The 110,184-nt window shown below is 38.0% G+C and overlaps 2 protein-coding genes and 2 long non-coding RNA genes across 4 annotated transcripts; 1 reads left to right on the top strand and 3 right to left on the bottom strand.

Annotated features, from left to right (window-relative positions):
- Positions 1-7,864: 7,864 nt before the first annotated feature.
- Positions 7,865-106,599, bottom strand: LOC134658862 (uncharacterized). Its single transcript, XR_010097748.1, has 2 exons — positions 106,527-106,599; positions 7,865-8,161 (listed from the first exon to the last, which is right to left on the bottom strand). It is a non-coding gene; the product is annotated as an uncharacterized LOC134658862 (long non-coding RNA).
- On the top strand, positions 7,867-15,796 carry LOC134658880 (uncharacterized). The gene is made up of 2 exons (XR_010097761.1): positions 7,867-7,996; positions 15,499-15,796. It is a non-coding gene; the product is annotated as an uncharacterized LOC134658880 (long non-coding RNA).
- Positions 42,268-73,978, bottom strand: LOC134658524 (uncharacterized). The gene is made up of 3 exons (XM_063514214.1): positions 73,825-73,978; positions 51,328-52,002; positions 42,268-42,454 (listed from the first exon to the last, which is right to left on the bottom strand). The coding sequence occupies exons 1-3, from the start codon at positions 73,837-73,839 to the stop codon at positions 42,281-42,283; spliced, it is 864 nt and encodes a 287-aa protein (XP_063370284.1). The 5' UTR covers positions 73,840-73,978; the 3' UTR covers positions 42,268-42,280.
- On the bottom strand, positions 88,730-97,909 carry LOC134658435 (pyruvate dehydrogenase E1 component subunit beta, mitochondrial). Its single transcript, XM_063514119.1, has 8 exons — positions 97,531-97,909; positions 96,574-96,727; positions 94,638-94,824; positions 93,676-93,798; positions 92,821-92,922; positions 91,583-91,702; positions 89,781-90,324; positions 88,730-88,927 (listed from the first exon to the last, which is right to left on the bottom strand). The coding sequence occupies exons 1-7, from the start codon at positions 97,737-97,739 to the stop codon at positions 90,140-90,142; spliced, it is 1,080 nt and encodes a 359-aa protein (XP_063370189.1). The 5' UTR covers positions 97,740-97,909; the 3' UTR covers positions 88,730-88,927; positions 89,781-90,139.
- Positions 106,600-110,184: the final 3,585 nt, after the last annotated feature.

Here is a 110,184-nt window from a genome sequence, read left to right as displayed (position 1 = left end):
ATACCTAACCTTTTTTAAACAAGTAAAAATATCTACATGCTACATAGGTACTTACATTTATAACGTTTGATACTATTGTTGCTATGTGAATATCCAAAAAAAATTTATGAGTAGGTAGGAGTACAAGTTCATTACATCATTAGGTACGCGTCCAATTGCTAACCTGTTTTTTTATACGGTAAAATTAATCCGTATTTTATTATCGCCGTCTTGTTTCGTTTTGGCCTAAAGAGTAAAGACCCATTTGATAATTTGTAGGTATGTATACCGTCCATTAGGTATACCTACTTAGGTTAGGTATGTATTAGGTGTATTAATATACAGGCATCTACAAATAATTCTTGATCTTGTTTGTATTACCGTCTAGTCTAGTATACTATTACCTAGTAAATTTAAATAATTTTGATTACTAAAGTTCAGATGTAACTTTTAAAGATACATACAAAAATTTTATAAAATTATGGGTTGTAACGGCTTAAAAATTAATTAATGGAGCAAAAAATCTATAACCAATTTAAAACGATAATTGAGACTTATAGATTTAGGTACTTGTAGGTATTAAAGTAAAGAAATCCTCAAATTTAATGATACTTTTGAGCTGTGTTCTGTTTTTTCCAAAATACTTTTTAAACAGTTTTTGTTAGCTTTCGAATAAGTAGCCCAACTTAAGTAAGTATTAATTTTTTAAGTATTTTTATTTATTAGATCACTTTCGTGGTTTGCAGAAAACACTAATACATAAAATTACGAAACAACATTCCAATGTATTTTGTCCGTTAATTACTAACAGAGAAAAAAGTATTAATCTAAATAAGTATTTAAGTAACACGGTAAAATTACAGATATTTATGTTACGCTATTTTGTTTCATTCGGCATACATCCACGATTTAAAAATGTGTAAATAATATTCCAGTAAATAGCTATTAACTTTAGCTTACTACATATAACTTTCTTGGTTCATATGACTTAGATACAGATTGAACAAAAAAACAATTATTCTCTAGGGATTTTTTTGCTATGTATGGCTTTGAACAAACTTCACCTTAAGGTATTTCTGAAAAGACGGGTCGATACGGGATAAAAAAATATGAACATTTTATTAGTACTATTATTTAGGTATACGATTTAGCTTAGATGCTGACAAAACTTCGATTAGGTTAATACATATATTATTTAAGTACTAAAAAACCGGAAAAAAAGGTTGGTAAATAATATTTTTATCTAAGTAGGTAGGTATTCAGCAGACAGTTTGTACATAGGATGTGACGATTTCTACATACTTGGATAAGTAGTCAATAGGAAAATGAGTAACAAAAAAAAACAGCAATGGTGGTGTAAAAAGGCGAAGATAATAGAGACGTATGTACATGTATGTACGTCTCTATTATCTCAGAAAAGCCCAAACAACAAAACTGCATGTTCCAGCGATGCATCAAGCACTCGAGCCGCGAGTGACACTCGGAAGAATTGTCCACTGATTGTTGGCTGTCTCGAGATGACAGCGGGGGATGGATGGGCCAATTATATGGTTACTGTTACACACAGTTTGAGGATTTTATTCAAAACTCTAGTTTTTCTGGTTAAGTTAATTCCATATAAGTTTAGTTTTCGTTAGAGAGCAGTTTGCCTCGGTCAAAATTACAAGGAACATGACCATGTTTATTTAAATAAATATAATAATACATGATACGACAAAAAAAAATATCCCATAGGTAAGTATTCATGCCTAAACATTTATTGTTTAGGCATTTTAGCAGTAGGGGAAGTCCGGGCATAGTGAACACCTTTACCTTTGACTTGACATAACAGAAAAATTTTACGAGGAAGAAATGAAAAAAGTATCAATAATAAGTCTTTATTTAATAATCTTTTAATTTAAAACAACACTAGCCTCCAATGTTTAATAGTTGCTGCAATTTTGAACAAAACGTAAAAAAATATATTTTATTCGCTTTGCCCAGGGTGCCGGGCAAAGTGAAACAGGCCCCCGGGCAAAGCAAATATTACTCATAAAATCTTAGTGAACTTAATAACTAAGTGAAAATTAATCAACATAAGATCATTTCAATAATATGAATTAGAAAAAGCTGTCACAAGTAACTTTTGATATATTTTCACTGACTTCATAAGCATAAGTCTTCACGGCATTTCTGAAGGCATTTTAACACAGCGAATCCACGTTCTGATAGCCATTTCCATGACGTCTGTTAGCCAGGAGCCATTGTCGATCTTTTTTTGATATTTATATACCATCTGTAACAAAATATTATCATAAAAAAAAAATTACCTAATAAATTCAAAGTGAACACGCTATCCGCTTTGCCCGATCCACTTTGCCCATTCAGTCAGTTAAAGAAATTAAGAATTTAAAAAAATTTACCGTTGGATTGTTTTAAAAGAAATGCGTTGTAAAAGGAAGATACTTTAATAAGCAATAGTAGCATCTTGAATTAAAATTCGAGATAATTACTGTGACAAAATAACATACAATGTACTTACCTTTCAAAATCGGATATTTTGCACTAAAATCACATTTTGACTCGTCACCGGCGACGCTCACAGCGACCGCTCCCTGTGACGCTTGCCGCTCATAGAGCGAAGGATCCTGAACATCATATAGGCGCGTGGTGCGACAAAGTCGAATAGTTTAGGATTGGAAGCCCGAATTCGCTTTGCCTGGGGTGTTCGCTTTACCCGGACTTCCCCTAGGTGAATTTTAATAAGTTGGTGTCTAATTTAATTTATAAATATGATTACTCTCAAGGTACGTTTTCTTATTAGTTTTTTTTTGTAATTTTACCTCTACAAACAATATTTACTACTTACCTACAGATGTAGTAGATGTACCTATACACTTAATTATGATGACGCTGGGCATAACGAAACGGAATGAGATCGGCCGACGCGTCACCGGGTCGATTGGGCCCGATAAAAGTTTGTGTACTTTATACTTATCCTTGGTACAATGCCTCAAGGGCCTATTTTAGATTTAAGCTAGTTATTAATTTCTTTTAGTAATACCACTGTATATATCTTGTTTGTAAATAAATGAATCTAAGAGTTGCGACTTTAATTAAATTGTTTAACTATGACCATTTTTTTTTGTTCATGGCCAGATGAACGTATATACTTTTTATTCGAAGCTTTCAAAATGTAATATCCACAACACCATCAGTTGCCTGCTCAGAAAGTCTTTACGAGACGTAAAAGTCTGCTGTGTGAACTTGATATGGTTGACATCGATGTCATAATCTAGCTGCGCTCGCGTCGTCGATTTTTGAGGGGAAGATTTCCAAGAATAAAATACCTGAACTCAGGACTTAATTTCGTACACTACCTATGTATTTTATTTAAAAAAAAGCGTTGGTGGCCTAGCGGTAAGAGCGTGCGACTTGCAATCCGGAGGTCGCGGGTTTTAACCCCGGCTCGTACCAATGAGTTTTTCGGAACTTATGTACGAAATATCATTTGATATTTACCAGTCGCTTTTCGGTGAAGGAAAACATCGTGAGGAAACCGAACTAATCCCAATAAGGCCTAGTTTACCCTCTGGGTTGGAAGGTCAGATGGCAGTCGCTTTCGTAAAAACTAGTGCCTACGCCAATTCCTGGGATTAGTTGCCAAGCGGACCCCAGGCTCCCATGAGCCGTGGTAAAAATGCCGGGACAAAACGCGAGGATGATGATGATGTATTTTATTAAAATCGATTTAGTTTTCTAACGGTAAAATGGTACCTAACATACAGACAGAGTTACTATCGCATGGATAATATTATTATTTTATATTGTCAAAAATACAGAATTCAAATGTAAATAAAAAAAACTGAATAGTTACAAATATCTTAAAAACTTACTCATTAAATACCATAAAGTTATCATAAACTATAATTCAATAAAAACTATAGATAATCTAGCGAATTATTAATAAACAATTTTATATTAACATGTACATTTTCGTATTACCTTGCTATGTATATACCTATTATAATAAGGTTGTCCGTGTTAATGCACCAGACGAAACAGATAATGCCTGTAACGGATGGTACTGATAGGACTAGTGTTGAGCCCGATTTACTGTCGATATACGTAATAGGAGAAAATGCATTGATAAACCTGAGATGGCTGCAATGAAACTATCGTAAATACGCACATAATAATATTATGCAAAATACCTATAAAATAAAATGTTGCCACAACGGCTATACCTACATATAATTTTTTATCCTAATTGAAGTATAAAGTATCTACATAAAATATATTAAGTTTCTTAATTCAAATATGAATATAAGTAATATTTTTGATTAGAATTACAACAATACAGAAATTATAACATGTGAAAAATAGCGAATCCAAAAAAAGATTGGACTAATTAAGCCTAAGGAGATAAAAAGCCGCCGAATTTTGAAAACGTCGTAAAATTTTAATAAACACGACAAAAATATGAAGAAAGTGGTACGATAAATACAAAATATTTTCGTTCGTAACTTTTCGCGCTTTACTTTGAAACGCTATTAAATATTGGTGTAAAATTAGTGAAATGTCCAAATAAACAAGCAAAATACTATCGACATCCAAACTCATCGACTTTCCACCTTCCTTAAGATATTCAATTAAGTTGTCGGGCGCTACACGGTGTCTCGCTTGCACCCACCACCGCGTTATAGTTCTGTCCCACTCGAGGAGCCGTAACGGAAGTCGTCCACTGATCTAATGATTAATGATGGGGAGCTCGGTACTAGGGGGTTTGTAATGGCTAGTAGACATTATTTATTTACATATTACAACCAAACGTGATACAATTATATGACTAACTACTACTTATCAGTTAGCCAATAGGCTAATTAGCCAAAGCATTATGAATGTTGAAAAAAATACATTCATAAACATTTAAATTAAACCGTTATTAAGGTTTTTACGCTGTAAAATATGTCATCCTTACTTTCCTTTTTGTATTTTTTACTAATTTAGCCAAAAGTTATATAGCTTCCAATATATCCAATAAATATTAATGATTATAGGTATAAGAATCTCCTAACGCGCTTAGACGGAAACTAGTTTATCTAAGCATCCATGAATTCTTCTGAGAGTTAAACGACTAATTTTCCCTTTACTTAATCATAGCAGCTAGATTGGAAAAAAACGATAATAAATTCTGTACAACCTCAGTATTAAAAATAAACAAACCTCCATTAAAATTAAAAAAATAATCTCCCCATACATGTTCCGTTCTCATAAAAACTGAGTGGACAAGCTTTACCCATTATTAATCACTCGAGCCGTCACAACACTATGATACTGTCATTCAATAACCCTTTCATATCTACCAGAAAATTCACTTCAAGCTAAAAAACACCTTAAAGCTTCAGCGCCCTTAAGCTGTTTTACATCTTTATTCATTATGTTTTGCCAAGCGGTAATGGACTCTACAGGAAGGTAAAATAAGGGTGGACTATATTTAGATTCCAGATTGGAATTTTAGCGTGTAACTTGATAACCTATTGTTTTTGTGGTGAATAAAGACATCGACTGAGAGACGCTTTTCATTGTTGATATGATACCTACGTTTAATTTAAACTTTACGGCTAGGCCACGACATTGAGCGATTTGCGACGGCGGCAGCGATAACCATAGGTTGGAGCGAGACACAGCGATCGGACCTTTCGTTCCCACCTATGGTTGTCGCTGTCGCCGTCGCAAGTCGCTCAATATCGTGGCCGAGCCGTTAAAGTGTTTAAACTCAATCTCGAATACAACCCTTGCTTACGTCGTCCCCATTAAATAGAATAATCTTTATGTGTTTTACAATGGGCAACGTAGTTAACATTTAAATATAATAAAATCCAAAAAGTGGAAACTTGAGCTTTTCGATGGTTTCAAGACTTTCAAGGAACGATGGTCAAACAAACTTTGCTACCGAGTGAAACAATTTCTTTCACGCCAACGGGAGAAAAATACTATCTGTAATCATTAAAAATCTAATTTAAATGAACGCTATTAAATATTTATCATTCAAAGTCATTACTTAAATAAATTCATCCAGTCAACATGAGAAAGCAACTCCAAATTTACAACAATATTACTTTGTCTTTCTTATAGATAAAATAAAACTTTCTCATCAGTTTTGGGAGAATAAAGAGAGGCTTTACGAGCTGGCGTGGTGATATTATAAATTGAACCTTAAACCGTAACGGACGATTACAGTTTACGGTTCAATTTATAATGGTTAATGGCCAACATTTTCAATTGCATTAACATTTCGGCCAACACTGGGTGATAATAGCTTTACGCACTTCTAAAATGTGAGTTTCGTTTTTTTCGTCTTACCTAGAAATTACGGTGGTATAATTTACTAGCTTTTGCCCGCGACTTGGTCTGCGTGGAATTAGTTCCAACAGTTAGAGTAAGTATAGCGCCTGGATAAAATTTAATAGCAATAATTTAGAGCATAATGCTTTATTGCTTACACCAAAAAACAGGCAATTCATTAATTTTCTCTTTTTTATCCCCGTTTTCACCCTCTTTAGGGATGACTTCCGACATAAAAACTATCCTATGTCCTTCCCCGGAACTCAAACTATCTCTATACCAAATTTCATCAAAATCGGTTCAGTGGTTTAAGCGTGAAGAGGTAACAGACAGACAGACAGACAGCCAGACAGACGTATTAGTATGGATTTTCGTATGCTTGCATTTGTAGGTCGATTCCCTGCAAAAAAAAACATCTATCTCTACATAGTTACTTTTTTTTGTGAGAATTCAGGATAATGAACCTACGGTTATTAAGACATTAACTATCACAATGATGGCTAATTGCATATTGCCTCAAATTACTTAAAAATATAAATTAATAGACATATTGTGATTGATTGATAACATTTTGTTTATATCGACGACAAATTATCCAACTCCAAATACAGCCCCCAGGTCAATTATTACAACAAACTCACGATTAAATCAACGCAGCTAAATCGAGGTGTTAAATACACTTTGAAATCAATTAACTAACTACGCCAATTAATCAGCGCCCCACTCCATCATGTCGACGTCAGCTGTCAGTTTGACAGGTGTCGCTCTGACAGAAGTCAGGTTTTGACAACCAAGGCCGCGCTGGTTCAAGGTGGTTAAAAAGCGGATTTTGTTAACTTCCGTACATACCTAATTATAAATTACGTACAATCGTCTTGAAAAATTAATAAGAGAAAAATTTATTGTTTACAAATAGTAAACTTACGTTGCGTGTATTTGTATATTTTGTATATGCAATGTGATTATCATAATAGGACCATATTATTGTAAAGTAATTGTCATACTTTTTAGGGATCTGGGCGTTTTTTTTTGTTATCCCCTACACTTTTTTTTCAAATTTGGGATTTTTTATGTTATTTCTACTCAGAATCACGAGCTCTTTCTATCCTAATAGGAGAAAAAAAAGTGTCCCAAAATTTCCATACATTTTTCGATCTTTCCATTCCGCGACCGCCATACAAAGTCTATGAAAAATGGTGACGTAATGAAAATAAAAACCTTAGGACAATTTTTTTCTCCTATTAGGATAGAAAGAGCTCGTGATTCTGAGTAGAAATAACATAAAAAATCCCAAATTTGAAAAAAAAGTGTAAGGGACAACAAAAAAAAAAACGCCCACCTGTATCCAAAGGGTGGCTAACGAACCCCAATAATAAGCATCCGCTGTCCATTTAGTATGCCTTTCACAGGGCTGTATCTCAAAAACAAGTAATAAATAAGAGAGCTGAAATTTAGACAATATTCATACTTCTATTACAACAATAAATATTGTATGTAGATACAAAAAGCGGCCAAGTGCGAGTCGGACTCGCCCATGAAGGGTTCCGTATTTAGGGGATTTATGACGTATTAAAAAAACTACTTACTAGATCTCGTTCAAACCAATTTTCGGTGGAAGTTTGCATGGTAATGTACATCATATATTTTTTTTAGTTTTATCATTCTCTTATTTTAGAAGTTACAGGGGGGGGTCACACATTTTGCCACTTTGGAAGTGTCTCTCGCGCAAACTATTCAGTTTAAAAAAAAATGATATTAGAAACCTCAATATCATTTTTGAAGACCTATCGATAGATACCCCACACGTATGGGTTTGATGAAAAAATTTTTTTTGAGTTTCAGTTCTATGGGGAACCTCCTAAAAAAATTTTTTTTTTCTTTTGTGTGAAAATCTTAATGCGGTTCACAGAATATATCTACTTACCAAGTTTCAACAGTATAGGTCTTATAGTTTCGGAAAAAAGTGGCTGTGACATACGGACGGACGGACAGACAGACAGACATGACGAATCTATAAGGGTTCCGTTTTTTGCCATTTGGCTACGGAACCCTAAAAAGGGTTCACATATCACTTACACTTTTTTTATTATCTCTATTAACCACTCAATATAAAATTTTAATAAAAACGGCATTTGTGATAGTCGTTATCAGAACAAGTACCTAGGTGCTTACATTTAGGCGCTTGCGTGATAAAATAATCGAGTTAAATTTGGCTGGGTTTAACATACGATCAAAGTATTTTGGCACTGATTGTACTTACACGGTTTTGCTAAATATTCTATGGTTTAGGGCACCAGTTATGGCAGTTACAGGTTACAGACACTTATAAGGCGACTTGATTAGATATAGGTATATGTAATTAAAGTAGGTATAACTAAGTAAATGTAAGTAAATGAAAACACATTTTTCACCTCAGCAGCTCGAACAAGGGTACTTGAAAACATAATTGTTGTTATATTGTTGGTATATCTTAAGAAAACATGAGTGAATAGAGGTAAGATGATGAAGAAGGAATACATTTTTCACCTCAGCAGCTCGAACAAGGGTACTTTGCTACTTAAAAACAGTGAGCAAAATCGCATTTTGCTCACTGAGTGAGACAAAATGACATTCAAGTGAGTGACCTTAATATTCAAATGTCATTTCAACATGCGGGGTCTAATACAAGTTCGAAATACTTGGATTTTATTATCTCTGTCCCTTTCACGTCGTTAGCAAAAAGAAAGAGACAAAAAAAATTTCAAACGACATTCAACGGTATATTGACGGTTTATAATAGACCCCCGAAAACCGTCAGAACGCATCGTTCCAAAACACATACAAGTATGAATTCTTAATATGTAATTAATGAAAATAAAGTTTCAGATTTGATAAAAACTGATAAAAACACTATATTTTACGTAATTTATTGTACGATTAAAATAATGAACTCAAAAAATACACAGTATATCACGTAAAATAAATAATTATACTTTTAAGAATCTCTACAATAGTTTACAAATAGTAAGTATCCGTAATTCGGACCGTATCTTACAATGTTTTTTTTTTACAAAAAAAAAGTTGCCGATTCAAATGTCAATCAATTGATGGTCGTTGTTTTCATATATTACCTATTTTACTGAAATTTACTACGTTTGTTTGTTTGTTTTTGTGTTTGATTGCGGTAATTATACTTAATTGTTAGTATATCTTAAGAAACATGACTAAATAGGTAAGTGATGAAGAAGGATTACATTTTTCGGGTTGTCTAAATGTTCTTACTGCTGAGGTGAAAAGTTTTATGAACTACACGAGATCAAAGTTATTTACATCTCGTGCGCTTTTGAGTCCCTTACTACGCTCAAGATTCTAAATTAGATTCACTCGCTACGCTCGTGAATCTACTATAGAATCTTTCGCTTGCACGGGACTCAAAATAAGCACTCGAAGAAATATCAAACTTTGATCTCTTGTTGTACAAATAACTATTTCAGGTTCTCTAATATGTTCTCACTGCTGAGGTGAAAAGTTTTGTGAACTACACGAGATCAAAGTTATTTACATCTCGTGCGCTTTTGAGTACGCTCAGGATTCTAAATTAATATAGAATCTTTCGCTTGTACGGGACTCAAAATAAGCACTCGAAGAAATATCAAACTTTGATCTCTTGTTGTACAAATAACTATTGTAAGAGCTGTAGGTACTTTTATGGCATGAGGTTGGCAAAAGAGCTAACTAATATGTAACTAGGATATTCAGATTCATTCCTGCGGGCTCAGCACGGTTCCATTTTTATCGACTATCACTATGCCCGTCATTTTCGCACTTACATACTTGTTAAAACGTGACAGGCATGGTGATAAACGATAAAAATGCGACCGTGCTACTAGGGCTGGCGTCTTCGCTGTGAGACATGAATTACCAGTCTCTTATGATCTTATGATTCTTATGAAAGTAACGTCACCGGCTAAGTATTCCACACTGCTTCAATAATGTTTAACACAACATTATAACTTACTTATATTTATGTAGCGGGTAAAACGGCGGTGGGATCTGGAATCACGCGAGTACAGATGGAGTAGGTAGTTAGTCTGTTATGATATATAGGATAGCCTAACTGTTTTATTATGCGGATTTTAAAAGGCATGGGCAACAATTTGGTTCCTTTTGTAAAGTACCTCGTTCTTTATCATTTTCAATAACTAAATTTACTTTATAGGTACGAGGTAATCAGCAACAAGCGATAGAAATATCTCAAACGCTTCAAGTTCACACGGCATAAATCTAGTTTTATAACAACAGAGGAAGCCGCGACCACCGCTGCGCCTACTGATAGCCGTGATAAGAGAGACAATATTGGCCTTTATGAGACAAAACTAAGTAAACAGAGGCGCTATGTTCTTAGTCTTACGTACGCTGTTCGTCAGAAGCCTGAGAAAAATGTGTAGAGAACTATCTTTCGCAGAGTTTTGATTGCCTCAAAAATATTTAAATTTTACTTTTGCCAGCCAAGGGCAGTTGTAATTGAAGATACATAACAATTTATCTATGCTTACTCCTACCTCATTTGATATTATAAAAAAAATAAAATAAACCTGATGGTCGGATGTTGTGTGAAAACCAATACGAAAATGGACGGAAGAAAATCAGTTAACTATTTTCAGTAACTTAGCGTTATCCACGTCAGGAACTTTTACGTCATCATAATTTATGAGCTACGCTCTTGTCCGTCGAGCAATATGCATCCGCCTTCTCCCGCGATACGACACTTTACCTGATCCATTACCTTTGAGAAATAGGTGCATATTATTAAACCCTTTTTAAATGTTATCTGATTTGTTTTACAACTAGTCGTTCAATGATGCAGACAGAGCACTAATGTAGCTTCACATTTATGGAATTTATTTTGTTATCCATTATGCAACATTTGTAATGTTGCCGTCTAGTTACGTGTAGGTACCTACATATCTTCACGCCGAGCTCCAAAATCCAGGGAAGATATAACTGGGCAAGTTTAGCACAAGATGGATGGGCCTGTCGTCCCCTGGGCCCGCGGGGAGGTTGGTACAAGGAGGAGTTTAATGATTTAACATGTCTTTGTTGTCCCGTACTTTTAGAGCGAGCTATAAAATGAGTGAAATGACCAGCGTAAGTATAGATTTAGGTAATAGGTTGAATAAGTATTACAATAAACAAGCAATATTTTTCTTTTGGAGTAAGTCCTACCGATAAGTAGTTTACAGAGTGATGTTGCATGTATTGTGTTATTTCAAAATATTCTACTGTTATCGATTTTGTTTAGTATAATTGGGACAGACCGTTGTTAGTTTTTGTGATTGTTAGGACGATGTTAAGTTAAAGTACCTAGTCGAAGACCGCTTCTAAATAATTTAAATGCACACCTCCTGGGATGGAGCAAACTCGGATTACACGCATTTAGGATTTAGGACCAATGCAATTACTAAAACGATTTCCAGCTTGCTGGGAATTCATTCCTCAAAACGGTATTTTTGGATCTAATTTGATTGGCCTGATATGTATGTAGGTATGTATGCTGCTTTTTTGATAATTATAAGGACTATATATAATCTGTTATAATAATTCGATAAACGAAAAAGTGTAGCTACATAAAGTAGCGTAATATTTTCTATTATGTCTAAAGAAAATAAAACCAGACCAGAGAATAAACCGGGACTATGTTTGTATGGAGAATTAAGCGGTCATGTGACTTCGTTCCCTTTCCTCTTAAAGTATTAGGTTAGAAATTTAACAGTTGACTTTATAGAATTAAGCTTCTATAGCGATGTTGCAGTCACCAAGAATTGGCTTGGATGCGATGCTAAACTAAGTTTTGGACGTTTTCCCATTTTTACCCAACTACAGCGAAACAAAAGCAAATTATAGTTTTGACTAGTATGTAGGTACATATGTTTCCTCGTAACTTTTAAAGTACTTATGACTGATTCCGCGTATAGATAGTGTCAGAATTCCTATACAAAAAACGCCGATTTCGATAGGTATAAACTTGAATGAACTAAGATCAATCAAATATCTTTCTCCAAGATAATATAGTGCTGTGATATCGGTTTATCGCACGCTATCGTGACGAACTTCCGTTTCCTGCTGTATTGGGCCCCATACATTCCACGACTCTTCTCTTTGCGCAAAGACTCTGCATATAGTGATTTGACTTACCTACTCGTCTGCAAGGGTTGTTAAAAGACTAGTCTTGAAGACTTTTAAACCTTAAAGACTTGCAAACCTTGAAGGTTAAGCTTTGAAGACTCAAGCGTTAAAGGTTTGAGCTCAGAAACGGTTCAGAACCTTAACGACTCAAGCTTTTTATGAGCTCTTAAGAGTAAGTCTTTAAGAATCGGGCTTCATAGAGAGCTCAAGCTTTAAAAACTCGGGCCTATTGAAAGCTTAGGACCCCGAACCTCGAAGGCCTGAGTCAAGCGTGAAGAGCTCAAACAACGAGCGTTATAGGCAGAAAGTATTATTGTGTATTTATTTTTAACCCTTAATTTGTAGGTGTCCGGTGTGGCGGTCTACCTAGTTTTTAGGGTTCCGTACCCAAAGGGTAAAAACGGAACTCTATTACTAAGACTCCGCTGTCCGTCCGTCCGTGCGTCACGTCACCAGGCTCTATCTCATGAACCAAAAAAATTTAATTTAATATTTTAATAGCTGAAATTTTCACAGATGATGTATTTCTGTTGCCGCTAAAACACCAAATACTAAAAAGTACGGAACCCTCAGTGCGCGAGTCCGACTCGCACTTGGCCGGTTTTTTTACTTCTAACGACCTCAGGATTATGCTGTTAAAATCTCTCGGGTTCCACGGGCACCCTGTATAACTATCAAATATGGCATAGATTAGATTAATCTAATTTGTTAAAAGCCTTTAAGACTTAAATGCTACAAACCTTATAGACTTAAACCTTCAAAGCTTAGGAGGCTTTAAAGCTTGAGGCCTAAAGACTCGAGGTTTCTGTGCTCGTAAGCAGCAGGGCTTTTTCTAAAATAAATATCGTAAACCCGATTCTTTCACATCTGGACGTTCTTGGGCTCATTCTACTCAAAATCGACAGCACTCTCCATCCTACCATTAAAAAAAGATGTCCCAAAATTCCATTCCATTACGTCACGTTTTTAGTATGAGAAAAATTTTCACTTGTATGTAACGTGACGTAATGTACAATTTTCATACAAAATTTTGGGACATCTTTTTTTAATGGTAGGATGGAGAGTGCTGTCGATTCTGAGTAGAATGAGCCCAAGAACGTCCAGATTTGAAAGAATCGGGTTTTCGATATTTATTTTAGAAAAAGCCCAGCAACGCGAACTTATTAAGTTGAGGCTTATATGGTCGAGGCTTTAAGGTTCGAGGCTTCTAGACTCAGAAGTCGCGACTCACGTCTTGTAATAGTTTACGCCTCGAAGCTTAAATTCACAACACTAGCAAGGCGACAAGTCAAGTAACGTCAATTTATATTTTTATCATGGTCTAATAAAACATGGTCTTCTCTTCCCAGAGTGTCACTTGCCTACGTCACAATAACATTGCCACTTTACTTCAACATAACATGTTACATGGGTACATTATATCTATGGTTAATAAGTTAAAATATACGTAATTTTTAATTATTCGTTAGCAATATTGAATCGGAAGTCACAAAAGAAATTTCAGACGTTCGGGTAATTCTGTTTACACTACTGGCAACACAGGATAGCGCTGTCACATTTGACAATCCGCCATTTTGTCCCTGACCGTCATCCTTGTCGAATGCGTGTTAATTGTTATTTCCTTCTCGCTCAGTGTCAGCAGTCGCAGTGTTTTCCAAACTTCTCATGTCGTAAGCTTGGTAATTAATGTTTTGTTACGAAAATGGTTGGCTGCTCTATTCGGAACTGTAAGAGTAGGAGTGAAAAGTGCAGTATAGATTTGTTTTATTTTACTATGTTTCTACATGAATAACTTAAAATGAATGCCGTTAAAATAATTTTCACCGTTGGTTAAAATTCTCCCACATATTAAAGTTTGAGAACCTGTAAACAGCATGATGACGTAGGCAAGTGACAGTTAGGTCATTCGCGAATCTCGGAAGAGAGTACCAGGCGGAGTATATTATTATACCATGATTTTTATAGTTTGTGTTGGTCTCCATGGCAAAGCTACGTGAAGGTATGAACTTGAAATTATTTGATAGAAACCACTTTTTTGTTATTAGTTTACAGATTTTATTGTCTTGCATTTTTTATAAGCATAGCTTGTTATATTTTTTGTAAGTATAAATAGACATTTTGTCTGTAGTTGCAACATTCAATCTCTTGCCGATATCGTATCACTTTGTTATCTTTATCTCTTACGTAGGTACTTATAGTTTGTAAAAACCCAAAATTATCTTAAATCTTGACGTCACATTGTTTCATTGTTTGTTTATCTTTTTTTTTACAAATGGTGGGAGTTTAAGGCGACTGATAAACTGATTTTTATTTCAATAAAACCTAACCTAGTTTGACCATTGATTCACATTATCATCATCAATCATATTCATTCTTTTATTTTACGTAAAACGTGTTTGCTAAACGTAATTTAACCTACCGGTCTAATTTCATACTTATTATTGAGAACGACTTGGCACATGGTCCACCAAAATTACACTGAGCGAATTACAAAAACTAATAAGTGTCTGTCAATTTGCTCGATGTCCAATCCGTGCGTCCGGGGATTTAATTAGCTGGACCCTTTACCGGTGATCCTTATATTGGGAAATGATTTAAGCGGTTACATGTTGTTGTTGCTAAATCCTATGTATATTACGAAATGAAAATTTATTTTAAGGCAACTAATGGCTTATAGATAATTAACAAAGAAAATACCTTAAATTTACCATACCTACCTACATATATATTATAAAATATAACATAAAAAAGCGGCCAAGTGCGAGTCGGACTCGCCCATGAAGGGTTCCGTATTTAGGTGATTTATGACGTATTAAAAAAAAACTACTTACTAGATCTCGTTCAAACCAATTTTCGGTGGAAGTTTACACGGTAATGTACATCATATATTTTTTTTAGTTTTATCATTCTGTTATTTTAGAAGTTACAGGGGGGGGACACACATTTTACCACTTTGGAAGTGTCTCTCGCGCAAACTATTCAGTTTAGAAAAAAATGATATTAGAAACCTCAATATCATTTTTGAAGACCTATCCATAGATACCCCACACGTATAGGTTTGATGAAAAAAAAATTTTGAGTTTCAGTTCTAAGTATAGGGAACCCCAAAAATTTATTGTTTTTTTTCTATTTTTGTGTGAAAATCTTAATGCGGTTCACAGAATACATCTAATTACCAAGTTTCAACAGTATAGTTCTTATAGTTTCGGAGAAAAGTGACTGTGACATACACGGACAGACGGACAGACAGACAGACAGACATGACGAATCTATAAGGGTTCCGTTTTTTGCCATTTGGCTACGAAACCCTAAAAAAAAACAGATATCATGGCTGCGATGTACTACGGATCACGCATCTGTACGCAACCGTTTATTAAAACAAACCAGATCAGAGTTCAATTCATTCGGAGGCCTATTTTGTAAAACAGCTGTTTGATTTTTGTTACGAGTCCTCGGGTCAATTTACTAGTAGGTAGTTAATATTAGTTAGTTGTCAGAGAGTAGATACGTATAGGTAAAAAGTTTTGTAAATAAGATTAAAAGAACTAATGTAAAATTCTTTCGTTTCTGATAGGTTCATGGATTCTTCATTTGAAATTTAGTTCGACTTAACTAAACTGCTAAGCCAAGCTTACTCTGCATCGACTTGAAAGTGCTACAATAAAGATCCTATTTTCAGAGAAATTTGACATTTGGGATTTAGGGTAACACTTCCAAACTTAGTCATGGCAAAATCTGTGCAGAGTTGGTTTGGTGGACTCTATGTGTACTACCTTTATTTATCATTCTAAAGATAACTACTAACTAAAAAATTCGATCACTTTTAAATTCAAGCTCAACCTCAACAAATAAAACAAAAAGGCATCGACGATATTCACATAAAACAAAAATGGCGGTGTCACCGAACGACAATATTTCAAAAAACGAAAACATGACAGCTATGTCAAAAGGCACTATAAGTCACTATCAAATCTTCCACAACCTTCATTTGTAACCATACCTAAATATAATAATAATAGAGTTGAAAATTTAGTGACTCAAAATTTGCTGTCCTCTCAATTATTACGAAAAAAACTGACTTGTCTTTCTAATTACGTAGTGAGGTGCCTGTCGACGGTCCGGCAAGATAAATAAGACGATGATATTTTCCGGTGGTAAAAAAACGCGCAATGTCACGGTTTTATCAAGATTGAGGTTATGGGCTTTTGGTTTTTTGGCCGCTACCACGATCATTGACACATTAATCAATACGTTATTTTTCAAACAATCTCATCTAATATTCATCACAGGCTCAAAGAAAGTCATTACGATTTTTTTTGTTGTGTAATTAATGTAATTATTGATGTTCGCTGACATGCTTTCTTTCTCTATAACTTCCTGTTGCGTGCCTAAATGTTCAGTACCTACCTAGGTACCGTACCGTACTACAATAGGTATGATGACACATGTTGAATTTTATAACAAAATGTAGTAATATAGATAGCAAATGAGCAAATTATCACAATAACGTGGCTATTAAAAAAAAAATATGGAAATAATACAAAATTACAGCACCTGAAAATTTCAAAATGTAAGTTTTTCTTTAACTTCCAAAAACGAAATAAGTACGGATACCATTCGATTCCTTACATTTTATCCAAAAAAAGATGGTATAGCAACTATATACATAAACGCAATTTAATGCAATGACATTTGATCCTAAAAACAATCCTGATCGATTGATACCATAAATGAAAATGTGTCATCTAGCCTATTCATTACGGTACCTAGGTAATAAATTGATTAAAAATAAATTCACGTACACCCATGGAATACATTCACAAAGTGGGTATGCACTTTTACAGCTCGCTGTATTTTATTTTGTGCTTATTTTTGATTAATCATGATGATGAGTAGATATCGTGGTAAAGGGTAAGGCGCCAATGGAAGATTTGTTGTGTGTAATCGATCTGGGAACAAGAGCTGTGTGTGTCAATATATTTAACGCTAGGCGTTGGCACCAGAAAACCAATAACCGCTACAGGTGTTCTGTAGCGAAGAAACTGTTGCTGATGACATGTAAATATAATATTATTAATTGATATAGCCAATATTTTACACTTATTACCAAGGTTTTTTTTATGTAGGAAGGTATTTAAAACAATTTAAATTTCAAGCTAACTAAAAAGTCAGTGCAAAGTGCTCTACCTAAATAAATACGTTTTGATTAAATTCTATCATATATCATACCTAGTTTCTTTACTATGCGAGAATAAGTATCAGTAGGTAACTATTATATAGTATGTATTCAGTGCTTGTTTCATATTATATAAATGGAATTCCATACCATACTTTTAAAATACAGTTTTAAAATCTTGCTCGTTCATTACCAAGGAAGAGCCTCTATATCTTGTACGACAGAACCCTAAATGTTGTACCCATCAAATCTAATCCAGCCGATTACGTATAGAAGTGTTGATGTTTGTGGGTAGGTAACCGGAGCAGGCTGTTTTTGTGAGTTGTCATGACAAGCGGCGCGGTGCACCACAACACGTGCTTATTTGGGTATCGGGTTCGAGTTTTGACAATATGTTGTTCAATTATGTTCAGTGACAGTGATATTCGAAAATAGTTGAGTTTTTCTCAACAATCAATTATATTCTATAAGATTATGCAGCGGCTTATAAAATACACCTAGGTACATTTTAAACATTTATACAGATAGGTTAGACTAAATAGTAAGTAGTTAATATTACTAATGTCGTGCGGCTACCTAGACGAATTGCATTCATGGGTATACCACACCGGCAGCAGTGATTGATTGTACTTAAATCACGACATTTGGCCATAGTTGTAGGGATTACTTGTCCGTTACGCATACTTTCTGTCTCTAGGGAGTTACCCTAGCAACTATGGCAGGTAGACAAAGTGAATGGAGAGAAAATGTTGAATTTTAGTTTTATTTTATTTTACAGCGACAGGATTCGAACCCGCAACCTCCGCATTGATTTGAGACTACATACCTACTTTTGTTTCTAGTCCCATTTTTGCGGTTGCTTATTTTACATCTATGGTCCGAAGTACAAGCTCCTATCCAATAGTGCTTTTCTAGATTTCCAGACTGAAGAATCCCGTGTTCAGTGCGGTGCTACGTGCAATTTCCTGGGCCGTCAGTCGCGGCTTATCACTCCTGTATCACGGTGTCCCGGGGCGGATCTCGCGTGCAAGGTCACAGGTTTGATTACCATTGCATTTGCCACATTAGGAATAAGTATCGCCTTTCGGACTACTTAAAGTTTATTTTTTAAAATTTACCAATCTATTCGTTATCGTTTGGAAAACAAAAACAATGTACGAGTTCCACGAACGCAATGTTCCCGTAGTTGTAGAGAGAAAGTAAGTACTTACAACCTAGAACAGAAGCCTTCAATGGGTGCATTTTGATATATGGTTCCTACCAGATCGCATCAGTTTTTGCTATATTGGTTTAGTTCCAACTTCCAACTAAACTTCCGGTTAGTCTAGTATAGTTAGAAATGATAAGTAGTACCTCTACAACAGGTGACTTGACATATGCGTGCCTAAACAATTCCTTGAGGCCAATTCGAACTTACATTTTGATGTCAAAATGCTATCTAAATGATTACACTTGTTATCATTCGCCCGGGCGACTCGCTCGCGCTAATACCCATAATAATAACAAAATTATATTATTTAGGTATCATTATTCTTTTGTCTCCGATACCCAAAGGTTGTCTGGAAGAGATCGCTCTTAAGCGATAAGACCGCCTGTTGTTACCTCTATTGTCTTTGTTTATGTTATTGTACATTTATTGTAAACTACGTGTATGTGAGGTGTGCAATAAAGAGTATTGTTTGTATTGTATTATGACATGATGTATGAAATTAAGATTGTATATTTGAACAACATTATGGGCCCGATTCGGATTTTGTAATAGATATCTATTAGACATCGCCAAGATACGATAACGATATGTTTAAGATCTAACCTGTCAAATTTGACATTTCCGCGATTCTGGAGATACTTTAGAACGATTTCCACAAGATATTACTTAGAGATCTAATTCACATCTAATAGATATCTAACACGATCTATCGTAAAAGTGACATTGGTTGCCCGAATTTCGCTGCAAAAGAGAACTAGTTGAAATCTAAACTATAACGTATCTAGAATGGATCTAGTACGTGTCGTCTCTTGTGAATATCTTGAAGTTCGAATACAGCAGTATTATGTTTGGGATGGTCAGTGAGTCATTGGGTCATTCATTAATTAGTGGTAGATATTCGCGGGACGTGTGGCGGTACCTGCGCGCCTGCGCAGCGCCCTCCTACAAAAAACACATGCCATTCCAAATCATTGAACGATTGACGTCTTAAATGTGGCGATGCTCAAACTTTCTAAAATATGTGCATTTTTATATTATAATAAAATCTTATGTACCCACTATTATTTGTATATAAGTATAAAAATAAATATGTATAGGTATATCTAAATAAAAAAATCAATAAACAAATTTACTTAATCAAAAAATATGTACGGCATTAAGACTAAAGAGAATTCAAATAGTCATGACACTCACGACAGTTTTAGTCAATTATAAAATGAAAATGAATATTCATACTTCATGCATGAGTCATTACATTCCTCGTCTGAAATATTTCTCATTTTATTTACCAGATTCCAGAATAATTATGTATCGAGAAATAATAATACCTATTAAAATATACTTAGTTAATATTAATATTTGCGTACCAAGCTACTATAAAAACAATGTAGCACTCCTCTTAACGTAGGACGACGAAAGTTTGAGCAGCACTGCACATCCGTTGAGGCGCGCGACAGGTTTTGTTGTGACAGCTCTCCAGGACGCCATCTTTTATTAACAACGTTATACTGCGGCTTTGTCCACCGCAGGAAGTCCAGAAATACGTGCGTGCACAATATTTGTTTATCTCACGAATTTGTATAAGATCTATGTTTTATTTTTTGCAAAACAGGTGCTATGATTGACAAGCTACGAGAACGATGTTATATAAAAATGTTCATTTTGCAATTTTTTTTGTAGGTGGGATATCATAAGTGACGGGTTTACCATCGCAAATTCTACCCAACGAATACGCCATGTTCATCTATCCTCCCGCTGCTGGTCGATCCAGCAGTACCTACATACTCGTATGTTGTGATCAAATTTTCAAGCCAGCTGCTGTTTGGTGCTTTTTAACCATTTATACATTACTTCGTGTATCTTTACAATTGTATATAACCTGGCACACCCACTTTGTCAGTAGAAAAAGGCGCGAATTTCAAACTTTCTATGGGAGTTCAAACGTCTTGCATGCCTTTTTAAACGGTGCGCAAAGTCGGTGTGATTTAACGAGTCTTCTTGGTTAACCAGGCAGGCGCAAGGGTTCGCCATAGACCATTTTAGTGGTGGAAGCATCTAAATCCTCCTTCCACGCCGCCGTTCTTATTCCCAAAAGAATCTTTATCTATTTTGCATTTTTGCCAGTGCGTCATAATCCAAAGTACTGATAGCTTCTGCGGGTCGGGACATTGCCTCGGTTATGTTTGTTGTCATCTCCAACAATATGCCTTATATCTGTTGAGAATTGTGCTATAAAATATCGAAACTGCCTGGGAGAACACTTGTTGAGAGACTTTTTAAAAGCCAAAGTTATTAGCGTAAGGTCAGTTAGTATGGCGAAAGATCTAAGCTCTAATAAGTGTCGAAAGTACTTAATGCTTTCGTAAATTGCTAATAATTCCCTGTCATAGGAACTGTATTTTCTCTAAGCCGAATTTATATAGTTTTATTAACAAAAAGCCAAGAGGTTCCCAGGAATTACCAACACGTTGCTGAACAACCGCTCCAATCGCAATGTCAGACGCATCAGTAACAAGAGCAATTTTACTATTAGAACGGGGATGACTAAGAAGTGCTGCGTTTCCTAAGCTTGACTTATATTTCAAAAACGCATCAGTCGTACGTCCAGGTCTATCCTTGTTACGAACTTTGGGACCAGCCAGTAAATGGCTAAGCGAATTCTGTACCGGGTGCTGCGTGCGGTATGAATCTCCGGTAAAAGTTCAGCATTCCCAAAAACCGTCTCAGTTCCTTAACGTTACTCGGTTTAGGAAAATCCTGAAGGGCTGTAAGTTTGTCGGGCTGTGGCCTAATAGTACCTGCGCCCCAAATAGATACACGGTGCCCCAAAAACGTGATCTCTGTTTGACCAAAGTCACACTTCACAGTGTTGACCAGAACGCCACGTTCCTTTAGGCGTTTAAAACCAAGTTTTAAAAGTCGTTCATAATATACTCTTCTTTGTTTGCAGAAGCAATCTGGATTTCATCGATGTAGGTGGAACAAAATGGTAGGTCGTGAAGTATCTCGTCAATGAACCTTTCCGAAGACCAAATTCCATTAAAGGGAACTCAAATAAACCAAACAATTGCTGTTTTGGGTATATCTTCAGGTGCCGGAGGTATCGGGCTGTACGCACAAACAAGACCAATGGTGGAAAAAATATTTCAGCCTTGAAGGATATGAGTGAAATCGGAAATACCTACGCCTTACCGGGTATCGGTCTGGTATGGTTCTTGCGTTTATGGCCCGGTAGTCGCCGCATGGTCTCCTACCATGCGGTCTTCTTCGGAGCCATTTTCAAGCGCTCCGGGTCAACTCGTCGCTGCCTGGAAAAGACTGGTGGCCCGGTGGTAGTATATGTATGTATTTAAGCTTTATGCTTCGCCTCTACCTCCGTAGGATCCCCAGTGAGCTTAGTGATCTCCGGGAACTTGTGAAAACGAGAAGAAGCTGCAACAGCTTTAATTTAATTTAATTTAATGTTAATGGTATGCTATGCTTTAGATACCGATAGCGCTGGCTGGACATCGGAAAAGCAAACGCGGTAAGTAGTGTAGTGCTGTCGATTAACCGATGGTTTGTGGCATCAACTAGCAAGCCGTAAAATGATAAAATCTATACCGATTATAGGTTTATTTAGGTACACCAGAAATAACATCTACCACAATATCACAACGCCAATTAAAGTCTAGAGATAAACTGATTACCTAGTTAGTTGAACAACCCTGTATAAGTGTATAGTACCGTTAGCAGTAAATAATTCATAGTCATTCTATTACGTTTTTCGCAGCCTGGTGATAGACGGACGGACGGACGGACAGCGAAGTCAGTAGTAATAGCTAGCGTCCCGTTTTTTACCCTTTGGGTACGGAACCCTAAAAAGGGTTAAAATTTTGGATTCTGACCCATCTCGCTTCGCTCGGTCAGGCGTGTCTCACTCCGCGATTTCGTCGCTTTGCTACAGGTAGCTAAAAGTACATCCGTTCGGCCCCAATTTTGGGGAAAGCCATAAGCCGCGCGTGGCGCTGTCGCCACCTAGCGGCCATATCTGTGCTGATCATAACAGACGCGTTTTGTTAGAGAGTGAGTCTCCTGTACTTAGTACTATTATTTATTCTGTGGCTCGGTTTGATTCCCAATTTAGCAATTAAGTTTCTCTGAATACTGGAACATTCAATCTTGCTGTATACTTATTCACTGCGGAGGTCAATTTACTCGTATGTTCAGAGGGCTTACCGTGAACCACGTTCGACGTGTTGCCCCCCTGTCGCACTTGTAAATTCGTACGTAAGTGTGACAGGGAGGCAACACGTCGAACGTGGTTCGCGGTAGGCCCTCTGTTCTGTGACGCCGATGAACTGATCAGTCATGTTGTGTTAGTAAACTTAAATCGGGTATTTTCAGTTCGAAAAACAGTTTTAGTGTTACTATTGCTTGGAACTGCCAAAATTATAAATAAAGATAAGCATATTAGGCCATCTGTATCGGCCCTAAATCACTGAAGTTTGTATTAACAAACTACACCCCGACTGCAACTTATATGGAAACTGCACGCCGACTGCACGCCAATTGCAACGTCGGCGTGCAGTTCCACAAAATGACCCAGAACCCTGGCAGTACCTAGTGGAACTCAGGTTTGGTGCAACATAGGCACACGCTGTTTTAGTAATTCGACACGTCTTGAGTCTTGATGACCACTTGGGAGAGCAATACGATAGAGCTGATGCTGAATCCTGGCTGTACCTAGTGGAACTCAGGTTTGGTGCAACATAGACACACACTGGGTTGGACATCCGACTCGTCATGATGATCACTTGGTAGAGCAGTACCCAAGGTAGCTGATGCTGAACCCTGGCAGTACCTAGTGGAGCTCGGGTTTAATACAACATATGCACACGCTGTTTTGGTCGTCCGACTCGTCTTGATGAGCACTTAGGAGAGTAGTACCTAAGATAGAGCTGATGCTGAACCCTGGCTGTACCTAGTGGAACTCAGGTTTGGTGCAACATAGGCACACGCTGTTTTAGTCATTCGACACGTCTTGATGGGCATTTGGGAGAGCAGTACCCAAGATAGAGCTGATGAGCTGATGCTAAACCCTGGCTGTAACCTAGTAGAACTCAGGTTTGGTGCAACATAGATACACGCTGTTTTGGACATCCGACTCGTCAGAATGAGCACTTGGGAGAGCAGTGCCCAAGATAGAGCTGATGCGGAACCCTGGCAGTACCTATTGGAACTCAGGTTTGGTGCAACATAGGCAAACGCTGTTTTGGTCATCCGACTCGTTTTTTTGAGCACTTGGGAGATACCCAAAATAGAGCTGTAGCTGAACCCTGGCAGTATTTAGTGGAACTCAGGTTTGTTGCAATATAGGCACACGATGTTTTGGTCATCTCACTCGTCTAGATGAGCACTTAGGAGAGCAAATTATACGTAAGTTTATGTGCGGAGCAGCATGATTACCGCCAGTAGGTGTCCAGACGGGATAGTTTTACGCTCAATTGTGTGGTGTGGACGCATAAATAAATTCAAGGATCATCATTGGCTCGCTGACCCAACATGTGTATGTAGGAAAGCCAGTTGGCTTCCTTACAAAAAGTACTGGGCGACCGTGTAGGATGTAATAAGCGCTTATGAAATTGGATATTATGTGTGGATATTGGCAATTTGATTTTGTCGTCTGGACGCGTTTTTAATGGACAAAGTAAAAGTTGTAACAGACAGACGTACCGGACAGCGACCGGGGTCCAATTAGTAGGTATATTTCTTTCTTGCTCTCACTTATAGCTGCGTCCTTAACGGACTTATTAGTTATTACGTACCCACTCGATTGAACATGGAACAAGCCTCGGACTGGATCAAAGTCGCGGTCCGGTACGTTTAGGTAGAAAAACTCCGCGAGCCCTTACAAAGCTCTGCTTTTTGCTAGTATCTACTAAATACTGTAACTTTTCTGGAACCGTCCATCTTCGCCGTCGCTGGGGCTTGGTTTATGGTTTCAGTCACTCGCCGCAAATAAGAATGCTAAGAACATGGGGAATATACTTGCGTGCCTTAACTCCGAGTACCTACCCGCAAAATTATCTATCTTCAACAGCATCTTAGGCTCACTGAACTACTGTCTAATACTGTCACTAGGCATTATTCGCAAAAAGTCCGTTTGCAGAACTTTCAAATTTCAGGTGGTTCACCACGTGTGGAGAGTAAATTACGTTGAAACACTCGATATAAACTTTCAATTGTTTATATTTTTAGCTTTTAAGAAATACACAAATAACAATTTATTGTACGTGGCATTGACATCCATCATAATAATATCGCAACGATCAGATATGCTAGAAAGAGGTTAGATATGGAGACGAGCCGCCACAAACTACGAAAAATCCTTACAAGAGTGAAGCAAAATAATTAAAATAAATAAACCGTAAGGGCTAACCAATTAGTCTAAAAACAGTCCGCATTTACACTTTTTTGATCTCATGATTCTGAGTTGAAATACATAACATAAAACATACCAAATTTTTAAAAAGTGACGTACAGTCAGCAGCAGAAGTTGCTCAGCGGGCCAGGTGTTCAAAATGATCTTGACGCGACTCTATTGTTAAAAGAATAAGAGCGTGTCAAGGTAATTTTGAACACCTCACCTGCTTAGTAACTTCTGGCGCTGACCGTACCTAGACAACTTTCCAAAAATGGCCCACCAACTATTTTTAATATTTTAAATCGGAATTTTATACCATGTGCATTTAAAGTGTTTTTGCTAATTTCACCATAAACACCCAGCTGCGATTATGAGATAAAACTACCCGTAAAACATTGTATTTCTAGTAATTAATAATGATAATTGTGACAGGATATCGTATCAGTATCAGACAGCACAAACGGATTAAATATGATTTTGATAAGTTGATAACGGATTTATCGCTATTTCGATAAGGTTGCAATGATTTTTAAATTATCACGGTTCTGATTTTTAAAAGTGATAGAAATTTGAGTTATCAAAATTTCAAAACAAGGATTTTAATTAAAATATCCAAAAATTTAAACAATCATAATACGCTTAAATAGTTACTTAATTAGAATAAAATAGAAGATTATTTTTTTTGACGTGGACATAAACTTCTGTCCAAGTCGGCTAACCCTCCTCCATACAAAGTCCAAAAATGTTTCGCGTCAAAATTTTTTTTCTATTTTTTTCGTAATCAGAACACGATAAGTATTTAGGTACCGAATATGCCCTTATACCGTCGGATCCCCACTATTTTTTTTACATCTTGTATAGTAAGAAAAGTCAGATAGGATGTTTTTGACGCAGGAATGTATTTGGATTTTTGGATCTAGGTAGGCACTTAATCTAGAACACAAATGGTAATTACTCGTTAATACGAGTACTTTACACATACAACATTACTAACATACAACTAATGTTACTTTGAATAAAATTTAGCTTTACCTAAGCTAAATTATTTCGATTATTATTTGGTTTCATCCCGGAATACATCCAATACCGGCCTAAAAAATGAAAAAGTGGCTGTGACATACGGACGGACAGACAGACATAACGAATCCATAAGGGTTCTGTTTTTTGCCATTTGGCTACGGAACCCTAAAAATAAGGCCTAAGAAGATGAAATGGGGGTCGGTCGGAAGCGTGTAATTGTCTATTAACGGGTACTACACAGACGAAGTGGGAAGCAAACTTTACCTAACTACTTTATTTATTTTGTCATCCAGTCCTAAGCTAGAGCAAGTAAGCAACAGACATAAGAGACCTTCTGTCCCCTCGACAGTTATTTGGTTGGCAGTATTCAGCAGGCTAGTCCAAAGCGGGTTTGGGTTTTGAAATTTCTTATCAGATTTCTTGTTGATTCGGTTAAGTATCTTTACCGGAAAGTTAAAGGCAATCGCTAATGAAATTGTTCTATATAGACTCTGTGCGGAAAGAGAAGAGTCGTGGAATGTATGGGGCCCAATACAATCCACGACTCTTCTCTTTCCGCACAGACTAACAGAGTTTTATTTTTAAAAAGATTTTAAAAAGGCTTAAAACGATAACAATATCTTGAAGGTCGTTGATTCCAGATAAGGCATATTGTACAAAATATTTTGCCTTATCGTCAGTACCTAATCACTGTCTTATCTTTATTAATAATGTACCTATTTACCCACTTCACTTAGCCAAATCGCTATCTCAAAGTAGCACGAATGTTGTCACGTCCCCTCTCTTCGGATCCCTTCCCTATATTATTGGTCCACGAACTGTCAAGTCGTATGGTAACTACCTTGGCAACACACTAATAATACCTAAGACTAATACTGTTCGAGAAATGGTCCCCCACGGCTAGCACATGATGGGCGCGACAGTCGACATGCAAGAAAACGCCGCGACAGAGCTCTCTCGCGAATCGGTAGCATAAGAGCCGCGCGACAACCCGCTGTCTCGCGGACAAGTGTCAAAGCAACATAATTTTGTCGTTTGACAGTTCCACCCGGGATACTCTCGAAAATCGTAGCACGAGTGTGCTATGGGAGACAAAATATCCCGCGTTTGAACTGAACGTCAAAATGAGAGAAATTGTCTTCGAAGCTAGAGGGTCGCGACAAGCGCATTTGGTCGAAGTTTTGTTGACTTTTGTTCTAAAAGAAAGATAATTTTCCATATTTTGTATTTATTTCATACTACATATTTTTTCACAATAACTTGTTTGTTCTAAGTTAAACGAAAATCCGACAGAAAAATTTCTAAGCCTAAGATTGTACGATTACGATTGGTCGTGGGACCACATCAACAAAGCAAACCTTTGGTGGCGAATTGACTGGGGGATAATTAATAGAAACATTAGAAACATAAATAATTGATACAAAAATATTACATTGCTAATCCGCGAAACAATTACGTGCTATCAATCAGTGCTAACCCGTTATATTTACTTACACGCGTATTTTTACATGCAATATATTATGTCGCTCCTTAGGTGTTTCTATTCATTGTGGGATATAGACGTGTGCGCCGATTAAAAAATGATCGGCGGCGGCGTTTGCCAAAAAATCGGCGGCGGCGGCGTGTTTTCGGCGTGAAATCGGCGTGACCTTGACTTTCAGGTTTCTTAAGAAAAATCATTAATTTGTTGTTTTTCTTGAAAATTTGATCAATCTAGGTTGCTGGTCAGTGAACTACGTATGGTTTTGAATAGACTGTGAGTAAAATAGGGTTTGTAAATGAATATAACATAGCTATAATAACTTAAATTACTCTACTAACTGGCTTGCATTAAGGGATTACCTGGTCCCAATGACCTTCGATCCGATCGGTAACTCTCAATATCTCATTTCATTGGCTTATCGTATTAAAAATGACGTACTTTAACAAAACAAAACTCCAAATATCCTTGAAGTTTGCTAGACATAGTGGACTGCTATGGCTTCTATTTATTGGTTTTCTTGTCGTACAAGCAGTAAGCACCATGCTTACTGAGGCGTAACTATCTTCTTTCTCGTTTTCATATTGCTGAGGATTACGACCACATGTAGGTACTTTGTGTCCATTTTGCGCGGTCAGACTGCCGCAAGCCGACCTCTTCATAGCGGTCTACGATCTCACACATGCTCCAACTCGAGCACGTTTGCCATTAATTCCTAAGTTCATGTTTTTCTCCACATCACGCGTTGGTTAATATGTCCGATGAATCTAAGGGCTCACCCATGGCATGTTGTGAAGATTTGAGTGGCGATATTGAGCTCTCTGAGAAATTATGGAGGGGTTTGTTCTTCTAGCTGTCCAAGGTATAAGCAGAAATCTTCGTTAACACTAGATCTCAAAAGCGCTGGAAGCTGGAATATTGAAAACACGAGAGCTCGTACCAAGCGCACTTTAGTTGCACGCCGAATACCTGTATTCTTCCAGATCTTGTCGAGGTTAGCCTTAGCCATATCATTCTTAGCCATGCCAGATTTGCGGCGTAAATATCTCGGCAGTGCAACCACCGGCACTGGTTATCAACCCAAGATATAAACTCGCTTTTACGTAATCGCCTTACTTTGGTCTTGAAATGGTTGTTCTTAAGACCTCTCTAGAACTTTCATCTTCAACTTTCTTCAGGAGAGTCCCGTCAGGAAGGCGACAATAGTAGCACAGTTTGTTACAAGAATTTATAGCATCGAGTGACAAAATAATGTTGCTTTACCCATTTACAGCTTGCACATTTCCGTGGGGCAAGCATTTTGCAGGGGCAGATTGACAGTGAATCTACAGTGTTGTCACTCTGTCTCTTTCTTCTAGACATTTTTGGCACACGACTGTTTTTAGGAAACTCAGGGTCTCGAAAACTCGCACACCAATGTTCTCAGATTTTTGCTTGACTCCATTACATGAGCCCTGTTTTCGTTGCCTAGTTGTAAGTCTTTTCATGATGGAGCATTCTGCCTTCGTATGTGAGGCAATGTGAATTCACAATTAACAGGAAAAAATTCTACTTCATAAATTATTGCTCCTTAATTTTTCTTGAATACTTAGGATAACTCGTTACTTTAATTGGTGTGTCAAATAGTTTGTGTAACTGGCTATTCTGTTTCATTTAATTAATAATTGATGTACAGTCGATGTCAAAGAGATCTTTACGACTAACGTTACAAAAAATTATTTACACGACTTTATTGTCATAGCATTTAGGTCGTGTAAACATTTTTTTGTTACTTTGGCTGTAAATTTCTCTTTGACGTCGACTGTACCTACATTTGACAACTGTAACATATTATACAAAAAATACATATTGATATCCAGATGCCAACTCGGAATAGCTAGTTAACAACACTCAAGGTCACGCCGATTTCACGCCGATCATTTATCGGCGGCGGCGGCGTGGCAAAAAAGACCGGCGGCGGCGGCGCGCCGGCGCGGCGCACACGTCTAGTGGGATATAAACAATACAATCCCGACCTGAATATTGCGATCAACCTTACTTATAATAAGTAAATGCAAAAGTAAATCTGTACCTATGTACAGTCAGCAGCAATAGTTGCTAAGCGGGCGAGGTGTTCAAAATGATCTTGACGCGACTTTATTGTTAAGAGAATAAGAGCGCGTCAAGGTAATTTTGAAAACCTCACCCGCTTAGTAACTTCTGCTGCTGACTGTATGTTTCCTCTTGACGCTTAATCCGCCGAACCGATTTAGACGAAATTTTATGAAACATATTTCCACAAAGAATGCAAATAATGAATCTGGCAGCCCAACTCAACCTCCACCTCACAGAAGACCACAGGCATAATACTTATACTTTGTAGTGTATGAGTAGGTACTAGCCTAATCCCTAATGTACGATTCCCACCGACCGGCTGGAGTTGGGCTGCGCCGGAGTGCATTTTCAATCCGGAGCCATCCGATCCGCAAGCAGCCGACCGGCTTTGGGCATACAAATGTGAAATGCGCTCCGACTCCGCCCGTTCGGTGGGAATCGTACTTAAATCTGAATACCTATCTCAAAAAGGTCAAAGTAAATAAAATCATTCAGACATTAACTCTGTCATTAAGTGGTCTCACGACAATGGAATAGTTCTCAACTCCAATAAAACCAAGTTCTTGCTAATTCATTCCCGTACTTACCAATTAAGAATATCCCTTCCAAACTATATGCCCATACTTTCCATTGCTTTCACCTTAACAACTATAACTTACTATTCTTCTCTTCGACCCCCAGACAGACATATTCTCACAGAAGGAACCGAGACTCCTAGCCACTGCAACTCGGTATTTGGAGTCAATCTCCACACCCACGACTATACCCTCATAATTTTGTATTAAATTTATTAGTCATGTATATTATAGTATAGTACTAAGTAATTAAATAATTTGTTATGTTTAATAACTTACATGTCTGGTTTAACTGTAAATGTAAGTTAGTCAATAAATAAATAAACAATAAACAATAAACAATTAAACAATAACTGTAACTGTGAACCTATTCAACAAGTAGAATGTATTACTTACCTTGGAATCAAAGTAGACGAGCACCTATCCTGGTCGTATCATGTTAATTTTATTTATGAAAAACTTAGAGTCTTATTAGGTAAGTTCTATCACTTAAAATTCAAAGTTCCTATTAGCACACTTAGATGTCTATACATGTCACTTGTAGATTCAATATTGAGTTATGCTCTTGACAGCTATGGGCTCACAACTAAGACCAATATCGATAAACTAGAGACTATGCAGATGAAATTTTTAAAATTACTTGTCAACCATAAAATTAAACTCAAATGTAAAGGTAACTACAGACTACTATTTAAACCTTGCAATATTTTACCAGTTAGTTTAAAACATAAATACTTACACACGATCAATAACCATAGCTACTGTAATCATTCACAGATTTAATGCTCAGTAAAAGGGGTTTTGCACTCAAACCACTGCTTTCAGTAACATTTCTTTTATTACATTGATATGCAGGATTAATTTAAGATTACAACAATATCAAATCGAACATAACCTCGGGCAACGCGTAGCCGCCCAATCTGACAGTTCTCTCTCTCTCTCTAGCAAATTACCATAGATACAATAAACAAAAAGTATAAAGCCGGGTGCCTACTACATGATTATCAGTGTAAAGCCACATACAGGACATTAACTAGGTATTGTGATGCTTACAGCTTCGGCCGTCCTTTTATTTAAAGTGAGTCCTCTCACTAAAAACAATTGTACATTAATAACAGCAGTAATATATCATAACAATTTTATCGATATCAAACAAACATTCATAAGAATAGTTTTTGTAAACTTCTGACTATAGACCTTTATTAGTTAATCACAGCCAATGACTATTTGCATATATTAACCTTATTGAGAAATCAATCTTCTCACTTCACATGCTTTAACCTGAGATCATGTAAACAATAACTTAATATAACCAGCTAACCTTATTGAGAAATCAATCTTCTCATTTCACATGCTTTAACCTGAGATCATGTAAACAATAATTTAATACAACCAGCTAACCTTATTGAGAAATCAATCTTCACACTTCACATGTTTTAACCTGAGATCATGTAAACAATAATTTAATACGACCAGCACCTGGTAGCATTAACAACCTTCTTTCGATAATCTTTCAATATACTTATATAAACTAATTTACAGTCATGGTCTGCTCTAGACAGTCTGCCAAAGTATAAACCAACATCAACAATCACAGTCCGCCCTCAAGGCCTGCTCTAAACAGTATGGCAAAGTATAACACGTCATAAATAATGACAGTCTCCCCTTAAGGTCTGCTCTAAATAGTTTAGGAAAACATAATTCATCATAAACAATCACAGTCTGCCATTAAGGCCTGCTCTAAATAGGTTACAAAGCATAATTCATCATAAACAATCACAGTCTGCCATTAAGGCCTGCTCTAAATAGGTTACAAAGCATAATTCATCATAAACAATCACAGTCTGCCATCAAGGCCTGCTCTAAATAGGTTACAAAGCATAATTCATCATAAACAAACACAGTCTGGCATTTAGGCCTGCTCTAAATAGTTTACAAAGCATGATTCATCATAAACAATCACAGTCTGCCATTAAGGCCTGCTCTAAATAGGTTACAAAGCATAATTCATCATAAACAATCACAGTCTGCCATTAAGGCCTGCTCTAAATAGGTTACAAAGCATAATTCATCATAAACAATCACAGTCTGCCATTAAGGCCTGCTCTAAATAGTTTACAAAGCATAATTCATCATAAACAAACACAGTCTGCCCATAAGGCCTGCTATAATAGTTTGGCAAAGCATAATACATCATAAACAACCACAGTCTGCCATTAAGGCCTGCTCTAAATAGTTTGGCAAAACATAATACATCATAAACAATCACAGTCTGCCCATAAGGCCTGCTCTAATAGTTTGGCAAAGCATAATACATCATAAACAACCACAGTCTGCCCTTAAGGCCTGCTCTAATAGTTTGGCAAAGCATAATACATCATAAACAACCACAGTCTGCCCTTAAGGCCTGCTCTAGACATAATCCCAAAGTATAAATTGTTATGGCCTGCTCTAGACTTGACTAGTCTAGACAGTCTGCCACTACGGCCTGCTCTAGAAGACAGGCTGCTATCAAAGCCTGTTCTAGACAGTCTGCCAAATTCAACCTAGACAATCTAATAATTTGATTTGGTATGGCCTGCTCTAGACTGGACCAGTCTAGACAGTCTGCCATCACGGCCTGCTCTAGAAGACAGGCTGCTATCAAAGCCTGTTCTAGACAGTCTGCCAAGATCCAACCTAGTCAATCTAATAATTTGATTTGGTATGGCCTGCTCTAGACTGGACCAGTCTAGACAGTCTGCCATCACGGCCTGCTCTAGAAGACAGGCTGCTATCAAAGCCTGTTCTAGACAGTCTGCCAAGATTCAACCTAGTCAATCTAATAATTTGATTTGGTATGGCCTGCTCTAGACTGGATCAGTCTAGACAGTCTGCCATCACGGCCTGCTCTAGAAGACAGGCTGCTATCAAAGCCTGTTCTAGACAGTCAGCCAAAGTTTAAATCATCAACATCATAAACAATCGCGGCCTACCCCAGACAGTCTGCCTTCAAGGCCTGCGCTGGTCAGTTTGCCAAAGTATAAACTAATATATATATATTTTAATTTGGATCAAACAACAAAGCCCATATTACAATAACCTAACTTTGCCAAAACATAAACTAACATAATAAACAGTCATGGCCTGCTCTAGACAGTCCGCCATTACGGCCTGCACTAGACAGTCTGCCAAAACTCAACAGTTATATTCTAGATTTATAATATTAATATGATAACTAGCAATCATGTCAGCGAAGAGTCTCGAACAACACCTAGAGATACTCTCGCTGAGTCGCTGGATCAAGGTTCAGATGCAGAAGGTGGTAATCTTGGACACGACGCGTATGTACGTCGGTTCCTCACTCTGTGGCCCTGACCATCGGCAGCTTGGGCCCTGCCCACTGCTGGCAGCACCATCTTAACGGTTTAACCTCCTTTGCTTCAGTCAGCTCTTGCTGCGAAGCCCTCGCTTATCATCAACTTCATCCGTTCAGCCAGGTTACCAGCGTTGAAACATAAAAAAAATAAAAATGTTATAATTATTGGCAGTAGCAACGATCGTTTTAGTCTCAGTCCTCGTCAATAATTAATTCATTGATCATGCACATCGACTCAGTCAATCACTATCATCATCAATTAATCTTACTATATACATCATCCATATATCGTCATCAAAGTGGTCGGTCAAGCATTATCGCCGACATTGTCATCTAAATCGTCCAGCTCCGTTTTTATCATCGATATGGTCAGTTATTGACCCTGTCATGGGGCAAACATCGTCGCCGACATCGACACTGTAGTAGACATGTTCAGTCATATACATCATCATCGTTATCGGACCTCTATTACCTTAGATTTTCCTTAGATACCTACTCATCGTTACTAAGATCGTAATCAGACGTCAATGTCATCATGGATATCAATCATTATCTTCATCAAAAATCATCAACATTAATTAATTAAAATAACAAATATTCCATCAATTCATCAACTCAGAAATAACATCTAAAATATGTTTTTTTATTTTTTTATTTATATAAACAGATTATTCAATGACCTGATGGTCCTGATGTTTCGTCCTAAACTTCGTCCAATATTTCACAATAGTAAAGTAATAGGGATTCAGCCACAGGAATCGGCAAAAACGCAGCAATAAACCTTGGGGTGACATGCACCCGGAAAGAACACACTCCAAATAAGTACTACTGTATACTACACGGAGTATACCGTAGCAAATACTATCGTCATTACCCCACCTATTATATTATTGGAACCATTGGAAGTAATTAAAAGTTATTCCAATACCTTAATTCACCCTATAAGCAAATGAAATCGTAAAGTCACAAATAAATTGTATTTCATAGCAACAATTCATAGTTTCATTTTTGGTTTATTACTGGATTGCAATCATAATCATAATCATTTATTAGTCGCAATCCATTACACACACACACACACACACATTACGCATGTATAATTGCATTACTTATTTCAATTTTGAATACCTAGTAAAATTTTTAAAAAATATAACTGAATACTATGCAATATTATTAGACAAATATTGAGTCAACAGCACGGAAAAAGTAATCTGTTCTTGTTTAGCCAATCACGTTTAACAAATGCTTTAAACCAGACAGGACTTGCACTAAATTTATAAATTTAGAGAGACAAATTTGTACATTGGTGTATATTTTGTGCAATAAGGTTTAAATATAAATACCGCTTGTCATCAATTCAAAGGTATGAAGTAGGTATTCAAGAATTCCAAATAGAGTGAAATTATTCACTTTCTTTTTTAAATACCTACTAGGAGATCTTAACCATTGTAAATGAATCTGTACTCGTTAACAGAAAATAAACTTTCTTTTTCGTTTTCATATGCAATGTCAGTAAAAGTATCCACAATGCGACCAGACATCATGTTGCTAATAATGATGCTTTGAAATTGTTGCTTATATTTTCAAACTTATTTCTTTTGTAAATTGATGTAGAATAATTGTGACACCATTAATGGTGCAAGTCTCTTTTACATTCTGAAATGTTAATATCATTAATTTAAACTTCCTTGATTTGTATGTGAGGTGTAAGGATTAAGCCTGGACTATCTCTATAGTCCAATATGCAAAATTTCCATACATCCAATCAATCGAAAATAATAATAATAAAAGAATGTATACCAAATCTGTAACCGATAACATTTAAAATTTCGAAAAATTCTGCTCATCTGTTTTTCATCTTTAAATTATATAAACCTTGCTCATATACAAAATTCAGGCTTAAGAATGAATTACATAAACTAATGAATTGGGTTATTGAGATGCATGACATTTGAAACAATAGCATGAAATAGATGTGCAACTACCAGCATCATTTCAAATTTAGAATTCATACTGTGTGTAATTCCATTCAATCATTATTGTTTCTATATGCTTCTCTCTAAGTATCCAGATTGATAATTTTCAGTATAACAATGATATGCAACTACATGCAAGTACCTACCTATGTAGAATATACCATTCAATATCTTCAATTATCATTTTTTAATCCCTTTTTCATACACAAAATGTTCATAAATAATTATTTTCTGTCTTTTGTCCAAAATAATTTATATGCACATTATATTATTATATACCTATTATATTATTTTATTCTGAATTAGAGACCGGAGTATAGAGATAGAGATATATCTAAATAAGTGTAGTGCCTGCTAAAGGCCTCTTCTAACTCTTTCCATTGACAACCGTCATGGGCCAATCTCCTACAATTCTAGCCCGCTATCATTTTCTTCCTCTCATTTTCGCTATCCCATCATTTTATCATGGCAATAACCTCTGCGATACTGATCCATAACATTGTTTTGTTATCTCTTACCATATATAGGCATTATATACTCATGCATCATTAAAAACAATATACCTTTTAGTGTCATTAGACTAGGTATCCAAAAAAAAGAATAGTAATAATACCTAGTAAATATTCAACTAACATCATGATACAACTCAGTGTTAATAACTAACTTCACTGAGCACCTGCATTGTACCTGAATACTGCATAATGCCATCCTTACCCTTTTGACTTCCTTCGTAACCATGTTGGCTCTTAACGATAGCTCTGTGTCTCACCAATCTCTCCGTGACGAAGCTGATGGTTGTTTTGCTTGCGTTCTCGTCGAGATCTATTCTCATTGTATTCCAACATGTCATCTCACAGTCCAAAAACAAACAATGACAAAAACACGGGTTAATAACTAGATCAATATATAGCGAACATCCAGTGCATTGCAAATTCAAAACACTTTTTATGGTAAGCAAACAAAACCAATTGTCAATCATTTTGTTTAGCGTACAAAATATGAAATCTATCTTGTATCATATATATATACTTTCTATCTATTGCTTTCATTATGAAATGAACTCTTAAAAGACCAAGCAACTTACATTTCTACGCACCTCTCGTCATCAGTGAGAGCGACGATCGTGAGCTCTCAGGTGGCTGACGTAACCTATCTTTGCAGTGAATGTACGTCCACATTCACCGCAGGTCAGCAGCCCTCCGACAAAATTGTAGTTGATGACCGCAGGTGGTCGGGCCTTTAACTCATCACGCTTCGCGTAGTTCCACTCGCCTCTGCTCTTCAAAGGCTTGCACTTTTGTATTCATTGTATGCCTTCACTTCGGCCGATTTTGTGCCGAAGTCTCCCAGTGCGATGGTTCAATATAGCACCTCCATACAGGTGAAAATAATCATCCAATATCTATGTGGGCATTTGAATTCACAATCCCGCTTTCTGAGATGTAATCATTCACAGATTTAATGCTCAGTAAAAGGGGTTTTGCACTCAAACCACTGCTTTCAGTAACATTTCTTTTATTACATTGATATACAGGATTAATTTAAGATTACAACAATATCAAATCGAACATAACCTCGGGCAACGCGTAGCCGCCCAATCTGACAGTTCTCTCTCTCTCTCTAGCAAATTACCATAGATACAATAAACAAAAAGTATAAAGCCGGGTGCCTACTACATGATTATCAGTGTAAAGCCACATACAGGACATTAACTAGGTATTGTGATGCTTACACTACCAAGAGTCTAACTCAGCGGATTCCTTAACACCAGTTAATCATACATACATCACAAAGGCTGTGACTTCAGGCAAACTATCCGTTCCTAGAATTAATAACTACTACGGGGATAGAACACTTAGAAAAAGAATTCCATACTTACTCAATAGTTTGCCTGAAGCTATAAGACGCGAAAACAAGAAGTCCAAATTTAAATCTATGTTAAAAAAACATTACCATGATACATTGTAGTAATTAATTTACCTACTTTAAGTTACATATTAACCAGAGACTGATGACCCCACAGTCAAACTCATTGTTGAGTTTTGCGGGGCTATGATTATAGTTAAGAATATCACTGTACTTTATTAATTAAATAAATAAATAATAATTTAAAGTTTTTGGTAGTATTTATTTAAAAGTCACATTATTTGAGAAGTGTTATCAACACTCGACTGCAGTCCTTGCACGGAGTAGGTTCCCAACTTGAGCCCTTTTCTATGTCCTCCGTGATGGCAGGAGGGCTGCGGTCAGCAGCAGCATGCTTAGGTGTAGAAAATACCTCCGTGTTTGATGATAGGCTTGTGCATGATTGTCATTCAAGCTATCTTCGAAGCCAACAATGCAGCGGCTAGCCAGCCATAAGGGAGATATGTCGGGGATTAGCATAAGATATTTAATCTGTAAATAAGATTTAAAAGGAATGTATTTTTTTTGCAAAAGAACAACGGAACAGAGCTTTATGAAGATTTAATTGTGTAGGTACTTACATCTTGACTTCTTCGTGAAGATGGTATTTTGTTAGCCAAAACTTTTACCAAAACGCCAATTATTCGTAAAGAGTTGTATTTTAATGATTAGGTAGGTAATCTTTAGATAATTATAATATAATATATTCCAACTTGTAACGACAAAGCGAATCAAATTTTGATTGATAAAAGATAAGATAAAAGATAGTTTATTCAAGTAGGCGTAATTACAATGCGCTTATGAACGTCAAATAAAGCTAGGTAGACCGGCTCCAATCCCCCCTCAATTGGAGGAGGGTATCCCATTATGGGACCGGCAACAAACTAGGCGGGACACATCTTTTCAAAAATAATTACTTCTTATAATTAACATGCATTACGAGAAAATAAGGGAAAAAAATACAATTTAAATTACTATAGAATTCATGCAATTATACACATAAGGGTAATAGATATTTGATTTAGAAAATATACATATGTACATGGAATCATACAAATTCGTAGCTCTTTCAGAAAACATATCAAATTCTTACAAAAGGAAAAGGAAATAAAGTTATTAAAAGAAATGGGAAAACATATTATATAAATCTGATTGATTATTATGAATTACCAACATATAATATTTGATGTGCTTTCCTGCTTACCTGAGCTGTGTCACCTATAACTCTATACATAATACAATGTTTTTAATTGCTACTACTTTTTATTAGTTTCTGCTTTGGACCATGCATGTTTGTCTGTCAAGTAGTCCTCGACTCTGTAATAAGCTTTTAACATCAATTACTTTTTTAAGTAATTCTTAAGAGCTGGAAAGGGTAATCTTAAAGCATCCTCAGGTAACTTGTTATAAAAATGAATGCATTGGCCAACGAATGACTTTTGTACCTTACGGACACGAAACTTTCTGATAGCAAGCTTATTTTTATTTCTAGTGTTAAAGTTATGGACATCAGAATTCTTAGTGAAGGAGTCTAGATTCTTAATAACATAAATAATACTATCATATATGTATTGGGAAGCTACAGTTAAAATATTAATTTCTTTGAAAAGTTCTCTTAATGATTCACGCGCTCTTAAGTTATATACATTGACAGTATATATTGACAGTATTGACACTGATATTTTCGACTTAAAAATAATATTTGCTATTTCTTTAATCTTCATACTGCGAGAAAGAGACAAAGTTATCGTAACTAGGGACGCTCTGTTTCTAAGGCTGATTCATTACTTATCCGATTATTTTTTTACCGATTCAGTGTTGCCACGAAAGAAAATTTTGTTCCATGTATAAATGGCCACATTGGCTAAGTCGCGCGCGGGATGGCTCTCTCTCGTGGAACTCTTTTCTCGATGTGCGAAGTCATGCTGCCAAAATCGAGAAATTGAGACATCGAGATAGAAATTTGTGACGTGCGACTGCTGTCTCCCGCGGCGCGAGTTATCCCGTGTGTAATCATGTGCTAGCCGTGCAGGGTGTAAAGAGGAACCTGGGATAGTTCCCAACCAGAAACTAGTGTTTCGTAGTCTAAAGAGTCGGTAGTTGTCAAATAACAGTTTATTTAAAAATATTTTTTTTTAAAGCTAGTTGTTCTACACTATACTCATAAATAAAGCGAAGCCTGTGATTACTATTTGTTTCCGAAGATGTTGTTATTACACAGTTTCATTGCCATTATTCTTTTAATAGGCGTTTATTTATCTATACAATAATACGAGCAGTAATACGAGTATCAATTTAAATTGTAAGTTGGTAAAAAAATAAGAAAGTTAACGATTTTATTGAAATTTTAACTTTGCACGAACCAACTTAATTTTATTTAAAACTTATTCTTTTGTAATACTAGCTAAATCAAATAGGGTTTTAGGAATATATTTGTTATGTTAAATGGTGAGCAGTAGGTTCAACATTTCCTAGTCCAAGACGTCTAGGTATGACTCCAGTTTTCCCTTAGAACCTGCCTGATGCTAAAGGCTAGATTGAGCAATGAGCACATTTCGTATGTAAGTAGGTACATATTAATAACCCGGTTATTAGAAAGCGCCACCAAGCCAAGTATCTATCGCTGGTATTTTTAAGAGTGTTGTCTCAGTCTCAGTGGTGGATATTGATATTAAAAAATGTTTGTATAAATTGGGTTTCAAATTACACGATTGGGTATACCCTATATGCTATTTATTTGGATTATTGAAATAATATAAACATATTTAATGTAAATAATTTATTACACTTAATCATGTAAAATAATAACACAACCTTTAGGGCCACCCTACACCACTAGCGTCTCCCGAGCGACGTCTAGTCGACTCTAATGGCTGCTGCTCGACGCAACGTTGGCGCAACTGCGTACAGTCACCAGCAATAATATGTTACACAACGAAGGCGGCAGAAACATCTGACACAATCTTATTTGTAGAGCCATAAGAGCGTGTCACATATTTTTGCGGCCTTCGAAGAATAACATATTATTGCAGGTGACTGTACAACACCATTTTCCATAGCGCCGACTAGACGCCGACGCTCAAAACTCTTTGCCCATACAGCCATAACATAACACAATTGAAAACTATTGACATGACCACATTTTCATTGACTGACTATTGTTAAGTACATAAACTTAGTACCGGCAATGATTTATTGATATTTACCTACACAACAGCATAGATATATAAATAAGTAGGTAAGCTCACTCCATCTCCATACATAGCTTTCTTTACTTATTTTATTAATAATAAAGTTATATGGGAGGTATGGTAGGTAAAACTGCTTTTAAGTAGTTTTAAATTCGCTTAAAGGTTAAAACTTCTTAAGTTTAGATCAAAATAAATAAATAAATACATATTAAAGGGTTTTTTGTACTCGTATGGAGTGAGCACTCTGAAGCTTATTTAATATTTTATCTATGACAATAGCCATGAAGAAATAAAAAAGGACTTCTATCTTAACCACAATCTTAACCAAAGAGCCTCAGTAATGACTTCAATTATTAATAGTATCTTAAGGTAATTCAGCCAAGGTATACGTTTCAGTGGTTGACTACAAAATTCTTAAAAAAATACGGTCGAATTGATAACTTCCTCCTTTTTTGAAGTCGGTTAAAACTGGTTTATTTTCCATTTCTACCTAGATATCTCTTATAGATTCTGTGCGGAAAGAGAAGACTCGTAGAATGTATTGGATCCCCTACATTTCACGAGTTCACGACTCTTCCTTTCCGCACAGACTCTAGGTACTACTCGTTTAAGAATTACTATCATTTATTTACAAATAATTATTTAAAACTTAAAATTATAAGTACAGACATATACATACCTAGGCTTCAATTATGTGAAACGCAGTGTTTTTCCTTTGTTTTAGGCAAAATTATATACAAATCTACAAAAATATAGAACGTGTCATTCACGATGACGCGCGAATTTGTCAAATCTAACCTTTAATGCCATGACAATACGAACCAAGACCAAGGCACGTGTCATCGTGAACAACATGATCGATAATTGATCCAAGTTAATCATCAAAACATTTTGTTTGTCGGGCAACCTTAATGTAATAAAGTAGAAACTTAATAATTACTGATTAGGTAAAATGGTAACACACATTCAATTGTTCTAGTTATAATACATAGGTACGTAAAATAGGAGTCATTTTATGTCACGCAGGCTATGGCTACATTAATTATATTATATATGACTAAAAAAATCTAAAGTAGGTTCGAGTATTTATTGGGCTATCGCCTAATTCTTATATTTTCCATTCTGTTTAATACCTACTCTATTTTTATAAAATAAGACTGAAAGTGGCAACAGTCAAGCACTCGTGGAAAGTTGTCTTCTTGCCATTTATGATGATCATTCAGCCCACGATGCAGCTAGGTCTAGGTCTTTTCTGTGCTCGTGTGAATGCGTGGCCAGAATCATTGGCTCGTGCTCATGGCGTGTCAGTGCGTCGGCGTGTCGGCGGTATTCATAAGTACATATTTAATAGAGCACAGTGGTGCGCTGCTCTATGAAGATGCAGTAATTGCAGTAGCGTACGGCGCCCCGTGTCAGGCCTATTGTGAGTTAGTGTGAGTGCGCTGCACGCTGGCTCTAAATCCTAGCTTATCATCAGCGGTGTAGTGAACAGTGCGCTGCTTGCCATCCGCATCCATGAAAGTGTAGTAGCCGCGCACGGTGCCGCCGTCACGCGTCTCGTGAGCTGACTTGGAGTCACCAGTGCCTTTGTCCTGGAATTGAAAAAAAAACTATTTAGATTTTTTGTTTCTTATGTTATTTAGTAATTGCTCTATTCAATACTATCACGCATAAACTTTTTATCATTTAAAAACGAAATGTGTGTAAGAGCAGCATATGAATAGGTACTGATTAATATCTAATGGAGCAGGAATGTAAAAATGTGGTGTAAATGGAAGCCCAAATGTATTCTTCTAAGTTTTAGTCATCAAAAGGTTATCTTGATTAGCTTTTATAGTTTAATCAAGGTAAGATAAAAATGGTACATATGACGATTTTAGTTAAGTGCGAAGTGCGTGATGGGGTTAAAATATCGTATCGGAGGACGTCTGGTTCAGCTCACTGCAGTGTTTAGTTTTTCTTAGAGCGAAAAGTTAGAAGTTACTAATGTTAGGTAAGCATGTTTCACCCTCGACCTCTTTGTCAAAAAATCCTATCAGTCACGGTAAGGTTTAGTTGCCTACTTTATCCAGATAAATTGTATTGTAAGCTTAAACTAATTCTGGACGAATAACTCAGGCAACACAGTCGCCCTTTGCTGTGTAGTTTCTATGTGTATTAAGCCCTGCCTTTCACTGGATAATGAACCTTAATCAACATTTCGACATTTAAAAATAGGTAATCCTATCACATTTTAATTAAGTTACTCATTTGTGAAGAATACAATTATATATAGCTGGTCAAGCAAATCTTGTCAGTAAATAAAGGCACGTAATTTAAATTTTCTATGGGACGATATCCCTTCACGCCTACATTTTTCAAATTTGCCGCCTTTTTCTACTGACAAGATCTGCTTGACCAAGTATATCTAAGTAGCATCTCAAATTACCAACGCTATTGTTTTACATTTAATCTCAGGTTTCGTGCGTATTAAGTGGTATGTGATGTACCAAATATTTCGAGAGATGACCTTCGTGCCCTAAGTAAAGGCACATACGTTTAGCTGCATGATACTATCAAGCCGTTGCCACAACACAACGGTTGGGTGAGCTGTGACGAAATTGAAATGTTTTTTTGTTTGTTTAATTGATGCCTATTTAAATCAATCAAAAAATATATAATATGTAGGATTTTTTAAATTACCGTAACAAAAGTTTTTTTGTTGGTTAACAAAAGTTAGCATAGAGATACTTGAAAATATTCATGCTTAAAAAATATACCAGTAGGTTTGGAATTTAAGCTTAAACAGCAGGAAAACATTCAATTACTTTCCATTTCTACGGAAAATTATCAAAATTTAAAATACAAATACAAATAAAATTGCGTTATTACCACTAGTAACAACTGGGATCTATTTCCTCACCTGTCCCCAGCTGCAGCGTGGGGACAGGTGAGGTAACAACAACAGCTGGGGATAAATGGATTTTTTTCCAGAAGTTACCACCAAAATTGTGTTAAAGTTCAATAGGTACTAATAAAAATATAATGTTTTAACCTACTTTTTATATTATTTTTTCCCTGCTGGGAAACCACTGGGGAAAACATGGTGGTAAAAAGTAGGAATAATCATCAGCTATGCACTCCTTCGGCTGCAAGGTGTAGGTACTGGCTATGGTTAAATCCTCCAGATTGGAAAAGAAAAATATAGGCATCATCAGTTTAGTTAGTGTCGGGTCGTAGGTACCTATCTGTAATCTATGTGATATAAGTAGGTCGACGTTCTATTTAAAAAAAAATCTATTTCGAATTAGTGCACGTTCGCAGTCTTTACGCAACAAAGGAGTGGGTTTGATCATTTGATTAAAAATATGTGTTCTTAACAATCCCAAAGCACAATGTTTGTGTGCCAAATATTGCAATATGTATTTGCAAATACAGGGCAGGGTCTCGCGTCGTGGGAGCTGTGTCAAGTCAGTGGTATCAGATGCAGATAATGTCATGCCGCAGTTTCTTTGTGGGTTCTTGTCAATTACTTCATTTGAGCTGGTGGTATAAATTATCTACGCATTGTTATTTAATTCTATGATGTGTCTTACGGAAATTGCATTTTTATTTGCATCACGGATAGTTGACCGCTGTGAATTTCATGCTTTGTATTTGCACTAACTAAATACTTATTAATAAAATAATATGTGTACGAAAATGATTTGAAGAGATCTTATTATTGAGTTTCTGTTAGCAATGATAACAATGGACCAATACCTATCAATTAATCAATGACAACATACAACCAAATTTATTAATTGTTAATTTGCTTAAAGCGCTGGTGGCCTAGCGGTAAGAGCGTGCGACTTGCAATCCGGAGGTCGCGGGTTCGAACCCCGGCTCGTACCAATGAGTTTTTCGGAACTTATGTACGAAATATCATTTGATATTTACCAGTCGCTTTTCGGTGAAGGAAAACATCGTGAGGAAACCGGACTAATCCCTAAACGGGCCTAGTTTACCCTCTGGGTTGGAAGGTCAGATGGCAGTCGCTTTCGTAAAAACTAGTGCCCACGCCAATTACTGGGATTAGTTGCCAAGCGGACCCCAGGCTCCCATGAGCCGTGGCAAAATGCCGGGACAACGCGAGGAAGATGATTTACCACTAGCTTTTCTATGAAGGAAAACATCGTGAGGAAACCTGCATACATCTGCGAAGAAATTATGGTGTATGTCAAGTCCCCAATCCGCATTGGGCTAGCGTGGGGACTATAGCCCAAGCCCTCTCGCGCATGAGAGGAGGCCTGTGCCAAGCAGTGGGACGTATATAGGCTCAAATTATTATTATTATTTAATAACTTTTTTAATTGAATAACTAATCTACCTACCTAAAAGTGTTCCTATTAATTATTAAAATCTTAATAAACAATTTTGTTTCAACATGGTTCAAATAAAATAAAATAAATATAATAACATAAATTAAATAGTTTTAAATTACTATCCATTATCAGATATGAAATCATTTTGCTCACTTTTTCATTCAGCTCTAGTTTTTACATGTCTACTATAGCCTAATATACATGTACTAATTTTTTTATTTCATTACGCAAAAAAAAACAGTTCCGTCTTGTCACGCAAAGAAATCTTTCCGTGTTGATTCCATTACCTGCTGTGCGTTACAGAGCCATTGTTGCCAATTTATAATTATTAAATAACTACAAACATATAAAATAATCATTTATTTACAAACAAGATATATACTACAGTGGTATTACTAAAAGAAATTAAAAACTAGCTTAAATCTAAAATAGGCCCTTGAGGCATTGTACCAAGGATGCTGGCGACATTTTCTCGCTGTATCGCAATGCGAATACGTTGTGCGAGGTAGCCGCCAGCTCTTCGGTCACCATTTACGTAAACCAGTCGCGATTTCTGCGAACAACTTATGCGCGCTGGGACCCCATGGACCTAGAGTTTCAATTCCAAATGGTACAAAATGGTAATAACATTACATTACTACTAACTTTAATTGATAATAATTGTTCATAATTGTTGCTACAATTATTTAAATCGATGAAAATAACAGAAGCCAATACCGCAGTTAATTTGGTATACGTGCATGCATAATCAGCATTTAAGTAACCAGTGAAATCAAACTGTTCGCCGCACACGATATTTACTTATAAATAATATTTTAGTATGGATTTTTTAAACTTCATCAAATTTATGTTTCTTATAATCCTTGGATCTATTGTAAAAAGAACACCGTTTAAACATTATTTTTTAAAACGACCTATTTAAAATTTTAGTGATATATTTTTTTGTCCTATACATAGGGACTTTATTTAGGAAAGTGAGCACTGATGTGCCTCTTTCTCTGTCATTCTAATTACGCCTTAATTGAAGTAAAAGAGAAAGATGCCCGCAATTTGCGAACATCGGTGTTAGCGGTAGGCCCTCTGTTCATTGTTCGACTTGTTAAAAATGTTAAATTAAAATCAACAGTACGTATCCCTATTTTAAATAGCAGGAAAATGATTTATCTTGATTGTCCGAGCCTACTTGCCTTGACAGTCAAGTATTCCGATTGCGTAACAACCACACCTCCAGAATACCTTATACTTCCGACATTACTAACGAACTCTATTGAACTTTAAGGCCCTGAATACAAGAGTGAATGTGAACGCGCATAACCAAAATTTTTTTGTACGAGATATTCTTTGCGGGCCTAATATTAAATGGTTTCACGGAACATTGAGGAAGCGGTAATGGATGGTGTGTCGTTGTGTGTAATCGATTGGCATTGCTCTAGTTAGGCTTTTGCAAGATCGTTGAAGACGATAGTTGTTTGAGGACAAGGTTTGATTATGAAATAATATAAATATAAGTAACTTTTATACACACGTGTGTAATCCTTAGTGTACCTATTACTTAATATTTCATTTCAGAAAAACGACTCGATAGGCGGGAGCTGGGGCCTTACCATGATGTCCTTATTGCGATTCAGTTTAGGTCCTAAACAGAATCGCAATAAGGATATCATGGTAAGGCCCCTGAACTCTAGGAATTATTTAAGTACTTACCGAACTACTTTTTATCTTTGAAATTGTTTTTGTATTCGTTTAACATGGATTAATCGTTCGTATGTTGCATAACACAAAATCTTACACATATGTACAAAGAACTCTACAGAGTGGGCCCGAATAACCGAAATAAATTGAACTATAAATTCCAATGCCTAATTACATTTGTCACTAATTTGAAATCTAAGGTCATGAAAGTTACGTGAAATATAGGCGAAAAACACTTAGTTTATATATGATAAATACTAAATACCTAACCTAATTTTATAAAATTATAGAGGAATAACTCTAGGAAAAAACCTAATCAAACGACCGACATTCTCCGCTCACCTCACCTGACGTCACCACCTTTCACCAAAGCCAAAATTTCAGAAACTGTAAATCAGTAGTCCAATTTGCCCCTGTATGAACATTTTGAAAGGTAGGTATTACTTATTAATATGATGGAGGTCGTGAATAGCCATGTAATATGTTGTTCAATTGACTTAGTGGCATATGTAATTATCTATAAGGTATAATAGGTGGTAGGCCTATGACCTCCCCAGAAGCAAGTAGCCTCGTGGACATTCCGCCATTAAAAGCTATGTCATAACCGATCGCAATTATCGCATTTTTGGCAAGGTCGCGTCGTATGCGCTCGCCAATTGAAAACCGCAAGCTTATTTGCTGCTGTCACCTACGTGCGGTTAACTAAAGTAGAGTCGACTCTTTTCTTTCCGCACAGACTATACCTAGTAATTTCGATTACGCAGGATGAGTGTGGGGAGAGTTTTTATTGTCTATTTCTATTTTTTGGCGTTGGCGTGTTAAAAAATGTTATGTTTCACTCGGTAGCAAAGTTTGTTAAACGTTTCGCTTGCTTGGATATCAACATTAGCACGAAAAGTTAAACAACAACTTTGCCCCCTCGTAAAACAAATAACTAAATGATCAGATAGGTTTTTCTAAATGAACACGTTTACACAAGAAATTAAAATCACATGTCACAATCAAAACTAACAAAAATCCTACATATATTACTTAAAACTACCTAAACCTAACCTAAAACCCGTTCTGTGTTATGCCCGGTCCAAAAGTCCCCATCACACTTGCAGCGTTGCCGCGCTGTATGGCGATGGAGACCTGTTGGACCAGCCAAGACCCAGAACGGGGGTCGTTACCCCTCTCCCTCAACCGCCGACCCAGTTCCCTGAACAATTCGCTCGCCTCGCTGCACCAGGGTCCGGCCGTTTCCACAGCAACCGGCACAAAATCGTACGCCCCCTGCAACTCGGAGTACTTGGCGCGCTTACTTTTGGCCGCTATTTCTGCCGTCGAACCTGCCGCCTTAACCGTGTGCCTTAGATGGAACGCACCAAATCTACTAACACATGTCGCATCCCATTAAAGGCACCGCCCCCTTCGCCAGCGAACCAAGGTGAGCCCGTCGAGTCTTTTCCCGTCCGACCGGGACAAGCCTGGTGGATCCAGTACGCACGGGATATTGGCCGACACCATTGTCCGCCGTACAATTTCGTTTAAAGAGTGGTGCCTAGGGAACCGACCGGCGCACCTCTGGCAACTTAACCCTTGATGGCCGTTCTCCTCAACCAACACCAATCATTCAAATCATTCAATCATTTTCTAAATTGAATTAAAATTATTTAACATAGGGCTGATTTTAAGTCAATATAAAGTTAAACATCACCGTCACACGTCAAAAAACCTAAGTATCATAGAAATGATTTTTTCTAAAATTTATTAAACTTACTATTTATTTTATTCCAGTAGAAACCTGAAAAATCAGGAGCCCTATGATTATTTTTTACAGTCCTAATAACTGAAGATTGAATCTACCTATATGTGTTCTTTACACTTGTAAAGAAATATTTTATATGAATTCTACACAAATAATAAGTATTATTAGTAGTATATTCAAGTGTGAGTTTTTCTAGGGTTCCGTAGTCAACTGGGAACCCTTATAGTTTCGCCATATCCTTCTGTCTGTCCGATTGTCTATCCGAGGCTTTTCTCGGTGCTCGTTAGAGCTAGAAAGCTGCAATTGAGCATGGATGTATAAATTAGTTACGGTAAAATAAAATCTAGAAAAAAATACACCCCCACTTTACTAGTGGAGGTATCCCCGGTTTTCTATAACTAACTTTTTTCAATAATATTACAATAAACTTTCCCTAATATGTAAGTGTCTTCCAAGACTGCCTCACCAACCAAACGAGGTGTGGTAATGGTAAATAGGTACCTTGCATGCTTTCGTTCCACATCATCTCAATAAATTGAACATTAAAGCAAGTATTAAAACAATGAAGCGTGTATAGTCAAATTAAGCGGCTAAGGAGTGAAATTCACTTCCTGCAAATCTATTCCCAATCCACTATAACTTGGATCTTTTTAAATCGAGAGTGAATAGACATCTTTTAGGCAAGCATGTTCCATCCTAGACTGCATCGGCACTTACCATCAGGTGAGATTGTGGTCAATGCTTACTTATTTCTAATAAAAAAAAATTAAAAAATTAAAACAATGTACTTACTTACAAACCACATGATGGCTCCCCTACACGATGGCCCATCATACTGGCCCACTAAGATGAGCCAGCGTGTAGAGAGGGGAGAGGGTAGTGGTGTCAGATGGCTTATGGCGCGGCGGGATGGCGATGGGATGGCCGTGGTGTCGGTTTTTCGGCCGCAAATCAAAGGTAGTGGGCCAGCGATGGCGCGTACGCATCTACACGTGGCCCATTCCATAGTGCGTGCTCTCAACCATCGCATGGCCATCTCGATGGTCCAGCGCTGGGCCATGACACACTCAAGTCGTGCTTCACTCATGGTCAAATTGATTGAACTAAGATATAATTACTATGAGATTTCATTAACAAATACCTGCGTTTGGGCATGTCGACAATGGGCTGTTTGACAATGATATGGCTTGTAATCATTAACCTTTTATAGTAATAGATAAGGTCAAAGTTGTCATTGAGTTATGATTTAGTTAAGTATGATATTACAACAGACTGAATGTGTCAGTGGTTTTAAATGATTGGTGGCAGGGCTATTTAAGCTTCATAGGAAATGTTTGTAATTCCATTGTCAAAGATTTGAGTTGAGGCTTCAAAAGCGTGACGTTTTTGGCATTAGGAGAAACATAAGAATAATGTATATCAATTGATTTTTACCTAAATAAAAAATTGAAGTACGAGACCTAGTACTGCTTGTAAGACCGAAGCCGTTAGGTGTTGAAAATGTTTAAAAGTAGGTAATTGACAAATTATTTACAAAATAATGTATCTAAATCTTATAATTACGGTACTTAGTGACTACAATATTATAATTGTTATTTATCCGATGTTTTCATAAGTGTAGGTACAAAATATAGAACTACATATCCATATAATTTATAACCTAAAACGAAAATATGTATTGAGATGACAGCCGTCACAAAAAAGTAAGTCGAAGATACGTGACGTTAAAATACGTGAGTACAGCTTGGCAAAAAAGTGTAGAAATTAAAAAGTGACAACACTGGTAGTGTCGTCCCGTTTTCTTATAAACATTGGTTTGAAAGGGACGACACTACAACTGCCACTTTTTAATTTCTACTCTTTTTTGCCAAGCTGTAAGCCTTTCCAAGCGCACTTTGACACTTGACCGCACATGACCGTGAAATATCAATTTACGCCGCCAGATGCCGCTGAATAAACTTTTTATGCTAAATGAACGGTCCACTCAAACTAAATTTTGTATTGAAGAAACGTCCTATAACAATACCTAAGTACAATTTTTTTTAGCTAAATTTATACAAACGGGAACCAGGATGTTAGTACCTACCTTTTTTCCGTTATATTTAAAATGACTTCTAGCTATGTAAGTAAAGTAACACTTTCTATATACCACGTATTGACTACGACGGAACTCTCGCAGGCTCATTTTAAACTATCTTGCATTACAATAGTATGCGCTGCGGCGGGAGTTCTTAGGTTGATTTTTCAATTAAAGCTTATATTTAGATGGAGCTTTGCGGAATGAATGTCGATAAGAATTACATTAACATTACGGAGACATCATGAATGGTTTATGTATAGTGTCTTAGTTTTCTATTTAGGCGCTTAGCTTCGTAAGTAGTTCATTTGAATGTACCTATTAATCACCTACCCATTATGTCTAAAGGAGGAGATGAATTGAAATTGTAATGATTTGATGACAACTGTTTTGTTTTGTTTACAAATGTCACTCATAGCGATTGTTTCATATTGTTTTTGAGTTGATGTAAACTACAACATTGTTTTAAAATACTGAGAATTGATTGTTTTCAACATGTAATAAATAAACACGTTTAGTTACTCACTTATTCAGTAGGTATAGAGTTAATTATGCGTGTTTATGTGCGTGTAGATAGTAATTTATGCTGTATTTCATACTTACATGAACTCCGTAAGAGTAGGAATATTGGGGATTTGGGTCGTACTCCTCATGCGATGGTTCTGCTAAACTTGCTAGTGAGTTCCCATCACGCACCGGACGGACCTCATTGTTTAACGTTTCAAAACCAAACTTGTCGTACTCTTTTGGGTAAATGTTCAAGCCTGCTTCACTAGGTCTGGGTTTATAGTATGTTGATTCGTCAATAGACTTTTTGGGGTTTTCGAGCTGGAAAGGTTTCCAGCCTCTGTAGTCAGTGACAAAGTTTTGGTTTACTATACTTTTAGGCTTATAAGTAGCGTATTCTTGAATGTATTGGTTTTGGATTTGCGGGGGTTTATACCCAGTATATTCATCGACAGTTTTTGGTTGATATCTTGGAATAGGTTCGATAGTATTAATGCTGTTGGATGGAGGATAGTAAGAGGGTCGTGTGAATTTATGAATCGCTCTGCTTTTTTCATATTCTGGTAGTTGTGTGTCTGGATCGTTCATGTACGCGAGTATAGCGTCATCTAGAGTTTGGTAGGTTTTGTACGCATATTCAGGCCCTTGTGCTCCGGGGCCCGTGTGATCGTATTTGTTTTCTATCGCGAAGCGAATTTGGGCGTCGGTGGCCGCTGAGTTTCTTGATAACCAGGATTCCGCAGCGATGCACGTCGCTAATGACAGAATTATCTGTGAAAAAGACGATTTTGTTATTTACATTTAACAGGTATTTAAAAATTTAGTACGCGAAATAAATTGGAATGTTGAAACCGGAAACTATTTGGACTTTTGGATTGACCTAACAGTTTGAACTATTATCAAAATTAGAAGTCAATCAAGCGAATTACCAATTCTAAAAAAACAATGCTTGTATACGCATAGGAAGATAATATGTCAGGCTTATAGGTAATCAGGTAGTGTGGTCGTGCAAAAATGTGGTTAATTGGTGCAGTAAGGTTTCCGAGTCAGTGCCCGCCGGGTGCGCAACAACTATGTATGACCGCTGAGGCGTGGCGCAGCGCTTGTCGCAAGTGTGAATGCGCCTTAATGCAATGATATTGTCAATTTTGGCGCAATTTTTTGACGACATTAAAGAGAAATCGTCCAGTTTTTAAGTGTAAACTTTTCCTTTCAAATGCTTCCTATTATAAATAGGCATTTATAGTCAAATTACAAAATAAATAAGCTGATGCCTGCGATTTCGTTGGGCGTATACCCAGCGCTTCATATAAATCATTCCCATTGGTCACGTGGGTCGGTGAAAAATGGGAATACACATTTCGTTGACTATAAACTTAAAAAATGTGTTGCTACCAAATTAAAAATATTCCCAGTGTGGAATTAGAGTGCCTAATAGGTAAATGTTATTGATATGAACTTACCATAATGGTATGAGATTAAATTGTCATACTAAGTTCGAATTCGGCCTCCTGCTCATTTACGACCACATTTGACAGTAGACAGTGTTATAAGAGAAAGTAGCTATTGACCATCAATTTAATTATAGCGGTCAAAGCAATTAAATTAATGTAATTATTAACACGCGAGACGTTAAAAACTATAGGCTTTAACTTAACAGGCCTTTCCGCCTAATCGGCCCACAATATTGATGCTCAAATGAAGTAAGTAATGCGTTACAACATATCTAATATGAAGATCTGGGTCTGTAGGTCACTATATTAAGTAATTTACTTTTTAACTAGATTTCCAACCGGTGTACATAATATTACGATACCCATATGTTTTATATTAGGTGGTGGGTATGGGTAAAAGTTGGGAGAGATGTAATGACTATACCTACTTGGAACGTAAGTCTAGGTTTTATTGACCCTGGATAAAGGTTTCGTCACACAGGCGCGTTTTCCAGGCGGCGACGAGCGGGGCGCGCCGCTTTTACATACTTATAAAACGCTCACGCCCCGCTCACGCGCCGCCCGGAAAACGCGCCTGTGTGACGAAGCATTAAAGGCTACCGGTTAAACGGTAGGTTCAAAATCAATTTTTACGTTAGGTACTTCGACTATGGTGGGTGGTTATTACCTATATATATAAGGAAGTACTTATTTTGAATCCCGTGCAAGCAAAAGATTTTATACTTAATCTAAATTAGAATCTGGGGCTTGGCAAGGGTCTCAAAAGCACGAGATGTAAATATGTAACTTTGATCTCGTGTTGTACATATACAATTCTTCACCATACACCATTAGTGAGAACTTAAGTATTAAACGGAAATACAACCTGAAAGATATTACTCGTAATACTTTTTTAATCGCTTTTTCACTCGTGTTTTTTTAAAGTATTCTGGCAATTAAGTTTAGTTATCACAATAAAGCACAAAGATAAAACGAAAGAGATTCCAACAAAATAATATGAAATTAACGAACTTTAATCGAGGACTTGTAAACAGCGTTCGGAATGGCGGATACTACTTATATGTATTTGATTCTACTGAACTGAACGTGAAAAGTGTGAAAAAATACATTCTTCGTCCAGCGGATTACGTAAGTAAGTACAGGTACTAATTTAGCTTCGTTTACATAATCAGATTTTTACCTTCTGGATTATGGTAATATAATGTCAATAAATTCTCTGGTAGTTGAAGTAACGGGCCGGCAGATGTGTCATTATATAACACAGGAAAGTGGTTTTATTGAACCGGACCGGTAACAAATATTTATTCTGTGCCGGTGACGTTGTAGTTCGTAGTGTAAGGGTAAAAACACCAGAGCACCATTTTAAACAATATTTATTAGGGAATCACAATAATAATCAGAGTTTTGGACTTAGGTAATACGCGACGCCGATCACGCGCAAAAACCGATCTTTAGATGACAGACGTCAAAGTGTTGCTCTATTCCTGGTTCTCGTAGTGATGTCAAGACCGCTGTTTGACGATGCCGCCTTTTAGCTCGGCCATCGCCTGACCCGACCAGCGCCCCGCAGGTCACTGTCATCAGTGCAGCCACTGAAGTCTGCCACAGCCAACGCAGTCGCAGCAAGCTGGGTCTTCACCAGGTGGATGTAGCCTCCACCAGTTCAATATTCTGCGAATTGAACAAGCACCTTTTACGCTCAGCCGATATACAAGCCTTGGTCCTTTTGAGTAATTCGACTCGAGTTCCGTTGAAACGGTCTATTTCGTTATTGTCAACTTACACCAAGATATTTAGTTCTATTTCAGTCGAATTGGAGTAAGGGCTTAAGCCGACTGAACCAAATGTAAGAAAGCATGACCAGGCTAGGTACCAAATAATCCGTGGTATGAGAGGTGTTAGGATATGCAAGTCTGCTCAGCACTTGCTTGAAATACACAAAAGGCTTAATTCACGTGCATATGACACCAAGAGGATATAAATACCAATTCATTAATTATGCAAAATAATAAAATATTGCGATGAGCGTGACATCTAGCGGCAGTTAGATAAACCACCCCCTTTTTTTAACACCATCCAACATAAATTATTTTCTTGCGAATAACGTCATATAACTTTGAAGGATTTATTAGATTTTGATAAATTTCTAGCATGTATACCCATGCAGCTAATCCAAACCTTCCATTGAGCGGTGCGTTTCATACTGACCGCTTAACATAACAATGACTATTTGTGTCGTTTTAAAAGCAAAGACTTGGAACAAACTCACAATTGGCTTCTCCGTTGTAGGACGTAAGACTCCCTCGCATGCACGCACAAAAATGCGTACAACTCGTGAGAGGCTAACATGGGACACGTCTCACGCATGTGCGGAGCTGCCTAGGCTAGGACACCACTGCCCTTGTAGGCGCAACGACCGTAGAAGTCAGCCCTTCACGATAAGGTTGTCACGGAGCCCGGTGCACGCACTCGCTCCAACTGGGTATTTTGAACAGGCACTCCCTCCAACTCTACTGGATCCGGTACTTCGCCAGCGATCCCTAGAAGGTATAAGTGCAAGCAACCCTTTCAAGGTAACCTTGAGATCATCAGTCTTAAGGTCATTAAAATATCCTTTTGTAAACAAGGTCTCAAGCCAACCTCTCAAGGTCAACAACAAATAGTACGATACGATATAGATAAAACATTCATCGGTAGTAGAAATAATGGTCCTCTTAAGGATAATATCATATCACATGCAATGGTCCGCCTCTTTAAGCCTGCACTGCAGATACCAGGAACAAACTAGCCTGTTAAAGATAGTCTTGTATCACATGCAATGGTCCGCCTCTTAAGGCCTGCACTGCAGATATACCAGTAACAAAATTAGCCTATTAAGGATAATCTAAGCTCACATGCAACGGTCCGCCTTTTAAGGCCTGCATTGCAGCAAATACCAGTAACAACCATCCTCTTAAGGATAGTCTTATATCACATGCAATGGTCCACCTCTTAAGGCCTACACTGCAAATACCAGTAACAACCATCCTCTTAAGGAAAGTCTTATATCACATGCAATGGTCCGCCTCTTAAGGCCTACACTGCAAATACCAGTAAACAACCATCCTCTTAAGGATAGTCTTATATCACAAGCAATGGTCCGCCGTTTAAGGCCTGCACTGCAGATATACCAGTAACAAAATTAGCCTATTAAGGATATTCTAAGCTCACATGCAACGGTCCGCCTTTTAAGGCCTGCATTGCAGCAAATACCAGTAACAACCATCCTCTTAAAGATAGTCTTATATGACATGCAATGGTCCGCCTCTTAAAGCCTACACTGCAAATACCAGTAAACAACCATCCTCTTAAGGAATGCAATGGTCCGCCTCTTAAAGCCTACACTGCAAATACCAGTAAACAACCATCCTCTTAAGGATAGTCTTATATCACATGCAATGGTCCGCTTCTTAAAGCCTACACTGCAAATACCAGTAACAACCATCCTCCCAAGGATAGTCTATATCACATGCAATGGTCCGCCTCTTAAAGCCTACACTGCAAATACCAGTAACAACCATCCTCTGAAGGATAGTCTTATATCACATGCAATGGTCCGCTTCTTAAAGCCTACACTGCAAATATCAGCAACAACCACCCTCTCAAGGATAGTGACAAGCAACAGGCCGCTCCTTAAAGCCTCTGTTGCGATTACCGGCGCCAGGAAGTAGCCTATTAAGGATAGCATCCCTTGCCAAGACTAAAGTAACAGCCCTTCTTAAAGAGCACATAATAATTAAAGCTCTATAGCAGACATTGAAGAGAGTAAGTAATATAAATAAAATAATCACTCAGTTCTCAATCCGAGTGTCTAATAAAATTAATCAAGCACAATGTGTTTATTTTAGTCGGCAAACCCGTTAACAAAACACATAAGTATGACAACAGTAACCCAGTTCTAAATCTGGGATAAAACAAAATCACAACTCGATTCCAAACTCGAGAGTAAGTAATATAAATATAATAATCACTCAGTTCTCAATCCGAGTGTCTAATAAAATTAATCAAGCACAACGTGTTTATTTTAGTCGCCAAACCTGTTAACAAAACACATAAGTATGACAACAGTAACCCAGTTCTAAATCTGGGATAAACAAAATCACAGCTCGATTCCAAACTCGAGAGTAAGTAATATAAATAAAATAATCACTCAGTTCTCAATCCGAGTGTCTAATAAAATTAATCAAGCACAATGTGTTTATTTTAGTCGGCAAACCTGTTAACAAAACACATAAGTATGACAACAGTAACCCAGTTCTAAATCTGGGATAAAACAAAATCACAACTCGATTCCAAACTCGAGAGTAAGTAATATAAATAAAATAATCACTCAGTTCTCAATCCGAGTGTCTAATAAAATTAATCAAGCACAATGTGTTTATTTTAGTCGGCAAACCTGTTAACAAAACACATAAGTATGACAACAGTAACCCAGTTCTAAATCTGGGATAAAACAAAATCACAACTCTATTCCGAACTCGAGAGTAAGTAATATAAATAAAATAATCACTCAGTTCTCAATCCGAGTGTCTCATAAAATTATATCTCAGTTCCTAATCTGAGAATATACTCGTAGTCAGTTCTTAATCTGAAAACGGTACCTGAAATAACAGCATTTGCCCTTAACATGGGAAATATAAAATAATAAGCAGTTGCTACTATGCAACCAATTGTAAATGATCATGTGCAACTTGGCTTGCCTCTTCCGTGCCCCTAAATAAAGGCCACACTCTTACTATACCAACATTGAACTACAGTAGAGCCTGAACAGAAGTTCATGTTATCGAGGTTCCTCTCTTACCCAGGTTCGCCTTATCGAGGTTTCACAAATTGTATTTTTCAACCATCATGAAGTGTATATTGATAATGACCAATCAGTCAAATCATGGCACATATGCTTAAACCATAAAGCTTCCAATCCCAAGACACACATGGTTGATTTTCTCCAGCTGTGCATGTGCATTTTATGTGTAGATAACTCAACACATCATCATCCAGGTTAACTTATACCTGCACAAAACTAAATAATTTTGTTAAATGCCATGCAAGCACACATTGTAAGATAAATGAGTTCATAACATAATAAAACACAATTTATGCATTTTTCAAAACAATGAAATACATACTTAGTGAACCCACAAAATTTGTGAAACATATTATTATTTATAACTTCTGATTTATGAAACCCAGAAGCAATGAAAGTGTACTGTTTTATAATGTAAACAGTACCATAACACACTACAAGTTCAGACGAAAACCGTCAATAACTTCAAACAGTAGCTCATGACATGATATTCTTTGGTCAATGTTCATTAGCAGTGAATGGGTTAAAATAGTTATTTGGAAAGCTTTAACCAAGCTATTTACCTTCGTTTAATATTCACCCAATAAACACTTATCGGACTGGAACGTTTAGAGTCCAGTCGCACTTGTATGTAAAAGACATGTATCATGTAGACCGTCAATATCCATATTGACTCCTGAAAGTATTCACGCTGCTTACCATGAGCAACAACCTTCATTACCATGTCATACTCAGCTCAATAAATATCTTGTTCAATATGTCCATCTCTTTGACAAGATTAAACCTTGGAAACACCTGTAATCATACTTCATCGGTGCAAGTATTATAAAATTATGGTCAAAACTTCACCAGCAATAAAGTTTTGTTATAAGGAAATGCATCTGAAGAATACTGTTAAAACACAAATGATTATCATTGTCAATAACTCAAACACTTGACAATGTCATGCCAATAAAACTTTCATTAGTTTGGTAAGTCTGTTTAAATATAATGTCTTTGGTTCATTTTATAACATGACATTTTGTGAAAAATATTTGCAATGCAAACTTAAACCAACATCCCAATGAACAAAACAACAACCACAACATACTATAAGCTGTATGCAATTAATTTGTATGAACATTCATAAGATTTTTCATACATAGAACCAATCAATAATATGTACAGACAGAAATTTTCTCAACATTTCAAATGATTTACTGCCTTATTTATCAGTATGTCTGCAACTTAATGTTAATTGCGAGAATGCATGAGGTTATATGTGATATGGACTGTCTTTTAAAATGTTCAGCCCGAGGAGGCTCCGGAAACATGGAGTGACTACATTTGTCACAGACGATACTAACCAGCTACAAATAAATGTCACCTTTCGCTTATTCACAAAGCGCACTTTACTAACCACACACAGTCAATGTAACACATACTGACCGTTAGTATACATGTACAACATGAACAAACATTTTATTTCTAAATAAATACCTCATTTTCCATGACATCGGAGATTAGCCACTTATCAACATATTTTCTCCATATATGAATTATGAGCACTAGGACATAATATACCTGGCATCCATAACCAATTAACTTTGAAATATTAGCCATGTCCATCCGGGTTCATTATAGAGGCCTGACCCGATAGTCACTCTAGTGCGTTCAACAGTGTTGGTGCATTTACTCATTACAATCAGATTAACGATCAGAACAATGAAACAAGGAAGGACTACGCGCGGTAAATTTCGTAATGTCAATTTCGACAAATTATATCGTAGTAGGCGGGAATCCACTATCGCACTTCTGAAGCTGTAAGGGTAAAAACACCAGAGCACCATTTTAAACAATATTTATTAGGGAATCACAATAATAATCAGAGTTTTGGACTTAGGTAATACGCGACGCCGATCACGCGCAAAAACCGATCTTTAGATGACAGACGTCAAAGTGTTGCTCTATTCCTGGTTCTCGTAGTGATGTCAAGACCGCTGTTTGACGATGCCGCCTTTTAGTAGTTATTAAAGTTAAAAAAACCGGCCAAGTGCGAGTCGGACTCGCGCACGGAGGGTTCCGCACCATCAACAAAAAATAGAGCAAAACAAGCAAAAAACGGTCACCCATCCAAGTACTGACCCCGCCCGACGTTGCTTAACTTCGGTTAAAAATCACGTTTGTTGTATGGGAGCCCCATTTAAATCTTTATTTTATACTGTTTTTAGTATTTGTTGTTATAGCGGCAACAGAAATACATCATCTGTGAAAATTTCAACTGTCTAGCTATCACGGTTCGTGAGATACAGCCTGGTGACAGACGGACGGACGGACGGACGGACGGACGGACGGACGGACGGACGGACGGACGGACAGCGGAGTCTTAGTAATAGGGTCCCGTTTTTACCCTTTGGGTACGGAATCCTAAAAAAACACCTACTGTAGCTGATGTTATTGAGGTGTCTAGGTATTATGTTGACGATAAATACTAAACTATTTTAGATACTAAATTAATACTATTAATGTATTATGCAGGTACCTATCTGATTGTAAACGTCTTCATTTCAAAACGCTATTCCTGTTTTAACCTCCTAAGGCCCAAGGTCCTACACATAGTACTTATTAACTTTCTTATTCAGACCCAGCTCCTACAACAATTGTGTAGTCATAGCCACAGACTACATATATACAGACGCTGCTATCCCATACATTCAAATGTGACCGCCTAAAAGCGCACCATTACCAGATGGCGTCACTGAAAAAGCACTGTTGCCTATCATGGATACAAGATGGCGCTGTGTCACATCCAAATCATAGAATTCCTAACGACATCTATACGTCTTCATTGAAAGTTAGTAGACATATGTCGTTGCCAACGATTAGAAGTAATCAACAGATGTCGCTTTATAGCGTATTGAATAAATCATGAATCTAGTTTAAAACTGGATCAAGCATGAGGGGTGGAAGGAAATGACCGAACAGGATAGTCTTATGTATCTTTCAGTATGAGTAAAGAGAGTTCGGGCACTTAAGGAGTACAGGGAGGGAAGGGAGAGGCAGGGTACAGAGAAATAGCGTAGCCAAACGGTATAACCATAAAGTAATTTCGGAAAACGATACTGTGGTGATGATAATATTTATATATTATAAGAATGCTACATAAGTCTTGCCGAAACTATTTAAACCGGCTGAAAATAAATACCTGTCATAATAATTTTGCGCATGCTACCATTGGTGCATGGCAAAAGGATTAGACATTACTACTGGCGTAAGTCCGTCTATATGCCACCATGCCACTGGTACTTGAGCGTTTCTTTATATTTTTTTAATCCAATTGCTCAAAAAGTTTAGTTTTTGTAGCTGCAAATCGTGCGTAAAGTTTGATTTTTTTACACTAGTGCTAAAAAGTAATCTGATTGATACATTTTAAATAAATGAGTATTATGCGAGACCCGCTTATAAATGACCCACCTGAACAACGCGCGATTGGGCATAAAGGAGTATTATTCGAGACCCAATAGTATTACTTGAACAACGCGCGACAGAATGAAGCTGACGTTCGTACAATACACTTTATACACTTAATATAAATGTAATTAATTAGATATATATCAATATAATGAAATAACAAAAGATTCATGTTTTTTTACATATAGCTGGTCAACCAAATCTTGTCAGTAAAATAAAGGCGCGAAATTCAAATTTTCTATGGGACGATATCCTTTCGCGCCTACATTTTTCAAATTTGCCGCCTTTTTCTACTGTCAAGATCTGGTTGACCATGTATAATTATATGTTCTGAAAATTAATTTTATTAATTTTAATAATACAATTTCTCTTCAATTGGCATAATGCTGACAACAGTGACAACAGAATCCACATTGAAAAAAATGGCAATTAAAAGTAAAACTTTTTTTATTCCCTTCCCGCCTTTTTTATTCAACATTTAAAGTGATTTATGTTTGTAAGTAATTGCCAAGAAAGCATAAGTTATTAAATAAAAATGAGTGATTCAGACGATTTTGGAGTTAATTTAACGCCACCAGATATCAAAGCAAAGGCATCCGTTGTAAGTGACAGGGCTATAACCGCGAAAATCGAATTTTGCAAATTGCGGGCATTTTTCTCTGTCACTCTAATTACGCCTGCATTGGAGTAAAAGAGAAAGATCCCCGCAATTTGCGAATTTCGGTTTTGGCGGTAGCCCCTCAGTATATTTCCGGAAAAATCGAAAGCTCGGTACTCGTGCAAAATGACATACTTCTCGCACTTATATCGAAAACTACTATTTTTTGCCATTTTTTATATTGTGATCTTTTTTGCCACTTTTGTGTTATTTGTACTCAAATTCACGAGCTCTTTCGATCCTAATGAGATAAAATACCTCAATTCATGCTCAATTCACTCTTATCGTGCCTTCTAAAAATTTACGATACAAGTTGCATTGCAATAACTATAAAAAAAAGTAACTGATTTGACTAGTACGAAAATACCCTATTGTAACAATACGATGCGACGTTGTCGAGTTAAACTGGACTCGCTTCGCAGTAACTCATAGCAGTTTGGCAACGTCGCGTCGTGCTTTTATTTTTAAGCAACAGATTTGTACATGATTTGTACCATCTTAGTACCTATACATACAAAGATATGTTTTCATAACGTTCCTTTTCAACTTCTCCCATGGCAAAACCCGTACCTATCAAACCTGAAATTATTATACAAAAGCATTTAATGTTTGTTTTAATAAACTTTTTCTGTTATAATTAGAATAAATATATCTAATTTTGCGTATATTGACCAGGCAGGTGTTTGTATCACTAATTATGTGACCTATAAGTATAGACAGACAACAGCGTGCACAGAAACGTCAAAAACGGCATCAAGTAATGATTATTGCTATTTTAAAATTAGTCCCCTACTTCAGGGTAATGTTATACGCCTGTTCCTTAAAAAAGCTGAGGGCCTACCGCGAACCACGTTCGACGTGTTGCCTCCCTGTCACACTTACGTACGAATTTACAAGTGCGACAGAGAGGCAACACGTCGAACGTGGTTCGCGGTAGGCCCTCAGAAATGGACACTGAGGCATAATTATCATTATTTTGGAATTTAAGTACTATATAATATTATTTGTAGTCTTTTGGAATATCATATTTTATTTGAACTAATAATATTGTATAATAATAAATCATAAAAGCTCTATTTAGGGACAAGAAAGAACTTTCAACGGCAACACTAAAAATAAACTGTCAAATAGTCAAGTCGCCACAAAGCGGCACCGCGTTTGTTGCCTTTGCTTTGTTTCTGTTTATACAAACTTATTAATTTCATATTATAGCTTCATTTGAACTATAGTACAAGTACGTGAATAGAATACCTAGACGTGTCTTGCTTGGTGCAGTTGCGTAGGTATGCTAAAAGGAAAGTTGGAAGACCGATGTGGCGCTTTAAAGACTGTGCTAAGCGTGACATGTGCCCAAAATGTGGGAGGTCGTGCCGCTCACGCATCGGCCTCCACAATCACCAAACCCGTTGTCTAAACAGCAATGCATAAATCGTCTGCAATAGACGAAAAGACCTGTGATGATGACGTGAATTGCCGATGTAGTAACGGAACACTACTAATGGTAAAACCTACATATTAATTTGACAGTGTCTACTGTTTGCCAATAAATGATAAAATTGATAAAAAATTAACACTTCAGGTAAGTTTGTTTTGAATACAAAGGTTAATTAAATAATTTATCACCACACCAACTGGTAAAGGCCCCCTTGATTGTTCAAATACTAATGAGAAAATTGCATTTATCCCACATGTGGGGCAAAGTAATCAGATCTAAATTTTGAGTTTCCTTATGTTAGCTGGTAGAATTTACTTTTAAATGATGATTTTGAATTATAAATTCTTTATAATGTTCATGTGGATTTGATTTTTTTGGTATTTTATAGTTGGTATTTTCCCTGCATTGGCATGGTGATAAATTCTGTGTTTCATTAGGTGGCAATGTTTGTTTAACCCTCGTGCCTTGAATTCTCACAACGCTCAAGATTCCACTTCTCGAACCACTCGCTACGCTCATAGTTCAAATCTTCTGCTTACCCTGGAATCAACATTAGCATGAGCGGTTAAACAACTGCTTTGCCCCCTTGCCCACTAATAACTATTGTCAAGTTTTATTTTAACCCCCCATGCTAATATTGATACCCGAGCAAGCAAAAGATTCCAAAGTATTTAGAGTTAGAGCAAGAAAGAAGAAAGGTACGTCATAATTTCAAAGATGTTTGACATTTAAAATAACACATGTACTGCGCAGGCGATCAATATCGCTGCATACTTTTCTTGGTCTAAATCTATACAATGGTTAGTGTTTGCAAACAGACTCCAATGTGAAGGCAATGTGTATTAAACTTTATTGTGATATTATTACATTTTATATATAAAAAATATGTTTCTGATTTCAGGACCCAGCCTCTAGCCACTAGAAGTTACAATGTATGCAACAAGAGAGTGAAGATGAAATAGTCAATGCATCTCTGTACAGTCGCCATCAGATATATCGGAACGGCCAAGGTGTTCACAATATCTGAACACGCACTCTAACGCCCTGACAATAGAGGCGTGTTCAGATATTTGTGAGCGCCTTGGCCGCTCCGATATATCTGATGGCGACTGTACCACAAGTAAAATATTTTGAGTGGAAGATGGTTGAGATTGATTCCTGTTTCAACGGACAGACACATGCTATGAAGATTCTCTTAAAAATAATAAAATACAATTAATAAATTCAATGTTTAACATGATAGTGACTTTATTTTGTCTACCCACTAACAACCAATTTGTTCAATGCTGGCGGGCAATGGCGGTAAACTTAAATATTTGATGTGGTATGAAGCTAAATGTTTTGAACATAATGGCAAGCCACTAAAAAGTTTTAATCCTAGATTAGCCATTAAACTGTGGCTACCAGTCTGATTTGTTAATTGTTATATAAGTACAGTCAGCGTCATATAGTAGGTAGCATCCAAAGTATTCAAATAGTTCGGTACACCATATTATTTGTATGGCGTACTGAACTATTTGAATACTTTGGATGCGACCTACTATACGACGCTGACTGTACTTAATTTAAATATATATTTATTTTATTTATTTATTTAAACTTTATTGCACAATACACAAAAATAATGTACAAATGGCGGACTTAATGCCTAATGGCATTCTCTACCAGTCAACCATCGGGCCAAACAGAGACATGTAAAATTGGTGCAAGGAGAAAAAGGAATTTAATTATTAGAACTTAGTAAACAACTAAACAATTAATAATTCTGATAAACTACATGTAGAATACACAAATAAAAACACTAGAATATATATAAATAATATACTACTACATATTTCATACATACTCATAATATATAATATAATGATGAACGCTACTCGAACTCTTGTTTCAGCAGATACTTATGTAGCAACCGCTTGAAAGCTAACTTGCTCGGGGCTTGTCTTATATTGAGAGGGAGTGAATTCCAGAGACGACTCGCCTGGACAGCAAAGGAGTTAGTCATAAACCCAGTGCGGTGAGCGGGAATTGATAGTTTGAGAACACGAGATGTACGCAACTCAACTCCAGGGCGAGGGGTATCAAACGGGAACTTATTTCTTAGATATCCAGGAGCAGAAGGCTCAAACAAGATTGAAAATAGGGTACAAAGTATTCGAAGTGATCTACGGCGACGGATGGAGAGCCAATTGAGCTGGCGACGGTAATAGGAAACATGATCGTATTTACGCAAACCAAAGATAAATCTTATGCCGTTGTTGAGGAGACGTTCAAGTTTGTTGAGGGACTCTTGAGTGGCATTCGTTGTACACACATCACCATAATCAATAATTGGCAAAATCAACGCCTGTACCAACATCTTTTTTGTACTTACTGGGAGAAAATTCTTGAATTTATACAGAGTTCTTAGTGTGCCTGAAACCTTACGACTTACATCACCTAGCTGGCCGCTCCAGGAAAGGGTAGAATCAAAAATTAATCCTAAGTTCTTAGCCTTAGTGCACACGGGAATGACAGACTCATCAAACAGGATTGGTGTGATAGCGACTGAACTGAGCTTTGAGATTTGGCGCTGGCTGCCCAGAATTACGGCTTGACACTTGGCTGGATTAACACTAATACCAAAACTGCTAGACCATTCAGCGATGTGTTCTAGATCAGCGTTTAGCAATGAAATGGCAGAGTTAACATCGTTCACATCAGCTTGAGCATACAACTGCAGGTCATCCGCATACAAATGGTAAGAGCTACGAATATTGGTGGTAATCAAATTAATAAATACGGAGAACAAAAAGGGCGATAGAATACCACCTTGAGGAACTCCAGTGTTCAGTGCACACCAATCAGATAGCGAACGGTTAGCTCGGACTGCCTGAACACGATCCGATAAATAAGAGGAGAACCACTTTGTCGCCTCAACAGACACCCGCAAGTGAGTCAGAGCAGCGAGGAGTAGGTCATGGTCAACCACATTGAAGGCGTTCGAGAAGTCTATAAGCACCAGCACCGTGACCTTGGATGCTTCCATCCCAAGCCGAATGTCCTCTGTAACTTTAAGTAGGGCAGTGGTGGTGCTGTGACCGGGACGGAACCCAGACTGAAGGGGAGAAAGAAGATTGTTCCGGTGTATAAATTGTGAAATCTGTTTATGGGCCGCCGCCTCGAGAATTTTGGAAAGAAATGGAAGAATAGAGATCGGCCGAAAGTTATTGAGAGAACTGGGGTTATTAACTTTAGGAAGAGGAATGACAAAGGCCTTACGCCAGCAAGATGGAAAAACCCCTGTACATAAAGATGTATTAATGATGTGCGAAACTACTGGCAGTATTTCATCAAGAATGTGGATGACCATGACTCGACTCACGTTGTCATGCCCTACAGCCTTAGATTTAATTGACAGAATAATTTTGCGGATCTCTTCAAGAGAGACAGGACTAAAGGTAAATGGGTCAATATCAGGAGAAGAGAGAGAGGCAATAAGGCATACAGTTTTAAATTTTACTAGCGAGGTAAGGGGAGTAGTTTTAGCGAAATGACAATTTAATTGATCTAGAGTGAAAGAGGTAGAGTCCACAACACCATTAGATTTACCTATACCGAGTGACCTTAGGAATTTCCATGTGTCAGCAAGAGAGGAAGACATAACATTTTCATGGATGTATCGGCGCTTCGCAGCTCTTACCATTTGGTTGCATCGGTTTCTCGCAGCCTTGAACAAATCCCAGTTCGCATCACACCGATCCCGCTTGTAACAGCGAAAAGCTTTATCACGCCTAGCCATTGCCGTTCGAACACCCTTCGTAATCCATGGAGCAGGTGGCCGCTTCAGCCTCACAGCACGAACCGGGGCATGAGTATCGAAAAGATTTAACAGAACGGAATTAAAGTTAGCTAACTTTTCGTCTACCGTCGATGCGTCATAGGTGGCTGCCCAGTCAGCCGAAGCAGCGTCTCGTTTAAGTGACTCAGGATCGAGTCGGGCAAAGCTCCGCAAATATAACACGATTGGCTTTTGCTTGGGAGGTTTAATCTTGTACGTCAGATAAATGAGGTCGTGATGCGAGAACCCAGGAGCAATAAATTGGCCTGACTTGACGACGTTATCCATTGAAGACGTCAGGATCACGTCCAGCCACGAGTCCGGTGAGTCAGTGTTATGATGCGTCGCCTGCAAAGGCACTAAAGAAAAATCAGCAGCCTCGACAATCGATCTTAGTTGAATTGATCTAGAGTTGTCCCTCAGTAAGTCCGTGTTAAAATCGCCCATGATTATATGATGTGTGCACTCGGAACCCACATCCGACAAAAGGTCATCAAAGACAGAAAAATAATCAATTGTCGGTGGACAGTAAATCACACCAAGAATAATGCAGACGCCGAGTAACTTCACTTCTATGACCAAAAACTCCATAGAGCCAGAGTAAAGAGAGGGGGAACTTTTAACAATTTTGTACGGGATGTCAGAACGGAGATAAATTGCCACACCTCCACCTCGTTTGCCTGTGCGGTCATTCCGCAACAAGATAAACCCGGGGAGACTGCAAGAAGTAGACAAGATTTCAGGCTTAAGCCAACTTTCACTAACAAGGATAGCATGAACATCGCATGAAGAAAATGTATCGTAAAGGTCAGTAAAATGACTACAGATGCTTTGCGCATTGATATGGCAAACGTTGAAAAAGTTGCGCTGTCTTTGGAATTCACTTTTTATCAAGGAGCCAAGAGTATTCGACTCAATCAGCTCATCGGTGGAATGGAAAGAAGTTGATAAGTCACAAGCAGAATAAAAAGAGTCATTCGATTCATCAATAGACATAAATATAAATATATATATATATATATATATATTAAAATATCAGACTAATAATATATAAAATAAAGCTAGCTAATTTATAATACGGGCCTGTTTAGCCCGCCGGTCGACCAAACGTAGTACACTTAAACACAAGTAGATTGAATTAGCGTATCGCCGGTCAGTTTCCTAATATATAAATTGTATATTATTTCTACGGCCTCCTAGCTAGTCAGTAGTGACAGTGACCCTGCTCTGCTATGTGCTATGAAGTAGGAGGTCCTGGGTTCAAATCCTCATAGGACATTTATTTGTTTTTTAAATTAAATTAAAATTAAATTAAATTAAATTTATTTAAGACCAACAAAGGATCAATTTCGTTAGTGACACATTTAATCTTACAACTAATGTTAGTAGGTACACACACACAAACTTATTAACTAACTACATTAATCATTATATTTACATATTTATTTATTTATTTATGCACATATGGAGTGCACCACAGTGGTTCAGGTAGGCCCCATCAAACCTGCCTGCATACATGGCTAGGATGCTGTTGGTGCTGTTCCTCACCCTGCATAACAATGAAGTGGCTCTTTTGCGCATAATGGCAGCAAAACTATCTACGCGCGCCTCCGCAAACATTGTTGACGCGCTGCAGTAGCGAGGAAGCCCCATCAGCACCCTAAATGCATTATTGTACTGTACACGCAGGGCACTGTACTGCCTTTGCGTGTAGTTCACCCACAGGCTGCTTTAATTGTGTGTGTATATATTAATGGTCTATATCTATTCCCATCTGTCCACACCTCTTGTATGGCGGCGGGGACAAATGGGCCACCACCATGGGACACCATATTAATACACTTTTAGGGGGATCCGAACCTAGGACTTCCAGCTTTGATATGATCATAAAATATAAGATATGTATGTATTTACATTTACACATTGTATTATTGCTCTCATACATATAGGGATATTTTTTTAAATGTCGGATGTCTCTTCTCTTTTGAGCATGAATAGAAGCAGGGGATAACTGACAGAACGGGATAGTCTTATGTATCTTTCAGTAGGAGTAGCAGCGAAAGCGCTATTATTGTTTGTCCTTGTCACAGTCTCACATCTTGTTTTATTCCCCACCGTAAATTGACCACCGTGATTGGTCGAATTCATTTGTTGCCCACCATAACAAATAAATTCGACCAATCATAGCGGCGCAATGCGACGCTATGATTGGTCGAATTTACATGTTTTGTCCCTCACGGAGGCACGCGTACACCACTTCTATAGGATGCTACCTTCTATGCTTTTGAGCAAGTTTTTGTCACCTGCCCTGCTATTCAAACTACTCAAGAATTTACAATGTTTTGTTACCAAGTAGGTCGATTAGTGTAAGACTGTCCTAAAATATATGTATAGCTATATGAGGACAATTTTGTAATGCGTAAGGTTAAGTAAATTAATATACAAACAGCAACACTCCTAACTGTACATCGGTACAGTTAACACTTAACAGTGTGGCTGATGATACCATGTAGGTTTAATATATTTTAATTATTATCACGTTTCTAAGAAAAATAGTACATTATTGTCGAGGTTCGGAAGTAGCTACTTGCAAGCTGAGGATTCGTTTTAAACGGACGACCTTGGGAGTCCGTTTAATTGAATCCGAAGCCAGCAAGTAGCCTTCCAGCCGAGTCATATATAGTGCTTTTCTCAAAAATGGTGCAAGAGATATTTTACAGAAGCAACGTTCTAATTTTCACAGAGAAAAGTAAAACCATTAAAAAGATTTGCTTGCCGCCTTTAAAAAAAATAGAAGTGTATTTTTCTGCTGAAAATACGCCAACGTATTTGAGACACCTAAATAGTCGCGGTACCAACATTATATTAATAATAAGTGCTGATCATCTGTTCGGCTGTTTAATGGACCTATGCCTTCATTTGATATGGCCATTTAAAGTTTTAAAAAGTTTGGAACTCGTTTAATAATGGAATTTGTATGCAACATTGCAGTCCCGAAATCGATACAGCAATGTTTTTAACTTTTTAATTTTTAGAATGACCATAAACTACACACTTCGCGACCTATTTTTTAACCGGCAACGTCGACTTTGCCGTCCATTTTTGAGAAAAATTATATTATTTATTACTTAATAATGTTGATATGTTGTCTGTGATATGATCATAAAGTATGAGGATTTACTACAGTGACATCTATTGATAGTCTTTCTCAAACAATCGAGCTATTTAGTGTGTTACAACGGCAAGAAACTAACTGTCTAGTAATGCGATAGATGGCGCTTAGAATAGTTCATGCCATTATTTATTTATTTTTTTCTGCGTCGATTTACTATGTGTAAATGGATGTTTTAAAAGGTTTTTGTTGTAATATGCTAAATAAATTAGAACTATACATGTTAATTTAAAAATTGGCAAGATATGAAATAACACAAATATATATTTAGGCCCAATGGTGCTCTGAGTGACATCTCTTGGATTTTTGTGGAACTAAGCGAGGCTTGTATGGGCCGATTACTCTATACTATACTTACTTTATGTCATAGCGTACCACGGTCCTACCAGTAGGACTTAATAGAAAACCCATCATTTTGTTTTCAAATTTTGCGCTTATCGAAATTGTCGTGTACGAACTTCTAAAGGACTGTTTTGTTTTGTCTGTGAGCCCTTTAACAAGTTCGTAAAAAAAAATCAAAGTATTGTACAAGGTGCTGTATAAGTACAATAACATAAAAAAAGTCTTTTAAGTACTTGGGTCTTAATGAGTATAAAACAATAGTACTACTGGTAGGACTACGGGCTGTAGTGACTACATACCTACTCAATTTTTTCTACTCGTCGACTGCAATGCTTGAATTAAGACTTCGTATACCAAAGTGAAATCGCATACTTTTTTCACTATGGGACCCCAACTCAACTATAATATTCATTTCGATACTGTTTAGGCAACTATAATATTCATTTCGATACTGTTTAGGCAACTATAATATTCATTTCGATACAGTTTAGTCAACTATAATGAAATTGACCAATCGAAAGCGCGGAGCAAGTACCAGGGCCTCATGAGTTACGAGAAGGTGTCGTTGACCAACCGGCCGGGGGCGCGGGGCGCGGGGGCTGGGTCGCGGACGAGTATGAAGGTATCGCGGCTGCTCGCGCATCTTAGCTGCATACTTTTGGTTTTTTTACCTACATATGTATGATTAGATTGAGTATGATTCTTCTACTAGTTTTAAGTATTTTTTTTTGTTGACTCGTAGAAAAAGTATTGTATACAATAGTGATATAATCAAGCTTTTCAATCTCGTACCTTACTTAGGCAACTCAGCAAGCTTCGTTGCCTAAACACGGTACTCGACTGAAAAGGTCTCCATTATATCACGATTGTATAAAATACTATTTCGTTGGGCCTTAGGAGGTTAAAGGTACCTACCTATTAAACTTAGTTTCCATATCTAGTCGTTTAACCAGGGGCTTCACATTTAAGACTTAATAGCATGATAGTTGTAAAATATTAAACAAAAACACGTGAAATTGTTGACAATATAGGCGCCTAAATATTTTATGTTACTCAAAGTTAATTCACCCATCTCCATAGGAGATCATGGGAAACCATGAGAATAGGTACTCAAAATATCATGTAGCTACCCTCCTTCAATTGAGGGGGGATTTAAATCTTCTCTAGGCAGTGTTGTCTTTATTTAACGTTCATAAGCGCATTGTAATATGCCTACTTGAATAATAAAGTACTTATCTTTATCTCTCAGTAATATTATGGACACGATCTAGAGGAAAGTTTCAAGTTAGTAACTACTCAGCTGATCGATAAGTTCAATAACAACGTGCGGTGACAGCTCGCAGGTGGTATATCGACTAGTGAAACTCATAATAGCATGCGTTTATGGAAAATCTTCCGCATCCCGCATGGGGCAGGCTTTATCGACAAATGAAAACGTTTCCCTGCCAGCCTATTATGGATAGCTTTATCCATCTTTATCCACGTGATAAAATAACTGTCACTGTTTAACACCGTGGGAAAGAAAGTGACGGACACCGTTTTATCACGCTGTCACGTAGACAAGAACGACCATCATATCCGTACTGAATGCGAACGCTATGGCACGCGTTATGGAAATCTCTCGTACCCTGCAACCGATGCGAGTCCTATCGACCAATGAAACTGAGCCTATACATAAAACTTTCTTCTGTTATAAAATGTAGGTCTTCCAGGAGACAATATTTAACGTTCTTAAAAGAGTATTAAGTGTAGTAAGTATTTATGTCATACTTAGAAGAGATATCTAAGTAACCCATACAAAATATTAGTAGGATATTATGACTAGCATATCTAACAGCCTCCTAGCCTAGTCGGTAGCCGGTAAGTTGCCGCCAGCTAGAGATATAATTTTAGTATGATAACAAACCAGAAAAAAGTATCTATACCTACATGTATTTTTAGTGTAGTATTTTTTTAATTTCTTTTCTAGCATGTTTTCCTTCGCGAGCATGTTGTATTATGTAAGTAAGTAGGTCATAAATCAACGCATCCTCCTTGAGTTTGGGGATGTTACATTATTTTCTAAACAAAAGGTCTATATTGGGCCGGTTTTATCTGATCTAGGTACTTTATTAAATTGTAATTATTGTAAGACAGCATATAATGTAGTACCTAATAAATTGTATAATGAAAAGTTGCTATATTGCATCGTGGCCGGAATTATACTGCCTTATTTTTAAACTTGTTTGTTAAAACGAACAGCCGAATTAAGGTTTTGTTACGTAATGTAAAGTGGTTACACAGGTAAGTATTATATCAAGGCACATGTTAATGTAAGAAATCAGTTTTCACCATGATCCGTCACATGGGTATGTATGGATTACTAATTTGTTTTGACTCTATAAGTTTTATGAACCCACAGCTCTAATTAAGTTTTTTTTATTTGATTACGTGATTTATATTTATGTGTACCTTTAATGCTTGAAAGAGACCTAGACCTTCAGTAGGTACTTACCTATTGAAGAATCCGTGCGTTAATAAGTAGTATTTTATACAATCGTGATATAATGGAGACCTTTTCAGTCGAGTACCGTGTTTAGGCAACGAAGCTTGCTGAGTTGCCTAAGTAAGGTACGAGATTGAAAAGCTTGATTATATCACTATTGTATACAATACTTTTTCTACGAGTCAACAAAAAAAAATACTTAAAACTAGTAGAAGAATTATACTATATGTAGGTAAAAAAACCAAAAGTATACAGCTAAGATGCGCGAGCAGCCGCGATACCTTCATACTCGTCCGCGACCCAGCCCCCGCGCCCCGCGCCCCCGGCCGGTTGGTCAACGACACCTTCTCGTAACTCATGAGGCCCTGGTACTTGCTCCGCGCTTTCGATTGGTCAATTTCATTATAGTTGACTAAACTGTATCGAAATTAATATTATAGTTGACTAAACTGTATCGAAATGAATATTATAGTTCCCATAGTGGAAAAAGTATGCGATTTCACTTTGGTATACGAAGTCTTAATTCAAGCATTGCAGTCGACGAGTAGAAAAATTATTATTAAACAGCATGCATATATACATGGTGTTTAATACAAATGGACATATCTCACTTTTTAGGTAAGTATTTTAAGGTAGGTCTGAAACAACAGGGCAAACTACCCTGTACATCGAAATTTGTAGTTATATTCGGCACATCTTATTTTGATGACTGTACAAGTGTACCTAACTACCTACGTTATAAGTAGTAAGGGTTAACTGGTGGAGAATATCGCATGTCAAAAGTTAACCTTCTCATACTGTATATTAAAAATATAATAATTCTATAAAATATAACGCTGTATAAGTAAATAAATATTTAGTTATTTTATGAATTCAAATTATTCTTTCATTATTATGAATTTGATTGTCAATAAAAAAACATAAACAAACTCACCGTTAAACGAAACATTTTCCTAATTATATTATAAGAACACAAATCACAAACTCACTAGGTAATTTTAATTGAAAAAGAAAAACTCATCTTCCACGTTAGGCCGATTAAAACAAACGCGGTCGTTTCTTGCCGACGTTTAAATTTTAAATTAAGAACGGGCAATCGAGGCGGCAGACCGTTACTGAGTGGCTGTGGCCGGCAGTTGACCGAGTCGTTTATGTGCAACAATTTGTTAGTAGGAAGATCGGAAGTCCTATTACTAATTAGAATAGTAATTGGTTATTACCTACTAATTTGTTTGGATTAACAATTATCAGTAGGCGCATTGGAATTGTCAATAATTGTAATATGTCAATTTTCTAAGTAAACAAAGGTTACTTAAGTGCCATTATAATAAATAATCTTTAATAGAAAAAAACCGACTTCTCTAACTACTAGCCTGGATCCACTTAACGGCGCTTATACTTTATTTGGTAATATGTATACATTTTATGGTAATCATAGTGGTTTGTTTAGTTTAGGTATCATAGTGGTTTTCCGGATCAAGGTCCGGGTCCGTGTCCGGATCCGGGTCCGAGTCCGAGTACGGGTCCGAGTCCGGCCGAGGCGGGCCCAGTCCAAGTCAAAATCGAAATTCAGAATCACAAAACGTGTACTATACGTCGTTGAAAAGTTCTGTTCTGATCATCATCAGCAGTTCCGCTTCATCAAATGCCATGTTCCTACAAGTCCTACAACGTTGCTGCAGGGACGTCGTGGGCGTCAAGCAGATCCTCGACACCCTGGTATCAAACGCTGATGGTACAGATAGGGCCAGACTAAACGCAGCTTCGGCCTGAAAGTGGCGCTTGGTTACACTACACGCTCTCCCATCTCCAAGTCTTGGCACCCTGCCCGACAATGACTCACTGCGGGTGGCCGTTGCTCTTCGTCTAGGCTGCGATGTATGTCAACCTCATTTGTACATCTACGGCTCTATGGTGGAGAGTAATGGTCATCACGCATTGAGCTGTTGCCGCTACGCCGGTAGGTTCCCACGACACCATGCCCTGAAGGATATCATCCGCAGGTCGGCAAACATCCCCTCCACGCTAGAACCGCGAGGCCTCTGCCGGTCGGATGGCAAAAGGCCCGACGGCTTGACACTGGTGCAATGGGAAAAGGCAAGTGTTTATCATGGAACGCTACGTGTGTAAGCACCTTTGCCCCACTCACGCCTTTGTCGCACCACCAGACGGCGGGCGCAGCCGCTGAGGTGGCGGCCCTCCATAAGCGTCAAAAGTACTCGGTACTCAGCACAAATTACCTACCTGTTCGTCCCAGTAGCCGTAGAGACGTCCGGTTGTTGGTGCGCAGAGGCAAAAAGCTTCCTTAGGGAAGCAGGTCGCCGCCTGCGAGAAAGGGGCCTAGATCCGCGCTCCGAGTTTTTCCTGGTGCAAAGGCTGTCCATCGCAATTCAACGCGGTAACGCAGCGAGTGTGATGGGCACCTTTGCGCCGGGGGCTGCCTCTTTGAGTAGTTTTTATATTGCTTGTTTAATTTTAGATATATTTAGGAGTCTTAGTTTTAATTTAGTTTTAGAAATTTATTTAATAAAATTATTAGTTTCTTTGGAATTTTGTTCCTAAAAACATATTAAATATACTTACCTATGTATATACATTCATATTTACGTACTTCTTAATTACCTATTTAATCTTTACAGCTGTAGGTAGGTACCTTCTATTAAGTAGCAATTTAAAACAATGCAATATCAAGGACTCTGTGCCTGTTAAGTAATATTTAACTCGTTTACAATAGGCCTAGCCTATCATTACAATCACTAACAACATTCATACCTCCATTATGAAAATTGGCTGTTGCGACAGCTATGTCCTAGATAACGAGTCGGCAAACAAATCGATCGATTGACGTCTAAATCGATAGGCTGACGAGTAAATCGTTGTGAATTGGCCATTGAAAGAACGACTTTGGCAAATTTATAAGAACTAAAACAAAACGCAATGTTTGAAAAGTTGAAAAATGGGCCCTTCCCACATTCGATTTACCTACGAACAAAAAGATACCTACTGTTTTTGTCTAAAGTGGCAATTGCGCATTACCTACGGTTTTAAATATACAGGGTGCTTCCTGTAACAGGAGCAATAAATTATACTGTAGGCTGTAGTCCTCAAACTGACCAACATTTGTTCAGCAACTTTTGATTTTTATTACACTTTTAAGTTTATTCTAAGACGCAATGTATTGCAAATTTTGTTATGTTTAAAGCGTGACAAGCAACGTCAAACACACTGATGTCAGCGTACATTGGAGGCAATATTTATTTTGTATGAAAAAGAGGAAGTCTAAAGGATTCATAATTTTTAAAAGTTGCTGAACAAATGTTGGTCAGTTTGAGGAGTACTGCCTTTAGTTTAATTTATTGCTCCTGTTACAGGGAGCACCCTGTATACTTACTTATATGTGGGTAATATATTTTTACGGCTGGTGGCGTTTAATTAATTGGGGTTGGCTATTTGCTAGACTAAGTATATTGCTGGCATACTAGTATATATAGTAGGTATGCCACGTCACCTACAACTTTTTACGTAGGTAACGTCTCAAAGATGACTCACGCTAGACCAGACCGGGGCTGCGCCGGGGGCGCTGCGTTGTCTACGGAAAGCACCACGTGATCACCAATCAGCCGTCATAGAAAATGACATGTCGGACGGCTAGGCCCGGGTACAACCCGGTCTAGCGTGAGTCATCCTTTATTCGCACTGAATCTGTTTCACTGGTCGTGGCCGTCGTGGAGGTGTTATGGCTCCTCTACTCGATGGGCCAACGCCGGCCACTCCAAGGGACGCAGTCATGCGGTAGAATGAGATAGCAATATCACTTGCTCAGTCTAACGCATAATTGCGTCCCTTGGAGTGGCCGGCGTTGGCCCATCGTGTAGCCGCGACCACGACCAGTGAAACCTGTGTCGAAACGTCGGTAAATTACTTAAGACTTAAGTAACTTAATAAATGTTAGATAAGATAGGTTATACTGTTTAGCACCTATAAGTACCCGATGCTGAGTAAAACAAGTCTTTTGTCAGGAGATTAATAAATTCGAATAACTACAAAACGGATGCATTGTAAGCTTTAGGTACCTACTAACCTTTCAAAACGTCTTTCTCAGCGTAGATAGCAACAGGACCTGACGGTACGAGCCTACCTATAGGTACTTGAGCGCACCCGGAACTGTTGACGGATCAATCATTCAGTTAACTTATATTAGAAGGTTATCACTATCACCAAACGCAATTTATTGAGGTTTGTAACTTGTAAGATCGTCTTATTACTTTATTTTATGATATTGAGCTGCTGTGTGGAGAAGTAGTTAGGTATACCTAACGAGTAGGAATTAGATTAGGTACTTAATTACAGAAATGTGTGTAGGTATTGTCCTAAAAATCCCCCACACAAACAAACTGCTGACAAAAAGTTAGTTCAGAATATGAGAGTTATGAAAACAAATACATGGGAAGAATTAATTTAAGTAACTATATTAATAAATCTACCAATTTTAATAAAAAAATCTTTATCTGCACTTTCTATTAATTTACAATTTCAAAAGGGGGTACCTAATCAATTCCCTGCATGGTTATGATCACCCATTTACGAGAAAACAATAGGTAAATCTGCCGACATAGGTAACGCGTCAAAAACAGCGTTATCAGCTCGAAGCAAGTATACTTACGTAGGTAGGTACTGTCTATCAGGGATGTTGCGAATATCCGCATCCGCAACCGCGGAATTTCCGCATTATTTTCAACATCCGCATCTGCATCCGCATAAAATCGATGCGGAGTTTAATGCGGATGCGGATGTGGAACAGGTCGGTGGTATACAGGAACGTCGCATCGCAGGAGCATCGGCGTAAGTGCTAGACTGCTAGGTAATCTATATAGTCATTAGCCAAAAAAATCTATTAGAAATGAGCAGTCAAGCGTGAGTGGGACTTAATGTACGGAACCCTTGGAACGCGAGTCAGACTCGCACTTGGCCGGTTTTTTGAAATAAAAATTACTAAAGTGTAATATTTGACATTTTTTATGTAGGTACCTGCATCCGCGTCCGCGGATGTCAAAAAATCGGCATCCGCAACATCGCTGCTGTCTATAGGTACGCTAGTACTCTTTATTATACTGTGCTATAGGTCGTTCATAAAAATAAGAAAGGAGAGTCGGACCAAGCTAACTTTTTACGGACTTTGGTAATAATTTCTATAGTTCGTTTTTTTTGCATTAGAAAGAACTTGCAAGAAGGTAAGCGATCTTGACATGTCTTTTAATTGAAAAACGCTTTTTAAAAATCAAAAACTATTACTTATGAAAGCAGAAGAATATAAATGATCGTATTAGATTCATAATTGTTACATATTTGGCGTAACTTATTTTTAAAAGATTGTTTACCTTATTTCTAATGCTAAAAAAACGAACTATAAATATAGTAACAAGTAGGTATAGGTACCTATAATTACCAACGTCGGTTTCCTATGCTTTTGTCATTATCAATTTGGCATAGCATGCTTCACAGATAAAAGGTTAGTCATGCATAGAATGGCCTTCTGATATATTTATTTAGTCGTGACACATGAACTCCAGTTACAAATAAGGAACTATTGCCAAGGACTGCTATTAATTATAGTTCGTGGTTATGGACATCAAACTCCTAATTAGCTTAGTTAGATTCGCCCGCCCATTGTCTCTCTGAAGTCAAATCTATATTGTTTTATATCTATACATATAATAAAGCTGAAGAGGGTCGAAAGTCTGTACATGGAAGATATTCGAAAAAAAGTTGGTTGGGGATACTTAGAATCGATAACAGAACACGTTCCAACAGTTTTTAGAATTTTTGTCTGTTTGTCTGTTTATCTGTTTATCTGTTTATCTGTTTGTCTGTTTATTTGACCGCGCATCACGTGAAAACGGCTGAACGGATTTTGATGCAAACTTTACTAATCTGTCAAGAAACTCTCTGGCCCTATTTTAGGCTAGAAAAATTCAACCCCTAAAAGGGGGGGTGGCCACTACACTCAATTAAGTTATGTTTGCACCTGAATCTTATGGCGCTAACTTAAGAAAGTGGTGCACACTTTTTTTTTGTGAATGTACTTTGTAAAAAAAACAACATTTTTCTTAGTCAATGTCAAACGTCTTTGCAAATACATATTAAATCACATTTATAGACGGGTCTATCGCGGGTTTATTGACAATAATTAACATTATGTGAAGTGGGTGGTTTGAAAATATGATGTCTACCCCAAACTTTTTCATACACTTTTCGTCGGGTAGTTGCACAAATCTCTGTTTTGACATTTTGTTGGGACATCAGTTAGCCGCGACCATGACCAGTGAAACCTGTGTCGAAACGTCGGTAAATAAAGGTAATAAAATAAATTTCGAGATAGGCCCGTCTATAAATGTGAGTTAATATGTGTTCGAAACGCGAAAGTTTTTAAATAGGTATTAAGTAATTGTAAATGTCGAACAATTTGGGACTTGCATTTTAAACGCGTTACCATACCTATCCGAAAAAAACGAATTTTTCGCGAAATTCTCGCAACGTATTGAGGTTACAAGGTAGCACGGTCTCAGGAATCTGAGGAAGAATCGGAGACGTTCACGCAGTGCGAAGAACGGTTGACCGCTCAGCGGATTCGCACGACAGACGCACTCGACGGTAAGTACTGCGGTGCATCAGCGGGTACTGGAGAGCCCAGCACAAACATTAACCTACATTAATACTATTGTTCTGTGTTTAAGCACTGACAGCCGGGACGCTTCGGGCCTTCCTCCCTACGCGGAGCTCGGCCTTCGGCCTTCGCACTTAGACAGTTATACTATTGTTCTGTGATTAAGCACTGACATCCAGGACGCTTCGGGCCTTCGGCCCTACGCGGAGCTTGGCCTTCGGCTTTCGCATTAGATATCCACACCAAAATTCAACCATTGCGGCGGTGTCCCTGACATAGCCTCTCTCAAAAAATTCGCGCTCGCTACGCTCGCGTTTTTAACTTTTAAGGTTAAGCCTACTTTGATAAAGGTGGCATTCTGGGCACCCTACCGAGCGACTACTACTACGACGGACACTTCGGGCCTTCGGCTCTAAGCGGAGCTCGGCCTTCGGCTTTCGCATTTAGACACTGATACCATTGTTCTGTGATTAAGCACTGACATCCTGGACGCTTCGGGCCTTCGGCCCTACATGGAGCTCGGCCTTCGGCTTTCGCATTAGATATCCACACCAAAATTTCACGTAAACCACTGCGACTATGTCCCTGACATAGCCTCTCTAATTTTTTTTCTATCAAAAAAAATTCGCGCTCGCTACGCTCGCGTTTTTAATACAATTTTAAAGGTTAGGCCTAATCTGATAAAGATGGCATTCTGGGCACCCTACCGAGCGACTACTACTACGTCTTAAGCACTGATATCCTGGACGCTTCGGGCCTTTGGCCCTACGCGGAGCTCGGCCTTCGGCTTTCGCATTAGATATCCACACCAAAATTTCACGTAAACCACTGCGGCTATGTCCCTGACATAGCCTCTCTAATTTTTTTTCTATCAAAAAAAATTCGCGCTCGCTACGCTCGCGTTTTTAATACGATTTTAAAGGTTAAGCCTAATTTGATAAAGGTGGCATTCTGGGCACCCTATCGAGCGACTACTACTACGACTTAAACACTTACATCCTGGACGCTTCGGGCCTTTGGCCCTACGCGGAGCTCGGCCTTCGGCCTTCGCATTTAGACACTGATACTATTGTTCTGTGCTTAAGTACTGACAGCCTGGACGCTTCGGGCCTTCGGCCCTACATGGAGCTTGGCCTTTGGCTTTCGCATTAGATATCCACACCAACGTTTCACGTAAACCATTGCGGCTGTGTCCCTGACAACATTACTCCCATCTCTCAATTTTTTTTCTATCCAAAAAAATTCGCGCTCGCTGCGCTCGCGTTTTTAATACGATTTTAAGGGTTAAGCCCTACTTTAATAAAGATGGCATTCTGGGCACCCTACCAAGCGACTACGACTTAGGCCAATTTATAATTAAACATTTTTTTACACTGTTAAAAGTAATCCCCGGTACATACATATATGTAGATATTTAGTTGTGCATACATAAACATAACTGTAAATAAAGTGTAAATACTCGGCCTCAAGTTTTTGATATTTATAATATTCTCCTTTCCTGTAATCTTACTTCTAACTAATATAATATTAGACCTAAATTCGAAAGTTTGTTAGGAAGTATGGATTTCTATGTGTATAAATCTTAATTTTTCATGCTCAGAATGATTTGACTGGAGGACAGAATTGGATGATATTTGCTATGGACATGTTTTGGATAGGTACACTCAAGAACGTAAAAATACAAAAGTAGTACTGTATTGTCCGTTATACACCTTTTTTTTTTTTTTTTAAGAGGGGAAATGCTTTAAGCATACCACCCGGCGCGGGGACGGGCCGGGATGGTTATGTGGGACTCCCTGTTGTGAGCTAATGAGACCCCAGGTTTACCCACTAAAACCCCTCTGTTGCCGCCTCGCTGCTATAAGGCGAGGTCCCAGGAACGCCGAAGTACTCTTCCGCAACCTCGCCAGCGGCCGTCCGGACTCGGACCCGACTCTTGGGGAAATCACCCCTTCACCTCATTGGGCGCGTTGGCTACACATCGCGCCCGCCCACGCAGGGGTCCGTTATACACCTACTATAACTCTGTGTCGTTTAAATCACGTCTAATATTGGAATAAGGGCGAAAAAAACTATTGGTTTTGGAGTGTAGTTTTGTTTAGTGGTAAGTACCTACCTAATTGTAAAATATTTTATCTGGACTTCAGTCCGCTAATCGTATCCATCTGTCAACTTTACTTCAAGTTCCGCCTCCAGGGGAGAGAAAGAGAAATTAGGGATGAATTAGCTTACTGACACAGACCGAATTCCACGCGGGCGGAGCCGCGGGCACAGCTAGTATTTTATATTGGTCAGACTAACATAGAACCTGAAGGGATTGCCAGATGAGCCGTTACGCCGTTAGTGGTCAGTTACTTTATGATTCACATGTTCAATTATTGTTAATAAGACACCTGAGTGTACCTAAGCCTGCTTTCTTTTCATACGTACTATCTCTCACACTATCCATCCACCTTTTCCTTGGTTTTCCTGTACTCTTAGTTACATCCCTCCACATTCATACCTACCTTTCGCATCACGTGTCCGTAGGTACAACGCATGGCATGGCGATTTGCTCTTAGTCTTTCTGTTGAGTATAGGTGCAACTTTTAGGCTTCCTCTTATTTATACTTACCACTGCCATTCCCAAAACTAATGTGAACTTAAGTCAGCAACAAAAAAATCCGCTCATTCTGGCCTTCCCCGATGTAGGGGGGTAGTGGGCGAGGGGTAGTCCGATCCATCAGCGCTGTCACGTGCCATTAGAGGCCTGTGGGGATGGCAGCAGGAAAGTACAGTACACTTATTTGGTACACAAAGTGTGACTATTTGTTTGCCCCGCCGCTCATTGCAACCGGAAGTAACATCAGTTTAAACATTTTTGAAATGTATTGCGCCAAAATATGATTTACATCTGAGTGAGAATTCGAATTTGCATGACTTTGGAAATCTCATGTAGAAACTACAACAATAGAAACGCGAATATATATACATTCTGACAACAGTGAATATCTTATTTACTCAGTTGCGAACTTGTAGTCATTCGGAGTTCGGAGTAACTGCATCCACTTCTGTCTTTGAAGTCACGCTTCACTTAAAATTTAAGAATGAGAAAGCAAGCATTTGAGTAGGTAAATAATAAAAAACATAACTATCTTATATTCGTATCGGAATAAAAATAATGAGAATTTTACACGTGAAAAAATGTCAAATATAATACCTAACCTAAATAAGACCTGTACTTTCGCCAAGCCGTGCAGGTTCCACGTTTCGCGCAAATAAACGTGTACCTACACCGAATATCTCGTGGCCGGGCTCGACGCACGATAGCATAAATACCTACATATAGAAGTCAACGTGGATCACCGTTTTTCCAAAACAAATATAAAATATCATAATTTTCAGTCTCTTACCAGCCTTCATACAATAAAATATTTACATTAAATTTGGTATCTACCCTTATTCCTGTAGATAACTGGAAGACCTTCTTGTGTTGAGTGGACCAGCCAAGGACCAGCGGACAGTTTTAATTGGCCAAGTTGTGCGTTTTATGTATTTCTTCCTCGAATAACTTGCTTTCGCATTAGGTACATTGGTTTTACTTGTATGTAAGCACAAGTCAATAAATTTCCAATGTAATACCGATAAGTAAAATTTTCACTTGCGTATTTGACCTCTTGGCTTCAATCCTTTGGAATAAAAGAGGGCCCGTAAAACAAACATACGACGGAAGATTTGACGATCGCGCGGGTTTTGATGTTTTACCTTAATAACTCTGAAAGTATATTTTCTGATTAAAATTTCGATTGGCAAATCCCTCGCCTATATCACTAGCTATTTAAAAAAGATAAAGCTCTATTAATCATATTATGTATTAAGTTTCTGTTATTACTAGGTGTGTACCCTAGCCATCTGAAATAACTCCATGTTTGTTCTAAAAGAAGTACTTAGTAGGTAACCTACCTAGGTTAGTTTAGTACCTAGTAAAAGTTTCTTGTATTAGTCACTATTGTAAACTCATGCTCACTCCATACAACATACTTATTTCTCTATGATACGATTTAGCTGACTTTAAAAGTCCAATTATAAGTAAACAACAGGTACAACGGAGCCGTCAGTGCCGTCACACCACTAAACTGTTGGTACAACTTTTGTCAGAGGACTCGCAGTGTTGATGGATTAGCGTCTCATAAAACAGCGAAGTAAGCTAAACAAGCGGAACTGTGGGAACAGGAAAATGTGCGGGAACTACGATCAAACTTGACGGCCAATAATATACAATATTTTGATGTAATTTGCAAGAGAACAGGTTACATTATAAATGTATCTTGTTAAGTTCTTGTTTTAATTTGTTGAAGTTTCGCTTGTCCAAGGCGCTGACAATAAGGTCTTATAGAGGTACATATATTTTGGGAACGTTGGCTTGTAAAGATGTTTATGAACTCGACTGTATCTAGCTAGCAGATCACTCTCCAGGTGCGTTTGTACTTCTGGCATTTCAGGCCGAAGGGCATCAAGAGGGGAGCCACATTTTGGATTATTCGAACGCGTCAGATTAACATATGGGGGATACTCTGCACCCTTTTGAGTACCTCTACATGACCTTTATATAATATATTTTAATCCACATACAGGGTGGCCAACTTAGAGGTATACAACTTTTTTTTGCCGCCATTTTATTTTAGCGGTAAATATGACAGTTATTGCATGAAAATTAGTTTGTGTAGATACGGCAAATTTATTATGGAGCGTTTTACGACGGAACAACGTGTTTTAATCATTAAAAACAATAGAAACATTAAAAATAACGTTTCCCGGTCGATTAATTTCGAGAAACAGTGACATTGACTGGCCCCCAAGATCGCCTGATTTAACAGCTCCTGACTTTTTTCTGTGGGGCTATCTAAAGGGACGTGTCTATGCTAATAGGCCAACGAACCTTCATCAATTAAAACAAAATATTCGAAACACTGTCGCTGAGATAACGCCAGAAATGTGTGAAAAAGTGATGAAAAACGAGATGAAAAGGGTTCGCATCTGCCATGCTGCTAGAGGTGGACATTTGTCTGACATTATTTTCATTGTTTAATTGCTGACCCTACATATTATATTTAACAAGGAATACTTAATATTTTTTATGTTTTATAGAATAAAACTTCAAAAATAAAGTGTATACCTCTTATTTGGCCACCCTGTATAAACCTACCCGTACAAAATATGCGTGAGTAGAGCTGCTGTTCAGATTAGTTTAGGTAATTTTTATTATAAGTACCTTGTTAAGATTTACTCGAGAACATCAGGATATAGTACGAACATTAAGGACAGTCAGCAGCCGAAGTTGCTAAGCGGGTCAGGTGTTCAAAATGATCTTGACGCGACTTTATTGTTGAGAGAATAAGAGCGTGTCAAGGTAATTTTGAAGACCTCGTCCGCTTAGAAACTTCTGCTGCTGACTGTACCTACCAGCAGCTGAGAATAAAAATCTGGCATCTTCGCTCGAGAATGTGAACGATAAATGTGGATGTGTGACGATATATTTTAGCCCTCGCCTCCATCGCCATGCTAATTGTGAGATTACTTAATTCAAACGATGATGATATGACGTAGTACTTACTATTTCTAAACGAAAGCTTGGTGAGCCCTAACGCCTCTAACTGTCTAAATAACCGTCAAGGACAGCAATAAGCGGGTAAAAGAAAATGGGTAGGTATCTATTTTATTTTCAACATTTCTAATTTTCGCAAAATAGCTACTTATCAACGTCCCAATTTCGCCAGGAAAAAAGTAACGAAAATGTCAATCTTCAATATAGGTAGGAATAAAATATAATGCGGGTCTTGCCGATCCATCACGGCGCAGACAGATTTGGAGAACCTACTGTGCACGTGTACGTATTAATACGAAATTCGACATGGAATTCCGAAATACAACGTTATTTATAAAATTCGTCAGCTCTCTAGAAACCTACACGCTTTATTTTCTAACCAAAGTCACATCACATTATATTATTTCTGGCCACAGAAATGTATGTATTAGGTATTAGAAAACAACGGTCACTAAGTAGGTAATAGGTTTACTGCTGAGTTGGCTTTTTACAGAGTACCTAGATACCTAGTTCTGTAAGAAGGAACTTATAGTAGGAAGGATGATGACGATTTCATTCGATCTTTGTAGTCACGTACGATTTAAATGAATCAGTAGATAAACAAGGCCAATTGTCACATGCATACATCTTTAACATTATAATGCGTCCAAAGACGACTGAACTAATAATTGCTGCATTGGTATTGTATGTAGTAACAAATCCAAGGTCGGAGACTGAATGAAGCACGAAAAGTATGAATACTTATTAAGTCAAAGTTATTAGCGCATCGAATACTTCCACATTAGGTTTTTGGCTCAAGGAAGCATGAGGATGAATACCTACCTACGTAATTCGCACAATTGAGAATAGATAATAGTACCTATGCTGTTTTTCCTTAGGACTTCAGACACAGTAAGTAGGTAGGTGATAAAATAGTAGGGTAGGTAGCAGTAGGTACCTCTGTATTGTAATTAGTAGGTACCTACTTTTCAGGGGTAACTTAGACAATGCAAACATTGGTTCCCTTCGACACATACAAGTACATACCTATTTAGAAAGAAGTAAACACATTACATAATACGATCCGAGTGCAGCTATTCCATTTTTGCGATAAAAACAAATATCGTGAGAAACAGCTATTTGCCGTCGTCCCCGAAATCTCAATTCCCGGGTCCCCACTACAATACACAAGTGGTCGCGATCCATCATTCTGTCGCCGCCGTCGAGGCGGGCCCGTAAGGGACGGCATTGTTTCCGCAGCTCAATGGACAGGATTTGTGGATTTTTGGAAATTGTTTTTTCGGATTGAGTTATCCATTTCGTGAAACTGTCACGAGATGACAGCGTAAATAGCGTGTGCGTACAATGCAAGTAGCTGGCTACAATTGTCCAACTGAAGTGGCATGGCAACTCGGTGGCGACCAAAGAGTAAAGTAAGTATATGTGGCGACTGTGATGGCGACAGCGACAACTGACAGTTATATTATTTATTTATTATTTATTACAATATATTTACAAAGCATTACAGTTCGCACCAAAGCTTATATATGTCACCGTAAGATTGTGAACCCGTTAGTTTATAATCTAACGTAGGTTAGGTTAGATTATAATCTCCCTACCGTCAGTTTATAATCTAACTAGCGAGATTATAATCTGACGAATGTTTACAATTTTACGGTGACATATACAACAAAAACGGGAAAAGGGTAAAAACAGGACCCTATCACTAAGACTCCACTGTCCGTCTGTCGCCAGGCTGTATCTCATGAACCGTGATAGCTAGACAATAAAAAAAATCACTGATGATGTATTTCTGTTGCCGCTATAACAACAAAAAATCTGGGAGACCGAGTTCTGCTCGGAAAACATATTAAAAACTCAAAAATGCGCGTTTTCACAGAGATCGATTTTTAGCCTCCGATAAGCCCCCAATACCGCACATCGAAATTATTAGAGCCGTTTCTGAGATCCCCGAAATATATAATATACAAGAATTACTCGTTTAAAGGTATAAGATACTAAAAAGTACGGAACCCTCGGTAGGCGAGTCCGACTCGCACTTATCCGGGTTTTTCTATACTTACGTTTGGCGTTTGTCGATGAACGATTGTCATCTTGGCTACGCCCCCAGTTGTTACTATAAGTGATGTCGGACGTGTGCTACGCGCCATTAAAGAGACCAAGGTAATTTTGGTCATTTTCTGGCCATTGACCCGATAAGTCAATGTGTTATTTTTACATATTAATATTATACTAAAGTGTCATTCTATGGAACTTGCTAACTATGTAAACAAAAGTCACTAGTAAATTGACATTTAGAGACAAAATTAATATGGCGGTTTGTTTACATAGTTAGCAAGTTCCATAAAATGACACTTTACGATATGTGGTGTGAACTGCCCACGGTGTGTGGGTCTAATATTTTGAGAAAAATACACAAAATAGTTCTTTACCTATAGATGACAGGAAAACCTATTAGAAATGTACAGTCAAGCGTGAGTCGGACTTAACGTTCGGAACCCTTGGAACGCGAGTCCGACTCGCACTTGGCCGGTTTTTAGGGTTCCGTAGCCAAATGGCAAAAAACGGAACCCTTATAGATTCGTCATGTCTGTCTGTCTGTCTGTCTGTCCGTCTGTCCGTCTGTCTGTCCGTCCGTATGTCACAGCCACTTTTCTCCGAAACTATAAGAACTATACTGTTGAAACTTGGTAAGTAGATGTATTCTGTGAACCGCATTAAGATTTTCACACAAAAATAGAAAAAAAAACAATAAATTTTTGGGGTTCCCCATACTTGGAACTGAAACTCAAAATTTTTTTTTTCATCAATCCCATACGTGTGGGGTATCTATGGATAGGTCTTCAAAAATGATATTGAGGTTTCTAATATCATTTTTTTCTATACTGAATAGTTTGCGCGAGAGACACTTCCAAAGTGGTAAAATGTGTGCCCACCCCCCTGTAACTTCTAAAATAAGAGAATGATAAAACTAAAAAAAAATATATGATGTACATTACCATGTAAACTTCCACCGAAAATTGGTTTGAACGAGATCTAGTAAGTAGTTTTTTTTATACGTCATAAATCGCCTAAATACGGAACCCTTCATGGGCGAGTCCGACTCGCACTTGGCCGCTTTTTTTTAATATAGATGGTCAAGCAAATTTTGTCAGTAGAAAAAGGCACGAAATTCAAATTTTCTATTGGACTATATCCCTTCGCGCCTACATTTTTCGAATTTGCCGCCTTTTCTACTGACAAGATCTGCTTGACCATCTATATTTTAGCCATAGTTTGTAAAAGGACTCAAACATAAACAGAGATAATCATACTATCTTTATCTTACACTAGTACTAGCACCCAAAAGAAAAGGATGAGGATAGTTTTGTTCTTATTTACTGAGAAATTGGTTTGACCAACATTTGTGGTTGCAAATTGGATAGTCAAACTGTAATTCTACGACTTGTAAGTTTAACAGTGACTCATCAAAACACACCACACCAAATCAAATGCCAATGACCTTGTTTATTAGAAATTTTAGTTGGACTACAAATAGGACTACTTGGTTCCGTTTTCAATCTTCAATAATAACACATATTTCCTAACAGATTTATTTTAATAACATTATCTAAATTCTCCATTCACAGTTCATACATTGCTCAGATACATCTCAGATTGCAGCAGGCAGTGAACGCCACATTTTGAAAACAAGTAAAAAATAAATAATAAAATATAATTATTTACAATAAAAGCCGTAGTGGAGTATGGGCGAGATTACCCGATTACTGGCTGGCTGCTTGAGATATTCTGAAAAGAAAAAAAATATATGTACTCCGTCTACAGTAAATCGTGTAGGTATCTATTGTAGACCTTTACAACATACTTTGGGGGCACAACATAAACAAAATGAGGAGGAGGTGGCTACTGTACTCACTGGTTTTGCAGCACGGCGGACACGGCGCCCACGATGCTGTCGGGACGGGGCAGCGCGAGCAGCTCGAGGCTGCGCGTGTAGGGCATGGGCACGTGCGGGAGGAGGTGGCTACTGCACTCACTTGTTCTGCAGCACGGCGGACACGGCGCCCACGATGCTGTCGGGACGGGGCAGCGCGAGCAGCTCGAGGCTGCGCGTGTAGGGCATGGGCGCGTGCAGGGGGAGGTGGCTACTGCACTCACTTGTTCTGCAGCACGGCGGACACGGCGCCCACGATGCTGTCGGGACGGGGCAGCGCGAGCAGCTCGAGGCTGCGCGTGTAGGGCATGGGCGCGTGCAGGGGGAGGTGGCTACTGCACTCACTTGTTCTGCAGCACGGCGGACACGGCGCCCACGATGCTGTCGGGACGGGGCAGCGCGAGCAGCTCGAAGCTGCGCGTGTAGGGCATGGGCACGTGCGGGAGGAGGTGGCTACTGCACTCACTTGTTCTGCAGCACGGCGGACACGGCGCCCACGATGCTGTCGGGACGGGGCAGCGCGAGCAGCTCGAGGCTGCGCGTGTAGGGCATGGGCACGTGCGGGAGGAGGTGGCTACTGCACTCACTTGTTCTGCAGCACGGCGGACACGGCGCCCACGATGCTGTCGAGACGGGGCAGCGCGAGCAGCTCGAGGCTGCGCGTGTAGGGCATGGGCACGTGCGGGAGGAGGTGGCTACTGCACTCACTTGTTCTGCAGCACGGCGGACACGGCGCCCACGATGCTGTCGGGGCGGGGCAGCGCGAGCAGCTCGAGGCTGCGCGTGTAGGGCATGGGCACGTGCGGGAGGAGGTGGCTACTGTACTCACTTGTTCTGCAGCACGGCGGACACGGCGCCCACGATGCTGTCGGGGCGGGGCAGCGCGAGCAGCTCGAGGCTGCGCGTGTAGGGCATGGGCACGTGCGGGAGGAGGTGGCTACTGCACTCACTTGTTCTGCAGCACGGCGGACACGGCGCCCACGATGCTGTCGGGACGGGGCAGCGCGAGCAGCTCGAGGCTGCGCGTGTAGGGCATGGGCACGTGCGGGAGGAGGTGGCTACTGCACTCACTTGTTCTGCAGCACGGCGGACACGGCGCCCACGATGCTGTCGGGACGGGGCAGCGCGAGCAGCTCGAGGCTGCGCGTGTAGGGCATGGGCACGTCGGCGCCCGTCACGCGCCACGCCGGCGCGTCCAGCTCGAAGAACGTGGGCGACTCCATCACGCGCGCGCAGATTTCTGCGCCGATGCCTGCAAATTATACCCAATAATACCTGGTATTTTATACAATCGTGATATAATGGACAACTTTTCAGTGGAACACCGTGTTTAGTAGTAGGGTACGAGATTGAAAAGCTTGATTATATCACTATTTTAGACTAGTATAATTGTATAGTTTTTTTCTCAATTTTGGCCACAGTAGCCTATGGAGACTAACAAGCAATACTACGGGATTTAAAATTAAATTAAAATTAAAAAGATAAGAACATTCATGTATGGAGTGAGCACTCTATGCTTACTTATTTCTCTATGGTCTGGGTCTGCCCCGCTTACGCCCCTCCTTCAGCATCCACTCGGTGGCTATGCTAGCCCACTTATCCGGAAGCGTGCGGTAGATGACCGGCGCGATACGAGTGGAGCCTAGCGGTTTGTTTCGCCTACGTCACCAATGCGAGTTTTAGAGGCCAAAATATATATTTACCATCAGAATGATACTTAGTAATGAACTGGCGAACTTATACGTAAGCAGTCACGTTGATACACGTCGGCATTTATTGCTGGACTCGACGAGTCTCTGACCACTGCCCTCGAAATCCCTTTTTCCCTTTTTGAATGTCGTCCAAAGTATGATGCTAACGGTGAAAAGTAAGCTAAGAAAAATCGAAGATGCGGGACCTTTTGCAATATTATAATATTAAATTAAAACATAAAACACGATTGAGTTTACCATATTAAAATCCTTAAACCTATAGCAATTGAGTTTTTATTGATGTTTTTGAAAATAAAAATTCTCATTATTTAAGCCAACCCGTTACATGCCAATCGCTAACGCTACGTAGCGAACGAAACACAACTGTCACTGTCGCACTAATATGGAAGAGTGATTCGACACAAAGCGATTCGATAGCGAAGCGCAAGCGATCGTCATCTTGGCTAGGCCGCTTGAAGACAATGAGATACAGGGTCATTTTTGGACCGTTAGCCATATTGTGCGAGGTGATTAGGTAAGTCATACTGAAGAACTTTTTCTATGGGACCAAACCCGAAATCCCAAAAAAAAAATTTGGCCTTTCCATAGAAAACGTCGACATCTACTCGACCAAAATGTATGATACGGCCAAAAAAAATATTGTGATTTCGGAGTTGGTCCCATAGAAAAAGTTGTTCAGTATAGCCTACCTAATCACCTCGCACAATATGGCTAACGGTCCAAAAATGACCCTGTATAATTTACATGAGTGAATAGTACTCAATAGTACTCATGTTGTGTGAGTTACGTAATACATACCGCTCTGAGGCCAGCCCTGCTCGACGGTGACGAGGTGGTGCGTCTTGGCGACGGACTGCGCGATCGTGTCGAAGTCCAGCGGCCGCAGGGATCGCAGGTTGATCACTTCGCACTCGACACCTGAAACAAAGTATCGCTGCTTAGGTATTTACTTTTTCTCAAAAATGGACGGCAAAGTCGACGTTGCCGGTTAAAAAATAGGTTGCGAAGTGCGTAGTTTATGGTCATTCAAAAAATTAAAAAGTTAAAAACATGGCAGTCTCGATTTCGGGACTGCAATGTTGGATACAAATTCCATTATTTACCGAGTACCAAACTTTTTAAAACTTTAAATGGCCATATCAAATGAAGGCATAGGTCCATTAAACAGCCAAACAGATGATCAGCACTTATTATTATAATGTTGGTACCGCGACTATTTAGGTGTCTCAAATACGTTGGCGTATTTTCAGCAGAAAAATACACTTCTTTTTTTTTAAGGCGGCAAGCAAATCTTTTTAATGGTTTTACTTTTTTCTGTGAAAATTAGAACGTTGCTTTTGTAAAATATTTCTATTTCTTCCACCATTTTTGAGAAAAGCACTATATATGACTCGGCTGGAAGGCTACTTGCTGGCTTCGGATTCAATTAAACGGACTCCCAAGGAACGGAAGACCGTTTAAAACGAATCCTCAGCCTGCAAGTAGCTACTTCCGAACCTCGACAATAATGTACTATTACTATAGTGCTAGTGTCAGGATTATGACGCAAAAAAGTGTAACAACTTTTCTGTACAGTTTAGTGTACACAGTGATAGGACTAAATGACTTGCGTTGTTTTGTACAGCAGTACGAGTAAATGTCAAGTGGATGCAAGTACATGCTACTTTCATACATATAATGACGTATATGCCAGTAGCAATTAAGTACTAGCTCATACTCATACATACATTAAAAAAAAGTTTAAATTTATATAAAGGATTTATAATTGCGACGTGCCAACTACTTTTATCTTTGCCGGCGGACATAGGGTAATTCGCCAGTAACTGGCCACCCCAAACCTAAAAATAATTCTATTCACCTATAAATAGAATTCATTTTAGTATAAGGTGGCCAGTTATTGAAACCTTATACTAAAATGAATTCTGTTTATAGGTGAATAGAATTCAGTTTTAGTTTAGGGGGGCTAACTGACTGAATTCATGCTCGACTTTAACATAAGGTTCATAAAGGCGATATTTGCGAGCATGCTAACTGACCTTTGGTGGCGAGTTCAGCGGCGGCCTGTAGCGCAGTGTCGGTGGCTTTTCCGGCGCACACCAGCGTAATGTGGCTTCCTTCACGCTCGATCTTAGCCTTGCCTGTAAATAAAAAAAAAATCTTCAATTCTAGATTTATGTTATGACCATACATCGGGGTTTTGGGTGCGGGAATGTTTTACACTAGCCAAAAAATAGGTAAAAACTACAAAAACAAAATCTATTAAAAAAAAATTTAAGCACATTAGGAGTTTAGTAGGTAACACTTTTTTATTCATAGGTTGGTAATTACTTTGCAATAAACAAAGTTATAAATACACGAAATCGTTCCCGCACCCAAAACCCCGATGTATTATCTCTCTTGATGACTCTTTGTAATCCCTGACAGTAGTGGACGTTAAATATTTTAGGGATACTTAAAAACCTTTCCAAAACAAAATCCTGATCCGCAACTGATCCTTATGATTTCTGTAGTGGTTAGCTTTTCTTTTTAAAAGGTTGCTGTTCCATTATCTAGGGCCTAGATAATGAAACAGTTTGAACTGCCTAGATTCTAGGCAATTCAAACATGGATCACTTTGGAAATGTATTTATGTATCTGCAACATTGCCGACAAAAGGCAAGTTCACTTTACAGCCGCGTTTCCGTGTCGTACAGTTAGGTAATGCAACTTTTAGTTTATCAATAGTTATTTAAGTTGAATATCGACGTATTATTTCACTTACATATCTCGGCTGGGATTGAAATTACCAGCTTTGAGTTACTAAATGGTCAAGTTTTTCCGCCCTGTATACCACACTTAATTGGCTAGTATTGTACAGTTTTCTAGGCGTTTTGTAGTTTGTCCTTACTTACCGAATGGCAATACAAAATCTGGCGACAGCGCTTCGTCGGACATGGGGAACTGCATACCATACAAGATCTCGTCTTCTAGTACTACAACTGGGTCGGGGTCGCGAATAGCGGCTTTCAGGAGACCTGGGAAAAATATATTTTAAAAATAAGTCTTTGGCAAAAATGTCATTTTTGGTACTGTACTGTACTGTACTTTTACTACACTCATTAACTAATACTCATCGAGACAATTCTAAAAACCCCAAACACAATTAGGTTCCGTTGTTTTATCACAGAGTTCCTATGACTACCTCCTGTCTCCATCATCAGATCAGCTCCGTGGTACCATAATATTGCATTGTCACCCGACTTACACACGTATGCAAATTTTCAGCTTCATCGGAAACCGGAAAGTGGGTCAAATTTTACTTGCAAGATTTGATTACAGACCGACAGACAGACAATGGCACAGGTGAAACTAAATAAAAGCTTGTAATGACTGAGTATTACATTTATAACCAATTGATAGAAACACATAATAATCATGCCTATAATATAGGGCATTTAACGGCAAAATAGATATTCTCCGTTTTGTCGTACCAACTGAAAGCTGCTTTCCTCTCAGGAATTCCTCTTTTGAACCGATTTCAAGTTCGGTCGTGTTTATTTTTATTGTTATGAGATGCACTATGGCTGTAAATAATTTAAAAGTGCATTTCAAACTGCTTTGTAAAGTTGGTATCATTCTATTAAAGATTATACATAGAATAGACAAGGTATATGGATATATCCTTGTTAGGTTTGGCTGCTGCATTATACAGTCGCCATCAGATATACCAATCGGAGCGGCCAAGGTGTTCACAATATCTGAATACGCAATCTAACGCCCTGACAACAGAGGCGTGTTCAGATATTTGTGAGCACTTTAGCCGTTCCGATATATCTGATGGCGACTGTACAATATGTTGTTGTGTTGAAGTTACCTTTAGCGTCCTCGGCACTGTAGGGCATGACGACCTTGAGGCCGGGGCAGTGGCTGAACCACGCGCCGAAGCACTGCGAGTGCTGCGCGGCCACGCCAGACGCCGCGCCGTTGGGCCCGCGGAACACGATCGGTACCGGCACGTTGCCCGCTGACATGTAGAAGGTTTTCGCGGCTGAGTTGATGATCTGGAAAAAATTGGGTCGGGTGTCTGTAACTGACTTGATTAAACAGAACAACGAAGCCGTCAGCAGAGGATAAGCTAGGCAAAACAGCTATGTCAGTTAAATAAATGAAAACAGAAGATCGGTGGTTTAGAAATCAAAACCATAGATCCCGATGCCTATTTATGGAAAACTTACTACTTTTTAAAGATATTCTTCACAATTTAGGAAAAAGAGAATTTCTCCTGACAAATTCATCCTAATTTTCGTGTGCTATTAATTATCAATTGTCATTATATTACTGTAAAGTTACAACAAGCAACAAGATAATGTTTCTTTTTTAAACTTAAGGTCACTGCGGGCAAGACCGGCATACTTTATTTTTTTTTTAACTTTGGAGTGATCTAGTTGCGTTAATTATTCACCTACGTTACCGTTTGTAATCGCATACGATGAAGAATTTAATAATTAATAGTTTATGGCTATAGTGACAGATCATTTTAATCATAAATTAAGCAAAAACATAAGTATTTTTAAAAAGACGGCGAGTAGACGGACTTCCCTTGTAGTTTAAGGGAAGTCCGTCTAGTAATGATATCAGCCAATCTATGGGTGCGTATATGTTCGTAGTCGAATTCCTAAAAAGAATGAATCAAGACAATGAAAAGTGTACTTTCAACTTGTTAATATAGGGTTCAGATTCGAAATAAACGCCATTTTTCTAATATAAAGGCAAGTCCGGCATAAACTACGAAAATGTAAACCTTTTATGGCTAATAATTACACGTAATTATTTTTTGGATTTCCGAAATAAAAGACCAATAGAAATTTTAAAATGTACTTTATTAGTTTCTTTTAATTTACTGAGATGAAAATTTAGGAAACTAACATCATGCGCAATGTCAGGCGGATTTGTCGATACCTTATCAAATCGTTATAATATTAAAGTCGCAAAAACAGTTGGTAATCTCTGAATTATCGAAAGTCCGGCATATGACGGACTTGTCTTGTACAGAATAGACGGACTTTCAAACTTAGTAAAATTTTAATGTGATAAATGGTGGAACGTATAATTACAAAACTAAGCCAATTTCTGATATTTTAAACACAGAATAAAGATAACTGGTTCTTATGCTACTTATGTAGGTACTTTCTGATGCACAATCTTTTCAAAAACTATTTTTAACAAATTTTTTTCGAACGGCTGTCGAACTATGACTTCGAGTTCAAAACACGAAATGACTTATTTAGGCGGATTGCTCTGAAATTGGTTGTCACAGCGCCATCTGTTTTAGAGTGAGGGAACTAACGCGCAAAACTGATTAATCGACTAGACTCCAAAGCGGCATACACCTCTTAATTCAAAAGTTATAACATGTAGACGGACTTGCCTTGTAGACGGTCTTGCCCGCAGTGACCTTAATTACTAATTTGGCAGTATTGGATTTACATGTGGCTTTCCATCAGAAAATGGTCCTTATGCATCATGTGCATAAGGATCCTCCTCTGATTGAAAGCCGCATTTTGATATAGCATTGATTTAGCCATTATATCTACAGCAGGCGAATTATGGATGGCTTTAAGTGTCAATTGAAAGAAATAATTGAAAGAGACGGACAGTGTCTTTATTGCACTTTGATGTAGATTGTAGACGAATACAACCATCATAACCATACAGGAATATAAACTGAAAAAGATGTCATATAATATTAAAGAAAACGTGACTAAGCCCTCCGATGGTGAAGGCCGGAAAGGTGGGAAGTAAATACTTACATGATCGATAGCCTGCATGGAAAAGTTAAAGGTCATGAACTCGCAGATGGGCTTGAGGCCAGCAAACGCAGCACCCACAGCCAGGCCAGCAAAGCCAGCTTCCGTGATGGGGGTATCCAGGACTCTCTTGTCTCCATACTTTTTCCATAGGCCTCTGTAATGAAAAACTTGAGAATATAATGCTTGTTTTAATTTATTGAATTTTCATTTATAATGGTGTGATTAAACGGTTTTTGTGCACCTGCTTGCCATGGTTAAGTCTGCTGGGTCACACTTTAAAATAGTCATTGCATTAAGGTGAATAGTCAAAGTCATCCGTTTTAATATGTTAGTCTCACAGGAGTTTTATAGTTACAATTTTGAGACCATTTCTGTATAGGCTATTTACTAATCATGTAAGCAGCATGTGTTACGCCATTTTTTCCTGTTGACCCGGCACACGGGACAAACAGCAAAAAAACAAGTTGGTTGAAACAATGTCTTTCAGTAGAAGTTGCAACTAAATAAACTACAACATATAAAACCTGTAATTCCTGCGATTGTCTGTAATTGTTCTGTGAGAAATAAATATATATAGCTATATTTATATTTATGAAGAAAATTTATAGCAGTATCATTCATATTGATAACTAACAAATTTTATTGAGCAAAATGACAAAGAACATGGGTGAAATTCTTATTTTTGACATCTATAAACCCTTGCAAACCATGCCCTTGAGCATGACATTTATAGGTACCTAGAACCAGTCATTTGAAAAATCGCACGGCCTCTAGATAATAACATGAACTTAATCTGTCAACAAACTGGGTTATATAACATGCCCCCTTCTTAATGAAACTATGTACTTTTACCTTTCGCCTGATAAATGTATTAAATAAATGATAATATGCTTGTTGGAGTTCAATAATTATAAAAAGCTTGTATTTAAGCGCCTTAATTTTAAACAGAAAACTTACCGAGTAACTTTGTATGCGCCATCGTATTGAGCAACTTCCTCGCCCAAAACAAAGACTTTTTCGTCCCGTTCCATCTCCTCGTCAATGGCCTGGTTCAAGGCATCACGAACAGTCATAGGCTTTGCCGAAAGAGCCTTTGAAGTGGAAAAACTACGCCTCGAAAGCCGCCCCAGCATCGCGAACAGTACCGGTGTAGATTTCAACGCCATTTTCAATTATAATTATTTATGATACACTTACTAGCTAAGCGTAAAACACTTATAAGCCCAGTTTAAGCTTTTCCAGCGGAAAAATAATTAAATTTATTTGAAAATAGTGTTAAAATCAAGACCGCACAAGTATCGAAGGATGAATGGAGGTCGAAATATGTGATGTTAGTTCTCGCTGATGTTAGATGGGAATGTCACTGAATTCCAACGAATAAAATCTCAAGATTCTTGAAAATACTGCACAGTGATTGGTTGAAACGCTTTACTGACAATCATAACGATCGAAGAAAAATAATAAGCCTTGATTGTGCGGATTGTGAGGGAGCCACTAATACACAACCAAATAATGCTCAACCCAAGAATGTACAGCCCAATAATTGGCGTCCATGATGGACGCGGATTATTGGGCTGTACATTCCTGGGTTGAGCATTCTCGGTCCGCGCAAGTTTGGTCCGGGGCGATAATACGAAGCCACTATTTTCACAGGGCAATAATGTACGACCCCATAATTCGCGTCCACTAATTTGAGTCCCTTGGCTTTCAATTATTGGGCTGAACATTATTGGTACAGGTCGAGAAAGCCCGACCCAATAATGTACGACCCAATAATTGGAAGCCAAAAACCAGAGATATTCTTTTTTTTAAGGGAGCTGTCAAAATTAGTAGTGACGTTCTGACATGAGATCTTGACAGCTCAAAAATAATCGGTTTTTCCAGTGACATCTATCAGTGACATTGACAGTATTGACACTTGTTGCTTAGGTTGCTTTACAATTTCTGTATCAATTTTTATTTTTCATGTATTTTTGCGAGGAATACAGAAGTACGGACGTGACTCGAACGAAGACGGCTAAGTGTAGACGTGGCCCATTTACTTGCTGAGCGAAACCAGAATAACCAATGGCGTCTGGAAGAATCACATAACCCACGGCGAGCTTCAATCATATCAGTACAGATGCAAGAACCCTGTTCTGAGTCTCTGATCCATAAGTGTGGCCTGCTTAGGCCTTAGGCCACTTGTCGGCATCCTCGATAACATCAATCAATCCCACAGTGACTTGTTACCTGATACGACTGTTACCTGATACGACTTGCAGGTAGTTTTTGGCATTTGAAAAGATGGTAACTTTGGGAATTTTGTGGGACTGATATGTTCAGCCTATACTTGGGACAAACCATGTAAAAAATATGTGTCAATGAAATTCAAATATTGTGAAGAACATTACAAGTTGCTCAAGTTGTCGTGTCGGCAGTACCACTTCTACGACCGAGCAGTCTTGATACGCCGTGTCTACGAAGAAAGACTCAGAAAACTTCAAGACGCATCAATCACATGCAAGTTAGAAGAGCCACAATTAGAGCCCAAGTACATCGCAGACCTGCAGGATTTGAAGGCACAAATAGAAGAACGCTTACACTACATGCAGATCACCCAACCAGCACCAGCAGATGACGTCGCAGAATTGGCCAGGGTGGAGTTAGCAATGAGAAAACATTACACACAGAGATTCTGCATTACTAAAGACAACAATCATGACATGTGGGAAGACCACTTGAAAAACATTATAACAAAAAGTGAAGTGAAAAACAAAGACAATAATGATCGCGAGTTATTAGAACAGTATGCTAAAGAACAGTGGTTATTAGAATTAAGAGCCATAGTCTATGATTATTCACCAGACTTGACATCACCGACTACTCACTTAACAACTAATCAATTAGGATTAGAAGTAAATTTAGAAAAAATAAGGATACACCGATAGTTAATAAGCTAAACTTAATGTCGTGTTTGCCAATTGGCGATAAGTATAATACATTTTTAGAAACGTATGTAGATTTTAGTAAGACTAGCATTAATGAAATGTATTATAATTATCACTATGGCTACCCCATATTCAACTATGTGCCGTCCCAGGAAACATGGGCATAGATCGAATATTATAGCCAATAGAATTTATTCGTATGATGTTGTAGAATATAGCCAATAGAATTGTATCTCGATATTGTAGACTTGTGTTGTGTACTTGTTATTAGGATTTACTTGTTATTAGCCTATGTACTTATTAATTTACTTGTTTTTAGGCTATGTACTTATCAATTTATTTGTTTTTAGGCTATGCACTTATTAATTTACTTGTTCCATATTAGGTTATGCACTTATTAATTTACTTGTTATTCACTTATAAACGGTGGTGGCCGAGTGGATATGATGCCCGACTTTCAATCCGGAGGTCGCGGGTTCAAATCCTGGCTCGTACCAATGAGTTTTTCGGAACTTATGTATGAAATATCAATTTACCACTAGCTTTTCGGTGAAGGAAAACATCGTGAGGAAACCTGCAATACATCTGCGAAGAAATTCAAAGGTGTATGTGAAGTCCCCAATCCGCTTTGGGCTAGCGTGGGGACTACAGCCCGAGCCCTCTCGCGCATGAGAGGAGGCCTGTGCCCAACAGTGGGACGTATAAAGGCTGATTTATTATTTATTATTATTATTAACACTTATAAATAAAAAATTATGCTATGAATACATGTTTTTTTTTTCATGATGTTATTACCCGACTACGGCAAAGCAAAAGGAGGGTTATGATTTTGACCTTTATGTATGTGGGTATGTATGTATGTATGTTCATCTGTTCCCTCATAACTTCAAAAGTACGCATTATAACTTGACAAATCATGTGTCATTCGAATTGTCTTGATTGTCCGCTGGTTATAGGCTTATAACGTCACATTAAATTGATCATGGCGCCCTCTAGAGGTCATAAAGTCAGGAACAAAAAAATTTAATGAAGTACAATACAATACTCTTTATTGCACACCTCACATGCACGTAGTTTACAATAAATGTACAATAACATAAACAAAGACAATAGAGGTAACAACAGGCGGTCTTATCGCTTAAGAGCGATCTCTTCCAGACAACCTTTGGATATCGGAGACAAAATAATTAGAATATACGGTAGGTGGCGCAAATAAAAAATATGAAAAGTCGAATTGAATATAACCAAACAACACAAAACATTAATAAAGATAAACATACTTAAATACATACAACCATAAACATACATCTAGACATACATACATACATAAAAACTACAATATATACCTATTAAATAAAGAAACAACAGTGTCAATTATTATAAAAATAAAAACTAAGGTAGGGAAAGATAGTATTCCTTAAGGTTATGATGCCGTGTCATATATCATTTGAAAGAGCGTAATTAGCACATTTCAAATATGTACATACATACAATATCTACAGCTTTTGCCCCCGGTTTTGCTTGCATGTACCCAGTGCCGGCCCGAGCCCTTGATCAGGGTAGAGCGAAATCGGGTTTCGGCGCCCTTCGTTGAAGTTTTCAAGCTTATTTTCCACCCCCCTCGCCACGCTCGCGTCTTTTAAAACTTTTTTCTCATTTGCCATTTTTGCGCCCCCCTTGCCATCCGGCGCCTAGAATTTCGGATCCGCTAGCGCTCAGGATTCTATAAATGCTGCGGGCGTAGCTCGACGTACGTGGCGCACTACAATGCCTACCATCTAAATATGTCGGGCGTAACCCGATGTACGTGGCGCACTACAATACCGGGCACCGAAGGTGACCTCATACTAAATGTGTCGGGCGTCGCCCCACGTTCGTGGCGCACTACAATGCCGGGCACCGAAGGCGCTCTCATACTAAATGCGTCGGGCGCAGCCCGACGTCCGTGGCGCACTACAATGCCGGGCACCGAAGGTGCCCTTCATACTAATGCGTCGGGCGTAGTTCGACGTGGTGGCGAACGACAATACCAGGCACCTCATACTAAATGCGTCGGGCATAGCCCGACGTACGTGTCGCACTGCAATGCCGGGCACCGAAGGTGCCCTCATACTAAAATAAATAAGTTTTTGGCAAAAATTTCATTTTTGGTACAAGCTTTTATCGCTGACTGTACTTTTCTTACGACAGACAACTAATACTCATCGAGACAATTCTAAAAACCCCTAACACAATTAGGTTGCGTTGTTTCATCACAGAGTTCCTATGGCCACCTCCTGTCTCCATCATCAGATCAGCTCGATGGTACCATAATATTGCATTGTCACCCGACTTACAATGTCAAATAACATTGAGTTTTTCTTTATTGATTTAAAAGGCATTTAAATTATGAGTGGCCACCATAAATTACGGGGCTTACGGTCACGTGATCGCCTTACGCCCCTTACGGTCACGTAATCGCCTTACGCTGTCTCGAGTTTATCATTTTTTCCCCACCTCAAAAAGTGCCCAGCGCCGCTAAAGAAGTTTTCACTTCAAAAATAAGTTCAAAAACTAAAACCCGACTACTGAAAAATTGCGCTCTTAAAAGTATGAAACAAGAAAAAAAATCATCTCGAAATCGCATTTAGAAAATATTTTATATTTATTATCTTTAAATTATAGATATTCAGAGGATAGCCGTGGTCGTATGCCACTATTCTTTAAACTTTAAAGCTTATGTTAGCTTAGTTATTTAATGTATTGTGTTGTTAAATGGGTAAGTGGCAAGTTTGATGCCACGAATATTCGGCAACTATTCGGCATTCGGCCTATTCGGCCACTTTGCCGAATATTCGGTATTCGACCGAATGTTGCCTACTATTCGGCCGAATACCGAATATCTGTTGCACCTACTTAAAAAGAAAAATTGCACAATAAAAATAATCAAAAACTATGTAGGTAAGGTATATTTAGAATGTGTTCTTGGAAAGTTGTTAAATACGAAGACCCTTTTTTGAGCATTTGTTGATTAAAAAATATTTGTGTCATGCCGAATATTCGGTATTCGGCCAAAACCACTATTCGGGGCATCTCTAGTATTAATATTAATATGTCTTTCCTATCACGAAACAATGATGTTCCGGACCTGTGGGAGGCGTTTGCCGAGCCGAAGACAATATATTGCCTTTTGACATTTTAATGCCTGTAGGGGCTACACCGAGTGGATGCTGCCCTTGCCCATCATGGGACGCACGTGGAAGCAGCACCCGCCAAGGTGTATAAAGACTGAGACGCCACGAATATTCGGCAACTATTCGGTATTCGGCCTTTTTGCCGAATATTCGGTATTCGGCCAAATGTTGTCTACTATTCGACCGAATACCGAATATCTCTTGCCTCTAACTAAAAAGAAAAATTACACAAAAAAATACCAAATTTAGGTATAAGTATTTAATATTTAAAAAGTATTATTGGAAAGTTGTTAAATAGGAAGACCCTTTATTTAAGCATTTGTTGATTATGAAATATTTTATTTTTATCATGGGTCTGATTTCATTGATTCTAACCCTACATTCATTAGTCCTGTTTTACAAAAAATATATCTTAGAACGAAACGTTGTGCTTTGTTGGCGAACAGTTTTCATAATATTGTGACTCACAATGTTCGCATCTCATGCCGAATATTCGGTCGCCGAATATTCGGTATTCGGCCGAGAGAGTGGCCGAATATTCGGTATTCGGCCAAAACCATTATTCGGGGCATCTCTAATAAAGACTAATTGAGAGTTGATGGAATCTAAAATGGACTAGGTTAGGCTATTGAGTCAAAGCCATGGACTTACTGGGCCTACTGGGCTACCGCTATGCTATGGCATTGTAAACCAGACGCCTGCCTAATAAAATGGTATAGGTAATACAATTTTATTTCGGGCAGATGGTGACTCGCCCCCACGTACAAGGTGAGCCCCCACATTAAGCTACATCTAAGTTGACTCAAGCGCAACACCGGTGCGAGGGCTGAGGGTAGAGAACTAGAGAGGTGTCACTGGACTTTAAACATACCTGTAGCTAACTTGCCACTTATGTTTTCACATCTACCCTCGAGAACGTAGATTTCACGACTCCACTCTGGACAGCCGGCTAAGGCAAGCCGGAGGCAGACAATCCTAATCTGTTATGTTGTGCTATTATAATTTAAACCTTTTTTTAAATACTGTAAACATTGGGGGTGTCATTCTGAATCACTAACAACGTTTGTCCTAAAGTCACTTGCCCTAACTGGTTTGTCCTAATGGGCACATGCCATAACGATCAATTGTCATAACGATTATTTTCTATAATGTAAGGTTCTGAAAAATTGTTAGGTTTTAGAACTTGCTGCCACAAAAGTGGGTTAGGTTAGGGTTCAACTGCGACCCTCGCAATAAAGAAAATATGCATAATAACATTCAGATAAGTAATCAATATTAGGATAACCAAAATTAGGGTTTTTAGTGTTAGGACAACTGATCATTATGACAAACAATATTAGGGAATGCATCGATAGGAGAAAAGACTTTAGGGATTTAGATATAGATCCAAGATTGGTTTCCAGCGATAAAAAGTTTCTACTATAACTATTGCATACTGTTTAACAGTTGGAAAAGGTGAAAAAATATTTTATATTAACAAAAAATAATTTTCTCTAAATTAAATGTTATCTGGGGGCACGGCAGTGCCCCCGCCAAGTCGAGCAAAACAAAGAGGCACGGCCGTACCATCCTTTTCTCGAAGCGATTCAGGATTTCAGGCCATTTTCGACGTCCTGTAATTTTGTGCTGGCTGAATGGCTGAAGCTAGAACCCTGAATTTTCAGTAATCTATAGGGCTTAACATGCTTAAGATATATTCTCAAAAACATTCAATTTGAATTTGTAGTTTAAGAATTATTGTATGTGTTCCTTAATTTCGACACTGATTCACTCACTCACGATCATCATAATTCTAAGGTACTTCTAGCATACCCACAAGCTTCACATTTTAAACATAAGTAGTTTTCAGCTTATCAAGCCATAGAAAACCTAAAAATATGGCCATATCAGTCACGTTTTAAAGATCTAAGAACTGCATAAGTAAGTTTGTAATCCCATATAAATATATGCTATTACAAAATTACTGTTGCAGTTCCTACAAATAGTAGGTAAAGTAAAGGTACACTACGATGTACGATGTGAGTATGAATGAAGATGTGTTTAGTTATGATATGTGTATACATAGTATGGGTATGAGTACCCGAAAAGAAGGACTGCCTACAAAAAGAGATGAGATCTCATAAAAACATTACATGTAAAAAGGTGCAAGTCTCGCAACGCTTCTATACTACAAAAAAGTTTAAGATGTAAAATGTGAAACCAAGTCGGTTATTTTAATCAGTGCCAGGGGGTGTTAAAACCGTATCAATAAGATATCTTTAATTTGTAATACATAGAATGACTTGGCAATCGCACATAATGCTTTACTCGTACCGTATACTCACCGTACCGTACACTAAATATGTGTAATGCTCAAACTGCAATTAGAATTATTTTTAATAGGTGACGATGATCCTTATGTCATTATGCAGCCGTGCGATGGCCAAGTCATTATACGTATTACAAATTAAAGATATCTTATTGATACGGTTTTTACACCCCCTGGCACTGATTAAAATAACCGACTTGGTTTCACATTACATCTTAAACTTTTTTGTAGTAGAAGCGTTGCGAGACTTGCACCTTTTTACATGTAATGTTTTTGATGATTTGTTTGTTTGTAGGTAATTGTATTGTATTCGTTCACAAAATAATATATCATCAAAATGGAGGCCTGAAAGTTAAATTGATTACCTCAATATTGACTTAGTCCATAGTTTCCCAAAGTGGTCAATACCGCCCCCCAGTGGACGCTGAAGAGTTTCAGGGGGGCGGTAAGGGCCGCGGAAGCGATTGGGGGGCGTTCATGCTGCCCAGGGGGGCGCTTCCGCAAGTGAAAAAAAAACTAAAATATTAGGTACTTAATACAAATAGATTTATACCTGAGTAGGTATACGGTTTATTTGTGTTCCTACCTAAAACAGCATTTTGAGGAATTAATTCTCAACAAGCTGGAAATCGTTTTAATACCTTCATTTGGTCCTAAAATAAATGCGTGTAATCAGAGTTTGCTCAATTCCAGGAGGTGTGCATAAATTTTGTGAACCTTGGAAGTTCAATTTTTCCTTGGATTTCCAAACCACTCGATGTAGAAGGAATCATCAATTGGGATCAGATACTTACTGGCGAAAAATAATTTCGGATTTTAATCCTCCCGTTTGTCAGGATTCGCATTCTACTTTTTTCGTATTTAACTATTCTCGTCCATGCTAACCTGTCTCGTGATTGTGAGAAGCAAAACTCGATTGTCTGGTAGCGCCGGCCGTGAGCGGTTGGCTGCCCGCTTTGTTATAGGTCTTATGCTTTGATACAGAGGGCCTACCGCGAACCACGTGCGACGTGTTGCCTCCCTGTCACACTTGTAAATTCGTACGTAAGTGTGACAGGGAGGCAACACGTCGAACGTGATTCGCGGTAGGCCCTCTGTTTATTTCTATTCACGGTTTAGCACAGTGATCTGAAATCTGAACTTTTGCATGTCAGTATCAATCATGCCGACAAACTGATATAAAAAAAGCGGCCAAGTGCGAGTCGGACTCGCCCATGAAGGGTTCCGTATTTAGGCGATTTATGACGTATTAAAAAAAACTACTTGCTAGATCTCGTTCAAACCAATTTTCGGTGGAAGTTTACATGGTAATGTACATTATATATTTTTTTTAGTTTTATCATTCTCTTATTTTAGAAGTTAGGGGGAGGGGGGGGACACACATTTTACCACTTTGGAAGTGTCTCTCGCGCAAACTATTCAGTTTAGAAAAAAATGATATTAGGAACCTCAATATCATTTTTGAAGACCTATCCATAGATACCCCACACGTATGGGTTTGATGAAAAAAAAAATTGAGTTTCAGTTCGAAGTATGGGGAACCCCAAAAATTAATTGTTTTTTTTTCTATTTTTGTGTGAAAATCTTAATGCGGTTCACAGAATACATCTACTTACCAAGTTTCAACAGTATACGTTCTTATAGTTTCGGAGAAAAGTGGCTGTGACATACGGACGGACAGACAGACGGACAGACAGACGGACAGACAGACAGACATGACGAATCTATAAGGGTTCCGTTTTTTGCCATTTGGCTACGGAACCCTAAAAATCGCGGTGTCCATTGTAAAAATACATAAAAAACCGGCCAAGTGCGAGTCGGACTCGCGCACGGAGGGTTCCGCACCATCAACAAAAAATAGAGCAAAACAAGCAAAAAAACGGTCACCCATCCAAGTACTGACCCCGCCCGACGTTGCTTAACTTCGGTCAAAAATCACGTTTATTGTATGGGAGCCCCACTTAAATCTTTATTTTATTCTGTTTTTAGTATTTGTTGTTATAGCGGCAACAGAAATACATCATCTGTGAAAATTTCAACTGTCTAGCTATCACGGTTCGTGAGATACAGCCTGGTGACAGACGGACGGACGGAGGGACGGACGGACGGACGGAGGGACGGACGGACGGACGGAGGGACGGACGGACGGACGGACAGCGGAGTCTTAGTAATAGGGTCCCGTTTTTACCCTTTGGATACGGAACCCTAAAAACACACTTTCAGAAATAATCGCTCCGAAAGACCGAAATTATGCCCCCATCCCCCTCCCCATAATACGAAAAAAACTAGGTATTTTGAACATACATAGTTGACCCATTTTTGAGTTATTGAAAAAAGTTATCCCCTCTCAGGTAAAATGACGGACGCGGGCAACTATGGAAATCTACGAGTATAGTTTGTAGCTTTCTAATAGACCCCGACGGCTAATCCTATTGTCTATTGTTAGTAAAACCGCTCGTGCCACGTGCCACAACCACCTGCATAAAAAATCGCTCGTTCACTTTACCCAGGTAATTGAATTACAACTCCTATGGAAATTGCAATAAGATTCAAAATGAACTAATGGATAAATATTTTGTACCGATGTGTGTGGTCAGTACTTCGGTTACTGAGTGACGGCGAGTCGAACGTTACAGAACCAGTCTAAAATGTGTCATTGAGATGCGTAACAAAGGCGCGTTATCGGAGAGCGCACCTACACTGGTTTTTTGAGCGTTGGACTAGCCTGCGCTCAGGTGCAAATTAGAATAAAAAAGACCCTTTTTTGCAGGTAAGTAGCAAGTGCGGTTTTACTGAACAATAGACAATAGGATAAGCCTTCGGGCTCTACTAGAAAGCTACAAACTATACCTACACTGAGCATACAAGAAAGTAAAACGATTCAAACTTCCGGCACAAGTATGATAAGTAGTTAATCAATTTTGGAACGTTTAAAACAATTAGTTTACCTATAAATGATGAAGAAATTCGGCAGAGATCTCAATTTAAATGTCAACGTTACCTACCGTAAAACGGGGTCACCAGAAATCGCGGGGTGAATAGAGAAAAACTCGGTACTTTCCTTTACATTGTTATATTTTAAAAAGTAGACTACCATCCCCAATTCTTTTGAGATACAAGTATAGTAGAATATTCAATATTTAATCTGGTAACACGAATCAAGCATGAAGATGATCACAAGTAATAAATATTTTAGTTTGAAGTGAGGCCTTGTGAAAGTAAGATATATTGCCTATCTGATCTTTGACGTAGCAGTGAAATACAGGTTAGTTATTGTGTTATTTATAATGTATTAAGTAAACCAGTTCTTCTAGTGTTTAAATAATAAAAGATAATGCCGATTTTCCTTATTAATTAAAGATAAATGTCCAAAAAACAAATCATAACCGTTTTTATATCCCAACGGGGTGAATAGACACGACAACAGGGTGAGGAGACACGCCATATGGGGTCAACAGACACGTCATATGGGGTGAAAAGACACGACTGAGGGGTGAAGAATAACGAATAGGGGTGAATGGAAATATTTATGCTAGGGTTGTCAAAACGTATTTTCTCAAATTTTTAAATTATACAATACTATAAAGTATAAAATTTAGCAATGTTTCATATATTTTGGTATTAAATATGAGTTTTGAGTTTGAACACTTTTTTATCATAGTTATTCATTGTGATTTTATGTATTGTGATATGAATATTTATGACTGCTCCTTAAATAATAGGTAGGTACTTAAAGAATATGCTTCTAGTGTAAGCTAAGTTGATTTTTTATATACAATTCTCATACGTTTTATGAGTATGTGACTAGTTTAATTATAGTTGATTTATAAAAAAGTGATTTAGTGAAAGTCAGTTTATTTATTTACTTTTATCCTAATAAAAACCTATTTGAAGTTTGTGACAGCCGTGACTGTTTTTTCTAATCACCCCATATGACGTGTCTATCGACCCCGTTTTACGATACGTCGAAATCGGGTAGTTTTTCTTCATTTTCTCTAAAACCAGGGGGTTGAAATTAAAAATAAGTATACAGAATTGAAGAACTAAGCAAGACTCAAATCATGATGTCAAAATTATTACTTTTATCATTTGGATTCTTGGTGAAAATCGTCCTTGAAGTTGAAAATCGTGTCTATTCACCCCGTTTTACGGTACCTATAATTAACTCTTTAAAATTGGGCACAAATTACATTATACCATGATGTTCCATATAACTTGATATGCATGGACACATTTACCCGCTTGTAAACAGTAATTTTATATAGCTATAACATCGCCTTTTTCAGATTAAATTGTTTACAAACGAACCATGCGGGTTATAAGAGCGCTTTAGTTTAAAGTTCACATCACGTTTGTCGTTAATGGTTAGACAGAGAAGAAAGACCGAGTACCTACGTGTCCAGTGATTCTTATGGCTAAGTATATAAACACATTAAAATGGATACCTACAGCATTAGAGGGAGAAACAAACAAAGCGCATTCCACGCTACATTAACTTAACATTTGCTTAAACAATTGTGAATAGCTTTGTAACTAAAAAGGGTTGTGATTTTCAATAACAGAAGGCGTCACTCAGTGCACTTTTAACACAATTAATGCCAAAAAAAACCAACAACGGGTTGCACTCCGGGAGTGCCGACAGAAGTGAAAACTCAATGACTAGTCCAAAATGTCTGCAGCACTATGTATAATTGACCCATCCTGCATCCTCCTTTCTATTGAAAAACTTTAGTTCCGAAATTGCTGGTCAGTGAGCTTGTTTACAATTCGAAATACAAATTTGTAGCGTTAATTGTTTAAAATTCGAATAGAAATTGTAAAGTTACCTTGCAGACCTCGCATCTAAATATATTTGGTCATGATATTTTGAGTTTTATTCACCAGTACTAGAGTTCATTTTATTAGCGATTTCATCGAGATGTACCTAGCTTTATTGATGTCGGGAACCCAGTGCACAAACCACGGGTCAAGCCTGATAACGTCACCTAATCTCAAGTGCTGCGCCGGACAGTTCCTATCGACCCTTGACACGTGTAGACGCATTGATCTCCGATTATTAATTGTGATTACCTAATTAGTGATTCTGATTAGAGATTTGGCAATACAAGGATGTTGTATGTTGTTTATTGACTTTCGTGCAATTATAGTGTGTCTCAGTTGAATCTAGACTGTTTTACTATCTCGAGGAACCCTAGGACTA

This window comes from Cydia amplana, chromosome 2, assembly GCF_948474715.1.
Source record: "Cydia amplana chromosome 2, ilCydAmpl1.1, whole genome shotgun sequence".
Classification (NCBI taxonomy): Eukaryota; Metazoa; Arthropoda; class Insecta; order Lepidoptera; family Tortricidae; genus Cydia; species Cydia amplana.
The sequence above is the reverse complement of the archived record's forward strand: the minus strand, read 5'-3'. Positions and strand labels throughout refer to the sequence as shown.

What these genes read in the sequence shown, in the direction of transcription:
- LOC134658435 (XM_063514119.1), bottom strand. Translation starts at nt 97,739, where the DNA reads ATGGCGTTGAAATCTACACCGGTACTGTTCGCGATGCTGGGGCGGCTT. An exon ending in CCATGCAGGCTATCGATCAT is followed by an intron (nt 94,825 to 96,573) that starts GTAAGTATTTAC and finishes AATTTTTTCCAG; the next exon opens with ATCATCAACTCAGCCGCGAA. An exon ending in GCAGGGCTGGCCTCAGAGCG is followed by an intron (nt 90,325 to 91,582) that starts GTATGTATTACG and finishes TATAATTTGCAG; the next exon opens with GCATCGGCGCAGAAATCTGC.
- LOC134658524 (XM_063514214.1), bottom strand. An exon ending in CCTACTCTTACGGAGTTCAT is followed by an intron (nt 42,455 to 51,327) that starts GTAAGTATGAAA and finishes TTTCAATTCCAG; the next exon opens with GACAAAGGCACTGGTGACTC.